Below are 144179 nucleotides of genomic sequence, written 5' to 3' on the forward strand. Positions count from 1 at the left end.
CTTTACTGTCAGATTTCTACAGAAGTGAGATTTTTGTTTTCAAATACATTCTTTAAATGGATGTCAAATTAATAGATGCCAAGAGGAATGTTCAGAGAGAAGAGTCATTTGTGATGCTCTTTTTTTGCTAAGCAAAGAGGGCTCAGAGTTTAAAAACGGCTGTCATAGGCAAGGAGTCTCTCCCTCTCCCCTGTGTCCCCTCGATGTACCCCCTGCCCCCTCCCAGTGTTCCAACTCAGCAACCTCTTTGCACTCCTACCTTGCCTACGCACACGCACACGCACACACATGCACACACATGCACATAGGGTGTGCCTGCCAGCCAGCGTGATCACGGAATCTTTATTAAAGAGGTCCAAATTACCAAGGTTTTACTACACTACTAAAAATAGTCATGCTTACTTAGCCTGCTTAATAAGCACACCATTTCTAATTTTTCTGCCTGAGTAAACTGAAACATCATTCCAGAAATACATTTTTACTGAAACAAGAGGGCTTATTTTTTCTCCTTCGTTCATACATTTTTTCCCTCCTCCCCCTTCTCCCTCCTCTCCAACACTCTCCATCCCCGGCGCCCCCCTTCAACTCCCCACCCCTACTCATTTTCAAGTTTCAAAACATAAAGGGGAAAGTAACAGTAATTTGGACTTGGCTTTCACACAAAATGGACCAATTTTTTTTAAGTGTTGGTAATTTGTCCTGAAAATGGATATAGGGAGTTGGGCTGGGGAGGCTTTGAAGAATGGGGTTTTATGAGAGGAAAATGAGGCCTGAGTGTGGGGGAATGCGTGCCGCACCTTCCCCTCCGTGCCTGGGACAGTGCAGGCACGTGTAATAACCGCAGCTAATAGCACCATTATTGCTATTATCACATTATATTATTATTATTCATCAGAATCAGACAAAGCATATTAACCCATTTAATTGAACCAAGGGCTTAACGTCCCAGTGACTTCACAGAAAGTGCTTGGCAAACCCTCCAAGACACTGCAGCCACAGAGCAGCCGGCCACTTTGCCGCTTGCCAGGCTGTGGCAGAGCCGGCAAGGGCTTCCCCAAACTGTTCCCGCCTGTGGCCTATCTGGGAACCTTCCAGGACACACTGGGATGGATGCTTATCCCCACCCTTACTCCGGCATTTCCATGCACATACCTCTCTGTCCCTGTGCATAAACCCAATCTAATAAAGGACAGATGAAACCCCCCCCCAACACACACACGGTGCGGCCGAGGACCCCTCCTCTATCCCCCAAGCTGGCACTCCTTCTGAGTCACCGAGGGCAGTACTGAGTACAGGCACACACTACTCATGGTGAACGCCTGGCTTCTCCTGAGCTTGGTGCCCACCCCTCCAAAGCTCCTTGACTCTCCCACAATCCAGAGCCCGGGGTGGGGCTGCTGAGGCCAGCCTGGCAGCCCCCAGGGTCACAGAAACTAACCCAGCCCAGCAAGGGAAGGATACCAGCAGAGGTGTGGCTGGTCAAGGTACCTGGGGGAGGCCAGGGACACCCTGGCTTCTAGCCCCTGGGCTGGGCTCCTCCCTGGGGCCTAGCCTTCCCTATATGGAGCCTGAGTGTCCCACTCCATCAAAGGGGCCCTGGGCCTGCCTGCTTGTGTCATGAGGTTCGGTGTCAGGCTTTGCAGAGACCCTGGATGTGACCAGTATGCAAAGCTTTCAGGGAAGCTGTCTCATTTCACTGACCACCTATGGCTGGAGAATCTCAGCAGGCTCAGCCTCCCTCCCCTCCAGGGAAACATCTTGCTTTATTTCATGGGGGATGGCGAACCCCCCACCCCCAGGCCTCAGCAGGGCTGCTGTGACATTCCTAGGTCCTCCACTGGGTCAGGAGTGAGTGACCTGAGTGTGGTCCTTAAAAATCACCTGAGTGACCTGGCATCACCTTTCCCCCTGAAGTCCACATCCCCTGGGCCTGGGGCAGCAAGGAGCAGGAAGGCCCCACCTCAGGCCCAGCTCAGCCGATGTCCAGGCCGTGAGGGCCCGAGACAAGCACATCCCAGAGGTTTAGAGTACGGGTTCTGGAGTGAGACAGGTTCAACTCTCAGCGCCACCACTTACTGCCACACAAGCCTCTCCGAGTCCCCTTTCCTCAGCTGCAAAACTGGAATAGTTGTGGGAAGGTAACGTACCGTGTTTGACGCTGTGCCTGTGACTGCGGCTCCAGATCACTCCTGAGTCTCTGCTGCCCACTCCGCCTCCACTCCCCAGCACTCTAAAGCTGGCATATCTCAGGCAGTTCATCAGTGGCATCCAGGTGTCAGGGCAAGACTCCCAGATCGCGGCCCTTCCCAGCTGGGGCTGGGAAAGGGGATACCTGTGGGTGGAGGAATTTAGGTCGGAGTTAAGGTTACATAGAAAAGGCCAAGGGTGAAAGTGTGAGAAAGGAGAAATCAAGGCTAACAAGAGCAATCTGGGAGGGCTTCCTGTGAGAGGGAGCCTGGCCCTGAGCCTTGAAGGGCGGACAGGACTGGAATGGGTGTGCAGGAGTGGAGATGAGACTGAGTCCTGGCAAAGGGACCCCTAGGAGGTATGGGGAGAGAAAGGAGGAGACAGAGTAGGGGAGTCTTACGTGCCAAGTGAGGGGGGTAAGGCCTCTCTCAGGTGGCAGGAATCCAATCTGGCCCGGTACCACCCTGCTTCCACGTTGCCAAGGCGAACACTCAAGGTCCTCAGGATCTGGCTGCAGTCTACTTCCCCAGTCCCCCAACACCCCACCCCACCCTGTAAGCTGTGGCCAAACCAACCTCCCAGCATTTGCTCAACCCTCTAGAGTTCTACCTTCACGCCTTTGTGCACGTGGTTCCTTCTGTTTGGCACGCCCTTCCACACGCGCACACACACCCCTCCCCCCATGCTTAACATTTCGTTCCAGGTGAACATTGTGTGATTTTCCCTGATCACAGCATACATATTCATTCTTAACATTTTTGAAGTTCAGAGAAGCGTGAGGACTAAAGTCAAGCCCACCAAACCACCACTGATGATATCCTCCCAGACACCCCTCCGCCCACATCCGTGTGCATTTACACATACGTTGTATGAGTGCACACGCTGTTACAGAAAGGATATCCTGCCGTGTGTTGCTCGAGAAGCCACTTTTTCACTCAGGATAGTATCAACAACATCTATTCTTATCCAAAAATCACTATTTTTAAGGGCCTCACATATAGATTCATAATCATTTAACCAGCACCCTCACCAGTGGGCACTGGGGTGACATGCCGTTTCCTTTTGCCATGTTTCTATTACAGCAGGCCACGGCAAACATCCCTATCCATGCATCTCTGTGCACGGTTTGGCACGTCAGGGTAACGGCAAAAGCAGCACTGCCGAGCTCCGGGAACGCGCACATGAAATCCCATCCGTGCTGCCACGGAGAAGGCCACGCCGGTGGGCACTGCCAGAAGTGGACAAGGGGGCCCCTTCTCCATACCCTGGCCAGTACTAGCTTTTGTCTATCACCTTTGCCACCTGGAAGAGAATAGATATCTCATGGCCACTTTGTATATGTGGTTTCATTTCTTTCTCTTAAAAAAAAAAAAAAAAAATATATATATATATATATGATGTCGTGTATGCACAGCTCTGCAACTGGCTTTTCCCAGCTGCCAGTTTCCACTCCTCTTCTGCACGCTTGTTCCAGGCTCAGGGGAAAAGCCGGCTACTCAAGCCAAGAGACTCACCAAATGCCCCCTTTGGGTGCCCACAGCTTCCACCCTTGCTGAAGAGTTATCTGTGGGTGCAGGGGCAGGCAGAGAGCCAGAAAGGACCGACCGCAAGGTCACTACCCAAGAGCCCAACCTTCCGGGTATGGGAACGGCTGGGGCGGCTCTACATGGCACTGACAAGCCTGGCTCGTCCTGCCTGCTGAGCTCACGCCTGCCCAGCACACCCCTTCTGCCGGCCAAGCTTCCATGTGGGCCGGCTTCACTGAAACCCACGGAAGGGTGACTTCTAAGCCAAACCCTCCACTGCCCAGCCTGTAATTTCCCGATTAGGGGCCACAGTCACAACCCATCTGCACGCACCGATCGCTTCTTGCCGTACTCTGCATCTCTGAGGCTCCCAGGGCCAAGCCAGGGGCCACTGGGCCAGCAGACTCCAGACTCAGGCCCTGCTCAGAAGGCAATCATGGCTGGAGTTTTAACATTCAAAAAAATAGCTCTGAAAAGAAAGACTAAGGTCACTGTGAGGCTGAAGTGCAGAGGGTACATGTGTAGCCCGTGTTCAAATCCTGACTCTGTCCTTTAATGACAATCCTGGCCAAGCGACGGTCCCTGTGGGTGCCTGCTTACCCACCTGTAAAATGGAGCTAAGGATTCCTTAGAGCTTTGTGGGAGAGCGATGCAAAAGCCACGCTGCATGGCTGTGAATCCTCCTTAGTTGTACAGACCCGGGGAGGGGGGGCTTCATCGCCTTTCTGAACCTCAGTTTTACCACCTGTTAAACGGGAATCACGAAAATACCTAAGTGTTGTGACATGATTCAAACCATGTATGTGAAAGTATCTCATAGGCAGAAATGCCAACCGAACAGAAGGTGGCGTTTCCATGGCCAGCAACGAGAACGGGCTGTACCTTCAGAGCCTGGGCCTGCACTCTGTTTGGACATGTCCTCCTCTGGTCCAGTGGCAAGTTGTGCAGAGGTCTTTTCATCTCAGATCACCATTCTGGGCATCAAGACACCGCCGGGGAAGGAGGGAGTCAAGGGCCATGTGTGGTGCTGAACTGTGGGGCAGTGGGGGGCCCTGCTGTGAGAATGTCATCGTCCCATCACCAGCTTACAGAGCTTGGGGTCAGCCCCCAGTGTCCCAAGAGTTCTATAACAGACTCTTCATCCTCCTTCAGCTTCTTCCGCACTTCCTTTTGAGACTTTGGTTTCATTTTGCAAAAGGCCAGCTACACGTGGTGCCACCACCCTGGGGGGGAGGGGAGTGCTTCACCTGGAGGCCTCTGAGCCCAGTTAGGGGTTCAGGTGGTGGTCTGTAAAGCCCTCTTAACATTTCCCAGTTTTAGCCTGAGAGGTCTCTATTATATAGGATGATCTTTGGGCCACATGAATATAATCCAGATTCCACGTGGTCAAATCTATTCAGGGGGTTCCATTCTTAAAAGGCACAGTCAGCAACCAAAAATCATCTTTAAATGATTCCAACCATGACTTGCCTCTCTCAGAGAGTATCAGTGAGGATCCGGTTCTCACCCCCCAAGGACACCTGTCATCCCCATTGCTCCCCTTGGCAAGCCTAATGCTCCAGCTGGGTCAGAACCTCTGTCCAAAAGTCTCTGACTCTTGTCCCTCGGCTTTTACTTCCTTCTTCCCTCCCTGTCCCAGCTCCTGATTGTGTAGACCCATCAAACCTGACTGGTCTCCTCATTTGCTCTCTGCTCTGCCCATTACCCTGATTCTCCATCATGGAGGAGACCAAGAGAGCACAAATGCTCCCCTCTCCTCCCTTTCCTGTCCCGTCCTGGTTCTGCCCCCATTCCCCCAGCACTGTGTCACCCAGGGTCTACAGTAAAATCAAAGAACTTGGGGATGGTGAGGCATGGGGCTGACCAGCACAGACAGAGGTGTGGGGAGGAGCGGGGCACTGACATGGTGATAAATCTGTCTCCGTCACGTTTAGCGCCCTTCTCGTCATTTCCCAAGCCATGGGACTGGTATTGGCAGCCATCGTCTCTCCTTCTGGGCAGCCTACTTAAGAATTCAGAGCCATCCTCTCTCTTGAGAGCCTGTGAACCAAAAGAGCAGGCCCAGGCAAGCTAGGGACAGGGACCACAACAGGGAGAGAGACCCCTGAGAGCGACGTCTGACTAGGTAAAGGGCCCTTTGAATGAGGAGGTGTCCTGTCTCACCCACATTTGATGAAAACACAAGGTGTGCCATTCCCAGCATCTCTGTGTAGGGTTTCTAGGGGCTGTTGGAATAAATAGGAGAGTTTATATTCTCACTTGCTGCCTGGATCTCCATAATACAGGGACTGGTTCCTGCTGGTGGAATCAACAAGCAGTTAAAAAAAAAAAATAAAAATCCGGCCACCTTCCAAACACCTCCAGCCTAGGATTCCAGATCCTTCCCGCAGGAGCTAGGGGAGGGCCCGAATGTGACCAAAAGACCCAAGCCCAGGTCCCCTGCATCCCAATGCAGCCACCAAACCACCAGGCTGGCAGGATGAAGATGAAAGCACCATCTGGGGACAGCCCTGCTGGATCCAAGGGCTGGGGGCTGGTGAGAAGGGTCCCGCTTTCCACAGCCAGGCCTGAGCAGGCAGAGCACTTCTGCCCCAAGCAAATCAATTGAAAGTCGTGGCCAACCCTGTTTGAGTTGGTGAGAGCCCAAGTGGGAATTCCAATCTGCCAGTGTTTGCTCTGCAGACGAATAGAGCCAAACAGAAATGCTGCTTTGGGACTTTGCGCCAAATATCCGCTGGCTTGTTCTGCCAGCCGTGCTGGGCCAACCCTCTGCACGTCACCCTCTCCCAGCTCCCTGCTCGGTGACAGCCTTCTGCTTGTGCCCTTAAAGGCAGCTCGCCCTCCCCACTGTGGCCCAGAGCCTCGGGCCCAGGGCTTCCCTGCGGGGACCCAGGCCTTCCAGGTCGTTCCATACCAGCTCCCCATGGACACCCCCCTCACCACCCACCCCTGACACTGGTTCCTAACCTCTGCTTCCTGCTCTCAGTGCCATACCGTCCTCGCTGTCACCCTGACATTGGCCCAGTCCTTCTCGGCCCCTGATCAGCACAGCCTGTGGCGGCTAGCTACCCAGCAGAGGCAGAGCTGACTGCGAGGAAGCACTGGCCACCGCTGCCTCCAGCTTTCTTCAAGCTCTCACATGTATTTCATTTGGTCCTCAAAGTGGGTCAGTTTTACCAGCCCATTTCTCAGAGGAAATACCTGCGTTTTCAGAAGATTTGGCCCCTTGCCCAAGGTCACCCAATTATGGAATCCAGACCTCCCCGCTCCAAAACTGCGGCACTTTCCAACTTACCTCCCTGAGGCTAATTTTTTTAAATCTTTTGTTCACTTCCAGGGGCCTAAGGCAATTCTCAGGATTCCTAGTGAGAGCAGGGGAATGTGTTTTCATATTCTCCCAAGCAACGTAGGCACACAGCAATGCCAACAGTGTCCACAGCAGTGCGAGCAGCGGCCGTGTTTGCTTTGCCCCAGGCTTGAACCAGAGCCCTGGCCTGAGGCCTGCATGTCCTACAGGGGGGAGGACTGCACCCCCAGAGCACCCACGGAAGCCTCCAGCCTTCATGGTCAGGCACCTCAGGCATAAAGCCCTGGGCCTCTCCCCACTCCGCGGAGGGCACACACGACTTGTGTACTTCAGCTCCCCCCTCCTCGCCGGGCACTGGCATAAAGGTTTCTGCACCTTGGGAAACAGTGAGGCTATCACCCCTGCCCTCAGAGAGCTCCCTGATAGCATGGTGACAGGTCTCACTCTCCAGAGCAAGACTTCTCCGCATTTTTACATGATGTGAGTGTGAACATTTGCAAATGGCAATGATTTGAGTCCCTTAGAAGACAAGTGCTCTCTGCATTCAAACAACTGTCACTTCCTCAGGGAAATTTCTCTCATCCAGTCTGGCTGGATTACTGGTTCCTCTATATAACCGAAGGCCCCAAGAGGACCAGGACTGGACTGTGGTTTTCTCATGACAGCACCCCCAGCACCCAGCACAGCTCGGTAAATAGTAGTCCGATGTATGAACAAAACCACAAGGAAAGCTTTCCAAATGCCCTTGTCCCGCGGCCTTGGAGGAGCTGTCACCCATGCCCAGAGAGCACGGGTCCACGCAGACGACCCTTCGCCCAGCCGCTCTCAAATTTACCCACATGTTTCCTGCTGGCCCAGCTCCCCAGTGTGGGTCTGGGGCTTTTTTTCCCTCAGCTGTAGGTGCTGGTGTCCCACCCCAGCTCCACCCAGAACTCCCTCTTCCCTCTGTCAGAGTAACGGGCCTCAAGAACAGACCCCAGCAATGGGAGCAGAGGGGCACCGCAGGGCCTCTGGCCTGGCCAGTCAGGGACAAGGGATGTCAGCCAACCCTGCCCCACCTGTGCCTTCAGAAGATTCCATCATTGCTGGATCAAAGGAGTGTCAGGACAGCGGCAACTCTGCTAGTCATGTGGCCAGGAATGACCCAGAAAATGCCATCTTGTAAGTGAAGAGTCCCAACTAACCAGAGGAGGGGCAACAGCCCAAAGCGCCCGATACTGCTGCTTCTTTGACCCCTCTCGGAGGTGCCCCAGCACTGCTGGTAAGCCACTCCCCTAGGCCAGGCCGCTGTGAGCTCCATGCCCACACAGTAGAGTCCTTCCTGCTAGTCGTTACTGCACCCACTGGGGCATCACAGCCACTGTGAGCCTAGAAAAAAGCAGAGTCAACTTCCGAAGAGGCGTCCCCCTGGGAGTAGGTGCATAGAGAGAAATGTTGCTCTTCCTGGTGTGGGGCACCCATAAAGAAGAGCCCAGCTTTAAGGGGTTCCAAGACCAGTGAGACTATACCAGCTCGAAGGAGCCATATACACTTATGGGTCGGTTGGAGGCCCTTCTTGGTCTGGGGTACTCAGGTGGCTCTCCCCAGAGCCCAGGGAGTCCTTGCTGCTAGGGTCGAGGGAGGAGACAGCCAGTGTGGCCGCTGGAAGTGGTGTCTGAACAAGAGCAAGTCTGAAGCATCCCTGTCCCTACTCCCCAGACCTGGCTGCATGGTGTTGAGGGGGGAGCGGTCCAGGCAATCGGACTTCATGGACGCCTATGCAGGCCCAACCCCCAGCGGCAAGGAAATACCACAAGCTTAAGCAACTGCAGAGAGGACAATTCAGAAAGCCTGTGTTGAACAAGGGCCTGTCACGGCCTGCGAGGCACCTCGGTGCCTGGGTGCCCAGGCCCCCCTACTTCTCATCAGCCTTTTCAGAGGACTGGGACGGTTTCTTCTGCGGCAAGTCTTCGAGCATCAGGCTCAACACGTGCGCGATCTCGTAGTACAGCTCCTGAAGCCTGGAAGAGGAGCGGGGGAGAGGGGGCCTGAGCTCGGGGCGGGCTCCGAGCACCCGAGCCCCGCCCACCGCAGGCCTGCACCGGCGGATTAGCCACGCCCTGTAGGTATGGGTTTGGGGAAGAGCAAGGACCGGATGGCAAGAGCCAGATCACGTCCACGGGGATCCGGGTCCGCTGCTCTACCCGTGGCCACCAGAGTAAGGTATTTCAACACATGTCAGGTTGGAGACACCGAATCCTGGGCTGTAAATGAGGGGACTATGCAGAGGTGACCAGACAGTGCCTGGCCCAGTCTTAGGCCAAACATGGAGGTTCCCTGACCCCTCCTTTGCGTTCCTCCAGTCCGTGAGGCCCTCCAGTGGGCTTCTGTCATGAAAGCAGCCTACTGGTGTCGTCCTTGCTCAAGAGTTCACTGTGACTCTGTAGGGCCCATGCCCCTCCCCTTCCTGCTCAGTCATGGCCAGGTATGACTCCAGCTAAAGCACACACAGCACGGCCCTGGGCTGGGCCAGCTCAAAGCCTCACACACTGCTTTTATAGCATCAGCCCTCATGTGACAGGTGGCAAAGGGGCAGAGACCTCCCCAGAGTCACAAAGGAAGGTCATGGCAGAACCAGGCCAGGAGCCTCAGCTCCAGCCTTGCCAACCGGTGCTCTTTAGTCTGACTTCTGCAAAGGGAGTTGTGAGGCGGGGCCTGGAGAGTCCAAGGGCCCAGCACTTCAGGGCCAGTCAGAGCAGGCTGGGGAGGGGCAGGGGAACAGAGGCCCCTGAGCCATAGGCTGTCCGCACAGCCGTGCAGCCCCCGTGCACACAGGGAGTCCTGCAGGCCCAGGAAGAGCCCCACTTCAGCCACCCTGCAGACAGGCCACTGTCCCCTTGCTTTCCCATGGCACTTGCCATGGCCCCACCCTGGCGGAAGCCTAGGGACCAGGAAAAGCCTGGTCTCCCAGGGCCAGAGGCAGTGGGGCGGGTACTGACTTGTAGATCGTAGTGTCCTGGTTGTCCAGAGTGGACAAGTAGACATCAATAAAGGGCAGGCTGGTGCCAAAATCATCCAGGACCATGGGGTCAGTGTGCCGCAGGGTCTTCTTGAAGTTCTCTACCAACTCACTGAAACTTCTGTAGTTAGCATTTTTCTAGAGAAGGAAGCATAAAGATAGGGCCATGAAGAGGAAGGCACAGGGAACTTCACGAGGGGCCCAGGCAAAGGCCTGACCCCAGCCCCACGTAAGTCCTGCACAGAATCACAGGTTCACCCTGACTCCCTCCAGCCTCGGCCCCCCTGACCACAGCAGCTTCTTGAGCCACCGTCACTGACATGAGGACAGGTGACCCAGAAAGGAACCAGTGAGAACCTGAGTGTGGCTCAGCGTGGTCTCACCCTGCCCTGTACAAACGTGGGCACAGTCAGGACAGGCAGATGACTCTAGCTCAGAGAAGGGGCTCGGGAGGGATGCGCTGGCTGCACAGGGGAGGAAGGGCAGGTGTTCGGGACCCAGCAGAGCCCCCAGTGCCCGGCCTGAGGAGCTCGGAAAGCTTAGGCTGAAAGAAGAAGGCTCGCCCCCAGGCTTTCACCTGCCGTCTCCACTGGCCCCGAAGCCCTCTTTGTGACCACTCCTTCAGGCCTGGCTGTCCCTGGGCCTGTTTCCCACCTGCCTGGAGACGGCCTACCTGCATCTGCATCAGCTTGCTGACCTCTTCCTGCTGCCGCTTTAGGATCACCTGCTTCTCCTCCATGAGCGTCACGTGCCTCTCCGCCATCAGCTCCCGCTCAAACTTTTTAATGGAGTCCTAGAGAGTGGGAAGATGGAGGTAAGATACAGGCTCTCACCGCACGCCCACCCACCCCCATCTTTCTTCTTCCCCAGCCTGCACTGCTCCTCAGCAGGAGGAACCCCCCCATCCAGGGCCAGCCCCCAACTCAAGCTGCCATCCGCAGCTGCAGGGACCCCCAAGCCCCTGTCCTGCTGACCGCTATCACGAGGTCGCGAAGAGCGGGGTTCGGGGAGAGTGGGGCCAGGCAAGGGAGGGCCCACGGAGCCACCTCCCCGCCTCCCTGGACACTGAGCCTATGGCTCCGCCTGCCCCGTCTTGGCCGAACCCCTGTCCTTACAAGAGCAGCCTCACCTCTGTGTGAATTATCATCACACCCACGAACATGCTGAGGAAGACAAAGGAGGCAAGCAGGATGAAGATGATGGTGAACGTCCGGCTAAGAGCCAAGTTGCGGTTGTCCAACTGCTCCTGCAGGTCTGTCCAGCCGTCGACCTGCTTGGACAAGGCCAGGTGTGCCAAATGCCAGGGCCCAGCAGAGCAGGCCTCCCCTCACCTGTGCTAGCGCAGCCCCAGCCCCATTGAGGCGGCAGCTGGCTCTGCCTTCACATCAGCCCCTCACCGCCACCCCCACCCAATGACTCCAGTCCCTGCATGGTGGCTGCGGACGCAAGGCTCCTCGGGGTACAGAGACTACTGGCTAAGGTGCCCTGGGGGCTCTTCTCCATAAAACCTCCCATCCTTCCAAAAAATACACTGCTCTCTGCAAGGCCCTCCTTTGGAAAGACCCCAGAGTCTACCCTTCTAGTCTTGGGCTTTGCAGACTGCTTCTGGGCAGAGTCGTGATAGCCTAGTCCCAGAAAGCCTATGGGACATGGGTTTCATTTCTAAAGTAAACTTGATCGCAATGAGTTATCTTTCGAGAATTCTCTGAAAGTTTTACATCCCTATGGGATGAATGAGATTGCTCTAGGGAGTCACAAGATCAGAGAGAGGAATGGACCCCTGGCCAGGGCCCTGACCTCTGCTTGAGCCAGCCTTCAGCATCCCGAGCCCAGCTGAGTACCTGAACATGAGGAGGACCCCATGTGAGGCCCAGCCTGTCCACGCACCCACACCAGGTGGCGCTCCCTTCTTAAGGTCCCAGCCCCCACCCGTGTTTCCAAACACAGTACCGTGGCCAAGCTGAAGAGGGTGAAGAAGGCCACAGCCAGGTTCCCCCAGTTATTCGTGTCACCCCTGTCTGGAACTCCAAACAGGCAGAAGCCCAAGATAGCGAAGATGAACATGAGGACGAACAGCAGGATGAGGACGGAGGCCACGATGTAGGCTGTCTGCCCCACGGCAGTGATGAGTGTCTGCAAGGCAGAGGCACTAGGGCTAGGCCAGGCTGCCAGGCTGAGTGGGGCTCAGTGGACAGGTCCAGTCTGCCTGGACCCCAGCTGGCCCCAGCATCCAGTGCCAGGCCCCGTAAAGGGATGGATGGATGGACGGATGGATGGCTGGCTGGTTGGCTGGCTGGCTGGGTGGATGGATGGATGGATGGATGGATGGATGGATGGATGGATGGATGGCTAGGTGGGTGAATGGATGGATGGCTGGGTGGGTGGGTGGGTGGATGGATGGATGGATGGGTGGCTAGGTGGGTGGATGGATGGATAGCTGGGTGGGTGGGTGGATGGATGGGTGGATGGATGGATGGGAACTGTGCCCAAACTGTGGGCTGGACCAGTCCAATAGTGGTTGAGCAGTGCCTGGCCTCCACCCTCAGTCACCCATGGGCAGATGGTTCTCAGGCCCGGATGTCTCCCCATCAGCACCACTAGCCATGCCACTTGAGCCCCAGCCTGCCTCTGTGGTCATCCCAAGGTGTCCTGTTCCTGCCTGTCAGCTGAGGGCCTGCCCTGCATGCTCTGCCAGGCCAGGAGGAGTAGGGGAGCTACCCTGGGAGTGGGAATGACAAAGGCTGAGAAGAATGTGCCTTCCCATTCTTTCTGAGTCCTGTTCCACAGGCAGGTCTCTGCCCCGTGCCCTCAGTCTTCCCCGAGGAAGTGGGCCTCTGTCTTGCCTCCCACCATGTTGACCGCTCCTGGGAAGCACAGCATATGGCCCCTCATCATTCATTCTCCATGCCCCAGAGTCTGGCACACAGTTGGTCTCAAGACACGGTCACCTACCTAGATACTGCCACAGACATCATTTCAAGGCACGTGGGCATTATAATTTTTCACATCTCAAGATGAGGAAGCAGAGGCTCAGAAAAGCAAAAGGCTTTGGCCAATACACCGGCAGAGCTAGGACCAACTCTCGAGCCCTTTGCCTTGTGCCACCAACCTCATCTACTAAGGCCCCCTTTTCCAGGTCAAGAAACCGTTTATTGGCTTCACACTAGGCAAGGAGGCACTTGAGAGAGCTGGGCCCCAGGACAGTGAAGCGCTGACAGTCTGGGATGACTTGGGAAGCAGAAAGGTGAGCAGGGAGCCTCAGTGCTGCCCTCCACATGGACTGGCTGGACAGCTGCCTGCAGAGGGGAACACGTCCCTCTCCTTGGGAAAAGAAAATCAGTGCTGGGGGATTAATTCCAGAAGAGGTGAGATGTACAAAACTCTCTCTGTGAGACAGAGAAAGAACTTCTTTCCCAAGAACTACTACGAGGGAAGAGAAATGCTGCCCTGGGACACAGTCCGTAGAAGAGGCCTGCCCAGGCGTGCAGGGAAGGGGCAGCCCTGAGCAGGAGAACCTGAAGCACCAGAGAAGGGTGGAGGACAGGCGCAAGCTGGGGGGTCCACTTCTAGGCCAGCCCGAGGCCCAGTGTGACCTGAGGCGAAAGCCAAGCAGCCTCGAGAATAGCCATGGAGAAGAGGCCATGCTCTCCAGAAGCCCTGACATGTGGGACTCCTGATGGCTGGCCTTGACAATGTCCTTCCAGCACAGTCCAGGCGGGCCCCATCAGTCAGCAGTCCAGAGGTACAGAAATCCAATCCCAGTGGATGGTTGCCCAGAACCCCACAGGCTGGTAGCTCCTTCCCAAGGAAGTCCTGGGCTTTCAAAGCTACAACCTGGCCCGCATGGGTGCCTGATTTTGAATTCCCAAACTCTTTGGGGAAGCAATTCCTCACCCCCAGTTCAGCTCTCCCAGGCTCTGGATCAAGCCACAGCTGCCCTCCTGGCCCAGGGCATTCAGGCTATGGAGAGGATCTGAAGGCAGGGCAGGTGCCCAGGCCACACCACTCTGAGAGGGCCCTTCTGTGCAGCTGGCCGGATGTGCGGAAAGTGATGAGCTCTAAGGCACAGGAGCCCAGCATCAGAAGGTCGTCCTTTGGGCTGAAATGCAGATGAACAGGGACACTGTGGCCCTTGGGTGCCCAGCCCACAGACCCTCTCTTTGTGCAAAACAACATGGAACTATTTCCTCGTCGTACAGGTTTACTGCCATTAGAGGGAGCACAGAGTGTCATTTTAATTCATCATGGGACAGGAGCCAAGAATGTGCCAGAGTGCCAGCTCTGTGGGCTCTCAGGCTGTGACTCTGTTAAAGCCTCATTTCGACTTCAATGAATGGAAATTAGCAGAGGTACAGGTCCCACCTCTGGCACCTCCAGCTCCTCCTGGCCAGCGTACAGATGTGTAATCTAGGGTCACTTCTGTGCCCCGAGGGACCTGCGGGCCTGTGATATCCCAAAGGCCGTAGGCAAGCCACAGCCAAGAGGCCTGGTAGTCCCCAGGGAACAACTTTGGGATACAAGGCTCTGCTGGATGACAGAAACCCCTGCGGTCAAACACGGGCCATGGATGTCTGTGTGAATATTCTGTCTGCGAGCCCGTGGGTCTCTGGTCAAGTCTACAAGAACCAAAGGCTGAACAAAGGCTTGCAGTCACCAAGCACAGGCTGAGCTCTGGGACAGACCTTGGCCAGCGGGGAGGGCTGTCCTCTCGTCACTAGATACCTGCCCTGGAAAGATGGGGAGTCCCTGCCAGGCCCTAAACCTCAAGCACTTTCTGACCAGGCTGCCACAACAGAGCCAAGATGATGCGCTCGGCAGACAGCTCGTGCCCTCAGCTTCACAAGGTGCCAGTCTGAGTCACTGTCCCTCCCCCAGACCCTAGTATTCTATGGCTCCCTCCTCCCCCCATGCAGCCCTGGGCTTCCTTTCCCTCAGCCCACAGCCATCACCCTCCTTCCTCACATGCCTCCCGGAGGCCTCTGCCACCTTCGTTCCATGGTGACCTCTCTCCTGGCCTCGCCTGAAACCTCGTTCCTCAGCAAGACATCACTCCTCAGCAGCCCACTCAAGGGAGGCTGCCTAGTCCCCACTGGCCTGATTCAGGAGGCCACTCCTGCTGCACCCTTGGAGACCCTACCTCCATGGGTGAAGCCCTTGCTTCTAGAAAGAGAGAGCCTTCTAGCTAGCCACTCCTCCTCGTGTCTTGGAATCTCTGCCTCCAGGCTCCATGCCATGCTGCTATCTTCCTGGGGAGCTTCAGCATCCCTATGGAATATCAACCATCCCCCAGGCCTCTTTGACCCCTGACTCCCTCATCCCCAGTGACCCTTGCACCACTTTAGGCTCCTGCTCCCTTGGTGTCCAACACCTGCAAAAAGCAGCCTACACTTCCGATTGTCTGACCGTTCCCTCAGTCTGAGGTACCCATCACCCAGCATCCACCTCCCAAGGGCCTCTTGTCTTCTTTCCCGTCCACCTGCCCTACCACCGTCCCTACCTGACGTGGACTCCAGTGCCCGGCACCTCTGACTCTCCCCTCCCCCGCTTCTAGGACACATTATAGGGTCTATCCCTGGCCTACAAACAAGGGGAGCCACTCGGGTTTGAAAGGAAGGCTGCTGTGCTTTGATGTATCCTTTAAAGATTCTCCCTAGATGCAGGGGCATTGCTGTCCCAGGACTCTCTCAGTAGTGTGGGAAGCCAGTGCAGGAACCCTGATGAGGGTGGGTGGTGATGGAGAAAAGATGATGGCTGGTGGGTGTGGGGCAGGGGGAGAAGAGGTGCACAGGTCACTACGTAGGAGGCCATGCAACAGGACTTTGAGACAGCAGCGTCAATGCTGACGCTCAAATTTATGACCTGGCTATTGAATGGAGGTGGGTTGCAGCCTTCACAGAAGGACACAGCACAGGAGGAGGGGCCAGGGTCTGGGGTATGAGGGTCAGGGAGAGTGATGACTTCCAGCTCAGGCAAGATGGGTTTGAGGAGCACGTGAGACATCCAGGAGGCCGTGCATCTGGAGGTCAGAGAGAAGCGTGGGCACGTGAAGACCCCTGACATGTGGAAAAGATCACCCAAAGAGGATATGCAGAGTGGGGGGGCAGGTGAAGAGAACTCGGGGTACAGTCTTGAGAAAACAGCACGCACCCAAGACATCGAGCTCAAGACGCTGGAGGACGGGGTGCCACGTGACGGGCTGCCACGTGACGGGCTGCCAATGGAACTGACCGGTGGACCTGGTGACAAGGAGGTTGTTGACTACCTCAGAGAGGCTCATTCCTTTGGAGGGAAGAAGCCAGGGCACAAATGACAAGGACGGAAGCGGGGAGCAGGAGTTATGGCCACCTCTTTCCAGGAGCCTCACCATGAAGGGAAGGACAGGAGGCCTGGCCTCCGCTGTCTGGGAGGGGCCCCACGGGCATGTGACTATGTGAGAGCATGCAATGAGTGAATGGGGGTCTGTGGCAGGGGGAGTTCTTCAACATTGTCCTCATCTTGTACCCCAGGCCTGGGGCTGCTTAGCGTAGGGCCCAGGTCCCAGACAACCACCCCGGCTGGGCTAGGGGCAGTCTCTCAGCAAAACAGGCCGACACACACCCGAGCTGGTCAAATGGGTCCAAAGCAGCCCCTCCCTGGAGAAGTGTGGACACGGGCACAGGGCAAACATACTGTGGCCAGGATGGATGCTTCGGGGCACGTTGGGTCAGCTAGGAGGGGGTTTCTGAAACCTTCTGGGCCAAAGAAAGACCGGTCACCCCACGACTTCTCAGCAGGAGCACCATTCCTAGAGCTGCCTGAACTAAGTAATGAGACTGTTTCCATCAAGAAAAGCAGCGGATTTTTGGCTGTGTGGGGAAAGCATACAATTGAAAGTGAGCGGCCAGCGCCACCGAAGAGCTGGAGGCCCCTGCAAGTGTAGTTCGAAGGGCCTGTACCATAAGAAAGCCAGTCCCTCTGGTAGCATGCGGGAGAGGGAAAGCTTGCGTGGCCCCTGCCATCAGCCACACCTTTCCTATCTCAGCTGCGGCATCTAACTGCCGAGTGACCGTGGGTCTCAATTTCTTTATCTGCAAAATATAGCTAATGATACTCTTCCTCAATTGTTTTAAGATGAAATGAGGTAACAGGGGTAGAGATCGACCTGCCACACAGCAGGATTCAATAACTGGATGATGGTGGTGGAATGATTATTTCATCAGGGGCTGGTGGGCAGAGGGGCCCCGCTGCCTGCGCTCCCAGCCCACGGCACCCCCAGGCCACTCACGCGGATGCCACGGCTGTAGGTGATAAGCTTGAGGATGCGCAGGGACTGCATGCCGTCCGCGATGTTGAGGTAGAGGTAGTGCTTGCCCTTGAATCTGCGGAGACCGTAGGGGATGAAGATGGTGATGATAATGATTACATCCAGCAGGTTGTAGCCATCCTTCCAATAGTTGATGGGGTCCACGTAGAGCTTCATGCAGAACTCGGAGCTGTAGATGGACACAAAGACCAGCTCGGAGACCTGCGGGGGTGCCGAGGGTCAGAGGGTCAGGCCAGGCTGCAGAGCCCCATAGTTCCGCCCTCTTCCTCCCTGCCAGTCGGCTGTGCGCAGCTCGGGGGCAGGGTACTCCCTGGTCACCCACGTGAGAGAGGAAACCCAGGCGGAGTGGCAGGCCCACAGCGGACACACCGTGTGCCTGATTCTCTTCCCCTTCTGCATCTTCCCTTGCTGCAGCCCTAAGCCTGGGGCTACGTCACACCCAGGGTGCTTGAAAATGACCATCTAGACCCCCGTCTAAGGCAACTCAACATGTCAGGTTACCTGAAATGAGCTTTCCCAAAGAGAAGATCCCAAGAGTTTTCTGGCCAACCTGAATATCCAAACTTTTAGGAACAGAGATGAGATACTCAAATATCTACTAATGTTTATCCATTCACCGCACATACTAAAAATCAGTTAACTGGGGCGCCTGGGTGGCACAGCGGTTAAGCGTCTGCCTTCGGCTCAGGGCGTGATCCCGGCGTTATGGGATCGAGCCCCACATCAGGCTCCTCTGCTATGAGCCTGCTTCTTCCTCTCCCACTCCCCCTGCTTGTGTTCCCTCTCTCGCTGGCTGTCTCTATCTCTGTCAAATAAATAAATAAAATCTTTAAAAAAAAAATCAGTTAACTGTTTCTAAAGAACATTCTGCTCTTTCTCCACTTCTATACTTTAAGAAATAATGTTATTCAAATTCTTCTCATGCATCTACAACGCCAGTGGCTTTGATTTTACCAAAAGGTACTTTCTGAGTGATCTAACTTTTTCCTTATTATCAGTACATTCATTCATGGAAGCAGCTTTGATTAAGCACCCCCAGGAGCCAAGCAAGAACTGTTTTAGCGTGGGAAAACGCAGCAATGAACATGACAGAAAATGGTCGGCCCCCAGGAAGCGTATGGTCTACAAGGGGGAGACAGAAGTGAAGGCTCAAACAAATACATAGATAATATAACACCACGTAGGAAGGAAGGGGAGTAAAGGGGAACAGCCAAAGGAGACAGGAGCACTGGTCAGGTCAGGGCAGGAGAGTCTTGGCAGCTATTTTTGAAAAGGTGGCGAGTGGAGGCCTTGGAATGGAGCCCTAATAGAAACTGGGACAAAGTGCTGCAATGGCGAGTACAAGGGCCTTCAGGTGAGAAAGGGTTTGTTCGAAGCACAGCAAAGTCCACATGGCTGGAGCAGAAAGGGGTGAGCCGAGCAGGAGATGCCGTTGGAGGGGCAGGTCACAAAAGGCAGGCCTGGTGAGAGCTTGGAGGATTCTGAACAAGGGAGTGATAGGAAGAAATTGACATTTTTAAGAGATCTCCATGGAAAAGAGACTGGTGGGGAGCTGGCAAGAAGGGCAAGTGAGGGGGTGGCTTAGGGAGGAAGAGACAGATAGCAGGAGAATGATTTCTCACAGTCACCCAGCAAGAGGGGAGGTTAGACCGGACTGGACCAGGGGCTGGTGTGGCATCGAAGGGAAGAGGGAGGAGCCTGTATTTTGTAGGCTGCCATGTCAGGACTTGCTGCTGGAGTTCAGGGTGCACAGGGAAGACAGGAGGCCAAGGAAGACTCTAGTGCTTCAGACAGAGCAAGTGGTTCCGTGGTGATGCTTTCCCTGAGGTGAGTTTGGGGTGAGCTGAAGTGGGCTGGAGAGAGTTTCTGGAGGGAAACAGGGAGGTTTTTGAGATACATCACCTTTTTAATATATGTCAGATGTTGCCACTGGAAATTGTAGCTCAAGCCACAACTATCCATTCAGAGAACATTGGGGCAGCTGGTGTTTGTATCTGCCCTGCATACTCATGTTTGTGGCCCCCCCCACTTGGCAACCATTTACATACATTTTAATTTTTTTAACTAGTATGTAATATTTAAGATACACATAAAGGCATAAAGAATAATATAATGAACAACCGCATACTAAACCCAGCTTAAGAAATAAAATACTGCCATTGCAGACAGTCTCCTGTGTAGCCCTCACAGACCAAGGCCCCTTCCCCTCCCACAAAGCTAATCCTACGGAAAATCTGTAGCAGGTCAGTCATGTATTTTATACTCTTACCACATATGTATCCCTCAAAGTACAGGGCGTTCTTTTGCATTTTTTAGACATTACACAAACAGCATCTGACTTTTGATTTCAGCTCAGGTCATGATCTCAGGGACTTGAGATCGAGCCCCAACCCCCCACATGCACTCACTCTCTCTCTCTCTCTAAAATGGATAGTTTTTTTTAACATTTTATTTATTTATTTTAAAGAGAGAGAGAGCACAAGCACGGGGAGTTGCAGAGAGAGAGGGAGAAGCAGGCTTCCTGCTGAGCAGAGAGCCCGATAGGGGCCCAATCCCAGGACCCTGGGATCATGACCTGAGCTGAAGGCAGACGCTTCACCAACTGAGGCACCCAGGCACCCCTAAAATGGATCAATCTTTCTAAAAATAAACAAAACTGTGAGATTCATCTATGTTGATATGTGTAAACCTAGTTTATAGTTTTACTACTATGTAGTAATACCACTCATGAAAATACTGTGATTTATTTATCTAGTTACCCACTGGGTGATATTTGCCTTGTGCGTAATTTTTACTATTGCAAAAAGCATACAGTACAAAAAGGGTGAGTAATTTGTGTATGTTTTATCACATCCATGTGTAAAGCTTCCCTCGGTTACAGGCCTAGGAGTGGAATTAGCGAGTTGTAAGAAATGAGCCTCTTCAGCCTCACCGGAGAGGGAGAGGTGTTTTCTGAAGCTATTGGACCAGCTCAATACCACAACATTCCTACTGCTCCACAGGCTTCCCAATGCTTTCCACTGTCGAACTTCTGCACTTCTGTCAGTCTGATGAAGATGCAATGGTATCTTATTTTTTATTTTACTTGTCATTTCTCTAATTAATGAAGCTGGATGTCTTTCTATATATTTAAATTGTAAACTGCTTGTTTCTTATTTTTTGCCAAATTCTCAGCTGGATTGTCTTGTTTTGTTTTTTTCTTATTAGCCTGCAAAACAGTCAATTTCTCAGATATTTTGAATCCTGATTCTTTACCTGTTACATGTGTTGCAAAGATCATCTCTGATGCTGACTTATGTTTTCACCTTTTCAATGATCCTTTGATGAACAGAAGTTTAAAATCTTAATGGAATCAAATGAACCAAACTGTTTTTTCATGACCTATTTATTTTGTGTTTTAAGAAACCTTCCCCTCCTGAGATCATGTAAGTATTCTGTATTTTCTTCTGAACATTTTGAAGTGCCGCTTTTCACGCTGGGTCTTTAACCCAGTTGTGTCTGCTGTGAGGCAGGCCGAGATCCATTACATGCTTTCTCCTCACGCACTACCAGCGGTCCCAGTACTGTTTCCTGCAGAAGGCGCCCTTTGGCCACTCGCCCACAGCGGCCAGCGACAGGGACCAGGTCTCTCTACCGACCAGGGTCTATTTCCCAGCACTCTGGCCTGTTGCATTGGCCTCTGTCTACTGCTTCCTCACCCTGCCTTCATTACGAAAGCGCTACACAAAGTCTTGTTATCTGGTAAGTCTAGGCTTCTCTCCCCTTTTAACTTTCAAGGTCATCTTGTTTTTTGTCCTCTGTCCTTCCCCCCTCTCGTACTCTTGCTTGCTCTCTGTCTTTCAAATAAATAAAATCTTTTTTAAAAAGTCACACATCTTTTATTAGATTTATTAAATCTTTCGTCTAAGTATTTTTCATATTTTGTTATTGGAAGTGCTGTTTTATAGCTGATATAGTAAATATAATTAATTTATTAATCATATATCCAGCAAACTTGCTGGACTTTATAAGTGTTAACTGTATTAATTAGTATTAACTTTATTAATTAACAATTTTTTTCAGATTCTTTCGGAAGTTCTATGCAGAAATGACAGTATTTTTCTAAACCTCGAAAGAGAATACTGCTTAAGTTTCACCCCTGTGTGTGAATTTTGATACAAGTTTTATATAGGTACCCTTAACTGGGTTAAAAATAAGTCCTTTCTATTCCTAGTTTGTTAAGCTTTTATCTTTCTTTAAATTATTTGTTAAAATTTATTTATTAGAGAGAGCACCAACAGGGGAAAGGGGCAGAGGGAGAGGGAGAAGCAAACTCCCCACTGAGCAGGGAGCCCGACATGGGGCTTGATCCCAGGACCCTGAGATCATGACCTACCCGAAGGCAGATCCTTAAGGAACGAGCCACCCAGGTGCCCTGCTAAGTTTGTATCTTTATAGATACTCATGATAAGCTTTTTTTCTGCATCTCTTGAAATTATCTTTCAGGGTTTTTTTCTCCTTTAATATTTTAAGCTGGTAATAAAATATGTAGATTTTTCTATTACTTGCATTCCTGAAAAAAAAAAAAACAACTTGGCAATGATATATACTCTTTTTCATCCATTTTCTAATTCGGTTTCCAGCTGTTCTGTTTGGGATTTTGGGTTAATGTTCATATAATTGGGTGTAATTTTTCTTTCTCATACCGTCCTTGTCTAGTTTTGGCATGAAGGTTATACTAGCCTCACAAGATGAATTGTCTGGGGGCAGGGCAGATATTCTCATTTATCTAATCACCGCAAGCATTTTATATGTTTGGAATTGTATCTTCCATGAATGTAAAACCATCTAGCCCAGGTTAGTTTGTAGGTTTCAGGGATAAAATTTAACTACTAATTCAATGCTTTATAGCCATTAAAAGAAATACAAGGACATATAAAGATTATTTCATGTTTTTGGCTTTTTATTGAAAGTCGTGTAGATTTTTTTCTAGAAAATTCTTATTCCAGCTAGGTTTTCAAATTCATTGGCATAAAATTATTACATTTCTTATATTTACTGTATCTGTAATTTTCCTTTGAAATCCCTAACATGAGGGGTGCCTGGGTGGCTCAGTTGATCAGGCATCATTTGCCTTAGGCTCAGGTCATGATCCCAGAGTCCTGGGATCAAGCCCCGTGCCAGGCTCCCTGCTCAGCGGGGAGTCTGCTTCTCCCTTTCCCTCTGACCCTCTCCCCTGTCATACTCTTGCTCACTCTTTCTCTCTCTCAAATGAATAAATAAAAAATCTTAAAAAAAAAAAAAAAAACCTAACATGATTCAGGGCTTCCATTTGTCTTGTCTCATGAACAAAGTTATTTTATAATTGTTTTCTAAGATCTAACTTTGGCTTTGTTGATACTTTCTATTGAACCCTTGCTTTCTAGTTCATTAATTTTTGCCCTTATCTTTATTATTTCCTTTTTTCTACTTTCCTTTTTCTCTTCTACTTTTCTTCCTTTTTTCCTTTTTTTTTTGATTTTATTCTGTTGGTCTTTTCCAAAAGGTCAGCTCATTAATTTTTTAAATTGAGGTATAATTCATGTACCATAAAATTCATCATTTTAAAGTGTAAAATTCAGTGAAGGGGATTTAGTTTTGAGTATTCATAACCTCTGTTTTTGATTATGGTAAAATATATACATGACATTAAAATTATCATATTAACCACTTTTAGGTGTACAATCAATTCAGTGCAATGAAGTGCATTCACAATCTTGTGCAACCATCACCACCATCCATTTCCAGAACTCTTTCATCCTCCCAAGCAGAAGCTCTGTATCCAATAAACAGTAACTTCAGGTTCCCCTCTCCCGCATCCCCCAGGGAACTCCATTCTACTTTCTATATGAATTTTACTATTCTAGGTACTTCATATAGATGAAACCATACAATATTCACTCTTCTGTGCCTGGTTTATGTCACTTAGCATAATGTGTTCAAGGTTTATCCACATGGTAGCATGTATTACAATTTCATTCTTTTCTAAGGCTGAATAATATTCCATTTTACGCATAGACTACATTTTCTTTCTCCATTCATAGTCAGTGGACACATGATTTGCTTCCACCTTTTGGCTACTGTGAAACAGCGATGGTGCTGTGAACACTGGTGTACAAGAATCTGTTTTAGTCCCTGCTGGATCATATGGCAATTCCACATTTAACTTTTTGAGATGTTTTCTAGAGCGACATGATTTTACATTCATACCAGAAATGCACAAGGGTTCTCATTTCTTCATGTCCGCATCACCAACACTTGCTCTTTTCCATTTCACGGTTTTTGTTTTTATAATAGCTGTAATAGTTGGGGTGTGGAGTTGTATCTTACTGTGATTTTGATTTGCATTTCCCATTCTAATGACTAGTGATTTTGAACATCTTTTAATGTGCTTATTGGTTATTTGCATATCTTCTTTGGAGCAATATCTGCTCAAGTCCTTTGGGTGTTTTTTAATTGGGTTGTTTCTTTTGTTGTTGTCATTACTGTTGAGTTGTGGGAGCTCTTTATATATATTATAACCATTTATCAGATTCACCATGTGCAAATATTTTCTCCCTTTCTGTGGCTTATCTTTTCATTCTCTTGATAGTTCCCCGAGACTCACAAATGTTTTTATTTAATGAGGTCTAATTTATCTACTTTTCCCTTTTGTTGCCTGTGCTTTCGGTGTCATACCTAAGAATCTATTGCCAAATTCAAGGTCATGAACATTTACCCCTACGTTTTCTTCTAAGAATTCTAGCTTTTATATTTAGGACGTTGATCCATTTTGAGTTAATTTTTGAATACGGTATAAGGTAGGGGACCAACTTTATTCTTTTCATGTGGATATCAAGTTGTCCTAGAACCATATGATGAAGAGACTGTTCTTGCCCCAACTAAATGGTCTTGGCATTCTTGTCGAAAATCAATTAGCCATACCTAATTTGGTTTTATCCCTAGAATTTCAATTGTATTCCACAGGTCTAGGTCTATCCTTATGCAAGTGCCACACTGTTTTGATTACAATATCTCTGTAGTAAGTTCTGAAATCAGAAAGTGCAAGTCCTCCAAGTCTGTTCTTCATATTCAATATTTTCTTGGCTACTCAAGGTGCTTTGCACATTCATATGAATTCGAGAATCTACTTTTTAGTTTCTTTTTTTAAAAAGGCTCTTGCAATTTTGATAGGGATTGCATTGAATTTGTAGATCTCTCTCGGTATTTTTTGTAACAAGTCTGGGTTTTTTTTTTTAAGATTTTATCTACCCATTTGAGAGAGAGAGAGAGAGAGTACAAGCAGGGGGAGGAGCAGAAGGACAAGCAGACTCCCCACTGAGCATGGAGCCTGATGCAGGGTCCAATCTCAGGACCCCCATATCATAACCTGAGCCGAAGTCAATCGCTTAACCAACTGAGCTAGCAAGGCACCTCTGTAACAAGTCTTAACAAGTCTTCCAATCCATGAATACAGGATGTCTTTCCATTAATGTAGGTCTTATTTCTTTCACCAATGTTCTATAGTTTTCAGGACACACATCTCTCATCTCCTTGGTGAAACCTAGTCCTAGGTATTTTATTTTGGATGCTTTTGTAAGTTGAATTTTCTTAATTTCCTTTTCAGATTGTTCATTGTTTGTATATAGAAATATGACTGATTTTTGTTGTTCATCTTGTGTCCTACAACTTTGCTCAATTTCTTTAACAGTCCTAATAGGTGTGTGTGTGTGTGTGTGTGTGTGTGTGTGTGTGTGTGTGTGTAGTCTTTGGGATTTTCTATACATAATATCAAGTCACATGCAAACGAAGATAATCTCAATTTTTCCTTTCCAATTTGAATACATTTTATTACTTTTTCCTGCTTAATTGTTTTGGCTAGGACTTCCAGCATAATTTTTAAAAATGGTGAAAGCCAGTCATCTTTGTCTTTTTCCTGATCTTGGTTAGATTAGAAAGATTTCCAGTCTTTCACCCCCAGGTATGATGTTAACTGGATTTTTTCATAAATGTCCATTATTAAGTTAAGGAATTTCCCTTCTATTTCTAGTTTGTTTGGTTTGGTTTGTTGTTTGTTTTTAAGTCACGAAAGGGTATTGGATTTTGTCAAATTCTTTTTCAGCAAGAACTGATGCAAACATGGATTTTTCTTCCCCTTCATTCTACTGGTGTATTACATTGACTGACTTTCATATGTTGAAGACATTCCAGGGATAAATCTAGTAATGAATCATGGTGTCATGATCATGGTGTATAATCCTTTAAAGTACGCTGCTGGATTCCATTTGTTAGTATCTCCATGAGGATTTTTGCATCTGTATTCATAAGGAATATCTTTAGTTTTCATTCCTTGTGACGTCTTGTCTGGCTTTGGGATCAGGGTAATGCTAGACTGATGTAATGAATTCAAAAATGTTCCTCTTCTATTTTTTGGAAGTTTGAGAAGCGCTGGTATTCATTCTTCTATAAATGCAGGGGAAAGGGTAGCCTGGGTGGTTCGGTCAGTTAAGCATCTGCCTTTGGCTCAAGTCATGATTCCATGGACGTGGGATCGAGCTCCAAGTTGGGCTCCCTGCTCAGGAGAATCCCCTCTCCCTCTGCCCTTCCCCCTGCCTATGGTCTCTCTGTCTCTCTCTTAAATAAATACATACATACATACATATATACATACATACAGGAGAAAATTAACTAGTGAAGCCATCTGGTCCTGGGCATTTCTTTGTTGGCAGGTTTTTGATTAGTGATTTTAACCTCTTTACTTATTATAGGTCTGTTCCAATGTCAGTTTTCTATTTTTTTCTTAAGTCAGTTTTGCAGTTAGTATGTTTCTAGGAATGTATCCATTTCATCTAGGTTGTCTAATATGTTGGCATCCAATTGTTTATAGTATTCTCCTATAACCCTTTGTATTTCCATGAGGTCAGTAGTAATGTCCCAACATTCATTTCTATTATTAGTAATTAGAGTCTTCTCTCATTTTCTTTAGTCAATCTAAAGTTGTCAATTTTGTTGATCTTTTCAAAAAATTAAATTTTGAATTTGTTGATTTTGTCTCTTCTCTGTTTATCTCACTCTAATCTTTTTTTATTTTCTTCTTTCTGCTAGCTTTTGGTTTGGTTTGCTCTTCTTTTTCTAGTTCCTTAAGGTCTAAAGTTAGGTTATTAATGTAAGATCTTTTCTCTTTCCTAATGCAGGCATCTACAGGTATGTATTTCCCTCTGAGCACTGCTTTTGCTGCATCCTGTTTTATTATGTTTAAGTTGAAGTATATTGACATACAAAATTATATTAGTTTCAGGTGTACAACAGTGATTTGACATTTATATACATTATGAAATGCTCACCATAGTAAGTGTAGTTACCATGTGTCACCATACAAAGTTGTTACAGTATTATTGACTATATTCTTTATGTGCTATGTTGTATGTTCATTTTCATTTACCTTAAAGTATTTTTAATCTCCCTTGTGATTTCTTCTTTGACCTATTGGTTATTTAAGAGTATTTCCATATATTTCAAAAATTTCCAGTTTTCCTGCTGTTATTGATTTCCAGTTTCATTCCATTGTTGTCAGAAAAGATACTGTGTATGATTTCAATATTTTTAAATTTATTTCATCTTGTTTTATGGCCTAACATATGGTCTATCCTGGAGAATGCTCCATATGCATTTGAGAAAAATCATTGTATTTTCTTGGTGAATTGACCTTTTTGTCAATAGGTAATGCCCCTGCCTCTTATAACAGTTTTTGCCTTAATGTCTATTTTGTCTGATACTGGTATAGCCAACCCAACTCTCTTTTCATTTCTACTTGCATGGAATATCTTTCTCCATTCTTTAACTTTTAACCTATTTCTATCTTTTGATCTCAAATAAATCTTTCGTAGACAGCATATTTTAAAAAAAAATAACCCATTCTGTCCTAATTGGAGAGCTCAATTCCTCTACATTTAAAGTAGTTACTGATAAAGAAGAAATATCTCTGCCATTTTGCGATTTGTTTTATATATGTCACATCTTTTTTGTTCCTTAATTCCTCCATTACAGCATTCTTTTGTGCCTGATTCTTTTGTAGTGTACCACTTGGGTTCCTTTCTCATTCTTCTTCTGTATATTTTTTCATTAATTTCTTGGTGGTTACTCTCATGATTACAATTAAGCTCTTATACTTGTAACAATCTATTTTTCATTAATACAACCAGAGCTTCAATAGTAGATAATTTTGTTTCCTTAGAGCTCCATCCCCACCTTACGTTTTTATTGTCACAAAATACATCTTTATATGTTGTGTACCCATTAACTATAATTATTGTTTTATGCATTTGTATTTTAAACCATATATATTTTTAAACCATATATATATATATATATATATATATGGTTTATATATATATATATGGTTTGGCTTCAAGTTACTGTCTAGTTTCATTTCCACCTAAAAGACTATCTTTAGCATTTCTTGTAGAGCCTCTAGCAGCAAACTCTCTCAGCTTTTGTGTATCTGGAAATGTCTTAATTTCTCCTTTTTTTTTTTTTTTTAAGTAGGCTCCATGCCCAGCATGGAGCCCAGTGTAGGGCTTGAACTCATGACCCTGAGACCAAGACCTGAACTGAAATCAAGAGTCAAATGCTTAACTGGCTGAGCCACCCAGGTGCCCCCGCCTTCATTTTTTGAAAGACAGTTTTGCTGGATATAGAACTGTTGATCAACAATATTTTTCTCTCAGTACTTGAAATATGTTCTGTCACTTCCTTCTGTCCTCCACAGTTTCTGAAGAGAAACCAGGTGCTAATCTTACTGAGAATTTCCTGTATGTGACAAGTTTCTTCTCTCTTGGTGCTTTCAAGATTCTCTGTCTTTGCCTTTTGACAGCTCAATTACGTGTCTCAGTGTAGATCTCTTTGTATTTGTCCTTGGAGTTTACAGAGTTTCTTGGATATGTATATCATTTATCAAATCTGGGAAATTTCTAGCTATTAGTTTTTTCAAATATTCTTTCTGCCTCTTTCCCTCTCTCCTCTCCTTCTGGAACTTCCAAGATGTATACAGTGATATGTTTGATTGTGTCCCACAGGTCTCTTAAACTCTGTTCATTTATCTTCATTCTTTATTCTTTCTGTTTCTTAAATTAAGTTCAATAGGTTTGTCTTCAAGTTCACTGACTATTTCTTCCACCTGCTCAAATCTGCTCTTGAAACCTCCAGTGAATTTGTACTTTTCAGTTATTGTACTTTTCAGCTCCAGAATTTCTACTTGGTTCTGTTTGGTTATAATTTCTATTTCTTCATTGATATTCTCTCTTTCTTGAGACGTTGTTTTCCTGGTTACCTTTAACTCTTTGTCCATGGCTTCTTTTAGCTCCCTGAGCATATTTCACACAGTGGACTTATTAAAGTCTTTGTCTAGTAATTCCAATGTCCACGCTTCCTCAGGGACAGTTTCTATTCAATTCTTCTGTACAAAAGCCATACCTACTTGTTTATTTGCATGCTTAATTTTTTTTGAAATTGGACATTTTAAATATTACAATGTAGTAACTCTTTTTTAAGATTTTATTTATTATAGAGAGAGAGAGAATGAGCAGGGGGAGGGGCAGAGGGAGAGAGAGAAGCAGACTCCCTGCTGAGGGGGGAGCCCCATGTGGGGCTCAATCCCAGAACCCTAAGATCATGACCTGAGCCAAAGGCAGACACCCAACCAAGCCACCCAGGCACTACTACAATGTTCTAACTCTAAAAAATCAGATTCTTCCCTTTCCTCAGAGTTTGTTACTTTTTGTGGGTAGTAGTTGTTTGTTTAGTGGCCTGTCTAAATAGTTTTCTTTTTTTTTTTTTTAACTATTCTTTGCAGGGTGCCTGGTGGGCTCAGTTGGTAGAGCATGTGACTCTTGATCTCATGGTTGTGAATTCAAGCCCCACATTGAGTGTAGGGATTACTTAAAAATAAAATCTTAAAATAAAATATTTCTTAAACTGTATTCTTTGTCATGTGTGGTCTTTGGAGTGTCTTCCTTTAGCTAGTGCTTAAGGAGAGATTTTCTTAAATGCCTCAAGTAAGAAGAAGAAAAAGAGGAAGGGAGGAAGGAACAAGAGAGGGAGAGAGAAAGAAAGACAGAGAGGGAAGGAAGGAAGGGGAGGGAAGAGGAGGAAGGGCAGGAGAGAGGGAGGGAAAGAAAGGAAAAAGAAACTCTCCTAGTCTTTGCAGAATGGCTCTGTGTTGGAGGACTCTTCCAATGCTTAGCCAAGTCATTTATAACTCTACCTTAGCCTTCACTCCCTCCCTGTGCTGAGCCTAAAGATCAGCCAGAGGTGAAAACTTGAAGTCTTCTCAGGTCTTTTCTAAGTATGTGTCCTGCCCTGGGCATTTATGGCTCTCTAAACTCTCCCATATACATGGGTGCTTGTTAATACCTTCATTTTCCAAAGACTCTCTCTCCTGGATTTTCTTCTTAGGCTTTCAGCATGTCCTTTGTTCATATCAACTAGCTTGTTGTTGTTTTGCCCCCAGATGGCAGTGGTTATTCATTTGTGTCTCAATGCTTTTAAGAAATGCTCTTTGCAGAGTCACTTTTCTGCACTGAGAAAGTTCCAAGTTAGGCAAAACAAAGGCAATAGCCTTGTATCAGTACTTCAGGCAGCCCTCAGACAGGTCAAAAGAAACAACACGACTCTTTAAGAACAAGGTCTGCTCTGCTGTTTCTGGACCCAAGAAGATGAGAGTCCCACAATGAGAATTTAGCCTGCCATCTTCAAGGCCATCACCATGCTGAGGAGGACACTGGGTCAGGGACAAAATAAAATGTTGCAAAGTTTTCTTATCCTTTAAAAGTTGACTCTTTTGGGGGGTGCCTGGGTGGTGCAGTTGGTTAAGCATGTGACTCTTGGTTTCAGCTCAGGTCATGATCTCAGTCATGAGATGGAGCCCTGTGAGAAGCCCTGGGTCAGGCTCCATGCTCAGCAGGGAGTCAACTTGGTATTCTCTCCTTCTCCCTCTGCCCCTCCTCCCTGCACTCACTTGCACTCTCTCTCTAAAATAAATAATCCTTGGGGTGCCTGGGTGGCTCAGTCGTTAAGCATCTGCCTTCAGCTCAGGGCATGATCCCAGGGTCCTGGGATCGAGCCCCACATCGGGCTCCCTGCTCTGCTGGGAGTGCTGGGAGCCTGCTTCTTCCTCTCCCGCTCCCCCTGCTTGTGTTCCCTCTTTCACTGGCTGTCTCTTTCTCTGTCAAATAAATAAATAAAATCTTTTTAAAAAATAAAATAAAATAAAAATCTTTGGGATGCCTGGGTGGCTCAGTCAGTTAAGTGTCTGCCTTCAGCTCAGGTCCTGATCCTAGGGTCCTGGGATCAAGTCCCTGCATCGGGCTCCTTGCTTGGTGAGGAGCCTGTTTCTCCCTCTGCCTGCTGCTTCCCCTGCTTGTGCTCTCTCTCTCTCTCTGACAAATAAATAAAATCTTTTTTTAAAAAATCTTTTTAAAAAACAAAATAAAAAATAAAAGTTGACTTTCTTGATTCACTGTTTACTCATTTACAAAAATCTTTATTTTCCAGAGTTCTGACAGTTTTTGTCCCTTTTCAGGTATTTCTGTGGACAGATGGACCTTAGAGCTACCTACTCTACCATTTTCACTGACATCACTCATCTCCTTCATTTTTGAAGGATGGGTTTTCTAGATGTAGAATTCTTGGCTGACAGTTTTTTTCTTTCAGCACTTTGAATACAGCATTCCACTGCATTCTGGCCACTGTAGTTTCCAGTGATAAATCAGCATTAATTTTATTGAGGATCCCTTGTATGTGATGAATCAGTTCTCCACTGGTACTCTCAAATTCTCTTTCAAGTTTGTTCATGATGTGTCTAGGTGAATTTCTGAGTCTATTCTTAGAGTTTGCTGATATTTTTGGATGTGCAGATTGTTTTTCATCAAATTGGGAGGATTTTTAGCCATTATTCCTTTACATTTTTTCCTTTCTCTCGTCTCCTGGGACACCTTGTTTATTTGATGTTGTTCCACATGTCTCTGCTCATTTTTATTCCTTCATTTCTCTTTCTGCTCCTCACACTGAAGAATCTCAATTGACCTGTCTTTCTGTTTTTCAATTCCTTCCTCCACTAGCTCAAATCTGCTACTGAATTCCTGCAGTGGATTTTTCATTTCAATAATTGTACTTCTCAACTAAAGAATTTCTATTTGGCTCTTTTTAGTAATTTCTCTCTTTATTCATATTCTCTATTTGGTGAAACATTCCTCTCATACTTTCCTTTAGTCCTTTAGATAGGATTTTTTTCTTTAGTCCTTTGAACATATTCACAATAGCTAATTTAAAAATCTTTGCTTAGTAAGCCTAAGAGATGGGCTTCCTCAGGAACAGTTTCTACTGACTGTACTTTTATTTGCTTGTGTAGGGCCATGCATTCTTGTTTCTTTGCACATTTCAAGATTTTTTGTTGTTGTTGGAAAGTGGACATTTTAAATTAAATGAAATTGGAACCCTGGAAATCAGCTGATCCCCTCTCCCTAGAATTGTGTTATTGTTGCCACTTTTTTTTAAAGGACTGTCCAGAAGTACTTCTATAAAATCTGTATTCTTTGTCATGTAAGGCCAAAGACCCACTCAGCTAACTTAGTGGTCTGCTAATGAATGGACGGATATTTCTATAAATGCCTGGACCCACTGAGTCTCCCAGCCTTTGCCATGAGGTTCTGAGTGTTGGGGCATACATTTAATAGTCCAGCAGTTTATATCTCTGCCTTAGCCTTCATTTCCTGCTTGCAGAGTCTCAAGATTTTCCAGAGGTGAGAGATCAGGGCCTTCTCAGGATTTTCCTGATAGCTTCATTGAGATCCTCCAAAATGAAAATAATTTCTCAGAGTTTCATAGTTAATCAAGGGTTTTCATACATGTTATCCAGTGACCTCGGCCACCCTGTGGGCATTAATACCATCACTTTATAAATGTTGAAGCTGAACAATTTTGAGATTAGGTAACTTGCCAAAAGCCCCAAATTCTCTAACTGAAATCTGCATCCCTTCCACAGCACAGAACATCCCCCAGGCTTGCAAACCAGGGTCCTAAAGGAGGTATGTGTTGTGACCCATATGGCCTCTGGAGGGCAATCGAAGATTCAGATTCCTCAACTCAGCTCTTCCCCTTACTCCTATCAAGTGCCATACCCAACATGATGTTCTATGGTCCATAACCAAACACTGTAGAATGCTGGGGTGGATGCCCGGCCATACCAACAGGTTCACGTAAGTGGTGCCAAATGGACACTGGCCCTCATTTTTCAGGCATTGATTAGGGTATTCCACCACCTCCATGACCTCTGACCCCACACTGTGTTGATGCTGACCATTTTTACCACCAAGAAAGAAATTTGTTATTTACCATAAACAAAGACAGAGTATGTTCTTAACCATTTTATTATACAACAAAACATACATATAGAATCACACAAACAAATATATAGCCTAATGGACTGTTACAAGGCCAATACCCCTGTAACCACCACCTAGGTCAAAAAATAAGGCTTTGCTCACCAGCTAGCCCAAATTCCCTCCATGCGCCCATCCCAATTATGACTTCCTCCCTTTCCCCCAAATTAACCACCATCCTGATTTTTATAGTAATCACTCTCTTGCATTTCTCTATAGATAGGAACCCATGTATACATCCCTGGAACAAATACTTTGGTCTTGCTCTTTAAAAATTTTTTAAAATTTGATGTCTTTTAACTCTTCCATTCCTTTTTTCCTCCAATTTACTTGTTGATGTACCCAGGCAGTTTGACTGGTAGAATTTCCCAGTCTGGATTTTGCTGACTACACACTCACGGTGCAGCTCAACATGCTCTCCCGTCCTCTATTTCCTGGAAACAGGTACTTGGATCCAAAGACTAGATTGGATTCAGGTTTCATCTCTTTGGCAAGATTATAGGTTCTGTTCTTTCATATCAGGCATACAATATCTGCTTGTCTCTCCTTTTATGATGGTAGCAGCCACTCATGCTCATTGCCTAGATCCATTTCTTCACTGAGGGCTGAAAACAGTGATACTCTAATTCTATCATTTCCTTTTTCATTTATTAACTGGGCTATTTCTGTAAAGAGAGTTTTCCCTTACTGACTGTATGGTTACTCAGTATTATAGTTCATGTAAGGTCAGTAATGCTTGATTCTTTCTCTTAATTTAATAGTTTTAGAGATAAAGGATTAGTTCCTTATTACCCTCCATAAGTGACCAGTGAGTTTACTGGTATCATTATAAACGTATAGATTGTTTAAGGCATTCCAATCCATTTTAATTATCATCCTTATTGAAGCTCAAAGTGTCCCATCTTTGGCAGGTAAGAGCCTCTTCAAGTTGTCTCCTGAGTCTTTTTGACATGACCCCAGTAATCTTCGACAGCTTCCTTGCTATGTGTATGACAAGATATTCCTGACTCATCTGGCATATATTTTGCCTTGACTTGCGGTCAATCATTTCTCTAAAAATCCCTGGTTTGTTTTTAGTAAGAAATGGCCTTTCAACATCACATTGTGAACACTGTGCATGCATAACTAATGAGTGGTCAATGTTCTAGGTCTTTCATGGTTAAGGATAAAATACTTTAGTAAATTATCCTGGTGCTTCCAACTTCAATGTCAAACTAGAGAGTTTTTACTTAGCTTTGTCTGTATTACCTTTGTTTCTCCTTTCTTCCATGAGTATACTGGCTCTCAAGAACAAAGAGGATAACAGAACTAAACTGTCCCATATTTGCCCATCTGCTTTATCCCATATTACACACATCAGTCTCAAAATGACACTATCAATAGTGTCTCCACTAAGTTGACTTCTAAAAATGGTTAAAAATTTTTTTGGCATTAACTCTCCCCACTCTCCTCCATTTTTGAGTTGTATTGTATCTTCACTGCCATAGGATAGATTCATTATATGGTATATTCTCTCCTTGTTGGCCCACAGTTATGAATAATTCTACCAATAATTCTATTTAATGCTCATCACCCATCCTAATGTTGATGTGTCTCCAGTCGTTTTGGTTGGCTGCAACTTATTCTTCACCAGATTCAGAAGGAAGGGCTCAAGGGAACACTATCACCCAAGTGTTTTCATGAATGATGACAGTTTCTCTCTGTGTGTTATACTTGAAAATCAATTATAATGGATCTAGAATTCTTGGTTCACATTTTCTTCCCTTAAGTATTTTAAATATATTCCTGTTTTCTTTTAGCATAAAGATTTATCATAGCAAAGTCTGCCAATACTTTCCCTTTCCTTAGCAGCCCTTTGCCCAGATGCTCACAATTTCCTCCACCCCTCTTTCCTTTAGAGTCCAATAATTTTACTAGAATGTTTCAGTGCTTGTTATTCTAAATCCATACTCTTGAGTGTGCAACGTGTGCTCTTTCAATATAGAATTTCAATTCTTTTATTTCAGGTAATATTTCTTAGATTATAGGTTTGTGTTTGTTCCATCCCTTTACTTAGTTTTTGTTTCAAATTCAGGGACTCCTATTATCCTTATGTTGGGATCTTTTCTTCCCCTATTTTCTTTTTTTTTTTTTTTAACTTTTTTCTTTTAACTTTTTTGTTTTATTTTTAAGTAATCTACACCCAACGTGGGGCTCAAACTCACAACCCCGAGATCAAGAGCCGCATGCTCCACTGACTGAGCCAGCCAGACACCCATTCCTCCATTTTCAATAGTCATCATTTTCTCTTGAATACTTTTTATTTTTTCATTTCTGGTTGATTTTTAAAAATCTCTTTCTTGGGGGCGCCTGGGTGGCTCAGTTGTTAAGCGTCTGCCTTCAGCTTGGGTCATGATCCCACTGTTCTGGGATCGAGCCCCGCGTCGGACTCCCTGCTCAGCAGGAAGCCTGCTTCTCCCTCTCCCACTCCCCCTGCTTGTGTTCCCTCTCTCAATGCCTCTCTCTCTGTCAAATAAATAAATAAAATCTTTTATAAAAATAAATAAATACACATAAATAAAAATAAAAATAAAAATCTCTTTCTTGGGTGCCCGGGTGATTCAGTCGGTTGAGCATCTGCCTTCAGGTCGGGTCATGATCCCAGGGTTCTGGGATCAAGTCCCACATCCGGTTCCCTGCTCAGCGGGGAGTCTGCTTCTCCCTCTGCCCCTCCCCCTGCTTGTGCGCACTCTCTCTCTCTCAAAAATAAATAAAATTTTTTAAAAATAGTAATCTTTTCCATTAATCCAATGTTTCTCTTAAACTATTACCTGTTGTGTTTAATTGCCCTTAGCTGCATCTTCATTTTTGAAATGACTTTTATTTCTAATTCTTTCCTGAATTTTGTCACTTTGTCTCTGTTCTTTCCTATTTCGTATCATTTTCTTAAATATTTACCTTGTTTTGAAATAAGATGCTACAGTTTTTATCTGTTTTGTGGACATGTCTTTGTGGTGGGTTTCTACTATCTACAGGGATATTTTTCTCCAATTTATTCTCTTTTCTCATTTCATAATAATTTTGTGTGGGATTTTACCTCAATCTCTTTATAGTATACTTTTTTCTATGACCTAGTTTTCCTGAACTTTTAGAAGGTGTGGTTCTAACTTCACATAGCTCCCTCTTCTGTTTTAAAGATGAGCTACCTTGATTTTTAAGGTTTCTTTGTTCCATTCCCCTCCTCCAATTTTATTTGGACCTTCTCTTCCTTCATCTCGGGGTCTCTACCCTGCTCAATTTTTATTCCACTCCCATTATTTCTTCTAAGTGGATGGGGAGTGGGGGGATGTCCCTGAAGGGAGCCCTGGCTGGCCAGTCTTTAGAGGTCACAAGGTTCAGACTGTTCTAGGCCCTTCAGAAATTACCAGGAACCTGTTGCACTAACCCAGTACTGGACTGAACACCACCCTTCCCAACATCAAATACTGTTCACTGACAGATGAATGGATAAAGAAGATGTGATACACACACACACACACACACACACACACAATGAAATATTACTCAGCCATCAAAAAGAATGAAATCTTGCCATTTGCAACAAAGGAAATGGAACTAAAGGGTATTATGCTAAGTCAAATAAGTCAGTCAGTGAAAGACAAATACCATATCATTTCACTAACATGTGGAATTTAAGAAACAAAACAGATGAACATAGGAGAAGGGAAGGAAAAATAAAATGAGACAAAAACAGGGAGGGAGAAAAACCATAAGAGACTCTTAACTATATGAAACAAACTGAGGGTTGCTGTAGGGGAGGTGGGTGGGGGATGGGGTAACTGGGGGATGGGCATTAAGGAGGGCACTAGAAGTAATGAGCACTGGGTGTTATATGCAACTGACGAATCACTAAATGCTACCTTAAATTAAGTAATTTAAGATTACTTTGGGGCGCCTGGGTGGCACAGTCATTAAGCGTCTGCCTTCGGCTCAGGGCGTGATCCCGGCGTTCTGGGATCGAGCCCCACGTCAGGCTCCTCTGCTGGGAGCCTGCTTCTTCCTCTCCCACTCCCCCTGCTTGTGTTCCCTCTCTCACTGGCTGTCTCTCTCTCTGTCAAATAAATAAATAAAATCTTAAAAAAAAATTACTTAAATTCTACCTTATATACTAACAATACAGTATATGTTACTAAAAAATGCTGTTCTCACGTCAGCTGACATTTCCAATTAATATTTATTGAACGTCCTCTGATCCCTCTCCCTCAGAGGCTAATACTGTGCAGTTGTGCCTTATAGTATGGATACCTTTTTAACTAGTTTTAATTTCGATGCTGCCCATGGGTTTTGGTTTTGCTCCCAAGTTGCTCCATTTTTGTTGTTTTTTTTTTAATTTCAAGATTTATTTATTTATTTATTTTTAGAGAGAGAAAGAGAGCATGCGCATGCAGGGGGAGGGACAGAGGGAGAGAATCCCAAGCAGACTCCCTGCTGAGTGTGAAGGCTGACACGGGGCTCAATCTCACAACCCTGAGATCGTGACCTGAGCCAAAACTGAGAGTCAGACGCTTAACTCAGTCGGTGGCTGACAGCCACCCAGGCATCCTCCAAGTTTCTTTTTAAAAAGGAAATTTAGAGAGATTAAAAAACCATGTCACCACTGCTACTCTTGCTACCATCTTTCCAGATTTTAGAGTATATTTTTTAAGTCCTTAGAGCTTTTCTATGGAAAACTTTCTTGAACAAAATGTCTTAAAAATCTTTTTCACAAATAAAAAGGATGAAACAGAAGAAACTTTACCCGTTTTGTCTGCTTACCTCAAAAAGTCTGAACAAGTTGTATTTTGTATTATAATCAGTCCACAAGACCACAAAAAAGGCATTCAGTGAGACGATGCTAATCATAATTATCTTAAAAAGACGACTCGTTATGACTCTCTTCACAAATGCCTGACACTGAGAATCTCTCCTCCTGTCAAAAAGTTGAATAAGAGGTATGATTATCTTACAACAGAACTAGATCCCAAACATTACACACTTTTTGTAGAGACTAGGTTCTGCTTTCTACCCTCTGTGAATGTAATTTAAATATACTTTTAAATTGGAACACAATACAGGGCACCTGGCTGGCTCAGTCAGTACAGCAAGCGATTCTTGATCTCAGGGTCATGAGTTTGAGCCCCACGCTGGGTGTAGAGATTACTTAAATGAATGTGTATTTTTTTTTTAACTTCAACACAATGCTAACTGAATGACCACTAAAATATGTATGATGACCCCTGAGTTGATCTGTCCTCACTCAGTTACTTAGTTCCTTCTCTTAGATCTCTGGGGGCAAAAATGATTACTAGTCCTTCTCAAGCAAAACAAAGAATCATCTTCATTTACTCCTTCAGTAAATTTTTACAGAGTGATTACTAACAGCAGGCAAGACAGCAGACATCGTGGATATAAGGAGAACAAAACTAAATATTGTCAGTCTAGTAGGAAAAACCGGTAATAATCAAATCATCACCCATACAAGTGTTCACAATCAATGATTAAAAAAAAAAACTGAATACCCTAAGAAAAAATGAGCAAACACACAATCAATGCATGAAATAAATACAAATGGTAATGAACCTCCCCCAAAATGTTCAGTAGCATTACTAATGGGGATGGAGATGCAAATTAGGTACAACCATTATTTTTGCTTATAAAATTAGCAGACTTAAATGTAATACTATGTAATGCTGGCAGTAGTGTGGTGTGATGAGGCATTCTCATAAACTGCCAGGGGGCGTGTAAATTGGCCAACTCCTCCGAAAAGCCACAGAACTATTTGTAACCTCTGATCCAAGGAACCTACCCCAAGAGCATGCAATCTGGAATAAACTGGCCTTGGCCAAATATGTTCATCCCAGCGTTACGTACAGTAGTAAGAACTTGCAAGCAGTTCAAAAGTCTAACAAGAAAGACTGGTGAAGCCCATGACGGCATATCCATCTCATGGAAGATTATATAGATACTAAAATATGCCGATGCATCTTTTTCATGGTTTAAAAAAAAGTTTATGATCCAGTGGATAGCTAAAGACAAAAACAAAACAAGGTACAAAATTCTCTACTCAGTATTATTACAGTAATTCTTTTTCTTGGTTATTATATTTATCTATGCTTTCCAATTTTTCTCAAAAAGTATGCACTATTTTCCCCATTATATGTAACGAACACACTCTAACAGGAAATAAATACAGAATGTATATACTTTTATAATCTATAAAAACAAGATGTATAATTTTCATTGTCTGTTTTGAGATCAGGTCTAATACCTCAATAAAACCTTCAAATTTTCTAACACGGTGGCTAATAAAAGCAAAGTAGAAAGGACAAAAAGATAAAAGGACTAAACAGAGTCAAATTCAGTGTATGGGTCAAGTAAGAGCATGACTGAATGCTGATTTAACTAGCCAATCATGATATTAAAGCCAAAGAAGCAAAATGTTTGGCTGAGCCTTCACCAACCTCACCAGGGAGAGAAGGCAGATGGTCAAGGACACGCACCTCGTTTTGGGCAGTGCACAAGTGCGTGCACCAAGAAGAGCACACCGGCACCCTGCCCCCAAGCTGCCATTTGCACATTTCTTAACGAGCAGTAGAAAAAAAGAATATTTACTGAAATTTCCCGAATCTCGCACAGAACGCCACTGAAGGATTATCCAACAGCGAGCTAGAAATGACTCTGGTATCATTCTGAAAATGAAACTGTTGAGACATTTTCCAAATTTTCTATTTTTATTCCTTGCTTTGATCATTCAACAGAAAATCTCTGCTTAGGGATTTCCTTGGCATCTAGATTCCAAGAGGCCACAGAGCAGGGCCCACAAAAGGAACTCATGCTTTATGACGTCATTCTTGGGCATTCTAGTACATTACTAGCCTGCAGGCCGCCAGAGTCAAATACTCCCTAGCTGATCTACGCCGAGAGCCTGTCTTCCCGGGGAGACTAAGCACCTCAGTTCAGTGAAAGGGATACAAGTACACAGGAACTGTGAAGCTCCAGGCTAATTCTGGGAGTTACCAGAGCTAGAGCAGACAAAAGCCCTTCCTCTCTCAAGAAGTATCCACATCTGAGGGTGCTTGGGCGGCTCAGTCATGGAGGGGTCTGCCTTCGGCTCAGGTCATGATCTCCAGGTCCTGGGATCGAGCCCCACATTGGGATTCCTGCCTAGTAGGAGTCTGCTTCTCTCCCTCTCCCTCTGCCCCTCCCCACTGCTCATTCCCTCTCTCACTCAAATAAATAAATAAAATCTTGAAAAAAGAGAAGCATCCACATCTGAGAGACAAAAGTCCCTTAACAATGTGTTAGACTAAGTTAAGGGCCATGTAAGGGGGAAAAGCAAACTTCTCTGGGGTTCTAAGAGCCGAGAGCATACATCCAGGGCATGTGACTGGAAACATCAGGATGGACCAGAAAAGATTTTGGTGGGTTTGGGGCCAGAACACAAGAAAAAGGAGGAACAGAGGTCAGCCATGCCCAGCACTAGCTTACGAAGAGCCTGTAATGTGCACATATGACCCTCCTAAACAGAGCGTAGGGGATGAGCCTGTGGGGCTGAGATCTTTTAAGTACTAGAGCCACAGGGTTTTTGCTCTGTTCAATTCTTGGGATTAATATATTCTCCTTGCGTTCCTTCTCCTAATCCCTTTCGCTTTCAAGGCAAATCAAGACAGAGGGATCTGGGTAGCCCTCTGTTGTACTAAACCTTTAGTGGCTAAACTGGTCACATTCCTGGAAACACAAATTTTTGAGCCATAAGAAAACCAAGTATTCACCGCAATAGCTCTGTAGTCCCAGGCATTCTAAAACAAGTGTATATGACTATTCCTGGTAGGAAAACACTCTTGTAGGCAACCAATACACTGACCTGGGAAATAACATCCTGTTTATTCCATTTCTGCATTTAAAATCATCGACAGTGAAGCTTTAAGAATCACTTCGATTAATGTCCTCAAGATTCAAACTTTAGCCTCATCTTCCCACTTGACATTCTCTCCCTCAGGGATCAGCTCCTCCTATATCTCCTACTGCCTCATTTGGTCATATGGTCCCTGATGCCTTCTGGGCTCATGCCCAACATCCCCACAACAGCCTCCTGGAGCAGCTGCTGGGAGAAAGCCTGAATTAGTTCTCCACCTGAATCTGTTTCCACCTGCCCCAATACATCAACGTGTCTACTCAAGCTGGGGGCCAGAGAAGGCCCTTGGTAGGTGTCTGCTGTAGGAATATACAAACGAAAAGCCCACGCAGCTGAGCACGGTGGGAGTCCGTCTCCAGGAACCCCAATGGTATACTTCCATGCCTTCCCTCTTGAAGCATCAAAGCACACTTTGGGGGAGAAATGGAGAGGAGATTAAGGATGTAAAGAATTCCTTCACGGTGCTTGGAGGGGTGAGGGAAGATGGCCAGCTGGAAGCAGTAGAGAGAAGTCCGGTCATTGTTAGACTACCCATCAGCACAGCTAAGCACAGCTGACCGTGGTTTCTGAAGTCACTGATGAACACAGCTAGTCTGGGAATGGGACTCCAGCTGGTGAGCACAATCAGAGGTGACAAGCTTCTCCAAAGCCTACTGAAATCATCCATATTTCCTCATGGACAGGTGGGCACGACAGGCACCCTGAGATAAGCAGCCGAAGGGCCACCTCCTCCACCCTTTCAGCAGCAACTCCCACTGTGCCCGACGTGGGTGCCGCCACCCCAGCCGCATACAGCTGGGGATGTCAGCAGTCAGCAGACATGGCAGCTTGGTGACTCAAGTCTTCTGGCCAAGAGTCATTCCTTCACTTGTCCCAAGAACTGGCACTGAAACAAAAAGCTCACGTGTCATAGCCAAATCCTATTACAGCTCTTGGTGTTTTGCAGGAAATTCCACAAAACTGCAGTTACAGAGTTCAACCAGTCTATTTTTGAGCACTGGATGAGAGAGTGTGTAGACTGCTCCGTACTTACACTAGTCCTGCAGGACATTAATGGGAGTCAGCTTTGTGTCCAAACACAGTATAGAGCTGCTGCTTTCTGTCTAGAGCAAAAACATAAAGAACCATCCTTATTCTGTGCATCCAGAGATTTCCTAACTCCTACCAACGCCAGAAAGTAACCATTATTTTCACAAGGGTAACTTCAGTTTAGGAAAGGGAACTGTCAAACATGCTGGCACCTGGTTTGTTACCTATGGAGGTCATCCAAGGGGTCAGAGTTCATGTCTACAGAACTCCTCTCTACTCCAGAGATCGTTTAGAAAGAAAATGGAGGGAAACCGAAGCTTACTACATCAGAAAAACCACTGCCATCGCACAAAGATTTGGAATAGAAAGGAACCCGGGAGCCTCCCATGTCGACAGTGTCTTTTGAGGCTGAAATGTCAGCTCCTTGAACAGCGTCCGGAGATTCATCCTGTTGGAATTTGCCCCGGTGAGTACTTCCACAGCCTTCTACTGCAGGATCTCTGATTCTCTACAGTCAACTCCGTGAGTTCCGGATGATGCAACAACCCTTAACAAGGCCCTTACGGCAAACCCTCGTGGAGCTGCTAGTTGTAGACGCATTGTCGGGTCTCCACCACTGCAACTACAAGCCCAATGCTGCTCTCTCCGCTGGGCTCATACGCGGTACGTTACCAGCCAAACAAGCTGAGCCTCTCACGCTTACATTCAAAGTAAGGGGAAAGACTTCAGGGTACAGAGAAACAAGTTCAATGACACCAAAGGGAGCAAACAAGCAAATCTGGAAGGTGGGATACTCCACAGGACACGTGATCCCGTTTTTACGGTAAGTCAATGACACGGGGAAAAGGGAGGAAGGGAGGGGAGCTTGCTCACTCTAGACTGAAAGAATAGAGAGACCAGATGTGATGGGTGGACTTCATGTGGATCCTGATTAGAACAAACTTACTGTCCAGAGGCATTCCTGACCTTCAGGGAAATTTAATTTTGCCCGGGTGTTAGGTGACACCAAGGAACCATGGTTTATTCTGTTAGGTATAATAATGGTGTTATGGTTTATAGAAGAAAATGACCATATATTCTAGAGATATTTATTGAAGGACGTGGGGTAAAAGGACATGTTGTCTGGGATTTTCAATTTTAAAGCTATTTTAAAGCTTTTAAATGCTTGAGTAAAGAAAAGAGAAATGGAGAATTACATGAAATAACCGATGTAAAATCTTGATAATTGTTAAATCTGAGTATATAAGAGGGTTTGATGTATCTAAGGCTTTTATGTACTATTCACTTTATTTTTAAATATGCTTAAATTTGTTCATGTTTAAAAATTCATGTGAAAAAACTGAAGCACTGAGCCAAAAATCTCTGGTAATAAAATGTATAAAAGTTCCCAAATCTATAATACCGGAAAGAGTTTATAAAAACACAACGCAGGGCGCCTGGGCTGGCTCAGCTGGAAGAACATGCGACTCTTGATCTCAGGGTTTTGAGTTTGAGCCCCAAGTTGGGTTAGAGATTACTTAAAAAATGAAATCTTAAAAAAAAAAAAAAAAAAAGAAAAGAAAAGAAAGTTTTGTCTTTTCCTCCAAAAAAATTTTAAGAAGCACCAATTCTGGATTTTCCAGCAGCCCCAGAATCTGAGCGGTCTTGTCTCTCCTCCCTCCCTACACCCTCCATATCCACAGGGCAAACTGACAGGACCTGTCTCTCCCAAGCCAACAGACCCAGCCAAGAACTGGCTTCAGAGAGCTCAGCCTCCTTGTCCTGTTTGCATATGGTTTCTCTGACTGAGGCCAGGGTTGGGTGGGGAGGGGAAGGTTTGCTTGTTATAACATACGGATTTTTCTGGTCTCTGAAACAAGGTGGGTTACAAAGATGATCCCTGTTAAATCCTGTTACCATAAGGCGTCAAGGGATTAACACACCTTCCTTGGACAAATATAAATATATCTGTATATATTTATCTGTATATATAAATCTACAGATATATAAATTATCTATCTATATATACAGATATATAAATTATATATCTATCTATATATATATTCTTTAAATCTATATTCTAATCTTATTAATAAGCACATTCCATGGGGTGCCTGGGTGGCTCAGTTGGCTAAGCATCTGCCTTTGGTTCGGGTCATGATCTCAGGGTCCTGGGATCCAGCCCTGCGTGGGGCTCCCTGCTGGGCAGGGAGTCTGTTTCTCCCTCTCCTTCTACCCCTCCCTCCTGCTCATGTCCTCTCCCAATCTCTCTCTCTCTCAAATAAATAAAATCTTTAAAAAATTACATTAAGTTAAAAAAAAAATACATTCCCGGGGCGCCTGGGTGACTCCGTCAGCTGAGTGTCCAACTCTTGGTTCTGGCCTAGGTCATGATCTCGTGGTCATGAGATCGAGCCCCACTTGAAGCTCTGCGCTCAGTGCAGAGTCTGCTTCAGATTCTGTCTCCCTCTCCCTCTCTCTCTCTCTCAAATAAATAAATAAAATCTTTTAAATATAATAATAAGTACACTCTTGAGTTCCTTCAAAGAACACTGGTATTGTAATTTTTAAGCAATAGATTACTTTATATTCCTTTTTACTCCTATCAGTGACACACAGAATAAATAGAGCTCATTACTGGATAAAAACTCAGTAGCTTCTAACTTAGTGACTATAGTCTTTCAGTTCAGGAGTCACAAACTACAAATGGTTTTTTAAATATCACCCTTAGTTGCTTTTTTTTTTTTTTTTAAGATTTTATTTATTTATTTGACAGAGAGAGAGACAGCCAGCTAGAGAGGGAACACAAGCAGGGGGAGTGGGAGAGGAAGAAGCAGGTTCCCAGCAGAGTGGGGAGCCCGATGTGGGGCTCGAACCCAGGACCCTGGAATCAGGCCCTGAGCCGAAGGCAGACGCTTAACGACTGAGCCATCCAGGCGCCCTACCCTTACTTCCTTCTTAATGCAGAAGGTCATATAATGATCTGGTACATTGGTCACTGTGACACTGAATCCTTATATTGCCCCAAGATAGCAGAGGCCATGGATAAGACACTTGTCCTCTCCTTCAACTCCCTCTCTGAAAAGGATAAAATAAGACAGTTTACCCATTTTCTGTGACTTTTATAATCTAACTGCTGAGCTAAACTGGCAGCTACAATCCAAATCAACGTCAGCCTTGTAAGAATTGTATAGATGGTTAAAATCCTTTACCTACAGAGTTCACCATTCTTCTTCTGCCTTCTAATTATTCTCCAACACAATGCACTGGGGTAAAGTCACCATCATCACTTGAATTTCTGGGTTATAAAATGTCTGCATACTCCCCCATCCCAATTTCTGGTCTTTAAGAACACTGTTTCTCTCTTTGAATATTATTAATATAATTCCCTGAGTTGGTTTACCTTATGTATATGATTAGAAATAACGAAAAATCCTCAGGCTCAAGTTTAAATCATTTTGTAATTGAGCCCTGATGGTACAAAAGACTGTTCAAAAGGTGAGCTTAAATTGACAACTGAATTTGTTCACGTAAACTGCCTTCCACATACATGACGGCTAAGATGTCCACTGGGTTTGACACGCATTTTGGAAGAAATCACACAGAAGCAGCTGCTTTTTCCATAAACTTGGCCAGTTTCACATCTCTCTTGGTCAGTCCACCACAGTCGTGTGACGTTAGGGTTATCTGCACCTACGAAACACAGAAGCAGTTTTTCAAACCTGGAGCTACAATTCGTGGTCCCCATCTTTGGTGGCTCGGAAATCAATCTACTATTCCACATTCACATTTGACAACTGGGGAGATTAAATGATTTACAAAATACTACATTATGAGTAAGCGCAGCATTTCCAAAACCGAATAAACTCCAGGGGCACAGTCTGCTACGGGCTGGGCCCAGCACCGCCCAGGGATGAAAAGGTCATCTCATGTGAAGGGCAATTCAGCTGCCAGAATCTAAAATCTTGTCTCAAAAAAAAAAAAAAAAAAAAGGAGGAGAGATTAAGGTTCCATTTTAACTCCCATTACTTTAATTACATGACTATTTTCAGGCCACTGAGAAAGACCAAGCTATCAAATGTAATATCTTAGTAACGACATTCAGAAAAGCCCATTTCCAAATTAGGAAGGTGGGATGGAGGTGAGGGGGAGGAACAGACTGTGGCTTCTTGAAAAAGCAATTAAAAATCACAAGCAAAATAATGGACAAAGAGAGGCAAGTAGGAAGGAAAAGTTTATCATGGTACCTGTGTGTTTTGAATTATTCCAATAAATCACAAGCGCATCAGGAAATGTTCTCTTTTCCAAAGAGAATTTTTTATAGAGAAAACAGAACCACATAGAAATCTAGGTGATAAGACATTTCAAATGGCATGACCATAAAGGCAAGGACATTTGGGGGGGAGGACCATGAATCTTCTTACTGAGCCCCCTTAAAAATGACTTAGAATCTTTTTAGCCTGCTCTTTGTCTTAAGAAGACCAGTTTCCACTTAGAATGTAGAATTTAATAAACAGTTATTTATAAAGCACAGTTCCAGAGCATATTATTTCAGTAAGGTAAATAAAGCCGTATCTCTCTTATTTGCTACCATTACTTTCAAAAATTTACTTAGGAGGGTTTAAAATTTATCTGCATTAGGGGCGCCTGGGTAGCGTAGTCGTTAAGCGTCTGCCTTCGGCTCAGGGCGTGATCCCGGCGTTCCGGGATTGAGTCCCACATCGGGCTCCTCTGCTGGGAGCCTGCTTCTTCCTCTCCCACTTCCCTGCTGTGTTCCCTCTCTCTCTGGCTGTCCCTCTGTCAAATAAATAAATAAAATCTTAAAAAAAAAATTTTATCTGCATGGCTGATTTTCAAGTTTAATTCAGGAGCCTAATTTGGCTCAACTTGCTCATATTAGTTTCAGAAGACAAGCACGAAAAGAAAGAGTTTTGACACTGCTGTCTTGAGCAGATCTGAAAATTTGTTACTAATTTGCAATAATACGCAGGGATTCTGGGGAAAGAATAAGAGAATGTTTTCCTAAGCCCAATGACACTTGACACATAGCTGCACAGGGTAACAAGGAAGAATGAAGTTTCTTAAACTCCACAGCTAAGGTGATCCCCAAATAAGGCAATTTAGTTACCTTGTTGTACACATTGAACCATTCCGGGTGATGATTCATCTTCTCTGCTTGCAGGGCGACTCGGGACATAAAGCCAAATGCCTGCACAAGATGAAGCGGAAACTGATTAGCGGCACTGCCCTTTACTCTGGGCCTGCGGGAGAGAGACCAGAGCAAGCCAGCCAGATAAAGACGAGGCTAGGATCCTTACAGAAACCCGGAGAAATCAAATATGAAAAGGACTGCTCTGCACAGAGCTGGGGTAACGGTGTAGCAGGACCGTGACCTGCTGCTCAACGGTGAAAAACAATCAGGCTCAAATAAACAAACCAGGAAATTGGTCTCACCCAGTGACCTGTCTGGACTGTTTAATTGTCCTCAGGACAAGACTCACCAAAATAGCACGGGAGTAATTTCCCTTCAACCAAGTGCCCTGGATCTCACTACCTGGCCCCAAATCTTAGGGGCTACTTTTCTTGCATCACCACTCCTTTTGTGTTCAGTTGCTGGGTTGCTAACTAAGGCCTCGATCTCAAGACTATGGGAAAAATATCTTACTGAACAACTTCTCCATCCTAGCTCCCAGACAGGAAAGGAGGGGATAAAAGACTGTTTTTTGACATCCAGACTGAAGCAGGGAAGTCTGGCTTGCCCGCTCGGGGTCTTCTTGCTATCGCCCACCAGTGCCCTGTGGAGCGGAGAGCGCTTCTTCCCAGGGCAGGGGGAGGCGGGCTCAGGCACACGCGTAAGTGCGGACCTGTAGGGCTCGGTCTTCATTCCATAGGGAAAGCGCAAACCTAATTTTGCTAACCAGAAGCAAAACTTGTCCTGTTTTTCTTTTGCTTGCTTTCCAATTTTTATGAAGGTAATTGCAAACAATAGGAGAGTCTGTCTCTAATGTGTCCAGAAGGCAGAAATACTTGGTAAGACTCTAAGGTAACGGTACGTTAACTACAAATTTACAGAGGAATTCACAGGGCAGTACCCATTGTAGCCACATAAATAAATATTGAACTTCATCACCCCTATCCAGAAAAGGCGATGTGATGGTAATTGAGCTGTGTTTTTTGGATCACCAGAATGACATTCGAGCACGTTTCCAAGTTAATAGTGAGAGGTATGGAAGATGCCATTTTAAGCCATTCTATATTATTCATAATGGCTCCTACATCAGAATGATTTCATTCAGGATAAAGACTCCCATTTTGGTCTTTAATTAAAGGCCTAAAGGTTTTTCCCTGTCAGGAAAAGGAAGAACATTCAAGCAAAATCCATTTAACCATGTATGGAATTATCAGTGGAAAACAATATTCACTCCCCTTCCTCTTCTCATCGCATAATCTGATTCTCTAGATTGTGTCAAATGTGAAAGTCTTTTAATTATTCAGAGTTAACCTGCATTAAACGATGTATAATGAGAATTTTTTAGTCCCTTTGCCTATAATGCCCTATTCTTGTTTAGCTTTAAGACTTCCAAAAAAGTTAACCACAATCCCTGAGAATAGTAATAGAGTCATTAATGGCATAGGCTCTCAAGCCAGGGAGGCCTGAATTCAAATTCCAACGCTACGACCCGTCATTTGAGCCTCTGTTCTCTGATCAGTAAACTGAGGATATTAATAAAAAGCTCATGTAGTCATCCTAATAAAAAATGAGATGGGGGATATAAAAGCACTTAGCACAGCACTTGGCACTGGGTAAGAGATCAATAATGGCAGATACTGCTACCATATACTGCTCTGGCCAGACTGCATATGATAACCCTCACAAAATGAAATGATAGGTGAAAAGCCCTCCCACAGCCTTAAGAATCTAAGATTCCAGTTGCCGTCTCCCAGAAGAATGGTGCTTTCCTATTCCACATGCCATAAATACAGACTCAAAGCCACACACCAAACAGATCACATACTATAGGGTAACACCCTGGTGCACACTGCCTGGGGAAAACAGCTTAATGACAAGATATTAGGTGGGCAAAGTCAGTCACTACCCAAGTTCTTAAGGCCTGTGGCCATAATTTCTTTGAACTATGCTATCCTAAAGGTCCAAAGTGATGCTTAGCATCCCTTACCAATTCCCAAGAATCAAGCGGATCAAGGGGATGACTGAACACAGTCAGAAGTGCTCCTCAAGGGGGCGCCTGGGTAGCGCCTGGTAGCGTTAAGCGTCTGCCTTCGGCTCAGGGCGTGATCCCGGTGTTCCGGGAGGGATCGAGTCCCACATCGGGCTCCTCCGCTGGGAGCCTGCTTCTTCCTCTCCCACTCCCCCTGCTTGTGTTCCCTCTCTCGCTGGCTGTCTCTCTGTCACATAAATAAATAAAATATTAAAAAAAAAAAAAGAAGTGCTCCTCAAATCTTTGATTTCCAACATGCCATCAGCATGGTAGCAAAATCTACTCTATCACAGATACAGCTTAAAAGAGAACACCCCTTGGGGTGCCTGGGTGGCTCAGTCAGTTAAGCATCCAACTCTTGACCTCAGCTCAGGTATCGATCTCTCAGTCCTGAGTTCGAGCCCTGCAATGGTCTCCACACTGGGCATGGAGCCTACTGAGAGAGAGAGAGAGAGAGAGAGAGAGAGAGAGAGAATACCCACATCCTAAGAGTTACAGTGATCAAAGAAAAACCTTGGGGTGCCTGGGTGGCTCAATCAGTTATGCATCTGCCTTTGGCTCAGGTCATGATCCCAGGGTCCTGGGATTGAGCCCAACATCGGGCTCTCTGCTCAGTGGGGAGCCTGCCTCTCCTCTCCCTCTGCTTCCCACTCCACCTACTTGTACACTCGCTCTCTCTCTCTCAAATAAAATCTAAAAAAAAAAAAAAAAACCTTTTACCATATCTACTTACAATGCAAAAAGAAAAAAAAAAGACACTTCCAAAGATCCGTCAAATTTATGTATTCCTCAGCTTTACATATTTCCCTTCAACTGTCACCTAATATTTGCACTTAATAAAATATCATAAGCCTGATAAACCATTTACGCAGGACCTACTCCCAATTCTTCCCGAGGGAAAGAACACTTGCTCCTGCTCTGGGAGTAGGAAGACAATTTCATAATCCTTCTTCCATATAACAGAACCAAATAATCCCCAAACTATTTATTTCTAAATCCACAAATTAAAAACATTCACAACAATACACATTCAAATTAAAGTAAAAGGATTTCTGCAAGAAGTGAAATGAGTGGATAGGAGAGGAAAAAAGCAAAACCTCAAGAGGGAATTTTGATTATCTGGCATTAATAAAGGAGTATGACTAAACAGCAAAACTGGCAGATGGTGAAAAGCATCTGTCCCTTCTTTCTAAGATTTCTTTTTTATAGCCCTAGCTACTTGTTCCCAGGATGCCAGTTGGAACCTACAGGCCCTGAGCAAGCTAAAAGTCTAGGCTTTCTTAAACCATTCCATCAATGAAAACTGCAAATACACACCACTAACACTACAGTGAGAAGCTGAGAGGACAGGACTAAGAAAATGGACAAAATGAAGTAGAAGTCAGCAAGAATTTTAAGAATCAGAAAATAAGTACAGAACACAAAGTAGATCTAACATATAAATAACTTTTCTGAATAAGAGAACAAAAAACCACAGAAAGAAATGAGAGATGTAGTTCAAAAAATTTTTCCAGAAATAAAAGATTTAAATCTATAGATTGGAAGAATTCAGCCATTTCTAGACATCCTAGTGAAGTTAGTGAATTTGAAGATTAAAAAATCCTTTTGGCGTCTAGTCAAAAAGATCAATTCACCTCTAAGGATGAAAATAATCTGGCTGACTTCAAACTTCCACATACCAGCACTGAACAAAAGAAGTCAGAGGAGCAACGCCTATAAAGACTTTAGGAAATCAAAGTGCAAAGAATTTTATACCCAGCTAAACTGTTGTTCAAAATTAATACAAGAGACCTAATTATTAAAAGACATTAACTCAGGGATAACTCCCCTTCATCCTTTCTGAGGAAACTTTAATTAAAGGATGAAATACAAGTAACTAGAGACGGATGGAGAAACAATATTAAAGTTACTGGCAGTGAGCAACTAATTCACTCAGGTCTAGCAATATATTTAAAACAATTGTGGGGACTGAAGTCACAGAATGGAATGCAAATGTTGTAACTATTAAAAGATAGGGAAGAAAAAGAGAAGAAATGGGGAAGGTAGATGAAAGTTTAAAAAGCCTGAAAGCTGAAAGATCAGAAGCATATTTCAAGGTATAAAACTAAGCACTAGAACTAAAAATAAAACGTAACAAAGTGCATGGTGTAAGGAAAGTAAGAGAAAGTAGAAGTTTAATCTTGATTTTGCTTAGTGGGGAGACCGCTATCTAAAGAAACGCTATCTACAGAAATAGACAATCAAGCTTGCTATGTAAAATTACAGGTATAACAGTATCCCCAAGAACAAAAATAATACCAGAAACATTCACGGTTAGGTCAAGGAAAGCACAATTAAAATGAAGCAAACAAAACACAATCCAGGGCACCTGGGTGGCTCAGTCAGTTAAGCATATGCCTTGAGCTCAGGTCGTGATCCCAGAGTCCTGGGATGGAGCCCTGCATCAGGCTCCCTGCTCAGCAGAGTCGGCCTCTCCCTCTGCCCCTCCCCTCCCCCTGCTCATGTTCTCTCTCTCTCACTCTAAGTGAATACTTTTTAAAGAAAGAAAGAAAGAAAGAAAGAAAGAAAGAAAGAAAGAAAGAAAGAAAGAAAGAAAGAAAGAAAGAAGACACGATCCATATCATGATTTAAATTAAGGGAGGAAAAAGGTATATTGGTTCTGTCATGTTTTACGAAACCAAACATCTTTCATTGCAATCGATAAATGTAAAGAGCCATAATCCAACCAATTAAAAGAAGAGAAAACTTGGGGTGCCTGGCTGGCTCAGTCGGTAGAGCATGCAACTCTTAATCTCAGTGCTATGAGTTTGAGCCCCACGTTGGGTGTGGAAATTATTTAAGTAAATAAAATTTTAAAGAAAAAAATAAGAGAAAGAAGAGGAAACTTTACATGGATCACAAAGCAAACTCAAATGTTGGAAATAAAAGGGCACAGGCAAATGTAAATCTTTTTAACTTAGAGAAGTATATCCACAATGAAGACTGAATAATTTTGAGTATCTATACTACAAGTAACACAGCATCAAAATCAATGAGGCAGAAATGGCAGGAAATACAAGACAAACAGAAACATCCATAATGGAAACTTCAATTTCCATTTCTTAACCCGCAGCACAGTAACCAAACAAAATCAAGGATATGTACTTAAATACATCATTGAAAAGGTAGAACCAATTAATTTACTTTCAACTCTAAACAATGAGAATATATCATTTAAAACGTCTACTCAACATTCACAGAAACTGAACACATATTGGCCCACAAAGAAAATCTCAATCAATTCCAAAAAGTAGAAATAGTGCTGACAACATTCTTGGTTAAAATTAAAAACAAAACAAGAAGGCAAGAGTAGCAAAAAAGTACTACCTGGAAATATTTTTAAATCCTTCTTTTAAAGTCTTAATTCAGAGAAGAAATCAAAACCGAAACTGAATAGAAATTAATCACGTATGCACTAGATACAGGACACACGTAAAGCAATAATCAGAATAAACACCCGTAAGTACTTAAGTTAAGAACGTGAAGGAAAATAAGTAAATAAAAATAAACTTAGGGAGGAGAACAAGAATGAATATAAATAAAGAGAACAGCAGATGTAAATGAACAGGAAAGAAAACAACGGCAGAACTGATAAATCCAAAAGTTGAAACAATTATGTAATAGAAAACTGGTTACTTCATTTAAAGACAAACAAAAGACAGGGAGAAAAAGTACAGATAAACAAAACAGGAAATGAGAATTGAGAAGTAACTACAGATATAGGAAATTTCAAAACATAAAAAACAATAAATTTTAAACACATCCAAGTATTTATACAAATAAATTTCAAAACATAGGTAAAATAGTTCTCTAATAAAAATTACCCCCAAAATTATCAAAACTGACCCCAGAAGAGTAAAACATATGAACAAAGTAACAGCTCCTAGTCATTTCACAGAGAAATTTTACAAAACCCTGAAGGCAGAGTTAACTCTAACACTAATTAAACTGTTTCAGAGCACAGAAAAAGAGGGACATTTCCAAATTATTTTTATAAAATACCATAACACTATCCCCAAATTCCCACAGAGATAGCATATAACAATGAAAGTATAGGCTGATTTCATATTAAGTAAAATCTTAATAAACAAAATCTAGCAATACACTAAAAGAGCAAAACACCATGAGCAAATGGGATTTATTCTAAGAATGGAAGGAACGTTCAATATAAGGAATATACTGATATAACTTACCATATCAATAAATCAAGAGAAAAATCATAAAATGCCTTCCATAAATTCCGAAAAGATATTTGATAAATTCAATATTTCTTATGTATTAAAACTCTTAATAAAATAAGAATACATCGGCCTCTCTTTTTTGTGGTTATCAACTGTTTTATTTATAACAAGTAATGAGTACAAAAATTGCTTTATATTTGGAGAGTAATATAGGAGCCTGTAACCACAGCATCAAAATGTACGTACCAAAACTGGCTACATGGATAATCATCACTGTTTGTTCATCAAAGCAGAAGTTAGGAAGAACCCAAGTTGGACCCTTCTTTAAATAGAATATATTCTCAGTCCAAAAGGTAATACTATTCTTAAAAGGGAAGCACTAGATGATTCCCATTAAAGTCAAGAATAAAACAAGCCAAAAAAAAAAAAAAAAGCCTTTTATACAAACAACAACTAATTAGAAAATATACTGGAAGAAAAGATGCCATCTAAGGTGCCACCAAAAATTTTCTAGGAGTAAACGTAACAGGAAATGTATGAATTCTATAGGTAGAAGACTTTAAACCACTACGAAATAATGGGTAGATCTTACTACATTAAAATTTTTCTCTGTATGGCAATAAAAACCAACAAACAAAATGAAAAGACAAACAAGCTGCATTTGCAGTATATATTTCCTTGGCATACAGAGAACTCCCACAAATTAATAAGAAAAAGATCCACCACCCAGTTTTTTTAAATGGGCAAAGGACATAACAGGTAACAAATGGAAGCAAATGGCTCTTAAACATAAAAACTGCTCAGACTCATACATGATAGGAGCAGCACAAATTAATACTACCTTTTACATCAATTATATCTCAGTAAAGCTCCGGGGAGGGGAGGGGGGAGGGACGGGACTAAGCCTGTCAGTTAAATCCATCAGTTTGGTAAAGATCAAAAAGTCTGATAATATACTGTTGATGAGGATGCAGGAGAAAAGGCACTCATACATTGCTGGTGAACATTAATTGATGCATCATCATTCTGGAAGAGAATTTGACAAAATCCACCAAAATTAAAAATGCCTGTGCCAGGGCCACCTGGGTGGCTCAGTCAGTTAAGCGTCTGCCTTCAGCTCAGGTCATGATCCTGGGGTCCTGGAATCGAGCTCCCTGCTCTCGGGGAGCCTGCTTCTCCCTCTGCCTCTCCCCTGCTTGTGCTCTCTCTCTCTCCCATTGGGGCTCCACACTCAGCACAGAGTCCACCTGGGATTCTCGGCCTTTCCCTCTCCCTCGGCCCTTCCCTCCCGCTCTCTCTCATGGTCTCTAAGATTAAAAAATCATTTAAAAAAATTGTCACTGCAGCACAGCTTGTAAGAGCCACAGATCTGAAAAAGCCAAAGGTCCATCAGTAAGGAACTGATTAAATATAGGATGGTCCATCTCCACATGTAGATGTGTAGCCATTAAGAAGAATGAAGAAACTATCTGCTGACATGGAAAAACCTCCAAGATACATTACTAAATGAAAAACAAATGCATAACAATAGTCTGTGAATTGTACAAAAGGACAGGAAACTATATGCATGAATGTCTCTGCAACCACCATAAGAGATTGGTAACTGTGAATGACGGTGGGTGGAGAGGGGAAACTGGGTGGCTGAGAATCAGGGACCACAAAGACTTATTAGTACACTCTTTGGTGCCTCTGAATTTGTGCCACATAAATACCTGTTCTACTTTTTTTAAAAATTAGTTTGGGGGGAAAAACGAAGATGCCATGCAAATGAAGATCTCACTCTAAAGGGAGCGGAGATACTGCAATGTATGTAGCCTGGTTCATATTAAAATATTTTGGCTCATGTTAACTTCCTGACATATGCCTACCTGTTTAGGTGGGTTTTTAGTGCCAATTGACAGCATAGTTTGTCCATGAGCTATGTTCTGTTGAGCCACGGCCATTTCAAACAAACATGTGGCCAACAAATAACATATAATGGCTGATAATAGTTTCAGTCTTTCCCCTATTGCAAATTACAAACATTTTATGAACAAGTCAATGAATGCATGATGAAGTATGACTTTTTAAGTCACTCTGCCATGTTAAGGAATGTAAGCATTACCATCATGGTAAATTGGGCCAATGAAGTTTGTCGTTTGGAAATCTCCAAACCATCAGCAATTAAAAGATTTTTCCATGAACCCCAAATCAAGTATTCCTAGGGAACTTTAATTTTTCTTAAAGTTCCTTTTGTTTCATTTTATTCCATGAAAATATGAAAGACTATCAGATGCACGAAACCAAAACAAAAACCCTGTATCAATCTGTGAAATGTTTAACAGCACCCTGAATTTAAAACGCAGCTTCAGTCTGAATAACATGTACGATTTATTAAAGTTCTAAGACTTAATTTCTCGCACATATTTACAATACGAATCTTTCATCACTCAGAGCAATTCTCTTTGATAGAAGTTCTTTAAATCTGCTGCCTTTTATATTTTGATTATAGACTATTTTAATTATGCACTAAAAAAGAACACATCTCCCACTAAGAAAATGAGCACCAGCGACTCCAAAGTAATTTCCCCAGTACAATCTCCATTAAGCCTCTAAATACTTCCTTTACTAATTCAATGAATTAGAACTCTATTGTTTATGAATCACCTTTATGTTTGTAGGCCTATAACTCTTCTTTTATAAAACACAATTGCTATGGAAGGAAATGATATTTACGTCTGATTAGAAATGAAAACACTATTATATAAATCAGTTTGGGCATTTCTTCACGTCTTGAAACATGATCGGCAATTTAGTCTAATTGGTGATCAAGGAAACTATCTTGTGATCAATTAAAGTAATTACCAGATTCCGGCAATACAACCTACCTTAATTTCAGCTAGAGTCTGCACTTCTTCAACTTTAATTAAAAATAATGAAAATTATTAAGCAAAATGCACAGCAAGATCATTGCCAAGCACGCACATGTCACAGGACAGGACCTTCCCGTGGCGTTGGTGGCTGATCGATCACACAAACACCGCTTGGTGCACCAAGGAAAGGCGTACTTTGCCCCAGAATATTGCGTGACTCACCATGACTTTCTCATGGAAAACACGGTTAACTGTTCTAGCCACTGCAAAGGGAACATCGGATACTAATTTGCTGGCAACAGAATACTCTCGACTAGCAACATGAGAACTGTGAGGAACAGACCCAGCTAAAGATGTATTTGATCCATGCTTTTTTCCTCCAAAGTGTGACTCGTGTTTTGAGCACACTGGTCAACTGCAGTCTAGAGACCTAGACTGAAATATCCTAGCGCTGCTATTCACTAGCTATCTGATCTCAGAGAAATCACTTAGCATTTGAAATGATCCTGAGTTTCCTATTATGTAAAAATGTAAAAATGGGGTCTGTGCCAGGCATTCCAGCAGGAGCTCAGTTAATGCTAGTGATTATTATCATCACCAACACTTTAATTCTATAGTGTCTGAGGCCTGGAGAGGAAGAATTCCTTTCCAAACCTAGCAGAAGAACCATTCAAGACCAAAGAAATTCACCCTTGCAAGGACGAGAAAATCAGAAACATACTGAAAACAGTTTCTCTAAGTGGGTATCCTCACAGAAAGACTTCCAGTGGAAATGGCACTTCGACGGTGAGCATCTAGGCCAAGCAGGTGACTCCTGTGTCCCTGAAGAGCCAGACTAAAGACCTTACCTGAGGGCCGCCCCCAGGCAGTCCAGTAAGTGTGTCTGGGGACAGACACAACCCCCACCAATCCCAGTCCACTCATCTCCCTGCCTTCTTCTTGATCCACTGCAGAGGGCAACATCTCCAACAACTCAAGCCAAGAATAGCAGGCTCCTATCTTAAGACTGGCTTCCGTGAGGCACTTGAGACAATGCCCACAAGGTACTAAACTAGCTGGTTCCACTGTGCCCTAGGCTAAAATAGCGCCCCTTCGGCTGGTAGTAGGAAGTACACTACTGTGAGGCAGCACGCTCACTTCTACACATTGCCTTCAAAAGCTATGCTCACAGGGCCGTAACATCCCAGAGCCTTACAAAAAAGTTCTCAAGTCACAACTTTTCGCAATTACCGTAATATCCCAAACAGCCATATGGAAAAATAAGATAGCTTTTGGCTAATTACGTGGTACTACCTTCAACACAGACTGTTAAATGAAGCAAGGTGCAAAACAGTTTTCTTTTGCAGAACGAGGACTTATCATCACATTAGTAGATTCCTCCTGAATTCCCAGGCGAGGAAGACTACTCTTCTCCAGGCAGCAGAATTGAACCAACACCAACACCTCGACCCACAATTTTACCTAAGAGCCAATTGTTTCTGTTCCATTGTTAGGGAAAGTTGTCTAACTAGATAGATATCACATATCTGATGTGTGCCCAAGAAGCATTATGGACAAGATGATCACAAGCTGAGAATATCTTCTCCCTGAAAAGACATGACTCATTTCCAAATTCCTCTGCACGTAAGTTTAAATTACATTTCCCCATCTCAGCAGCAGCTACTATGGGGCATACCAACAGCTCCGTCTGATGAGCTCCTTCTAAAATTTCTCACGATCCTTTAGTTTTGCTCTCTTGAATTCATCAGGTTTCACCAGTTTCCTCTCCCTCGTTTCCCTCCAAAGCTGAGTGAAACACAGGTTTCAAAATCATCCCAACAGGAATCCACCAGAGAAGCCATTTACTCGGAGTTCCCTAACGTCGAAGAGCTTCTGACGCCTCCCTGTTCCCCGCGGCTGTTCAAGACGGCCAGTCAGCTGCTTGGGACAAGTCCCGTTGGAGGCTGTCTTTCCTCATCAGCTGATAATCCCCGTTTGTTAGCTTCCAGGAGTCTCATGAGGTGAGAGGTATGGCCAAGACTCCCAAAGTTTTTTGCTTTGCTTTAGCAAATTAGAATTTATGAATTAAACTGTTAGAGAATTAGAATTTAGGCTCCTTGGCATTGTCATCATTATAAATTTTATAAAAATTCACACTTATATAGAAAAATACCCTTAGGCTTCAACTTTATGCATCCAAACCACTAAGATATATGGAATATCTGGCCAAATACATTTTTAGAAATCAAATAATAGGCAAAACGGCAGTCTAACTCCCGACCTTTTCTTCTCTATAATCAGCTGGCTCCTTTTAAGAGATGCAACTATTCCTTACATTATGTGATTCCAGTACGTATCCGACGTAAAATTGTTCTGTCCTATTATCGTACCTAAGTTTAAAAAGACAGAAGGTAAAAAAGCTCCTGCTCCAATTGGAGTATTTTAAATTAAACTGCAAGTCAAGATCCTCCAACAATAATCAAAAGGGTTGAAGGATGAGAACAAGGGCTCAGAGCAGAAAGAACACCCACTCCCCAGCGTGGGGCGGGGAGAGAGGGGACTCAAAAACATATTCTAAAGAAGCAAAGCAATACCGAATTTGGCTTAATTGGACAAAAAAATACATTTTCTACCAGCAGTACACATTGTGTAAAACAGAGTCGCATCTCACTTTGCATCACAAGATATCTGAATGGATAAAAAGGTCTGTCACAACAGCAACAAATTTATACTCAGTCTTTCCTTTGCTTACTTCTAAATGGGATCAATCCTCCTTTTAAGAGTTCTTCAGTACAGTTTTGGCAACATTTGCCAATATTTTCTGTGAGAAAAATACATGACCCGAAATTATTCAAGCCCGATCAGACGTCCTGGTAATGTAGCAGGGGACCTGCAGTGATAGATGGCTGCACTGTGTCACTGCAAGAAACAGCCTGCCAGACCCCCTGCCCAGAGAACAGTGCCAATGCAGAAGCAGCCGGTGAGGAAAGAGACCATCTCGTAAGTCGTCTGTATTTATTTGTTTCCAAGTGCACACATAGGTTGTGAACTTGGAAAGGTCCCTGAACCTGTCAGAGTCTTCAGACACTGAGCTAAAACAAACCACAAATATATTTAGAATTTATCCTCAACCTGTTATGATGAGGCTTAAGGACAGACCTTCCTACGGTTAACAGACTGAAACTAGGGACTTTTTCGTTTCTGTGTTTTAAACACTATTCCTAAAGGAAAATCTCCGGGCTGGAGACACAGAGAGAGTAAAACAGACTTGGCACTTACCCTGCTTTTGGTATCAAAAAACTCAGAAGGTCTGGTGGATGGTGTCATCTCCTCCTGAAAAGTTCTAATCCCAGCTCTGTCTCATTCTATGGCCTTGAGCGAATCCTACACCTCACTCACCTCTCCTAGTCCCTGTAAATCAGAGGCTCTACTACTTAACTTCACTGTGCGAGGAGATCTCATAAAAACACGCAGGGTGCTTTGCGCAGAAAACATGCTACTGTGCAACACTGAAAAGGTTCCAATCTGCTTGAATCCTACACCAAGTAATGTTATGCCTTTTTTTTTTTAAATCTAGGAAATTTGCTCCGTGTGGCCAAATGGACTTTGTTGCATCCTGGATACAGATGAAAAAATTGAAGTCTCTGTGATAAAAATCCACGAGTAAGGCTAATAATTCAGGAAACAGTAATGAACAGAAGAAAAACATTTAAAAGAACAAATGCTTACTTAGGTCACCTCTTTCTGCAGTACTCCTATATAAATTCCCTTAGCTTCAGCTGTTGATCAAGTTGGGTTTTTTGGGTTTGGGGTATTTTTTTTTTTAAATCATTCGTAATATCCTGAGAGAGAAAAAGGTTTGTTTCCCTGGATGCATATAAATGGGCAAGTTTTGTTTCCCCTCTTTAGAGCAGGCTCCCATTCAGTGCCAGCACAGAGCGGCTGCCTTCTGTGCGCACGTGAGGCCTGACTGGCAGGCAGCACACAGCCGGGCTCCATCTCTGCACCAAGCCCCGCACAGCTCGCTTGCAGTCGCACCAGCAGAAAAGAACGCAACTGGTTCTAAAACCCTGGGAGACAAAGAGAATAGATAGATCCTGATGGAGTGGGGGTGCTCTGCCATCTGATGCAGTTCCTAAAGAGAAATGCTTCCCTTTTATTTTTAAAAGTTTATTATTTCATACCTTATGCAAATCATACTTTATATATTAGGCAATAATATTTTAGAAATACTCAAGTCAAATTAAAGGCTTCAATAGCCTTGCCAAAAGCACTGTGATTTTCCTATAAAAAAATTATTCCAATTTGTTGATCTTACATAGGATGAAACATACTGTAACAATCTTCATAATTTATGTCCTGTTGGGACACAATGATTTAAAGTAACATAATACAGAGCCGCATCATGGCTAATCTAAACCACCTGACCAGATAAACACCAGCTTCCCTTCTCTCTTCAGCAAGGGCATTTCTGTTTATTGTCATATCATTTCCTCATTCTAGGAACACGCAGAATAAATGCAGCCAACCTGCATTTCAGTGGGAGGCTGAGCTGGCCTTTCCCATGTCGGGAGGTTTGTGTGCACACAGGTACCAGTACAATGTCAAGGGCTTACAAGACAGAAAACAACCCAGGAATTCCACCCTCAAAATCATTTACAGCGAAGCAAATATGGATTCATCCAGTACAATCTGGACCAGGTGCAGTGTTATAAACCACAATCTTTGGGTTTTGTTTTTTTTTTTTTTTTAATGTCACTGAAGAGGTAATTCTTTCAAACAAATTATGGGGCTTACTATGAGCCAAATTTTTATAAATGCTTCAATCATGCCTCTCGCTGTGTTCACAGGCACTCATGATCTGATTAACTAAACTGAAACGCCCAAATTAACCAACGTCTTTTTGGGGTGAGGAATCTGGGTGGAAGAGAAAGACAAAGAGCCCCCACGGCACTGACCACGGCCATTTCTGGTGCACAACGACCCAGGCAGATTTCAAATTGTGAGGTTTCTCCGGGGTCCAAATCCCTTCAACCCTTCTCACATATGCAAACCTTACTGGGCAGAGCGAGGTTTTCAGGGGGACTTAGGGAAGGGTTTAAAGTTTCAATCGTGGAAGAAAAAGTGCAGGAACACATGTGCATTCAGCAGATAACAATTCACTGAAAATATTTTAAAACAAAACAAAACGCCTGTCTGACCAAATTTTTATAAACTTGGTTGGGGAAGAGGAAAACAAACAATTGTTTAAGGATGGTTTCAAATACTGCTCTCTGCTATTACTGAAAATTTTCAAAGCTTTTCACGCTCCATTGGAAACAGCTCTGCTTCACAAGCTGTTCTGGTCGGTCCTGCCAAAGAAATGGTCTGATACACTTTATTGCAAGTTTATCAATTTGCTTACCCAGGCAAATATATACAATTATCTCTGCCTATCAAGACCCGTGTACAATAGGATTCCTCGACTGAAAGCAGGGAGATGATTAAAATACAACGGGATGAGACGGGTTAGCAGACCTGAGGCACGTGCATCCCCACCCCAGCTCCACTGCAGCGGACACCGCAACACCGTAGCCCGGTTCCACCAGCCCCAGAACGCGCAGAACGTGGGCCTACCTGACCGGCACCATCTTCCACGGAGATCTGTTTGGGAATGGACACAGCAAGTAGATACATTTGTGTCACAACCTGGAGCCCTCTGACTTGTGAAATTAAATGGAAAATATACTTCGCGATATCAAACAGAAAGTGTCCTTTTTCAGACAACTGACTTTCAGTAACTTGGGTTTGAATTTAACACTGTGCATATTTGTAAAAATTTAAGGTACAGATTATAAACCTGCAATGTTACTGGTGACATTATAAGCGCTATCAACAGTGAGTTCTGTAAAATGTGGGTCTTTTGCCCTAAAGCATGCATGCCGTGGACTGAGACCCACTTGCTAATTCTTGTTTTCATTCTGTTTGCACTGTATGTACATTTCCCCCACACTTCCCGAACCACTTCAAATCAGCTCACATTGCTCTGAAGTCATGAGAACTTAGGTCACTATGGGTTTCTCTAGCCTCATGCACAGATGGGGTTCTCTGATGACGAAGAGCCTTGTCGATGAGCTACAACGTGACGGTCCCCAAGCCCCGACTTCTCACAATCCTATACCTTCATTTTTTTTATTAATCTGTATACCAGGGAGTTATCCCAGCAATTACATTTTTAGGTCTCTACCCTAAGGAAATTCTCACATCTGTACACAAGGAGACACAAGGATGCTTGTTACAGAACTGACAGTAATAATGAGCAGTGCCAAGAATCTAAATGTCCATCAATAGGGGAATGGATAAACTTGGTTAATTTATTCACAATTTTATTTCATTTTCAGAGGAGTAGAAGATTTAAAAACAATCTACTAGGGACGCCTGGGTGGCTCAGTCGGTTAAGCATCTGCCCTCGGCTCAGGTTGTGATCCCTGGGTCCTGGGATCAAGTCCCCTCAGCCGGGAGCCTGCTTCTCCCTCTGCCTGCAACTCCCCCTGTTGTGGTCTCTCTCTCTCTCTGACAAATAAACAAATAAAATCTTTTTAAAAAAATAAAAATAAAGTAAAAACAATCTACTATATGAGAAGCAGTGCAATGATGGAAAGAGTATTTGTCGGAATCCAAAACCTGGGCTCTGTACCCAAACCTTGAGCAAGCTACATGACCTGGCTGGGTTAAGACTCCATTTGGACACAGGAGGTGATGTGTACCAATCACACAGCACAGGGCCTTCACACACACAGTAAGCCTGAGTTAAAAAGAATAGCAGCTAATAATTATAGCAGGTTGATCGTTCCTATTTTACAGAGGAGAGAAATGAGGCTACAAGAAGAGAAGTCACATGCCCAGAGTCACACATCTCGTAAAAGGTGAGGTTGGGATTCGAATTCAAGTATGTCCAACTCCAAAGCCTCCACGTGTATGTTTAGGACAAATCCCTGATGTCAGCTTATACTTTTTCCGTTTCTCTCCTTTACCTAAAAGCTAGTTATAGCAAAAATAAGTTTCCTGTACTTTTTATTTTCTTTCTTTTTTTTCCCCAAGATTTTATTTTATTTATGTGACAGAGACAGCCAGCGAGAGAGGGAACACAAGTAGGGGGAGTGGGAGAGGAAGAAGCAGGCTCCCAGCGGAGGAGCCTGATGTGAGGCTCGATCCCAGAACGCCAGGATCACTCCCTGAGCCGAAGGCAGACACTTAACGACTGCACCACCCAGGTGCCCCATGTACTTTTTATTTTCAAAGTTTAACTATAAGAGAAAAATTAAACATAACAAAAACTTTAGAAAAAGGAAAAACTATTTAAATTTTTTTTCCTGTGCTTTTTCCCCCTTAACTATCATGATACTGTGTACCCTGAACTTTCTTATAACATTAAAACAACCTACTCATTTTTCAGTTACCTCCATGGTCTTCTTTACTTCTTTTTAAAAGCCACACGATCTCAGAAAGAATGGGTAATCTTCTCTTTGAGAAACTATTTCAGGTACCTGGTTCAAGCATGTAGGAGAGAGACGTGGATAGCAAGTAGGTCTTTTTAAGCCAGGCCTTCTGAACATTATGACTCTCTGAATTCTCTACCAATACATGGTGGAATTTTAGGGGCAAAACTAGAAGAGCAACTGTATAATTTGGGGTCTACGGAATGAATGAGAAGTCTTTCTTTAAATCCTTTTTTTCAACACCCAGTGACAACATGATAAAGTCCTCTTTAGCTGAGCACCTATTAAAGCAACCAATTAGCTTGGGTACTGTGCCAAAACCATGACAACTGAACCTGTAAAAACAAACACTCCACCCACCAGACTTGAAACGACAGGGACGTTGTCATCAAATCCTCCACCATGCAGGGAGCGTGCACTGTGGAAAGATCCCCAGAACTTCTCTGGGACCCAAGCTCTTATCCTCAAATAACTTCTTCCAGCCACACTCGTGACTGGGGCGTGCCACCCAACCTTCATGCTCAGCTCCCCTATTTGTTCAGGAGAGGACCACTCGCTGATGGGCTGTGGAAATGCGGAGGGGTCAGGATGCGTAACTGCTGTTATGTATTTCCATCTTTAGTGCTTAGAGAAAAGAGTACAGATCTCAAATGATCTGTGTCCTCGGCTTTCAAAATTATGATACTGGGAGATTATCACACTGAGGTCAAAGTCTCCATTACCCTCTGGGTCTGCCTAACGTTCCTCAGGCACCAAGTGCAAACTTGGCGGACACGCCTGCCCTGGTGTTCTGAGATGTATTCTTCATTGAAACCTTGAGAATTATGAGCAGTTACAAATCCAAACACAAAAAAAGCAAGCTGAGCTGTGAATATGGAGAGTGGGCATGACGTCACAATAAATTCGGGGTGGTTCTGAAAGACGTGTACCATCCAGAGAGCCATGTTTCATGAGACCAGCAAGGTTGGGGCTGGCAGGGACTGCAGCCGTTACCTGGCCCAAATCCCCAAGGCTCAGAAAAGCATGCCTTGCAATCTTTGGTTTGGATTCATTTTTTTTACAAAAGAGATGTTCTGCTTTAATTTTAAATCCTTCTGAGCCCATGCAGAATGTTATGGAAAAGTGCCTGAATTGTCCCGTGAAACTGAAAGTCCAGAAACTGAGAGGGGAAACGTGTACTTGAGGTACAGGCCTAGCACTCCCACCTTGGATACTTACTCTTCCTTCCCAGTCTTGGCTTCCCCACTACGGCAGGAAGGGACCAGACCAAGGATGGCAGGGTTCCTCCCACTGGGTGATGTGATGACCAGAATACAGAGGTAAGTGCTGCGCTTTATGACGAATAAAAAAAAAAAAAAAGATTCTTCTCAGAGCACAGACTTGGGTCTCCCTAAGCCAGCAATCATACTATTTAGGAAGTGAGGGTTTGCTTTTTCATGTTACTTAGGGAAGAACCTAGAGTTCTTTGTCTGACATAAATGACCTATTTGGGAACTCAGAAGTGTTTTACAAGATCTAGTAAAACTTTAAGGTAGTTAAGTATACACTTTATCTTTCAGTTTCATATATTGGGAGAGTGGACCCCAAGTCACAATTATCGGTCCCAGCCTTTCCAGAAAGAGCACTCATGAGGCTTCTTACGTGTTTCATCTTTTGCCCTCCTCATGTGCAGTGAAGGTTCTGGGCCTGGAGATCGTGTCTACACGTGGTGGTTGCAGCACGGGAATTTAGCCGTCTCTGCTTTTGGGCACAGGTTGAGGTGAGGACTTCCGCATTACTCTTTCTCCCCACAGCCTCAGATTTCAGCTAAAACCCCCCTCAAAGATGAGGAAGTTTCCTATGACTCAGCAGATGACCCACACACATTACCTGGGCAGAGCACGTCATGGATATAAAGTTCTGAAAATTCTACAATCTCAGAAAAAAAAAATTGAAGAGAAGAAAATCAATGACTATATTGACATAAGCTTGTAATAAAATTAGAAACCCTGTCTGGCCACTGTCTCTTTGTACACCACTTTCTAAGAAGGCAGAGCAATACTGACCAATGACAGAGAAGGTTCTAGGTTGGTGTTTTCTCTTGAAACTCAGTACTAATCAGTACTTTCTTTAAATATGTATCTTTAAAGCAGTAAATACAGTCAGGTACATTTCAAATACGGTGTTTTTTTAAAGACTAAGAACACTTTAAGAATGGATTTAACTTGAGGCTCCTGGGAGGCTCAGTTGGTTGCGCGTTCGACTCTTAATTTCGGTTCAGGTCATGATCTCAGGGTGTGAGATCGAGCCCCGAGTTGGGCTCCACACTGGGCATCGAGCTTGCTTAAGAGTCTCCCTCTCTCTCCCTCTTCCCTCCCCACTCTATTAAAAAAAAAAAAAAAAAAAAAAAAAACGGATTTCACTTAAGAAAAATCTGCTCACAACTGACAAGAGAAGATAAAGGTTACATTAATATAACTAGTATTTACATTCCCTTTAAGTAAAGCCTTTGGCTTTTACAGGTACAAGTAGGCCCTACCTCATTGAAAAGCTTAAAAAATTTGAGGTAAACAAGAGATTTTTTTGATGCAGCACCTTTCTGTTGCCACTTGTAAGTTTATGAGTTAGTAATGAGTAAGTTTGTTTCCCTCAAAGCAAATGGGAAATGGTTTGGGTTTTAACGCAATAATTTAACACCTGGTAATAAATTCCTTTAATAGCATTCTAAATATACATATTAAAAGTAAGTAAACTTTCTAAACCTAATGCTTGAATTTCAGACAGCATTCAAGCACTCCTAACCTCACAACCTGCTAACTGTATCCCTTCCCCCTGCCCAGCACCACCTCAGCACCAGCCCCCAGCCTCTCCTCACACAAAATGAAGTCAGAGGTTCATTTCCATTAGCCAAACTCCAATCCAAACTCCAGCCCTGCGCTCCCCAACTGCCCCACCCAACACACAAAACCACCACGTGACCGTCTCTGCTCCAAAGGTGGGGGGGGGGTCGCACTCGACAGGGAGAATCCATGGAAAAACTCACGGTGCCACTGAGAACCACACCATATTACAGAGGCAAAGTGGTTAGTCAGTGAAAAAGCTACCTCAGAGTATCTCTGCTGCCACTTCTCAGCGAGAAAATCGCTTTTAAGAGCTAGCAAAGCTAGTCAAAGAAAAAGAGGGGAGGCCCACAGAGCCCCGGCCGGGGTTCCCGTCTGGTACCCAAGGTCAGCGGCGATAGGGCCAGAGCCTGAGATGTGCGTAACGATAAACACCGCAGGGCAGCAACATGGTAGGCACAGAACTGCAGACCAAGGAGCAAAAGCTCGAGCCCCCACTCTCACAAAGCTAAAACGTTTCCTCGTGTGAGAAACAGAACCACCACTAACAATTTTCGGAAATAATGTTTGAGTCTTGGCTCAATTGGATAATTTTGTTCTGCACCAAAGACAATTCCATTCAAATTCCCAAAGTCTACGGGTAGATCTGTACTAATTTCAAGACATAGTTTCCTTCCAAGCCCAAAGAAATGAAAGGCAGAAACCAGCAAAAGAAAAAAAAAATAATAGTAACATATATAAGATGCTTTGCCATTTTATGAAAAACAAATGAAGAATTACAGTCACATCACACTGATAAACTGAGAGGTTGCCAGTGGTTTTCAGGGCAGATGTAACATTTTAACAAATGTGATTGTTTGTGAACGAAATAATTCTGATCAAAAACTTAATTGCAGCCAAAGTGAGCCCTGGGCTGTGTCACCATAATCCATTCTGACAGGAAGCAGTGAGTGGAGATTCCTACTGTGAACGGAGCACATGTGAAAGGTCAGCTCTGGCCTGGAACTTCAAAACCGTTAACGTGTAAAACAGTGTGCATTAGAGCCCGGAACGGCTAACCACTGGATTAGCGGATGTCCGCTGTGTGGGTCTGATGTGCTTTTGGCAGGTAATGGTTAATTTGTAAATAGGCAATGTATTGTAACTTTCTTCTGTGCCTCTTCCCAACACTGATCAGCAGAGCCCATTCTTAATTACAGACCCAGGGTATCACAATGTTAGATGCATGATGTGGGCTCGTTACAACCAACGTTCATATTTTTTAAAGTTAAACTTATTTTTTAATATTTTGGTGAAGGAAAAGTTGCATGTAGCTAAAAAAATAAAGGTTTGCTGATATAATGAACGAAAAAATGTTTCATTTAAAAATCTATTTGTTCATCCAATAGCAACTGTAACAGCCAAAATTTGCCAAGTGAGCATTTCATTACTAAAAATCTAAACTTTAGTCATATACTATCATCTGAGAAAACAATTATATAATGCTGTTTTGCATGGCTTAACATAAAATTCTAAATAAAAATGCAGTCCATACCACAGTTTTCATTTCTCACCATGAGATGTTACTTATGAAAGTACCAAGCTAAATGTGCCTTATAAGCCAATGCATGCAAAAGTACTTTATACATTTTGAGCTATAAAGTTGGCCCATTTGACTTTAAATTTACCATTTCTCCCATAACCAAACCACTTACAGTAACACAGCATTAATGAGGGATAAAAGCTGGCACTGTATGCTTCCATTCAGTGATTATTTTAGGATTTAACTCATTTCTGAGTTGAGGGGAAATAATACTTATCTTTGAAAATAAGGTCTTCTAAAATAAGCTTTACTTCTGTTCAAAATCAGCCTTCTGAGGTTGTGTCTTTGGCCGCTGGACAGATGCAGCTGCTGGGCCGTCTGTAGGCTAAATTCAGGGCCTGTGGCAAGGTGGCCACATGGCCAGCACTCTCATGATTCCTATCCCCTTCAGAACATCAACTGATGTGTGTAAAAACAAAACCACACACATGCTTCTAAAGGCAATGGAAGATGGAGGAGAAAAACTAATTGTGGCCAGCAAAATTTCTCATGTTTCCACTTTCCATACAGCACCTGAAACCTTTAACATATCGGGAAGATTCGGCATCTCCTAACCAGTCTGCCCCTGAAAGTACTGGATATTCGCATATACCAATCTGCTGTCCTGTCCCCAGCACCTCCCTGGACTCAAGGCCTGTGATGCTGTCCCTGCCCCCCAGGAGCCTACAGTGTGGTGGGAGAGGCCAGAAAGGCCAACCGTGAAGACGTGGTAAGGAAAGGAGGTAGAGGAGTAAGCAACCAAGAACGGTTGTGACAGAGACTGGCTCTGCGCACACCCATCTCCCATCTTCACCCCCTTTTCCACAGACATCTGAGTAGACACTGCACTGACAATCCAGATTCACAAGGGCGGGGGCGCTTAAGTTACCCTAGGAGCTGAATTTATCATAGGTATACACATAGGAAAGAGATGTCATGATTCACCAAAAAAATATTTTACAAGGCTCCAAACTGGTCATTATGGTATTTTTTTATACTGTTAAGTGACTGACTACACCAGGTAACACACTCAATGTTTACTTTTACCCTCACTCAGGATCATTTCTTCCACTTGCCACAACAATATCAGCTCAATTATTCTTGGCTACCCTTCCTCTTCGTTGGTGAGGCTCAGGCTCAAAGAAGCTTACAAACGTCCCTCCTGAAAGATGATCAACAGAGCAGAAATGCCTCCACACTGAGTTCCAACCTAACAAGGGCAGGCCCACTCAGGGTCATGAACCCCGTGCTGAGGTGTGCATGCTGCCCTGCCCACAGGGTCAACACGTAGGACTCTCTCTCTCTCCCAGGAGCAAGATGACTGCTCAGAAATGTTGCTTATTTCTTAATTGGCTTGTATTCTGGTTTACACGTCAAAATACTAAATGACCAGAAAGCTAAACTTATACTTTAATTCAGTTCTGGAGGGACGCCCGTGTGGCTCAGTTGGTTAAGCATCTGCCTTCGGCTCAGGTCATGATGGCAGGGTCCTGGGATCGAGTCCCACTGTTGGGCTCCTTGCTCAGCGGGGAGCTTGCTTCTCCCTCTGCCTGCTGCTCCCCCTGCTTGTGTTCTCTCTCTCTGTCTCTGACAAAAACCTTAAGAAATAATAATAATAATTCAGTTCTGGACTATGAGTTAGTTTTCACAAATACAAAGAAATATGTTACCGGTTTCTTTTTAAGGACCCACATTCAAATGGGAGGATACCAAAGAAATTAATCATTCAATTCTTATTTGTAGGAACAGATTCTCTGTAACTTGTAAATTATTTTGATTTACAGCGAATCATTATTGTATCCATAAATGCTGGAAAGTTGGTGAACAACATGATATAATGACACCCCAAAATAATTGTAGAACCGCAGGTGCGCAAATCATAACATGTGGGAGATGACTCAAAGGATAATGGGGAATAAAGCAGTTTAGGAAGGGTCACATGAAGGAGGGAAAGGGGTGAGGGCACGCACCCCAATTTTCCAAGATGTCTGTAAAACCAAACTACTCCTTTACAGGCAGATGCCGTGGAGCAGTCAGGCATGGGCGGCAGAGTCAACAGCTACGTTCAAACAACGAAGGCAAAATGCTCCATAATTTACAACAACCCAATCACGTTGCTCATTCTTTTGAGGTTAAATGCTACTGACATAAGCTACACCTGAATCCAATCAATACGGAGACGTTGAGAAGATTCACACGAAAGGACTAAATTTGTCACAAATGGGTTGGTTTCCGATCTTAATGTAGCCAAGTTGCTTTACTCTGACCTCCATTGAACAAATCAACTTAATGGGCACTAGGAGTGCTATAAAACTTAACAATGGAGTGATTTTTAACTTTTAAAATATAGTTATGAAGCAAAATGTTGGAGAGCTTCTACAATACTGGAAATCAAATTAAATCTAGATGTTTTTTAACAGTCTTGACAGATATAATCCTAGTTACCATGTAAATTTATGGTAAGCTGCTGTGATATTAGCCACAGGTGCTACTTTTAATATATGAGCCGCATCTGGCTGGGAATAGAATTTCTCAGAGGACTGAAAATGACCTCACTATCAGACAATGGAAGGGAAAAAAACAAGACCACTGTGGCATATAAAAAGCTGAAGATGTGGTCCACAAGTAAATATTTCACATAAAATTCATTTTAACTCTGCAGTTATAGGTTAAAGGATATTATGCTTTCAATATTTAAGAGGCGTAGATATATTTCAGCCAAATAGCCAAAAGATTAAGAATGTAAGACAGTTATGAATGCCCTGGCTACATACAGAATACTGGTTTCCCAACCTTTGATCAGTGTCAGAAAAATGATGCACGAAGACTTGAAAAGAAAATTCTTTCATGGTTCCCAAGAACACGACATGATTAGACGCCACCAAGCACACCAAACCAAGATGTAACGATTACTGATCTCTACGCAGCAGCGACTCTCCAGCGCCTGGCCAGCCTCACTGGCTGTGTTTTTAAACTTCTTTGGAGTCATTCGTCATGCCCAAGAAAACATTCTCATCAGGTGCGATTTTTGAAAAATCACTTCAAGTAATCACCATTCTGAGTTCAAAACTTGCCAATATCACCCATGGACAAATACAGGGAGAAAACTCAACTTTCTCTTACCTATCCAGCTCCAAAATTAAAAGATGAATATGTATAAAACATGGAATTGTTTCCTTTTAAGAAACCCTCCCTGAACCATTTGAAAGCCATCATTTGCCAGAGAACTGGCAAGTGTGGAAATGTGATAGAGGATTTACAAAGATTTAATTTCCTATGAAATAACTCTTCCTGAATTAAACAAGCCTTCTTTATCTGAAAAAAAAATCTCTAAAAGAGAAACATTTCTATGAAAATATTCCCTACATCATTGCACTAAGCTGTGAGAACGGTGGCTACAAAGCCCTATAACATAACATTTTCCTTCTGACCTTCTCAAGTAACTTGAAAGGGCTTGATTTTTTAGCTTCAGGAGATCAATTCAATCTAGGTGATGATTTCTATTTTCTTTCTTTCCTTCTTTTTTTTTTTTTTTTAACAAGTAACTGGATCTAAGCCTGATCTGCAAGGGCATCGAGACCCTGAGTATCTTTAACAAGAAGAACCCGGTATGACTCCCTGTTACTTCTGTGACCGACTGGCAGCAGGAATATGGATCATTTAGAAAAGGCAGGCTCACAAAGCCTCATCTGTGAGATGGTTAGTTACAGCAGAAAGGTACTGGTTAAACTAAATATGGCCTTTCTATGCAATGGAATACTATATAAATATCCCACCGTTAAAAGTCATGAAGTAAAATATTTTACTGACAGAGAAAAATGTTCACTGCACATGAAGGGAAAAAAGCAAGCGAGCAAAATACATCTACAATATGACCCCAAATATACATGCATACATACATATGTACATACTCACAAAATACAGACTCACATACTGACTTTTAAGCAGACAGAAGGATTACAGGTACATTTTGCTTCTTTGTACTTTTTTTGCTTTCCATATTATAAAACACACTGTGCCATCAGGGAAAAAAAGAAAGTGGCATTTTATTAAGCTAAACGTACCACACAGATGTAACAGGGAGCCATCATTCCCAGAAGAGTGAGAGAGGCCTGGCTGATGTCTGCCGGGTACACAAGTCATGCGTACATGTTAAACCCTTCAAGAGAAAACTTGCAGTTTTAAATAAATAGGAAAATGGAAGAAACTTGTTCTCAAGCTTACGTAGCAGAATCCCACTTTAAGACAGTCAGAATTACAGTGGCCCTCTCTTCCACACATCTGTATCCACGGCTGTATGGTCAGTGGCTCAGAAAGCGGGCATCTCTCAGTGCAGGACAAGTTTATCCTCTCTACATAGAGTTCTAATTTGCCAAGTAAAGTTTTTAGCTGCTCTCTGCAGACCTTCTCTCTGGAAGTGACTTCCCTCTCCAGGTAGAAGTTGACTTCCTATCTGTAGTTGACTTAGGGCCAATAACTGAATGATCAAGTATTATAAATGAATGCTATCAGGGCAAGGCATGGGGAACCACAGAGCAATTTACAGGTCAAAATCCAAACCATACCTGGCTTCTCTTTTCTTCAAAATACACAAAGAACACGTAGCCTGCTTTAGGCCCTCCAAAATAGACATTTTATCCTAAACAAAGAAAGAGATTCAACTTTGAACTCAACAGCAGAGTTGGTCACAGACATTCCGAAACAGTAAGGCAATCCACATCCTGAGTTACCCCACAAGCCTTCAAAATACAGATTCGTATTGGACAAGAGCTTTGGACTTAGGGCAGGAAGACTGGCCTGGGAGGGAGACCACTGCCTCCTTCCTCTGTTAAGTGCGAGCAGGGTCTTTAACTTTCCTGTTTCCACCATGACCAAACTGGGTTACAACATCTAACCCTGTAAGAATGCTGGGAAGCTTCAATGAAACAAGCTACATTAAAAGAAAAAAAAAAAAAAGAAGAACAAGAAAAAGAAGAAGAAAGAAACAAGCTACATTATCTTCCAGGTCCCTAACAGAGAGCCACTATCACCTACTAGATGCTCAAACACTCCTTAGGTCATAAAAATTTTTGTGACTCTCCAAACTCACGAAGACAACTGATTTGGCTGCTTTCAGGTAAATAACACAACATTGAGAGTTACCTATATACAGGGTTACCTACATACAGTTAAGCATCTGACTTCCGCTCAGGTCATGATCTCAGGGTCCTCAGACTGAGCCCCACGTCAGGAGCCCCACGTCAGGAGTCTCTGGCTCCGCACTCACTGGGGAGGAGTCTGCTTCTTCCTCTCCCTCTGCCTCTCCCCCTGCTCGTGCCCCCTCTCTCTCTCCCCCTCTCTTCCAAGTAAATAACTAACATCTTTAAAAAAAGTTATCTGTATACAGAATGACCTTAAAGCAACATTTTTCATTTAATCAAAATTTGTAAAAATCGTTCCAGAAGAATGTACCCAATGAAGTTATAAACTTTTCTACCTAGAACACCAGGAAGTTATGATTTATTTTTAAAAGTCAGCCAAGAGTGCTAGACCAGTGGACACAGGAAAAAAAAAAAAAAAGGATCTGGGATTAAAAGAATTGTCTTGAAACAGAAATGAGTGTCTAATTGATATTGGCAAACAGGCCTGTGGCAGTCTGCCAGCACGACACTTCGTGGGAGCTTTGAAGAATCGGCCATGGACTCTCAGGACACCGAAATTCACCAAAGACGAAAGCTGTGGGTGGCTGAAGCGGTGAGCGAAATTCCAAGCGCTAACCTCAGGCTTTCATTATTGGAGGCAATTTGCTACAGATGCCCATTTGTGGGCATGCCCGCCTGTAAGTGGCCCATTTCCTTCTCTGATACTTGAAAACTGCAGGCCGAACAAAGACACCATCAGTGCTGTTCTTCTGGGAAGCGCACCATGGCATTACAGATCCTCCCATCGCGCACAACTACTTAGCCGCCAAAAACACCAGTCACCATTAGGAACCATCTGTGTCCAAGAGTAAGGAAACGAGGGAGGGGAAAAGTCCCTGGTGAGAAAGGATTTTAGGTAATAACCTGTAGGAGACAAAGAAATGAAAAATACAACTCCCTGGGGCTAAGGGCACTGGCTAGGATCACCTATGGCAAACCCAATCAAGGGACCTCGTGTGTTCGAAATACAAGTAGGTCTATGTAAATCAAAACACACAAATAAACAAACAAAACACCCAGCTAACCCCTGGGCTGGGTACTGGGAGAGACGTACCCATGCACAACCCGAGTCTCTGCCCTCAAGGCGCTCGTATCTTAGGTGGGGAGAGACAAAGGTGAGTAGCTACATCTCCCTGTTGCACAACCTAATCTGAACTTAGTCACATCCTAATTCTGCCATCGGTTCAGCGTTAATGTGGGCGAACCTCTTCACCCCTAGGCCTTGGTTGCCTCATCCCTTCTAGCTCCAATGTGCATCGATCCAACATCAAAACAAGGCTGAAAGAACACCACGAACAAGATAACCCAGGGGCTGGATTCAAAATGGAGGAACAAAGAAGACTAACGTCTGTGGCTACAAACGTCCCTATAGGGCACATGAGCTCCACTTCCTGTCCACGCTGGCCTGCACCACCACATCATCCAAGCCATCCTCACCATGGTCACCGATGACACTCATGGCACTTAACACAGTGCTCATCCTTTGGTATTATTTGGAGTCTCAGCAGAACTGATTCCTCTCTCCCTTTTAAAAGACCATCTTTAGGATTCTGTGATACGACACGGGCCTGACTGTCTTCCTATTTCACTAGTAAGTCTTTTTCAGTCTTCTGCCAGCTCCTCGTCTTCCTTCCAACCCCTAAATGGGACTGAATCCTGAGCGCTCTTCTCTCCTCACATTACACTTTCTGCCTGAGCGGTCTCTTCCATTACCTTGGCTTTTTTCCACACATACCTAAGACTCCCCAGTTACCCACAACCCAGACCTCTACTCTAAGTCCCTAACTCAGACATAAAACTATCTTCTTGAAGTTGACATTTGGATATCTCCCAGCAACTCACACTTAACAATGTTCAAACCAGAAATCTTAATCCCAGCACCCCCATCATGTTCCTCTCCCATACTTCCCCAGCCTAATAAATGCCACTTCTGACCACCCAGTTCCTCTGGAAGTCATTTTCAATACCCCCTGCTCTTCTTCCTCATCACACATCACCACTCCTCCCTAGTCAGAGAATCTTAGGTGTTCCCTTTATAAAAGTTATGTGTGGCACCAATGGTCCCTGCTCATATAGGCTCTGAAATACAGCTCCAACCCCTCTAGCTCTCTGCTTCCCTCTGTCACTGCCACAGTCCACAATCCACTGCTGGGTCCACCCTAACGATAGGTCTCACCTGGATGAAAGCACAAGCTCCTTACTATTCTCCCTATGTGGCCTCTGCCCTCCTCCCCCTTCCACTCCATTGTCTAAGTCCTCCAACTGGTGTTGTTAAGAAAAGGCATCAATCCTTCACCCTCCCCCACCTACTTCCACTACATAGTCCTTCCCCCTCCAACCCTTTGAAAGGCTCAGGACAGCCCTCCCCCTCCCCATAATACCTCGCACTCGCCCCTCTAATCGTCTTCCCACCATCTTTGCTTGTCCCTATCACGGTGTCTGTGCATGTCCTCATAGAGGCTTTCAAGAGTGTCAACAATGCCAAAAAGAGAGGCAAATGCCACTTTATTAAACTGTGCTCCAAAGTCATTGCCAGGTTTCTGACTGTGAAGATGAAGCAAGTTATGTTGGTGAATTTGAGGTCACGGATAACGGTGTCAATCAGAAAATTGTGAACCTTAGGAGCAGGTCAAATCGGTGAAGAGTGATCACCCCTAGATCTGAAGTGCAACTCAAAGATCAAAAATGGCTGAATAGAGGCTCCTGAGCGGCTCAGTCAATTAAGCCTCCAACTCTTGATCTCAGCTCAGGTCTGGATCTCAGGGTCCTGAGTCCAAGCCCAGTGCTAGGATCCATGCTGGGTGTGGAACCTACTGACAAGAAAAAAAGAAAAGAAAAAGAAAAAGAAAGAAAAAGGAAAAGGAAAGGAAAAGGAAAAGGAAAGAGGGAGGGGAGGGGAGGGGAGGGGAAAGAGAAAGAGAAAGAGAAAGAGAAAGAGAAAGAAAGAGAGAAGGAAAAGGCTGAATAACCTGCCTTCACCCTTTAGATTTCCTTGTACTGACAACCCAGCTGGCATCATGGGCCACTAAGAATCAAGAAGTAAAGACAAGAGAGAAAATCCCGGGACTCTTTTCCCAGGAATGTAATACATATGTGCAAATAAGATGCCTCAAGGGACAAAGGGGGGGGAGGGCGAAATGCATCACCTTCTCAGTTCCTTAGCGAGAACTTCCGTGATGTCTCTCCTCAAACTGCGTTAGGTCTTAACCGTACTTCTTCCTCTTTTTCTATTGGAGAGGGCAGCACCCGTCTGGCAAATGGTTGGGGACTGCGTGAGGTCAAATTCCAACTCCTCTGCTTACTAGCTGTGGGGCTTGGGGCAAGTCACTTAATCTAAACCTCAGTTTCCAATCTATAAAATGAGGAAAAGAGTCTCTACTTCACAGGGTTTTGTGAAGATTAAGTGAATAAATACATGTGACGTCCTTACAAAATAGTGCCTGGCCCAAGGTTCAAGTGTTCATTAAGTATTAGCTACTAGGATTTTCCTTCATGGCACTTATCATAATTTGCAATTATACAGTCATTGCTTTATTTGTTTATGCTCTCCCTCCATCCCTGTATCTAGTGAGCTCCATGAAGATGGGGCCAATATCAGCTTTGCTCATCACTGCACCCCAGGGTCTAGCATAGCCCCTAGTCTAAGTGCACAGTAATGGTTTATCACTGCTGAGTGCATAAGTGTCAGAAAAAACTTTCTGGAAGTGGGTGAGATGTGGACACACTGACACAAGATAGGTGGGATGGAACAAAGAAGGTGAAGAACAGCTTAAATAAAGGTAGAAAAGAAATGAACCAAGATCCTGGGGATCTTGGCTCCAGTTCCAGCATGGCCACTGTTTCATGCTCCCTCTATCTGAACCTCGGTTTCCCCATTTTTCAGTAAGGGGGATGACTAAGTGACCTCTTAGTTCTAATCTCTAACAGACTAAAGAGGCCTCTGGCAGAGAAATAATGAGAGGAAGCGTTAAGCACCAGCATGTGGGCAGCTCTGAAAACTTCTGAGAAGGGGTGCCTGGATGGCACAGTCAGTTAAGCATCTGACTCCTGGTTTTGGCTCAGGTCATGATATCAGGGTCGTGAGATCGAGCCCCACATTGGAAGTCGGCTTCGGATTCTCTCTCCCTCTCCCTCTGCCCATTGCCCCTCACCATGCACACCCTCACATGCTTGCTCTCTAACAAATAAATCTTTCCAAAAAAAAAGAAGAAGAAGAAAAGAAAACCTCTGAGAAGATGGTATCTTGTAAGATAAAATAGGAAGGAAATGGGGTTTTCTGAGCAGAGACCAACTTGGTCACAAAGCAAAGGGGCGCCTGGGTGGCTCAATCGTTAAGCGTCTGCCTTCAGCTCAGGGCGTGATCCTGGCGTTCTGGGATTGAGCCCCGCATCAGGCTCTTCCGCTGGGAGCCTGCTTCTTCCTTGGGGCGCCTGGGTGGCTCAGTCATTAAGCATCTGCCTTTGGCTCAGGGAGTGATCCCAGGGTCCTGGGATCAAGCCCCGCATCAGGCTCCCTGCTAGGCTGCGAGCCTGCTTCTTCCTCTCCCACTCCCCCTGCTTGTGTTCCCTTTCTCGCTGGCTGTCTCTCTCTCTGTCAAATAAATAAATAAAATCTTTAAAAAAAAACAACAACAACAAAGCAGCATGGAGACCAATGCACGCAGGGAGGTAAAAGGCTGTAAGAAAGCTTGTACAGGAACTCAAGGGGGAGACAAGGTGAATCCAGACTAGAGCACAGTCTTGGGGAAAGACTGAGTTCTTAGTAATTGATAACCAAGATTCTTCTTCAGTTTTAGATCTAGGTGCTCAAGAGAATGGTGGTACCGCTGAGAGGAACAAGCAAGTTGGAGGAAAGAAAGGTAGGTCTGTTTTCAGATACTCTAAACCTGAGATGCTAAACCCAGGAGAGCCAGCACAAGGACCCATCTTTACAATCTGTAGTCCATCTCGCTGAACCACACTTAGGGCCCTCATTTCCCCAACACATTACAAATAAACAAGATGTGCCCCCACCCCTATTCTTGACCTATGTCCTTCCTTAGCTCCTTCACTCAAAAAACCTATCAGACTTTTTTTTGGTACCTATTGACCACCTTTCTCCAATTCCCTCTTCCCCCAAACTCCATATCTGGTAACCACAAGTCTGATCTCTTTTTCTGTAAGTCCTTTCGTTTTTCAGATTCCACATATAAGTGAGATCATACAGTATTTGTCTTTCTCTGACTTATTTCACTTAGCATAATATCTTCAAGTGGTAGGATTTCCTCAATTTTTAAGACTGAATAATATTCCATTGTAATATGTACCACATCTTTTTTTAATGTTATTTTAATTCCAGTATAGTTAACATATGGTGCGATGTTAGTTTCAGATTTACAATACAGTGATTCAACAATTCCAGGGGCGCCTGGGTGGCTTAGTCGGTTAAGTGACCAACTCTTGGTTTCCCTCAGGTCATGATTTCAGGGTTGTGAGATGGAGTCCTATGTCGGGCTCCACACTTGGCAAGGAGTGTGCTTAAGAGTCTCTCCCTCTCAGAGCATCTGGGTGGATCAGATGGTTAAGCATCTGCCTTCAGCTCAGGTCATGATCAACAGGTCCTAGGATCAAGCCCCACATCGGGCTCCCAGCTCAGCGGGGAATCTGCTTCTCCCTCTCCCTCTGCCTCTCCCCCTGCTTCTGCTCTCTCTTGTCTCTCAAACGAATACATAATATCTTTTAAAAAAATAAAAAATAAGAGCTGTTTCTGTTTAAAAAATAAAAAGTCTCTCCCTCTCCCTCTGCCCCTCCCCTGCTCGCATGCACGCTCTCTCTCCCTAAAATAATCAATAAACAAAATATTTTTTAAAAATTCTATACCTCACTCAGTGCTCATCACAGTAAGTGTACTCTTAATTCCCTTCACCTATTCCACTCACTCCCCCACCCACCTCCCCTCTGGTAACCATCTGTTTTTTCTCTAGAGTTAAGAGTCTGTTTTTCGGTTTGTCTTTCTCTTTTTTTCCTTTGTTCATTTGTTTTGTTTCTTAAATTCCACACATGAGTGAAATCATATGGTATTTGTCTTTCTCCGACTGACTTACTTCACTTAGTGTTATACTCCCTAGTGCCATCCATGTTGTTGCAAATGGCAGGATTATGGGTAAATAAGATCCCAGTGTGTGTGTGTGTGTGTGTGTGTGTGTGTGTGTGTATACATATATTTTATAAGCAAATATTTTATTTATATATACACACGCACACACACACACATACGTACACACACTACATCTTCTTTATCCATTCATCTATCAATGGAACTTAGGCTGCTTCCATAACTTTGCTATTTTAAATAATACTGCAATAAACATAAGGGGGCAGATACCCTTTCAAATTAGTGTTTTGTTTTCTTTGGAGAAATACCCAGTAAGGCAATTACTGGATCATAAGGTAGTTCTATTTTTAATTTTTTGAGGAGACTCCATACTGCTTACAGAGTGGCTGCACCAGTTTGCCTTCCCACCAACAAGTATAGGAGGGTTCCCCTTTTTCTCCACATCCTCGCCAACACCTGCTGTTTCTTGCGTTGTTGATTTTAGCCATTCTGACAGGTGTGAGGTGATATCTCCTTGTAGTTTTGATTTGCATTTCCCTGCTGATGAGTGACGTTGAGCGTCTTTTCATGTGTCTGTGGGCCATCTGGATGTTTTCTTTGAAGAAATGTACGTTCATGCCTTCTGCCCATTTTTTAATGGGATTGTTTTGGGACGTTGAGTTTTATAAGGTCTTTATGTATTCTGGATATTAGTCCTTTGTAGGGCATGTCATTTGCAAGTATCTTCTCCCATTCAGTAGGCTGTCTTCCAGTTTTGTTAACTGCTTCCTTCACTCTGCAGAAGCCTTTTATTTTCACGTAGTCCCAAGAGTTTATTCTTGCTTTTATATGCCTTGCCTCAGGAGACACTTCTAGAAAAATGTTGCTTCGGCTGATGTCAGAGAAATTATTGCCGGTGCTCTCTTCTAGAATTTTAATTGTTTCAGGTCTCACACTTAAGTCTTTAATCCGTTTTGAGTAATTTTTGTATATGGTAGAAGAAAGTGGTCCAGTTTTCCCAACACCATTTATTGAAGAGACTTTCTCCCATTGCATATTCTTGCCTCTTTTGTCAAAGATTAATTGACCATATAATCATGGGTTTGTTTCTGGGCTTTCTATCCCGTTCCATTGATCTATGCGTCTATTTCTGTGCCAGTGCCATACTGTTTTGATTACTACAGTTGTGTAGTATAACTTGAAATCTAGAATTGTGAGACTTGCAGCCTTCTCTTTTTCCAGACTGTTTTGACTGTTCAGGGTCTTTTGTGGTTCCATACAAATTTTAGGAATATTTGTTCTAGTCTCTGAAAAATGCTGCTGCTGCTGTTGTTGTTTTTTAAGTAAGCTCTACCCAACGTGGGGCTTAAACTCACAACCCTGAGGTCAAGAGTCACATCTGGGGGCACCTGGGTGGCACAGCAGTTAAGTGTCTGCCTTCGGCTCAGGGCGTGATCCCGGCGTTCTGGGATCGAGCCCCACATCAGGCTCCTCCGCTGGGAGCCTGCTTCTTCCTCTCCCACTCCCCCTGCTTGTGTTCCCTCTCTCACTGGCTGTCTCTATCTCTGTCAAATAAATAAATAAAATCTTTAAAAAAAAAAAAAAGAGTCACATCTGAGCCAGCCAGGTGCCCCTAATACTGCTGGTCTTTTGACAGGGATTGCATTAAATCTATAGATTGCTTTGGGTAGTATGGACATTTTAACAATACTTGTCCTCCCAACCTATGAGCATGGAATATCTTTCCATTTGTGGGTGTCATGTTCAATTTCTTTCATCAGTGTTTTATAGTTTAGAGACTACAGGTCTTTCACCTCTTTGGCTAAGTTTATTCCTGGATACTTTATTATTTTTAGTGGAAATGCACATGGGATTGCTTTCTTAATCTGTCTGTTGCTTCATTATAGTGTACAGAAATGGAACAGATTTCTGTATGTACACTGATTTTGTATCCTGTGACATTACTAAATGCATTTATCAGTTTTAGTAGTTTTTTGGTGGAATTTTTAGGGTTTCCTATATATAATATAGGCCACAACTTCTGTACCCATTCCCTCAATGGACACTTAGGTTGCTTCCATGTCTTAGTTATTGTAAATAATGGTGCTTGAACATACAAGTGCAGATACCTTTTTGAGTTACTGTTTTCATTTCCTTTGGATATATTCCCACAATATACATGTTATTAGAACATATGGTAGTTTTATTTTTAATTTTTTGAGGATCCTCCATACTGTTTTCTAAAGTGGCTACACCAACCTGTCAGACCTTTAAGGACCAACTCGAAATTCCCCTTCTCCAGGCGGCCATGCTAGAGTACGCCTTCTTCAGTTTATTAGTACTTCTCATTTTAGTGCCTCATCAGCATGACAATTTTAAAAATCAACTATCTTGCACAATTCAGATGTGCCACCTCCCCAACAAAACTGGAAGGTCCCAGGGCGCCTGGCTGGCTCAGCCAGTAGAGCATGTGACTCGTGATCTCAGGGTTGTGAGTTCGAGCCCCACGTTGAGTGTACAGAGTACTTAAAAATAAAATCTGGGGAACCTGGGTGGTGGGTGGCAGAGTCAGTTCAGCATCTGACTCTTGGTTTCACCTCAGGTTGTGATCTCAGGGTCACGAGACTGAGCCCCGCATGGGGCTCTGCGCTGAGTGCAGAGTCTGCTTAAGACTCTCCCTCCCTTTCCTTCTGCCCCTCCCCTCTGCACTCTCTAAAATAAGTAAGTAATCTTTCAAAAATTAGTGAAACTGGTCTAGTCTTCTGAACAGAAATGGGATCACGTACTTTACATTGTCCTCCTTCCATGCTCAGAGTGGAGCTAGTCCCTCCGTGCTGGCCAGCTCAAAGACCTCGCTACGTTCCCTGAACCCACCAGAGGTAGGCTCTGTGGCTCTCAGAGGGAAGACCGTGCAGCTCCCTGCCCAGCCCTCACTGGATCTGCTCCAGGCACCTGGTACGTGTCCACAGTCAGGCTTGCAATGGTGAGGACGGGGCATTTGAAATCAGTTTAGTGAATGATATGGTAGATGGCCACAGTCCTGCCTTGCTGGTTGAGAGCACAGGAGCAAACAGATTCATTAATGGTGCTGGCTGTTTTGATAGGATTGATTTTAACGATACAATTAAATGACCTCTGACTGCTCAACAGTGATACCTGGGTTACTCTTGAACAAGTACAGCTTTGTTTGTTTTAGCTGGTGAATAGTGCCTTTCTCAGGGAAGTGTTGTCAAACCCATTTAAGGTGGAAAGTAATACAACAGGTAGTCCTTGGAAAAAAGATATCTCCTAGAAAAAAACACATGTAAAAACAAAAACAACTTTCTGTGTCACAGTAGTACCTAAACATGTTGCTGCAGGAATCAGAGCTGTGAGTGTGACACCCACTGTGACATGACCCAGTGTGACCACAAACAATCCCACGGTCTCGGTCTGATTCGGGGTCCTTCTGTGAAATTTACTGAATTGGTTAAAATGGCCCATTCCAGGCCGATCAGAAAGGCAATACGATGGTAAATTATCTGCAAAATGGGGGAGACAATGTACTGTTCTGTTTTGTTTACGAATATGTAGGGCAAAGAGCAGAACACAAAGAGATCCAAGCCACGGAGGAAGCCCCTCCCTCACCTGTCCACACGGGTGGGCTGAATCCCTCCGGGACACAGAGGGCACCTGGTCACTGCGCCCCCACCCCCGGTCACAGTAACAGCAGTGCACCACTCTATTTGCTGCTAAGGAGAGACGAGCAGCTGTTGAGGCCACACCTTTGTACCCAAGAGCCGTATTTTGAAAGAGCTGAATATAAGTTTCTATGTCACAGCCCAAATGCACCAAAACTCTACTGACCAAACTCTTGCTTTGCAAACCTGAACGTTGTTTTCAAAGGCTATATTGAAGCAAGGGGCTGGTACGCTCAAGAAAAGCAGAACAGAAAAGAGCAAGACCAAAATACATCAAAGTTATTATTTGAGGTCTCCTTTAAATTATTTTCTGTAATTACTGAGCCAGCAGTCCATTGTTATTAATTCATATTCAACCTATTTAAGCGGTCCCAGCAATGCAGGCAGAAAACAAATGCCTCGGTAATTTCCTAACTTTTGAGTGTTATTTTCTTGTCAGTTAAATTTAAAGCAACCCATTTCTGACCACATTATACCAAGTTAATCTCATCTAAAGTGCTTCACAAACCCTAATGGCTACGCTAAGGTTTTGTACTAATGAAAGCAATTTACATAAATGAAATTTATGTCAATGCATTTCATGAAAAATTTTTTATTTTATAATAACTATAGTACTTATATGATAACATCTGTTGATATTCACAGTCTAAAGCTGGCAAAGATTTAAACCCACAACATTTTCCATGCATCATGTACATTATCTGTGAAAAGCAATAAAAAAAAGCAATGAATGCATTAATCATACCAATATCATCTGCAAAGCATAAATCTGAAATACCTTTCACGTCAGCTCAAACTGCTTTTTATTTTTTACACACCTGATTTTACGCCATCTGTAAAAGGGCAAGACAAAGACTGCTGAGGAAATTATATTTCTTGGCTGTTTGACTTTCACAAAATACTCAGGCTAAGTTCTGTAAACAGAAGATTTACTGTACGACTAAGAAAAAGCGATGCAGTTAAAAGTCCGTTTTTATGAAAGGCCGGGGCAACGGCCACAACATTTTCACACCGCGCCGTGGCGTCATATTTGCATTTTCGACACCTGTTTTACATTTCCCCTTGTCTGTCCATTACATGTGTTTTCACAAATACACATCAGTTCTAAACCCATTTTATGAGATAAACGGCAGAAGCAAGACGCCGAACGGTACCATTCTGGTCTCTAGTTTCCCTGGCCCGCAGGACACCACCCCTGCTGTGCCGGCCACGGCCTGACCACACCAGCACCATCTGCCCACGACTCCCTGGAGCCCCAGGAAAACCTCCAAAGCGAGCACCGTTATGAATACACCACACAGATACTTTTTTAAAGATTTTATTTATTTGAGAGAGAGAGAAAGAGAACTAGAGAGCACCAGCCAGGGGAGTGGGATGGGGCAGAGGGAGAGGGAGAAGCAGCCCCCCCCACCCCCCGCTGAGCAGGGAGCCCGATGACGTGGGACCCGATCCCAGGACCCTGGGATCACTACCTGGGCTGAAGGCAGATGCTTCACCGACGGAGCCACCCAGGCACCCCACCGCACGCATATTTGAATTAGCTCCTCAAATGTGAGGTCAAGTTTGCTCAGATGCGTTGCTGTCCATCCCAGTGACAGTGAAGGACGCGTTCTCAGGTTTGGAGTCAGCGGTGGCTACAGAGCCCAACCGCAGGCACAGGTGAAGCTGAAGCCTCGTATGAGATAAGCAGACAGGTTTCCACTTGACCTGCTTCCCAGACACACAGACAGGAGCCTATACGGTAACAGCAAAGGGCACTCTCTAAGCCAGGTGATGAATCAGCCTTGGGAACATCCTCCTGGGAGTGTCCCCCTACCTTCCACAAGCAGAGTCCGCTTCCACTCTCAAGAGCGCTCAGATGGGACATTTCTATTACTGCATTACTGACTCATAACTCTGACGTGCACCGAGCTTTGGCTTACAACGATGAGACCCGAATTAATTCTTTCACAACGAGAACTGCTGAGAGCCGTGTCCCACTGAGGACTGTTAAGATTTGCATTAACAGTTGTCTTTCTTCTGGTATCATCAAGCTTTTGACTTCACTAAGTGTTTCAAAATGTGAACCGGGAGCTTATTACCAAATTCCTCAATAAAACATTTTTATAAAGTAAGTCAGCAACAGTAACTTTCAACGGCTCTACAGCAGGAGCTCTGGGGCAGAGGAAGGGAAATATTTTACAAACCCCAAACTCACATATGGTGCTACTGCTGCTGGATGCACGAAATGGGTTCCTCGGCACCCCCCACGGCCCCAGTCACTCAGAAGGCCCCTCCCCACTCCCCAGCAACCACAACGCGATGAACAAGATGCCGAACAGAGGAAGCTTGGACCTCGCCTGCAAGCTCTACCCGTGACTCGCTGTTCAGCTGAGAAGGGCCATTTTGTAGGTCAAAACGGGCTGAGTGTCAGCCAGGTCATATGATTCACTCTAACGACATCGAATGCCTTGCGGGCGGGTCCACTGGAGGCAGCACAGACAGGGTACAGGAGCTCCTCCGGGAAAGCAGGGAATCCCAGGTCCTTCTCACAAAGCTGCGTCCTTTCTCCTGAGTCAAAAGTGTTCTCCATTACCAACTGGAAACTCCTGGAACCCTCCTCCTGGAATTCTTCATTCACCCAAAAGATACCAAACAAACCCAGGTGCGGCGTCTGGGTGCCGCTGCTGACCTATTCCTGATACTAACTTCTCTCCATGCTGAACAAGGGAGGTGCCAGCATGCCCGAGGGAGAGGATGGGGGAGCCCTCCCGGGGGGCTGTGCCGCTGCCTGGCCAGTCGGGGCTCCTGCCCTGCAGGGCTCCACCTGCTGGCATCCGGAATAGCTCTTTCCTGGGTTCCAAAGCCTCACCTTCCGCACCTACTTCCAAAGCTTCAAACCACACCTGATTTTGTAAGCTTCCCACTCGTCCCCAGCCGCGACAATACCTAACAAAATTTACCTTTATGGGACACTCACAACCACGTTTCACACCAACATCTTGTTCTTTCAATGCAGGTGCCCTGCAGTTGCCAAACACCTAAGCATCAGTTTGTCACTGAGAGACCTCTCCCTCCTTAAGTCTCCAGGAACAGAAGAAAAGCAAAACTCTTACAAACGCCAAGCCCACCCCGTGTGAGTCCAAGCGCTGCGAGCACGGATCTTTGCAGCTTCAAGTCCTGGCAGCGTTATGCTCTGCCGGCTCAAGGAGGCTCGCCATGCCTGTCACACAGCCCCACAACCCTCAACACACTGCGGCTCAGAGCAGCCCTCCCCCAGGGAGACTCAGTGGCTCCCGGCCACAGAAACCTCTGGCCCCGGAGGCACCAACACCATTAGAACTTGGGAACTCTGCTCTTATAGTCTCTAAATATTTGCACCCATCTGAGCTATCAAATGAATGTGGACTATCTGGAACTAACCATATCCTGGAATAAAACCACTAAGAAAGAAAAAGTTCCAATGTATTTTGCTGGCTTCTTATTATAGTAAAATCTAGAATAACCCAAAGCTTTGAGAAATAGGCTTTTCACCCAGGGTCACTAAAAATGTTTCTTTTTTTTTTTTTTTTTTTAAGGTTTTATTTGGGGGGGGGGAGAGACAGAGAGCATGAGCAGGGGGAGGGGAGGGGGAGAAGGAGAGGAAGAAGCAGGCTGCCCACTGAGCAAGGAGCCTAATGCGGAACTTGATCCCAGAACCCTGGGATCATGACCTGAGCGGAAGGCAGACGTTTAACCAACTGAGCCATCCACACACCCACTAAAAATGTTTCTAAAAGGTATGGTTCATTTTCTATAGTAATAAGAGAAATGAATTCTAAAGCAAACTTGTGACTCACACACTCTACATTAGGAAACCACTTAAAACCTGTAACACCCAAAAAGTGTAACCTTCCTCCTGAAGATTTATTATAAATAAAAAGACTATGTAGAGAACTGAAAAATGTTCACAACCTATTAAGAAGCTAAAAAAAGAATATAATTTTTACCTGTATGTTCAGCTGAGACTTTTTAAAACATATGCTAACATCCAGTGTGGGTTGAACTCTGCTAAGGGAGAGAGGGGACCAGTTCGCGGACAGTGGCTCCCACCAGCTTCCAGAGCTGAGGCCAGGAGAGGTGCTGCCACTGCCAGGAGAACGTGGGGCACAGCGGGCCTCCCAAACTCTTTCTAAGGGCAGGGCTACAGCAAGGGAGACCTCACGTCATGGAGCTGTGCCTAGGCACATGGAAATGCCTCCTCACGACAGAAAAATCTAGGCCAACGTCCTCACATATCCATTTTGTGCACACGCAGGATAGTATCTAGAAGATAAATTTCTAGATTAGAACAATGGGTATGTCCATTTTAGAAGCTAATACACACTCCCCAACTGCTCTCTAAGAAGGTTATACCAATGGACACCCCCACCTCTTCCCTCAGTCTCCAAAATCACAGCCGCACCTCCCTCCTTACCAGCTAGATTCCAAGCTCCGATGTTTTAATTCCTGCCTTGCACACGCCCTTACTTCCCTTGCCCCTCAGTTCCTCCACTGGACTCATTTAGCAAGAGTACAGCCTTTATTAAGCCAACTCCGCACCTACTGTGCCCAAACAGCTGAACGTGGCTAGACAAAACACACAAAACCTTCACTTCCCACGTATGACCAGAAATCTCCAGTGACATTGAAAACTGCCCAGAAACTGACCACAATCCCCTAATCAGTGGACTGTCTTAGCCTCCGAGAGGGCTATTCCACTCTTTCTGATCTTCCTAGATCTCCAACATTCCTCCCTCCCACTTCTGCTCGTTCTCAACTGATAACCTCACTAAAACAATAGAAGCCATCGAAGAGAATTGCCTCTACTTCTCAGGAGCAAGGTAACAACTGACCTTCACCTACCATTATACATCCCGTCTTCAGTCCTCGGACAGCGGACACACCAGGTGCCCAGTGCCTCGACCTGCCCATTCCACCCTGTGCTCTCTTGCCAACCAGGCCTGTGCTCTCACAATTAACCTCTGACAATCCTCAAACCAGTATTTCCATCCTGAGCTCCGACCTCACGTAGCCAAGTGCTGATCTGATAACAGCACCTGGGTGACTAATAAGTATCTCATACCTGCCACATCCAAAACAGGGTTCTCAACTTCCTATCCCACCCCATCTTCCTCAACTCAGGAAGTGACACCAACAGTCCCGCCCTTTACCCTACAGCTTGAACCAAAACCTTGGGATCATCCTTGACCCTCCCCTTCCCCCATATCCAATCTAAGAGCAAGTCTTGTTTGTTTTCTTTTCTAAATACATGAGGAATCCTACATTTCCCTCCACTCCACTGCCAGCTCCATAATCCCCCATCATCTCTTACCTAGCCTGCCACAAAGGCATCCTAGCTAGTATGCCTGGTTCCAGTGGCCCTCCTGCTGTCTATTCACAGCACATCAGCCAGGGCAGTCTTTCTAGAACATAGCCAAATCATGGCACTTCTGTGCTTGAAATCCCCATAGCTTTCCTACCCAGAATAAAATCTAAACTCTTCACTGGACAGACAAGGCTCTAGGGCCCTGGGCTCTCCCTTTCCTCAGCCCCATCGCCAACCAGTCTCTCCTGTCTGCTCACTCCAGAACACTGGCCTTTTGGCTCTTGCTCAGTCAGGCCAAGATCATTCCTGCTTCAGGAATTCCGTACCTGCTTTTCTCTCCTTTGGGAATGTTCTTCCTTTGGGTCTTCACATGCTGAGCTCCTTTCCATGATTCAGGCCTCGGATGTCCCTCCCTAAAGAGGGCCTGTGAGACCACCCCACCTTAAACAGTCTCCATTCCAATATCCTACTTTTCTCTGTGGCACTTATCTCTACCTGAAATTACATTATCTACTCATTCACTTCTTGTCTATCTTCTCCACTAGAACGGGCCTACCTGAGCTTAGAATTGTGCCTAGAACAGTGAAGATCCTTAAAAAATATTTGGTGAGTTAATAAATACTACTTTTACAATAAAACTCAAGCTGATTTTTAAAACCAACTGCATGAATAATTGCTACACTGTGAATAAACTCTATCAGAGGAGAAAGACCAGAAAAGAATAAACACTAGATGAAAGAAGTTGCAATGGGAATTTTTCTTAATTTACAACATCCTATTTTAGCATTTCCTCTTATTGTTCTATAATAAAAACCAGGATCTTTTCTGTCCTAAATTAAAGGTTAGTGAGGATCTATCACTGAGAGAGGGTCACGACTCTAAACATTGGTTGTGAAAAAGAAACTCTGACAGCCGGCAGCTGGCCTGGCACGCACACCGAGGCCCTGGGGTTACACGCGAACACCAACAGCAGACAAGGCCTCTTCGCGAGCAGGATGGATTCAAACAAAAACAAGACCAAGCTGCAAGGTTATGTGAACACAGACAAAACACGAACACTGTCCACACCACAAAGTACCGAACGCCACCCCCGCACCCCCCTCTCCCCCCCAGCTAATGAGTGTTGCTTCTTTGCTAATTTCAGCTTTGGCCCCACTTCAGTCTGCTCGCCCTACTGGTAAGAATGATTAAAATACTGAATCATAGAACTGCCCACTTTCTGACAGCATCCAGTCTAGACCAAACCATCTTTCCAGCACCATCTTCCTGAGATGGCCCACAGCTCCCTGCCACGTGTAGTCTCCTGCCCTGCCACAAGCAATGCAGCCCAACACGCCCCACGAAGGCCACGTGTGCTCCTGGTGATGCTGGGCGGGTGAGCACTGACAGGTGTCACAACACCAGATGCAGTTACAGGCCACTGGACATGCAGAAGTCCTAAGAGACGCGGCTGGAAAACTGACCCCGAGATATAATCTCAGGGCTGGTTCTCTGAATGCATTCCCTGACATTGGCTGATGTTCGTGTCATCTGCCTCTTTCTCCTAAAAACTGAGTGAAGGAAATTTAAAAAAAAAAAAAAAAAGTCAAATTAATAAAATAATCTTATAATTAATCAAGGATGCCTCACACAGTTTCCCTTCCCTCCCTATTTCTGGAAGTCACACCAAGCACAGGGTTAGCGTGGGCTGGATGACGGACTCTTGGGCAGAGCCTGAGGCAACACTACTCAAGTACTTTAAGCCACATGTTCAAGCCCAATAAATTAGCCCAGGCTTAAAGAAGTCAGGCTGTACACATGTAAGAATTTTAATAAGCCTGGAAAATGCTACCTAGAGCTTATGCACGAGCTTACTGTACCAATGGGATTCCCTGCCACCAGCCACGGAGTGCTAAGCCCCTGACAAGAGCTGTCGGGCACATGGGGCAGCAGGGACAGGGAGTCGGCTTGGTCTAGGTCTCCTCAGGAGCTGGAGACTCAAAGCAGAAAGGCTGGCAGCCAGATGGATGGAGAGCAGAATAGGGCATGCAGCTCAGTGGAGCCAACGGCATTTACTAGGAAAACATGTCGAAGGTTTGTTTGGTGGAAATCTGGTCTTCCCACACCCTTCCAGAAACTGGCAAACACTGTAATCAATGTCTGCATTTATCAAATGCCTGCTTGTACCCAGAACCGTGTTAGGTACAATAGAGAGTTATTGAAGCAAACATGGTCTCTGCCTTCTAGATGCTGACACCTAATATAAATAAAAACAATAAATCTGTCCAGAGGATTACCAAACTCACTGAACAAACATGAAATAGTCAAAAGCACCGACCTCATATAAATGCAGCGGGGTAAGAGCTGAAGGCTAAGTCATGGGAGATGACTCTCTAAACAGGGCGGGGCCCTAATGCAACAGTTACCTTGTTAAGGCTGAGTCTCCAAGGGGGGAGGTCGGCTTTTAAGAAAAGCTACAAGGGCTGGCTCTTGGGCTGGGGGAAAACGAGCCAATCAGAGAAGACAGTGAAGCTTGGGGCTTGATTTAGAGACTGAAATACATGTACAGGGAGAAAGAAAACTTGACAAGCATCCAAGAAAAGTAGGGGAAATCAGTCAAGCAGGTGTATGTTTCTCAACCGCTTTTACTCGAGCCCTCTTCTGATACACACAAAAAACTCACACTCCCTTTTAATGTTATTTAAAATTTGAAAGGAAACTAAATATCCTTTTTTTTTTAAAGAATTTTCTTTCGGGTTTTTTTTTTTTTTTTAAAGATTTTATTTATTTATTTGACAGAGAGACAGCCAGCGACAGAGGGAACACCAGCAGGGGGAGTGGGAGAGCAAGAAGCAGGCTCCCAGCAGAGGAGCCTGATGTGGGGCTCGATCCCAGGACTCTGGGATCACACCCTGAGCTGGAGGCAGACACTTAACGACTACGCCACCCAGGCGCCCCAGGAAACTAAATATCCTAACCCACACCAAACCAGAAGGTTCGGAATCCGATTTTCCAAATGACAAAAACCACTCCCTTCCCCTACAGCTAAGAATCACCCGGGTGAATGGGAGCACCTGTCAACAAGGACGGAGGAGCTGTCACTGACTTCTTAGGATCCACATGGGACCAGACAACCAGTAGTAGTAAAGAGCTACAGCCTAAGGCAACACAGACCACGGCACTAGCAAGAATATGTCATAATTACCTGATTAAAATTTTTGAAGGAAAACTCTTTGTAGATGGCATCTCTCTCCTGTAATTCCGACCATCCTGCTGCTTTCAGGTCAAGGATAACTTGGTTCCTCTCCTCTGCTGTCAAACGGTGAGCATCTGCCACCTATGAAAGGAACACATGTAGTATCTGAAATGTAGAGGTTCAGTTAAACTCAAACGCATAGCCCTTTACCTTATGGAGAGACGTAGAAAAATACCTTAAGGACAACGATTTGTGACCATTTGGGGCTCCTCTGTTATCAAAAAAACAGACAAAAATAAGGCTAGCTCCATACAAAAGAGGCTGTCTCCATGCTAATGATATCTCACACACCTTACTGTTGCCTCACGCTTCACCATTCTGCGTCTCTGGTTTAGTACAGACACAACCACTAGCCATTACCGCTGGTCGTCTTACCAGTGACCATTACCCAGGGCCAGCATTCCCGCATGTGGGAAACTTGGTCAGCACACCCATGCAAGGAGACCCTGCAAGTCTGCTGTCAGGTCCCGAATTAGAACTCAAGGCTCTGTACTCCTGGTCCACTGCTCTCTGGAGGGCCCCACACACGTTAGTAGCCTTCACTGCCCACTCACATGGCTCTTAACTCTCTGGGTGCACTATCCCCTTTCAGATCTGATGCAAACTAACCTCCAGAGGGGAAAAACACAAATGCACACTTAACACAGGATTTCGGATAATAACTTCTGGGGGTCCACAGATCCTCTGGACTACAGGCAAAAAAGCCCTTGCCTTAGTAAAGTGAGTTTTTCCAGGACACCAGTAAGACAAATCTCCCCAGCACTGCCCACATTTTTCCCACACTCACGCTGGTGATGAAACCCTCAAAACCGGAGCTCTGTTGGCTAACACATGCCACACTTCCCATGCTATTTGTTTTTTAATTGAAAGAACTCTAGGGATACCTGGGTGGCTCAGTCGGTTGAGTGTCTGCCTTTGACTCAGGGTCATGATCTCAGCGTCCTGGGATTGAGCCCTGCATAGGGCTCCCTGCTCAGCGGGGAGCCTGTTCTCCCTCTCCCTCTGCCTGCCTCTCCCCCTGCTTGTGCACACGCTCCCTCTTTCTGTCAAGTAAATAAATAAAATCTTTAAAAAAGAAAGGAAAGAAAGAAAGAAAGAAAGAAAGAAAGAAAGAAAGAAAGAAAGAAAGAAAGAAAGAACTCTAAACATCATAGCCAGAGAAAGGAGAGAAGGACACTCTAGCAGCAGTCAGAAGAGCTTAGCTCTCATACCAGCATAAATGCCAACCAATACCTCCGACCCTACCTAGCTGCAGGGCTACTGAAGGCTCAGGTGAGAGAGGGACTGTCACCCAGAAGGACAAAACACACTCTAGGGGCTCCTCATCAAACAGCAACTGGGGGCTGAGCTGGATCTTCCACCACGAAACTACAACTCATTCCCGCTTCAGAAATCACGAAACGGTTTATCACTGACGTTAATGTAATTAAGAGGGCACAGTAAGTAAAATTACTTTAAGACAATTTACTCTGGGGCGCCTGGCTGGCTCCGTGGGTTAAGCAGGGAGTCTTCTTCTCCCTCTCCATTTACCGCTCCCCCACAACCGCCCTCATGCGTGCACACTCCCTAATAAAGAAATAAAATCTTAAAAAAAAAAAAAAAAAGACAACTTATTCTAAGAAGAGGAAAAAAGGTTGCTTATGCACCAATTTTCTTGTTTCTCTTCCTTGCTAGGTCAGCCACCCTTCCCCACAACTAACACAAGAAAAAAAATGAAAAAAAGAAAACTCTAAACAAAAACATTTGAAGACCTGTTACCAAAACCACTTAAACTATTAAGATTCAAAACATCTAGTCATTACTTTTACAGTGACCCACTATAGGAAATAATCTAAAATGCTTATTAGTCACTTAAATATGGTAAGTCAACTCAGAAAAGTACGGAAAAGAAATTAAATGACCTGTGTCCACTCTGAGTAGCTGCCAAGAAAACTGTGAACCATGCTGTGGGCAATGCAGCAGTCACCCGGAGTGAGTGGAACACGCCTGCTGAGCTGTTTCCCTCCACACTCTGCCACGTGCATCCCCAATGAGGACGATGGTGTGCGCTCTGCGCTCACCACAGGAGTCTGCCCAAGAACAGGGACCACGTCCAGGACTGTGAAATGCAGCCACTTCATCTACGTAACACAAATGGTCCCCATGGAGACACACCTACTGCAGAACCCTTTATGATGGGCTTAATTATTTTTCTGCGGGAGATGGGGACAGGGATAGGGAAGAGCATAGGATCTGGAGAGAACAAACTTGATCCAAGGCCTCGCTTGATTATTTTCAGCTGTGGAGATGCTGAACCAATCACTTGGCTTCTCTCAATACCAGTATCCTCATGTCTTCGGTGGGGGTATCACAACATCTACCCGTTGAGACTTTTTTTTTTTTAAGATTTTATATATTTATTTGAGAGAGAAAGAGAGAGCAGAGGCAGGGGGAGTGGCAGAGGGTGAGGGAGAAGCAGACTCCCCGATGAGCTGGCATGGGGCTGGATCCCAGGACCCTGAGATCATGACCTGAGCTGAAGGCAGATGCTTAAACGACTGAGCCACCCAGGAGCCCCGAGATTTTTTTTGAAAGAGTTCAGTTAAAGAGATCTTGAATGTGAAGGCACCCAGCATAGAGCCTGGCACGTGGCAGCCACTCAAATCATGTCTGTTTATTCGTTCCTCTGAACCCCGTAATTTCACTTAATCATCAGCTCCTTGGGTACAGACATGCCTTGGGACACGCTTAGGTGACAGTAACCACTCAACCCGTGTTCTCACCTTAGAGGCCACGAAACAGTGCTCACCTTCCTCTATCATCGAGCTATTTTAAATGTATCCTATTCAAGACTTCAAACTGCCAAGGGGCTCTAGCAAGCAACTTAAAACGAAATGGGAAGTTTAATGCAACATTTCCCCACTAGGTGGTGCTGCGTGTTAAAACTTTCCCTCAAGTTAATTTATCTCAATATATTAATTTCTAATGCCAGAACACGGACGGAACGCCCCGCGGAAGAGGAAAGAGGTATAAATTTGTCACCCCCCAAATGATTAATAATTCCTCCAAAAACATCGCACCAAAACAAGTGAGTTAACTCAGCGCTGAGGCAGCGGGTTTCGGGCGGGGGCGCGCTGTGCGGGAGCCGCTCCCTGCTCTGGGCGAGCGCACCACCGAGCGACACAGCGCCTTTAATCACGTCAAGTGACCCTAAGTATCAGATACCTTCCCAGCTACTTTTCGTGCTTTCTCTAAACAAAACTCGTCCTCGGTGTTTTTGTCCCCCCGACGGGCAGTTTCGTAGACAACGACGGGATGTGTATGCCAGGAAGAAACGATGGTGCTGCGGGCCCCTTGTCTCAGGCCAGGCGTCGGGCAGGTGCCCGGCGCCGGCATGCGGCTCTCCGAGGTCCGAGGTCCCAGGCCGGCCCGAGCCCTTCCCTCCGCCCCCCAGCCGGCGCCGCGAGGCCTCGCCCTCCTCCCGCACCGCGGGCCCCGGCACTCACCGTGACTGAGAAGCTCCGGCCCCGGCCCCGCAGCGTCGCCAACAGCAGCCGCGGCGCCCCCCGCGCCCCCAGCGCCGCCGCCATGGCCGCCGGCTGAGGGCTGCCCGGCGCACTGCCTGCCCGCAGCCCGCAGGCGTCCACCGGGCCGGCCGGGAGCAGGGAGCGGTGCGGGCAGCCCCCAGCCGCGGGCCTAGCAGTCCTGCAGGCGCCCGCGCGGCCTGTCCCGGAAGGTCCCGGGAGCTTCAGGGCCGCCGACAGTGCTGGCTGCGGGCGGACGGCCGCCGCAGGCCTCCGCAGGCCCCCGCGCTCTCGGGTCCCGCCCGCGCCCGCCGCGGCTTGCCGGCACCGACCCGCTTTCCCGCCCGTGCCGGGAGATGGGTGAGCAGGCCGGCCAGAGCACTCAGGCGTGACCCCCCGTTTGGATTTTCGGTGTCCCGGCCCCGGCTCGCCGCACACTCGCGGACTGTCCGTGCCGGGCTCCCTCCTAGGCGGTGGGGCTAAGAGCCCGCGCCGGCGGCAGGACTTCGCGGGCGGGGACGGGAGGAGATGGGCTTCGGGTGGGTGCTTGGGGACCACCCCCCTCCCTGCTCGCGGAGGGCAGAGAACCACAGTGGTTCCGATCCGGGCTTGTAAGGCATAGGGCCTTGGGTGCGGATGGAAGCTCTGCTGGGCCTGCCTGGCTGCTGAGACCCTGGGCACGCTGGTTCATCTGTGCTGACCCAGACAGGACAGTCTGGATACCCGGCTCTTCATGCTTTAAGGAGCGGTGCACGGTGCGCACTCCGGAGATGAACGTAGACAGAGTCACAGGATTTTTGTTTTTTTGTTTTCTGGGGAAGACGTGGATTCTTTTATGCATGTATTTACTAGTATTTTTTTTTCCTTGCCTTTTTTTCAAATGTAATGTCACATACTATGAAGTTCACCCTTTAAAGTACACAGTTTACTGGTTTTTAGTATATTCACTTGTATCTCTTTTTGCTAGTTTAAGCAAATTAATATAACCAATTTTGCATAGGATTTAGCCACATGCTCGAGAATTTTTTTTTTTTTAATGAGAGTCCATTTAAATTTAACTTAGTTGCTAGCAGTTAATTTTATTTCCCGTATGGAGTTGGGGGGGGGGTTGCGTTAAAACATCCTAAAATTCAGACATGGCTCAATATGCTTTCTTAAGTTTTTGCCCACTTGACAAAAACTCTGGGGAGGAATCTCACTCCAGACCCTGATCAAATGTCACCAATCTTCACGCATCCATCCAAGACACTCTAGTTTCCTTTGCCTGATGACTCGAGTGGGCAGAGACTGGAGATGGAATTAAGAATTTCATTTCCAGTACTTAATCAAGTGTATACAACCATGAATACTCTGCAAACTTGCTTACTAAAGTGAGAACTGCAAAATGAACTGGTAGGTGTGAGGTAATAAGAGACTATTTTCTTTCCTGAAATGCACTGTAGGAAACTGGCATGTCAGTTGTAGTTAAGAAAAGCAGCAGCAGTAGCACGCCAGTAGGGCCCAGGGGAAGTGATGTTCACCAGGAGGGGCTTTGGATACTCTGCCTTCACATGTAGGTCTCCAGTTAGTCGGATTTAAGTTCCTTAGCAGAGATTTACTGAGCAAGTCTCTATAGTGGACACGCTTGGGAAAGGCAGTCTCCCGCTCAGTGTAAGAATGGGCCTTAGACCCATTTAAGTCCTGCTCACCCATGTCAGAATGGCCCTTAGGCCTAGAACACCTCTTAGTTAAAAAGAGCCCATACGGCCTGTTCCAGGCTTATCACCTTATATGGGACTATCCTTCCCTGATCCAGGCTCAATATGTACTCCTGTATTCTGCTTAAGCACGGTAAGTCAAATAGCCCTGGGGGATGCTTCCCCCACTCCCCTTTCCATAGTACAGACTCCAGTGGGTCAGGAGACTCCAGTGGGTCAGGAGGAGCTTTGCTGAGACACCAGTGGGGCACTCGGGCCTTTGGCTGTTGGGGAGGATCCACTAGCCATGAGGGCCCAGTGCACATTCCTGGAGCTGATATTGCTGTGTCTCTTCTGTGAGTACAAATGCTGTTCCATCCACTGCGTGACTGTATTACGTGTTGTGTTTTCCTTGGCAACTGATACTAAGCAGGAGCGAGCAGAAGTGTTTGGACTTCTGTCCCTGATGACTGGCATTCTGATGATCTTTGCTGTCTTCCATGCAGCTGAATCCCCGCCCGCCCCATCCCTGGCGTTGGTGCCAGTGCACAGACGGTTCTGCGGCACAGACGCCTTGCTTGGCTTGGGGTGGTTTAGCTGCCCTTGGACCTTCCTTCCTGCCTCCTTCTATTTCCCATTCCCTCAGCACCAGTGCTTTCCAACTGATCCTCTCTACACTTGAACCTCCCCTCTAGGGAACACCAGGTAGCTTGTCTCAGCTAAGTAAGTATTAGAAGCAAACCCATGATCTGTTGGCCGTCCTAGGAGCCTTTCCTCGTCCTCCACACCCATTACATATCAAAGGCATGAATATGCCTGTATCTTTGATAAGATAACTTCTCATCTGGGAGTGTGCCCCCAGGAAATGAGACTATATACAACCATAAATTTAAAAAAAAAAAGGTTAAGTAAGTAATGCGGAACCTACTCAAAGACCTATTATGTAGTTACAGTTAGGAAATCTATTGGCAACAGTGAAATATTTATCATTTGTTAAGCAAAACAAAACAACAATAAAACCAAGGTGCTAAATGATAGCTATGTTACGTAGGAGTCTATGGGAAACAAAGGGGGAAGACGAGGGAAATTCTCTCCATACCTCAGTTTGCTCATTTGTAAGTGAAAATAATAATAGTACCATTCTGAACCACCGTCCCTTCCTGCCAGTGACCACCCCGGCCATAGCTGTCCACAACATGACGTTGTAAAGTCCTGCCCAACATAACATTCTGAGAAGGTGACTCAACTAATGTTCTATTTCCATAGAATTTAGGGTGCGTTATGAAATGAACTACTCTATCGGAAACACTGGACACCATCACTAAAGGTTATTTCTCATTAGGTGGTCAGATGTCTTATATCTGCGTTTAAGGGATCTTTTAGAAACAGCTTTTCAAAAAGTTGATATAAATTACATGTTGTCTCTTTTCTACCTGTGTCCTAAACTAGACTAGAATCAACTTGTGGGCAAGAACGGTGTTACGTATTTCTTTCGGCTCTCACTGAAGCTGGCACAGTGCTAAGAACATGTTAAGGCTGAATCAGTGCATGTTGGTTAGGTAACTGACTAAAACTCGAGTTATGCTTTGGCCTAGAACTGATCATAAATAAGCTTTAGTTTGATGATAATATTTACTTTCTCCTAACATCTGTCCTATCCAGAAACGACTTAAAGCACTTCAAATCCTTCCGGTGAAATTCGAGATCACAACCACCAAAGTACTTGACTCTTTTATTTTCCCATCAGTTACTCAGAAGGTCACACTTATGAATTTTAGTACTTCTTCCACAACAGAACACTTTCCTGCTTACAGACTCTGAGAGAAAAATGGCAAATGAACAGAAACCAACCTTCTTAGACATACACGGAATCAAGACTCTTCTAAAACTAAAACGTGAAAAGTCCTATTTCTTCCTTCTATGAAGCCAACTGTCACTCTACCCACTATTCCACCTGAACACAGCTCCCATTTGAAACTGGATTACTCCCTTAAATACTGGATTAGTAAAAACAAGAATGGTGAGTTCTATTGAATATGTTCATTTGCTTTTTGCGGTACTAATTAAAACACCAATTTATAATTTTTTAACACATTCAGCAGTTCAACAAATGCATGATTCTTTTAATCTAACTAAAGGTGTAAGTCTACACTTTACTGGAGAAAATGTAAGAAAGTGCAGCATTAATTTCTGAAATTCCTCGTTCCGACTTCTCCTTGCAGTCCATCACTATTCCGCGTGTTCCTGCTCTTGTCCTGGAATGAGCCACCGAATGCTCTCAGTTCGAATGGTAGCATACATAATAAAACTAATCAGAAAGAATAAGGAAAATACAAGCAGCCAGTCCACACTTTTTATCAAAGTGCTGGGAAGAGGGCCTATTTGGTCAGCTTGAGTTACCACCACATTTTTCTTGGCTTCTATACCTGAAAGAGAAATCAACTGTTTCAAATCAGATGGAAAACACACCCGCTAAAGATCTTTCTGAAGAGTTCTGCATGGTATGCAAAAAGATATGCAGTCTTAAAATAAACACCACACTAGTATATCTGGGATGGGTTTCACTTGCCTGTTAGTGTAATTTGTAACTTGCCTTTCTCCCACCACATCAAAGGAACAGGAACCCATTCAGCTGTTCAAAGCCTAAACATTAGAATTTCTGTGAACTCAGAAGGGTCTTCGGGCATGATAAGAGTTGTCTTTTGTTCTCTTTGAGACTGGTAAAGCTACTCTCAGGAGTCTACAGAATGTTTTCACAGGTGAAGGAACACTAAATTCAAAATGCTTTTAAATAATTTACTGAAAAAATTGTTAGAACTAACCACCACTGAGATCAGAGATTACCAAAGATGCTGTGACTTCTTGATTTCTTTTAGGTTCTAGGTTTTCTTAGAGTATTGAGCAAATTGGCTCCCTCTCTCCATATCCTGATTGGCAATTGGGAGTCTGGTACTGTGAGACTTGAATAGCTAACTATCTGGGAACAACCCTTCCACTCCTATGAGGTAACTCAGCTCTTTGTTCTTTACTGTGAGAGATAAGTAATTAGATGCAACTTAATATATATGGAAGGTATGTTATAACTCATTTTTATTTCCAGTGAATATACTTCAGAAAGAAGTGGGGTGCTCATAATTAAGGCATTAAAGCTTTTGTGGAGCAAACTTTATCAAAGAAGAGAATTTCTTCAATATTCAGTGTTCAAACTTTTACAGAATAAAAAGTAAGGCCACTTGTTTTGGCAAATATTAAGGAATTAAAATAGCATCTGCATATGGATGAATAAATGGAATACCACACAGCAACAAAAAGGAAGAAAATAAAAGCAACCATATGCACCAACGCAGGTGAATCCCACAAACATAACGGTGACTGAAATAAGCCAGATACAAGGGAATCCATTATGTATGTCTCCATTAATATAAAGTTCAAAAACAGGTCACACTAGTCCATGGTGTTAGGAGTCAAGGTGGTAGTTACCCTTATAGGCAGCAGTAACAGTGCTGAGGGGATGGGCTGGTAACATTGTCTCTGGGTCGGAGTCCTGATGACCCAAGGCGCTCATTTTGTGAAAATTCATCACGCAGCACACCATTATAATGCACACATTTGTGTAACTACCACACTTTAGTGAAAAATGGATGTAAAAAGTTATCTACAGGTGTATGGTATGTGAATTCTAGAATAATAAAGCTGGTTTTTTAAAGGTATCGATAATCCTTATTTGTGTCAAGCTTGCCACTGACTGAGAGACTTTTAACAGAACCACAAGTAGTTCACTAGAAAAGAAGGTTTACATCTGAACGCCAGTCTTGACCCCTTCACTTAAGGAGAGCAGACAGGAACCCACAGAAGGCATATACTTCCAGCAATAAAACCCCTTCTTAGAGCATATGATTTCTACATACCTGTCTGGTTAAAAATGAAGACTTTCAGTGTTTCCAGTGTTCGGTCTGTATGATTAAATCTAGCCATTGGTTTAGCTCCTTGAAATAATAAGATGTTAGGAACAGCTACAGTGCCAAACCTGGTAGAAAGGCTGTGACAGAAAGCAGTCAGTCAGACAACCTGAAGTAACAGCGGGTTTCCTCACACAGTTGCCATATCAGAATGGATGGCAATAAATGAGAAAGCATCATTTTCCTGTGACCTACAGAGGTTTCTGATATGCAAATTCTATGCTTATAGCAATTTCTGACTTTTTTCCTTATGGGTTGAGGTTGGGGGCATTCCTGTTCTGCTCAGTTGCTTTCTATTACAACAAGGAACTACCCTGGACACAGCTATTCCTCCTTTCTTTTTTTTTTTTTTTTAAGTAAACTCTACCCCCAACGTGGGGCCAGAACTCACAACTACAAGATCAAGGGTCACGTGCTCTACCGACTGAGCCAGCCAGGCGTCCCCTAGTTATTCCGCCATTTAAGTTGTGAACTGCCAAAAGAGATCAGACCAGAAAATTCTAATTCATGGACAAAGCACACTGTGTCAATTTACTTGACAGAAGAAATTTCAAACTCTCCAGAATGCCCATCTCCGTCCCTCACACTAAGATTCAACTTAGGGCAAGCAATTAGTTGGTAAGTCAGCATGTGGGCATCTACGGTCTAGCAGACACACCAGGAAGTTCACAACCGGGGCAGGATGTAACATGATCTGAGTGGGACTGGCTCACCTTTACATAATACAGAGTCATGGTATAAGCTCTGCAGTCAAAACACGCGCGGTTCAAGCCTCAGGTCTGTCACTGAACCAGCTGTGTGAGCTTCGGGCAGACTATCTAACATCTTTAAGCCCCAGTTTCCCCTGTTAGTAAGATGATAGTATTGGATAATCAGGATTTTTTTCTTTTGTAAACATGTTGTCACTTACATGTAAACAGATGAGGCAAACACATGTTGCAGGCCATATAACAAGAATAAGTATCTTCTACTCTCCATGATTAAGGCACCAGAGCAGGCACTGAGAAGGATGCATGGAGATGACTGAACAAAGCAGATGATTAAAGCCACCAGGGAACAGAAGCCCAAACCCAGAGTACTAAGCTGGTGCTGGGAGCCAGCCCTGCTGGCTTGGGGGCAGGGGAAGGCCCAGTCGAAGTCTGACACTAACCTAGACTAGACTTCCCATCAGCCTGCTCCCTTGGACCAGGCCACGCAGATATTTCCCTGAAGCCCTTGTGAGAATTACTAATTTGCTGCGATTTCTTTCTCCCTAAACAAATTTACGTAAATATTGGCAGTTACATTACACACACTGAATATCAGTGGAGTGCAATGTTTTACTCAAAATTTTAACTCGAGGGGCACCTGGGTGGCTCAGTGGGTTAAGCATTCAACTCTTGGTTTCAGCTCAGGTTGTGATCTCAGGCTCATGGGATCAAGCCCCGCGTCAGGCTCCATGCTCTCTCCCCCTCTCCCCGCTCACTCGGTTCCCCCCACCTCTCTCTCAAATAAATATATAAATCTTTAAAAAAAATTTTTTTTACTCGAAAAAGCTTTACTCAACTCCATTTTTACCAACTTGACCATCTTCAAGACTTTCCAAACTGATTCACATACAGCCTCCCATGCCCTGCTACGGGGCATGTGATGTGGAGGAGAGGGACATGCTTTATAACCCAGACGCAGTCACAGCACCGGGGGAAATACAGAACATGTGAACAAAGCTCTTTGTAACTCAGCTCACTCAACATCTAAAAAAGACAAGAGCCCACTGAATAATATAAAACAAAAGTAAATGTCATTTTAAGGGCCTAAATTAATTCATTAAATTAATTTACTGTCTGTCCACTAAGGAACACGCATGCAAGAATAAATGTGAACAAGAAAGAAGAAAGAGGGGAGGGAAAGGAGGAAAAGAAAGAAATCCTGAGCAGACACACAACAGGGTGCTGCGTTGGGCTGCCAGGGGTGGAAACCTAAACTGTGGGTGAGTCTCAGGAGGGTCCCACTTGTGACACTAATTTTGCTAATTCAGGCTGGCCGAGACTCTGAAGAGTCCTCTGGCCCCTCCACTGCCATCAGGTGGAGCCAGCTTCAAATTCCACCCTGAATGCAAACTGGTGCAGCCCCTCTGGAAAACAGTGTGGAGGTTCCTCAGAAAGTTAAAAACAGAGCTACCCTATGACCCAGCATTTGCACTACTAGGTATTTATCCAAAGGATACAAACACAGTGATTGGAAGGGGCACCTGTACCCCAGGGTTTAGAGCAGCAATGTCCACAATAGCCAAACTATGGAAAGAGCCCAGATGTGCCATCAACAGATGAATGGATTGGGGCGCCTGGGTGGCGCAGTCGTTAAGCGTCTGCCTTCGGCTCAGGGCGTGATCCCAGCGTTATGGGATCGAGCCCCACATCAGGCTCCTCCGCTATGAGCCTGCTTCTTCCTCTCCCACTCCCCCTGCTTGTGTTCCCTCTCTCGCTGGCTGTCTCTATCTCTGTCGAATAAATAAATAAAATCTTAAAAAAAAAAAAAAAAAACAGATGAATGGATAAAGATGTGGTACAGATATATATACAATGGAATATTACCCAGCAATCAATAAGAATGAAATCTTACCATGTGCAACGACATGGATGGAACTAGAGGGTGTTAGGCGAAGTCGGCCAGAGAAAGACAGATACCACATGATTTCACTCACATGTGGAATTTAAGAAACAAAACAGATGAACACAGGGGAAGGGAAGGAAAAACAAAATAAGATAAAAACAGAGAGGGAGGCAAACCATAAGAGACTCTTAACTCTAGGGAACAAACTGAGGGTTGCTGGAGGGGCAGGGGGTGGAGGGATGGGGTAACTGGGTGAGCGCACATGACTGAGCACTGGGTGCTATGTGCAACTGATGAATCACTAAATTCTACCCCTGAAACTAATAATACACTATATGTTAACTAAATTGAATTTAAATTTTAAAAAAATTATTAACTCAGTCATAGCAACTCATTCGTTTATATAATGCAACCTAGGGCTAGTTACTTACTTCTGTGCAGAATGGGGGAAAACTTACAGTACATACCCACTACACCTGTTTTGAGGACAAAATGACATGCAAAATAAAAAGTGCTTTCCCCAGTATCTAGCACATGCTAAGCCTTCAATAAACAATAGATGCAATTAACATCAAAATAGAGAGAGAGAAATTCTACCCTTCAGAGAACAGTCCCCTCTTCAGGGGCCTCCAGAAAGAGAGGCCTCAGCTCCCTGAGGAGTGTGACCACCCTCACCACTCACCCTTGCCTACCCCTCCCACTAGTCCAGCTTTCAGGCTCACACCGACCTCCTTGGCTTCGAACTTAACTGATGGCAACCTCCAAAGAACTGCAAGCATCATCCAGAAGGATGACCCGTAAGCTCCACTCAGGGAACATACCTGCTGTGCTGAGATGCATCCAGTGCCAAAAAATGAAGAGCTGGAAATGCCCGGGGCAGAGAATTAAAATGAGGGGCCAAACTGGCAGAAAATCGGCACCATGGGGTGTAAAACAGGACGAGCGTGCAGTCACTACCGTTTGGGTTTAGAAAATCCATAAGGTCCTGTGGTAAAAGAAACAAGTGTTAAAGTCAGCAGTAAATGTTCGTATAAATTTTTCTGGAAGGATGCCCAAGAAATTGGAAACACTGCTGCCTCCACGGAGAGGAGGCAGGGACACAGACAGAAGGGAGACTGTAGGGTAGCTCCTTAAGAACCTTTTGGGTTTTGAACCATAGGAATGCATGAATCAGCAGAAAAGTATTATCAAATAACAAATCGTAAACTTTCCTGTAAATTTTCTTGATAGTACTATAAAGCATTTTAGTATTTTTCATAATGCATCAATTCAAATACTAAGTACACACAAGGCACAGGCCATTGTCCCAACCTCTCACCTGTGCCTCTCACACACTCTAATGGCATTATTAAAGCACTGAGATCTCAGGCCCCAACCATCAACTCAGCAGACCCAAATCTATAAGCAGTCCAATCAGTGCATTTGGCCAAAGGCTAGTTCAATTCAAGGGCGCACCATCCCTGCCACCACCCTAACTCAGGCTGCTGAAACTGCTCTCTCCTGGTCAAGTGTGTGACAGCCTAGAAACAGTGCTGTAGAGCTGAGGCAGTGTTCACCGGGCACTGAGGGGAGGATGTGAGGCCAGCACTGACCAGCACTGACCCCTGCACGTGGAGGGGCTACGGACACTCAACGTACCACAGACCCTCATTTAAAATAAGCAGTCACGGTGTGCCGAGCTAGGATTTCTTCTCGTATTACATAAGCAGCCTGAACTCATCCTGCTACCTAGCTTAACAATTCCACAGAAACAGTCAGTCATTATCCCAGTGTTCTCTTCGGAATTATCATTTATCCAATGGGCTGGAAAAGCATGCGCTGGAAAAGCATGGCTAGGTTGGGGACAACTGTCTCAGCTATCACTCCGGAGAAAACACTGGAGTCAAACTCTTTGAAGGAAAGAAATTTTTCATTAATATAACATGCTTCCCAGGGGTACCACCAGTCTAAACAATGCTAGATCACAATCTTAGTAATTCAGATATTTTTAACTTGCCTCTGTAGTAAATACCTCATTTGGAAGAAGAAAAATGTTAGGATTCTGATGGCAAGTGCCTATCTTCCACCAGGATATTTTTTTTTTTAAAGATTTATTTATTTATTTGCGAGAGCGAGAGAGCATGAGAGCGGGGGGAGGGGCAGAGGGAGAGGAAGAATGTCAAACAGACTCCGTGCTGAGTGCAGAGCCTGATGGAGAGCTCCATCTCACGACCTTGAGGTCACAACCTCAGTGGAAACCAAGAGTCACGCTTAACCGACTGAGGCGGCGCTGTCCCCTGGGATTTTCATCGTGAGGCTTGGTGGAGGGAGGACCCAGAGGGTCACCAGGCTCAAGCCGCCTAAAAAGCATAATTGACACTAGGTCTAGCGCCTCCTCTCCCTACGAACATCACGGAGAGCCAAGTCAGTTTTCAGTGATGCAGCCATTAAGTGCTGTCCCACTTACAAAATGATAAAGACTCTGACCTTCCATCTGAAAGTTGATAAAAGGATTAAATCGTAAAATCAATATGCAGAAAAGGAGAAAAGTACTAAACCATTCTTTCTTACCTGTGACATATTTAAAATTTTCAGAGTGAAGTTTTCTAAGCCCGTCACATTTCTCTCCTCGCAGTTCACCTTGGGGGATTTCAGACTTTCCGTGTTATTGGAGTCCTCGGGTGGGACCGGGTCGGACTCGGCCACTTCTGGCTCTGAGTAATACTCCTCCTCCCTGTCCTGGAAGCTGGCCCCAGAGCCGTCCAGAGAGAAGAGGTGCTCTCGGAGGCTGCACCGCGAGTCCTCCTCCCCTCGGGCCCCACAGGTGCCGCCGCTGGGCTCGGGACTCAGCTTGTCCTCGGTCTCCCCGGGGATCACGGACAGCATCACCACGTGGTCGCCATCAGCGTCCAGCCCCAGCACCGTGCCGGCCTCTCCTGCTGACTTGTCCTGGCCCCCAGGGCCACGCAACGGCTCCTCTTCACTCGCAGACACGGCTCCCGCCTGCAGAGCGCGAGCAGGCCGCTCCTCCGACGGCAAGTGACCACTTTCCTCTGCAACTACAACACACCAGCATGTTCGCAGTCCTAAGTCACTTCCAAGTACATGAAAAGCCCAAAGAATTACAGTTCCCCTCAAATTAGACATTTTCCCCTAAGGGGAAAAAAGGTAACCTTCCCAAGAAGCTATCGGAGGGCCACCCGCCATTCTCCAGATCATGAAGAAGGTCACCAGGAAGTACCAGATGATGACTGTCAAATACAAAGTGGACAAATACATACCTTCATGGGATACCTGCTGCGTGCCGTGTGGATTATAAGCAAAAACATTCCCGTGCAGACATCCAATTAAGAAAATACAACACAAACACTTTCATTTGTTTGATGAGAATATCCAAAAATAATGATGCCTTTATAGAGGATTCTACTATGGCAAAGCATCCTTGCACACATAAGAGCCCTGTGAGCCGGGCAGGACAAGGGCTACCATCCCCGCGTAACGGAGGACCAAGCTGAGGCCCAGAGAGGCAGTGTAATGCCCAACAGCACACAAGCTAGGACGCAGCAGAGCCAGGTCTCTGAGCGAAGTCTTCTGGCTGCTACTCCAGATCGGGCCTTCCCCTCCCTGTGACCTCGGGGACTGCTGTGCCTCACAGTCCGAGAACACTCCATACAGCCGCTCCTGCATGAGGTGGCCTCTCCAGCCAGCGCCTGCTCTCCTGCCTGCTGCCTGTGGGAGTGCCGGGAGGCGCACCCCCCAGGGCCTGGGCAGCAGCAGGGCGAAGGAGGACCTTCCTCACGCTTTTGGAGCCACTAGATGGGGCTTGGGTAAAAAGCTCAGGTAAGGGAAGAGTCTGGGGAAGCGTCATATATTCACTGAGCAATCTCCATTCATCTCTGTAACAGTGACTCCTGCCCTCCAACTCCCATCAACTCAACAAGAGCTGCCAGCCTCAGTGCCAGGCACTGACTGGGGGAAACCAATGAGCCCGATGCACTCAGACAAGCTTGCCATGTGGCTGGGAAACCACCAGCCACGTAATGGCCTCTGCCATGCCAACGGCATGTCACCGAAGTGTGAAAACCCAACTGGCTTTAAAGTTGGGGGGGGGGGTCTGGGAGCTCCCTAAGGTATGCACATTTGTATAAGGTCTCAAAGAATATCCCCACAGAGCTGTGCAGATTCATTCAGCAATTCAAAAACATTCTCTGAGAATTCTGCTTCTGGCTAAGTTGGAGTAAGAGGGACCAGATTTACCCTCCCTAGTGAAACAACCCAAAAAAGGCCAAAAATATGAACCAGTTTCAGGAGACTAGTTAGCAGGCAAGGAAGGACAGGGATCCCTGAAAACAGGAAGAACACAGGAGAGCCCTAGAAGTGTTCCAGCTTACCACCTGAGGGAGTGCATGCCATAGATCAGGAAAAGGGAAGGAAGCAGGCAGAGCCCAGCGCTCTCCAAGTTGAGGAGATGGTACTCAGGGTTTAGAGAGACCAAGAAAGCTAGAGTTTGTGGGACAGAATAGTAGAGATGGGCAAGCTGCAGAGAGAGGACTCCAGAGACCTGCAGAGAGACCCCGTCGAGTACACTGGTCAGCATTTACACGTGAGTTCCTTCCCAAAGCTAGGCAAAGAGCTGCCCAAAAGGATCAGAGGCAACAGAACCCAACACTCACAGAGAGCTGGGAAGAGTACCTGTTTCCACCAGCTAGACTGGAAAACCTCATGACTCACGGAGCACTGGGGAGACTACACAAAAGCAGTGGAGCAAACTCAATCCTACAGTAAATATAGCTCTGCTCCCGTCCAGCAAACCTTAAAGGCAAAGATCAAACCATGCTCAGCTAACTTAACTGTAACCTAGAACAAAACTCATGAATATTTAGAGAAATACTAAAATATCCAGCACTCAACAAGGTCAAATTTATGTCTGGCATCAAATCCAAAGTTACCAGGCATGCAAAAAAGCAGGAAAATATGATCAATCATGAGAACAGTAGTTAACCAATTAAAACTGACCCACAGCTTGCAGATGTCAGAATTAGGAGATGAGGCTATTAAAACAGTGATTATAACTCTATTGCACATGTTCGGAAAGTTAAGCAGATATAGAGACATAAGATATAAAAGACCCACATCAAAATGCAAATCAAAACCACGGAGACCTCACCTCACACCTGTCAGATTAGCTATTATCAAAAAGACAAGAAATAACAAGTGCTGGTGAGGATGTGGAGAGAAAAGGAAACGCTTGGACACTCTTGGAAGGAACGTAAATTGGTGTAGCTATTGTGGAAAACAGTATGGGGGGTCCTCAAAAAATTAAAACTATAATTACCATATGATCCAGCAATTCCACTTCTGGGTGGAACAAAAACACTAATTTGAAAAAATATATGCACCCCATGTTCACTGCAGCCTTATTTACAAAAGCCACGGAAGCAACCTAAGTGTCTACCAGAGGCTCAATGGGTAAAGAACATAGAATCTATACACACGATATAATTAGTCACAAAAAGAGGAAACCTTGCCATTTGCAACAACATGGAGGGACCATTATGCTAAGCGAGATAAATCTCAGAAAGACAAATACCATATACTTTCACATGTGGAATCTTTAAAAGTAAATTAATTAATTAATTAATAGCTCATAGATACAGAGAACAGACTGGTGGTTGCCAAAGGTATTGGTGGGGGGAAGGGTGAAATAAATGGGTGAAGATGGTCAGAAAGCACAAACTTCCAGTTACAAAGTAAGTCATGGGAACGTAAGGTACAGCATGATGACTCTAGTTAATAAGACTGCCTCGCATATTTTAAAGTTGCTGAGAGTAAACCTTAAAAGTTCTCCTGACAAGAAAAAAAAAATCTTTTAACTATGCATGGTGTCAGATGCTAACTGATCATTTTGCAATTATACACAAACATTAATCATTACGTTGTACACCAGAAACTAATATAATGTTACATGTCAATCATAATTCTATTTTTTTAAAAGACCCAAATTGTACTCTGGCAACGAAAACTACAACGTTTAAAATGAAAACTGCACTGGGTGGGATTAATGGCAGATGAGGCATTGCAGAAGAAAAGACTAGTGAATTTGAAAGCATAGCAATAGAACCTATCCAAAATCACACACACAATGAAAACAAGAATCCAGAGAAATTAAGAGAATCAGTGAGCTGTGGGACAGTTTCAAGTGGCCTAACATACAGATCATGAGAATACCCAGAAAGGAGGGGGGAGAAGAGGGGTGTGGGCAGAAAAAGTATTTGAATTAATAATAACCAAAAACTGCACAAACTTGATGAAAACCATAAATTCATAGATCCAAGCAGTTCAGCAAACCCCAATTTCAATGAACTACACCAAGATATTATCATAATCAAATTGCTCAAAACCAATGACGAAGACAAAAATGTTAAAAGCAGCCAGAGAAAAAAGACATGCTAGGTACGGGGGAAGAAAGGTAAAGATGACAGCAGATTCCCTATTGTAAACGATGCAAGCAAGAAGAGTAGCATCCTTAAAGTACTGAAAGGAAAAAACTCTAAACCTAAAATTCTATACCAAAGAAAAAAATCTTTCAAAAATGAAGGGAAAATAAATAATTTTTCAGAAATATTAAAAGCTGAAGGAATTCATCACGAACAAACACCCAGAACGAGAATCTTAAAGGAACTCCTCCAGCCCAAAGAAAAATGATACCAGATGGAAGAAATATGGATCCACACAGAAGAATGGAGAGCCCAAGACACAGTAAGTACATTGATAATTAGACACAATCTTTCTGAAAGTGTAGCTATGAAGGGGACAAGAAAGCCAGGGTAGGTGATAATGGGCCAAGGAGGTTTCTGTTTCGGCTTTTAGGACAGAGGAGAAGTTTAAGGCTATATCAAGTTGATGGGAAAGTGGGCGAGGAGGGCGAGGGAACAAGAGAGGTTAGACAGGGCAGAGTACAGGGCTTGAGCGGCAAAGTGTGTCCTTGACTGGAGAAAGTCGCACTTCTATGTGACTGTGACTCAGAGAAGGCTCTGGGTGTCTGCACAGGGAGCTCTGCGAATTTGGTGGCAGTGGGATCACAATGACAGTCTTTCTGTAGCCTCTGGGTGATGAGCATGTACCGCTTATATAATCAGAAGAAAAACACGTTTGCTGGGGCGGCCACGAAACGGAGCAGGAAATGAAGCCAAAGGGGCGAAACGTCTGGAGAACAAAGGGTGTCATGTAGGGGGGCCAACCCTCCTCCCAAACGCCCCAGCTCCACAGACATCTGCTCTCTCTGAACCTAACCAACATCTCAGGTCTCATAAGTACACAGAGAATGCCAAGATCCTGAAAGAACCTCAGGAGAAAAAAAATCAGGTCAGAAATTACAACCTGGCTCTCTGATCACCCTCATAAAAATGCATAGATGTCCCTTGCAAAAAATCTAAAGGGAGTCTGAGTGATGCACAGAGCTGGTATTTTCAGTTCAGGAGGGTTATTTTTTCCCTCCTGTGAAAGAGTTAAGTAGACAGTACATATTACGAACCAAAAAATTTTTATGCCCTCAGATACCAGTGTTCTCGCTTAAGTATTGGGAAGAGAGGAAACTGTGAATTATTCCATACCAAGACGGAAATGACGTACCGTGCGAGAGTCGCTGAACCCTTGCAGCGTCACGTGCTTTTTAAAAGAGACTGCTTCTTAACCTCAAAACAGGGACTACAGTGTGAGCCACACAAAAATGACAATCACTGCATCACTGACAGCAAGGAAGATATCTGGAGAACAAGGGTGGGGGCACCGTGCCAACGCTGCCAGGGAGCCCCAGCCTACATCAGATCCTTCACACCCTCCCAGTTTTGCTCAGAAGGCTCTCTACCGGCCGCAGGTTTTTCACAATGGCTTCTGTGGCAGCGATACCAGCCTCTGTCCACACAAAGAGTTCCACCAGACATTTCGGTCCCTGAACACTCCAGATCTCTTCCACCTACCTCAGTGCTGTCCCGAGGGCTGTTTCTCTGCCAGGAAAGCCCTCCACTGGCTCTCTTGCTAGCTAATCTGACTCATCGTTCAGATCTTACCCTAAACTTCACCTCTGTAAGGTGAACTTCACCCCCCCTGACCCTCAGACCCGAGGGGTCTCCCATAACAGCATCCAATAATACCCTGGGACTCTCCCTGAAGCATTTCCCACTGCTGGAAAATTATTAATTATTTGTAGTCATTTAATGCCTGTCCTCCAACAGATAGGAGGGCGGACCTGTTTCTCTACCTGGCTCACCACTGTACTTCAAGTGTCCAGCAGAGCATATGACATGTGATTGGTGCTCAGTAAAATCTGCTAGTTGACTGCCTAGTGAAGACAGGCATGGGGGTGTTGAAGCCAGGACACCTGGACAACACAGCTACCTCCAGGTGCTCATCTGCCAGGGGCGCCCACTACAGACCAAAAAGCCTCGGATTTTCAGCCACCCTAAAAAGGACCCAGGTGGTGAAAGTCCCTCTGCTGTCACCCCATTCGCGGCCTCGCCATGACCACCAACGGCCCACCCTATGTCTGGTGTTATCTTCAGGTCTGCGTGCTCATGGCCCAGACTGCTAGGGGGGCTCACATCACCCTGACTACAACAATAAGTCAGTCCCCTGAATCACCAAGATTCTGCCTGGAAGCAGCACACTCAACGTGGGCAATGTGAGGAGAGATTAGTACAGGGGCCACCAACACATGGGCTGGATGTCAGAGAAACCAAAAGCAATGATAAGAAGCTTCAGGGCCAGTAACAGCAGCGAGGGAGCCAGTTACCACTCATAGACCTTGAAAGCTCAGAAGCAGCAAGTCACAGAACCTTGGAACAGTGTGCTCACCCTTCTAGAAGCTGTGACTTTCCATGGAAGGACAAAGCCAACCCATGATAATCCCTAAGGGAGGAAGCTGAGAGAATCAATATCCTCACCTCAGGCTCCCTTATTCCAACCCACACAAAGCCAGAAGGCAAGACAGCCAGTTGTTAGGCCATACAGGACAGCCACTGGGGGCACAGCGCAGGGTGGACGAGGCTAGAGAACGATCTGGGGAACAAACAAAAGCTATCCAGCACATGCTGTCCCCTCTCTGAAGCTGGTGGTTAAAACGCAGTGACAGAGAAATGAAGTCCACAGGTTTGACTGTGAAGCAGGCAGGCATGGGCCTGAATCTGGGCTCCTCAACTTCTGGCTGTTGGAGACCCTGGCAGAACACTTACTGACACTGAGTCTCGGTTTACCCATCTGTAAACCGGGAACCAGAGCAACATCTACTTCATAAGCACGTGGAGCTTAAATAAGATGATGCTCATAAAGCATCAGCACCGGGCACAGAACCAGCGCTCTCACCAAGGTAACTGTGCTCCTCTTCCTCCCCTTCCTCCCGCTCAGCGGCCCTGCCTCCTTCCAGGCCACCTCACGGAAAGCAAAAACCTGCCTATCCCGGTAGTGAATGACAAGCAAGGCCGAAAGGTCTAGACTTCGACAAACTGTGAGGAGTGGGGTGACGCAGCCCTGAGGATAAGGCCCCACCCCCGGCCCCAGCCGAGCGGCCAAGGGTAGTTGCCCCCCACCACACACACACACACACACACACACACACACCCACACACACCCCACCACACCCCACCCCCGGCCCGAGGACGCCCCGGAGAGCGTGCGGGTTACCCGGGGAGTCTCTTCTGTTTTTCTCATCTGCCCTTCCTAAAGGCAACCTGAGCAAGAGCGGCCTTCTTTAAAAAGTGAGCCATCAAGGTGCCAAATGAAACGTGGGCTCTGCAGGCAGAAAGACGGGCTCTGCCACGACCCGAAGGGCAGACTCGACTCTCCGAACTCCGCGCCTCCTCCTGGTACGTGGAGATACTCGTGCAGCCACTCTCCTACGGTGGGTGCGAGGGCTAACTGCGATAAGGCACGGTTCCTACCTCCGCGTAAGGGCACCGTAAATGTCGGCTGTTCGTTACGATTTTTATCATTCGTAATAAAGGCTACGCCTCAGTAGGCACTAATGCACTGTCACTCCCGACCCACTGACGCCTGCTGCGGGGGCCTGGACGGGCTCTCCGCCAGCGCCGACCGCCACTCGGGGCCACACAGGCAGAAAGAGGTCGGGACGACGCGGGGCTGGACTCGCCGGCCAGCGCCAGGAAGAGCGGAGGGCCCCTGCGCTGGTGAAAGAGCGTCGTCCGAGTAGACCCCCACCGCGCGCTATCATTTCACTCGCCGCCGCTAGACCCCCACCGCGCACTATCATTTCACTCGCCGCCGCCTGCCGCCCCTGGCCACGGCCCCAGCCCGCACTCACCCTCTAGGCCGCGGGCTGGAGGCCCCAGCACCCACAGCAGGACCTGCCACCAGCCGAGGAGCCGCATGGCGCGGGGCTGGAAGCGGCCGGGACCACCACCCGGGCCGCACGGCAACCGGCGCACGGCTACGCGCGTCGCGCTCCCGGCCTCCCGGAGGCCTGGGGGGAGGGGAGCCGCGATCGCGATCGCGATCCCGTGCCGCCATCTTGGAAGCTGGCAGCGGCCGCTGGCGCCATCTGGGAGTCGGGCGGCCTGCCTCTGGCCTCTGGTCTTTGGGATTCGCTGCTGTTCAGGTACCGCGAGCCAGGTACCTCGGGTCGCCTCGAACTTTCCTGACCCCCAGGCCCTGGACGGGGTTCCAACAGAGGCCAGCGGCCCTCTTTCTTCGCGTGCTGGCTGGGGCGCTTCATTCCGAGGCCCAAAAGGCCCGGAAGCCTCCTCCTCCGAGCGCCCCGAATTTCCTGCCTTACCCCTGTTCCCCTACCTACGGTAGCCAGGTGAAATACAGGGTGCTCAGTTAAATTTGAATTTCACAGAAGCCACGAATAGTTGTTTTGTTTTAACTCCAATAAACATACGGATTTTCAAATGTAACTTGGTCCTGTAATTGTATTTGCTGTGTCTGCTCACCCTAACCGTACCTCTTGCAAACTCAGGGCGGGCAGTTTTTGTTTGGTGGTTGGTTTTAACTAACCCACCTGCAGGGCAATCTCCCGCTCCCTGATCCACCGCCCCCACCCGCCAAGACCCGGTCCAGGAGGAGGCTGGGCCACCTCTAGCAAACAGCCGGGAAACTGCGTAGAAGGAGGAAGGCCTGGATGTGGAGGGGAGGGGAGGTGTGCGGCAGAGCGACAGGGCTCAGCATTCCAGAGCTGGGCGGGGGCGGGGGAGGAGCGACCTCAGAGACAATGCTCCGAGATGAAAAGAAGGAGCTTCCCGGTCGCAGTTAAGGGAAAGGGCTCCGAAAATCGATACAGCAAGTTGCCAGCAGCCAGCAGGCTACATCAGTAGAGAGTGATGCTTTCAAACTTAAAGAGGTTGAAAACAGACATAGATTACAGAGATCTTTACATCAACCCATTGGTGGTTACAGCAACGTGAAGAGGAACCTAGGCTTTTTTTGGCCCTATGGTGAATCCCAACTCCAATATTTATAGGAGTATATGGTCGGTCAGCAAATTGTGTGACTTTTCTTAAGTTCAGTTTCTTCCTCTGTAAAACGGGATGAATTTATACGGTGCTGTGGCTGAAATGAGATGTAAAGTGACGAGCACAGTGCAGGGTGCACAGTAAGAGGGTTAGCCATTATTATTTGGATCATGCAATTCTAGCGGAGTAATCATAGTCCCCTGGTGCCCATCAAAGACTGTTAAGCCAGAAAGATGTATCATCAGTCTGACCTCACTGATAATTCTTCTAAATAAGCCGCAGCGTTTTGCTATATTAAGTTCTCAAGTGCCTATAGGTCCAGGAGACAATGAACAACGTGAAGGAAACAGCCCACATTTCTAGAGTGGATCACTACAGTCATCATTTGGCTGAACTACCTCCTTTGCCCTTACCCAGTAATAGCAAACTTTCCTTTTTTTTTTTTTTTTAAGTAAGCTCTACTCCCAATGTCGGACTTGAACTCACCACCTCGAAATTAAGCTGCATGCTCTACAGACTGAGCCAGCCAGGGGCCCCCAAACCTTATCTTCTTTAACTTACTTTAACTTACCCTTCATACTTAATTTGAAGGTGCATAAAAGCCAATAGTACAAAGGATTAAGGGGGGTTAGGATTTACAAAAATGAGAGTGATTTGATTCGTCTGGAACTCCAAAGTGAATGCCCTGTTACTGCTTCCTTTGTATTATGTCCTTTCCCTCCCTGTGTTTGTGCTTTGGCTGTTTGTTTGGACAAATCCTCTTGCAGATGGTAGAATTGTTGTCTTTCCTTAAATACTGTGTATACACTCTCTAACGACTACTCAGGAAATGCTGTCAACAGGACAGAATGCACATGTGACGGTCTGACCACCAGGTGGCACCTGCACTTACTTTCAGCAAGAAAATTGCCTTCAGGTTTGTCTTGAAACTTCTATTTTATTTTAGTTTCTGAGGGGAAAAAAGCTGATATCATCTTCTTCCTTTGGCTGAAATGAACTCTGTGTACCAACTCCATTTGTCCTGGGATTATTCATTCATATGAATGGATGATAATTTGATAATAATGGGAATTTTTATGCATAATTACACACCCACGTGCCTGATGTTTAGTTTGTCCCTCTTGATAGGTTTGCCTAATTTGTTTTTAATCTGATGAATCATGAGAGCTTCTCTTTCATGGTGTTTCTCTCTCTCTCTCTCTCTCATGAAAAAATGAGTATTTACTTTCCTTTAGATCACTGTAGCAAAGTATATTTTCCAATAACTGCCACAAGAATAGCCCTCCTCCCACATGTTGTTCTACAAAGTAATTTCGCCCCTGCCCCATCAATAGGTAGAATCAAATTCCCTTTCCCTTGAACCTGGGTGGGCCTGTGATTCACAAGCAACCAACATAATAGTGCATGAAGCCAGCCTGTATAACTTCGGAGGCTATACAGCTTTACGCTTCTTCACTGGAAGATTTGCCCTGGAGCTCTGAGCCACAGAGGAAGTAGTTGGGCTGTCTAAAGCTGCCATGTTCTGAGGAAGCTCAAACCAGCTTGCTGAGAGAAGCCCAGACACTTGAAGAGAAATGCCCACCATCACTCACTGATCCCAGTCCCACTCTGTTCCGCCTTCGGCCATCACTGGACTAGTCCTGCCGGAGAGACCACAACCAGAAATGCCTTGACCCACAGATACAGAGATTAAAAAATTATTGTTATTATAAGTCATTAAGTAATTTTTTTAGATGATTGGATCATTTTATTTTGTAATTTAATAACTTTTAATCTGAAGAGACTGTGAATTAATTTAACAAATCATTACTTTGGGTATATATTCACATGCTTATTCTGCCAAGTTTTTCTCATCTTTATTATCTTAATGTTGTATTTTGATGGACTTAAGTTGATCCTCTGCACTCATTTAATCAATACTGAATATTCTGTGCAGTTATAACAAACTGATTAAACTGAGCTCCTTCAATAATTCAGTATTCTCCTGAGAGAGAGTTCTGTCCTTACAGGGCAGATCAGAGTAATGTATAATAGTTAAGAAAACCGTAACAAAAACCCACAGGCTCTCTTTCCCAACTTTATCTATTCAGGGCGTATATCCTAAATTTCATTCCTAATCGAAACCATGCTTTAGTTTGATATACATGAGGTGCTCTGCATTTCTAATCTGAGTACTAAGCCCTTGGCATTTATGTTTTCACTCTGATGGTGTTCTCCCAAAGATATTCTGATTTGACTTACGAGGAAACTAAAGCACAGGAAAAAAATGGTTTGGTGTCATAGCGGGAGTTTCTGACAGAGCTAAGGCTAGAATCCAATCTAAATTCAGGACATTTTATACTCTGGTATACAATCAGCAACTCATTTCAAATGCTAGCACACTGGTCATCAATACTTCCGTAATGGTTCATGTAAATAAATATGAGATTTAAATAAATTGATTATACTCAACTAATGAGAAGGATCCTGTTGGGAGAGGCTGAAGATCTAGGAGAGAGGAAAAATTCTGAGAAGAAAGTAGAGAAGGGGATCTGGCGAGGGATGAACCTGAAACAGTAAGAGGAATACCGCCTCCATTGTAATAGGAGGAAAGGGTGAAGGCAGATAAGCTATTTTCTCTGTCAGGAAGGTGGAAGGCTGAGAGAGCCCGTGGTGGTATCCAAGTATCTTAAAGATACTTAAAGGAGAATGGAAATCTGAAATAAGCTAAATGAAGAATGCCATGAGAGCTAAGGATACAAAAGAACTTCCTGGTAGCATTGGGGGGATCAAGCTGTGGTTGGAAAGCAAGATTTATAGTGGCAAATGGCACAGGTGTTTTTCTCCGTTTAGCATTTAGCAGCCCAGGAGTAAAAGCCAGCCAAAATTAGCCAGAGTTAGTGTTTTGCCAAGCCTGAGTGGTGTACAGACCAGGGGCAAGTGAACTGAAGATAATGATAGTTGCTAATATCTTTATGAGCCTCGTTGAGTCTTGTTTTTACTGTGTTTTTTTTTTTTTAATTTCATTGTTTTAATTCTAGTGTAGTTAACATACAGTGTTGTATTAGTTTCAGGTCTACAATACAGTGATTCATGAGCATAGTTGAATCTTAACATTATCTTGAAAGGGAAATTTCACGAGTTGGCCCTTCCTTAGGTAGAAGAGTACTTCATATAACCTAATAATTATTTATAATCAGTGTATTAGTTATCTATTGCTACATAACAAACTACATAAAACTGGGTTCTTAAAACAGTAATAATCATTTATTATCTCACACAATTTATATGGGTTATCTATCGATTCAGGTGTTGCAATATCCCTGGCTTAGTTGGGTAGTTCTGGCTGGGAATCTCTCATGAGGTTACGTTCAATAGGGTGGCTAATGCTACAGTCATTTGAATATTTAATTGGGAATGGAAGATAAGCTTCCCAGATGGCAAGTTGATGGTGATTGATGGCAGGAGGGCTCAGTTCTTAACCACGTGGGTCTCTCTATAGGACTGTTTGTATGTTCTCGTGACATGACAGATGGCTTTCCTCAGACCAAGTGACATAAGAGAGCAGCACTAAAGTTGCAATATCTTTTATGTCCTCACCTCAGAAATCATACACCATCGTTTCTGCACTATCCCATTAGTTACACATGTCATCACATATAATGTAGGAGTAGACTATACAGGGACATAAATACTAGGAGGTGAGGATCATTAGGAGCCATATTGGAGGCTGGCTTACCCCAAGTGAGTAATAGTACTTGGATTCCTATAGTATTAACACTCGAAGATGTTAAAAATAGTACTGAGTTAATAAAAACTTTTTAAAAAATAACTGAAAAAAATACTGTGTTATAAGTAATATGAAAATAACATAAAAAATACCTATCCGAGGGGCGCCTGGGTGGCACAGCGGTTAAGAGTCTGCCTTCGGCTCAGGGCGTGATCCTGGCGTTATGGGATCGAGCCCCACATCGGGCTCCTCTGCTGGGAGCCTGCTTCTTCCTCTCCCACTCCCCCTGCTTGTGTTCCCTCTCTCGCTGGCTGTCTCTATCTCTGTCAAATAAATAAATAAAATCTTTAAAAAAAAAAAATACCTATCCGAGCCATTACCTAATGGTCAATTACCTACTTAATATGTTCTTCCTTCTCTTTTCAACTCATTGAATCAGATTTTGAGAAGTACTTGAGCTTACAATAGATTTGTGAAGTTCTATTTAGGAAACACCAAATCCTCAAGCAATAAAGAAATCCTTAAATTGTGATTCACCTTACTGTGTTTGATAGTGTATCCAGTGTAGTATCTGGAGAAACTGATTGACAAATCCTGTCTTCATAATATTAAAACTGACATCAAAATGATGACTATAAAAAGAAAGGCCAATGGGCCATATATCTTTTGTTTTAAAGACAGCCCATGCAAGGGCACCGGGGTGACTCAGTCAGTTGAGCAACCAATTCGTGGTTTTCGTTCAGGTCACGATCTCAGAGTCCTGGGATCAAGCTCTACGTCGGGCTCTGTGCTCAGTGTGGAGTCTGCTGGAGATTATCTCCCTCTGCTCTTCCCCTGCTCATGCTCTCTCTCTCTCTCTAAAATAAAAATAAATAGGGGAGCCTGGGTGGCTCAGTCGGTTGCTCAGTAGGTTAAGTGTCTGCCTTTCGCTCAGGTCATGATCTCAGGGTCCTGGGATCAAGCTATGTGCCTTTCCCCACCCCCTGCTCAGCTGGGAGTCTGCTTCTCCCTCTCCCTCTGACCCTACCCCCATGCTCTCTCTCAAATTAATAAAATCTTTTTTAAAAATTCAGCATCATTTTATTAAGACACTTGCATGTTAAAAGATGTTTTGGGATATATAAGAACAAAAATTAAAATAATTATACTAAGGTATGCCAAGTGCTGGGGTGCCTGGCTGGCTCAGTCAGAGGAGCACGAGACTCTTGATCTCAGGGTTGTGACTTTGAGCCCATATTGGGCATAGAGTTTAATTAAAAAATAATAAAATAAAAAGATTAAATAAACAGATAAATAATAAAATATGCCAAACTCTGGATTAAGTATTTTAGTTTAGTTAGATATCCCATCTAATTCATATAATGTTCCTGACGTAGATATTATACACATTTTTTGAATGAAGAAAATAAGAATAAATAATTTGCCGAAGGTCCCACATTAAATGGCAGAGCTTGAATGTGAACCCAAAGCCAGACTCTGTCAGTCTGCCAAATTGCCCAGATGCGTTATCCTCATTCACTTCTCACAACAGCCCCATTTCTGAGGATTGGAAAGATGAAGCAACAACTTGACAGAGGTCAGAGAGCAGTGAGGGATTGTGCGGGTCCGTCTCTAAATCCCATGTGTCTTGCTACAAACATAGAAAAGTAGCATGTATTATAAATATCAAATTAAGAAGAGGAACCAAACAGACAACTGAAATAGGCAGCGAGTGCCCTGGTCACTTGACCAGGACCCAAGAGAACTATAGGAAATCAGGGTTCAAACATGTCACAAAGGCTGAATCAACATCAACTTCATGCAAACACAACATAACAAAAATGCTACTATGTCAAATGCCAAGAAAAGACCCAATCTCAATCCAAATGCTTCTGCTCTCATCGGAAAGCTGCAAAGCTGCTGTGGGGTGCCGTGGCAAGGGCAAGGAGGAGAGAGAAAAAAGGGTAGAGGATGCTTTACCAGGCAGGAAAGTGGCCACACGTAAGACGGCCATGTGCAAAAGGGCTGTAAATTGAAAAGGAATACGTTTAGCAATATCTCACACTTGTGGGCTCACAGGGATACCCTAGAATTAGAAGTTTACTAGGGACAAATCTCAGGCTGGCTGTAGCATTTCAAACTAGGGCTTTTTTGAGTCCTTTGCTTTCTTTCCTTATCTCATCTTTCTTTAAATATTGTTTCAAAAAAAATAACATAATACAGTCATTGTAAGGATTCTTTCAAGCAGTTAAATATTTTGTAAAATTGTAATTCCAGAAAAATAAGGAAATTCTCCTAAAACCCATACACCCTAAAATTCAAGGCAGAGCCCAGAGCTTCCCCAAAGTGCTTTGCTAAGTCAAAAGTGCTTTTGGTGAGTCTGGGACATCCTGTCATTCCAAAACACAAGGGAGTTGACAAAGAATACTAGGGTTATGTAAAAATGAATGAGATAACTTGTTAATTTTAGCCATTCTTATTGGTGTGAGGTGGTATCCCATTGTGGTTTTGATTTGAATTTCCCTGATGGCTAGTGATGTTGAACACTTTTTCATGTGTCTGTTGGCCATTTGTATGTCTTCTTTGGAGAAGTGTCTGTTCATGTCTTCTGCCCACATCTTTACTGGATTATTTGTTTTTTGGGTACGACTTTTTTTTTTTTTTTTTTTTACAGATAATATGATCTCATATGGAGAAAATCCTATGGAAGCTACCCAAAAAACTACGAGAACTAATAAGTGAGGTTAGCAAGGTTGCAAGATACTAGATCAATATATAAAAGTGGACTGTATTTCTATATACTAGCAACAAACAATACTAAAGTGAAATAAGGAAAGCAATACCATCTACAATATCACCAAAACAGTAACATAGGGGTGCCTGGGTTGAGTGTCTGCCTTCAGCTCAGGTCATGATCTCTGAGTTCTGGGATCAAGCCCCACATCAGGCTCCCTGCTCAGAGGGGAGTCTGCTTCTTCCTCTCCCTCTGCCCCTTCCCCCTGCTTGTGCTTGCTCTTTCTCTCACTCTCAAATAAATACAATCTTTTTAAAAAAACAAGAAAAACAGTAACATAGCGAGGAATAAATTCAACAAAAGTAATTTAAGTTCTGTACACTGAAAACTATAAAACAATGCTGAGAGAAATCAAGGAAAACCTAAATCGTATAGACAAATATACCATGTTCTTGGATTAAAATATTGTTATGGCACATCTCTCCAAATTGATTTATAGATACAGGGGTTCCTGGGTGGCTCAGTTGGTTAAGCAGAGAGAGACAGAATCTGAAGCAGAATCCAGCTGAGCACGGGGTTCAACGTGGGGCTCAATCCCACTACCTCAAGATCACGACATGAGCTGAAACAGAGTCAGATGCTCAATGGGCTGTGCCATCCAGGAGCCGCTTGGTTTGGATTTCTTTAGTTTTATAATAAGTTTTGAAATCAAGTAGTATAAGTCTTCTTACTTTTTCTTTTCTTTTCTTTCCGTTTCTTTTTTTTTTTAAATAAGCTCTACACTGGACATAGCGCTTGAACTCAGGACCCTGAGATCAAAAATCACATGTTCTACCAACTGAGCCATCCAAGTTGTTTTTCTTACTTTGTTTTTCTTCCTCAAAATTGTTTTGGATATTTTGGCTTTCATGTTTCCATATAGACTTTAGGATAAGTTTGTCAATTTCTACAAATACCTATGATTTTGTTAGGGATTGCATTGTACCTCTAGATCAATTTTTTAAAAGATTATTTATTTATTTATTTATGAGAGAGAGAGAGAGAGAAGGCAAGTAGCAGGGAGGGGCAGAGGGAGAGGGTGAAGCAGAATATTTCAACCAGACTCCCCTGCCAAGTGTGGAGCACAACGTGGGGCTCAATGTCACAACTCTGAGATCGTGACCTGAGCGGAAACCAAGTCATACACTGAATCAACTGAGCCACTCAGGTGCCCCAGGACCTTTAATTTTTAATTACTAAAACTTGATGGTGGTAACATTGAGGGTCTATACACTCCCTTTTTACTAAATTTTGTATATGTTTGAAATTTCCAAAATAACAATTTTTACACAAAATCTTTACAATGACTTTTTTTTTTTTTTGGTGTTTTTGTGATGGTCCTACAGTTGGTTCTCCCTAAACACCATAATCAGTTTCAGTCATCAGCCACTCTGTACCTGGCTTGTTTATGTGACAAAGGGAGCACAACAGCCATATAAGTAGCTCCCAACATTATATAAAAGCCAACATCATCTGGAGTTTATAAGCAGCTTTCTTTTTTTTTAAAGATATATTTATTTATTCATTATTTTGAGAGATAGAGCATGAGCAGGGCCGGGGGCAGATGAAGAGGGAGAGAGAGAATCTTTTAAGATGTTATTTATTTATTTGACAAACAGAGAGAGCTCAAGAAGGGCAAAGGGCGGGCAGAGTGAGAGGGAGAGGCAGGCTCCCCGATGAGCAGGGAGCCTGACGTGAGTCTTGATCCCAGGACCCCGGGATGATAACCTGAGCTGAAGGCAGACACTTAACCAACTGAATCACCCAGGTGCCCTGGAGAGAGAGAATCTTAGGCGGGTTCCATGCCCAGCACAGAGCCCAGTGTGGGACTCAATCTCACAACCCATGATCATGACCTGAGCCAAAAATCAAGAGTCCATCGCTTCGATGACTGAGCCACCCAGGTGCCCCTAAGATTTTATTTTTTAAAGTAATCTCTACTCCCAATATGGGGCTCGAATGCACGACCCCAAGATCAACAGTCACATGCTCTATAGACTGAGTCAGCCAGGCACCCCCTCAGTTTTCTTTTGGTGAAATTCCTCTAGAAAATAGCCTAAGCTTAGGACCAGGCAAATGAGCTGTAGTTTCACTGGCTCTGTACTAAAATCAATTAGCTAGTGTGAGAGATAAAGCATGTTAAAATACCAGTTTGGAACGAATAAAAATTGGCATCACATGGTTTAATTAAATTCTACAAATGAAGGCATATGTTTTCTACTATGAGTTCCTTGAGGGTAGAGACTCGTGTCTTGTTCAGTGTGTGAGCTGCCATACTGTAGAGTAGATGCTCAATAGTTACTGAGATTTATTGAATTTATTACACCAGCTGAAAGCCTGAGAAAATTACTAATAAAAAATTTGTTTTACTTAAAATATTAACAAATTCTCCATGTTCTAGCTCCCACAACTGTTAGAAGGCTATTATCAAAAAAAAAAAAAAAAAAAAAGGCAAAGAAAGAAATAACAAGTGTTGTTGAAGATGTGGAGAAAAGGGAACCCTTGTGCACGGTTGGTGAGTACATAAATTGATGCAAACACTATGGAAAACCATACAGGGGTTCCTAAAAACATTAAAATTAGAACCACTATATGATCCAATAATTCTACTTCTGAGTAATTATCAAAAGAAAATGATAACGCTAATACAGAAAGATACATGCACCCCCCATGTTCACTGCAGCATTACTTACAAAAGTAGAAATATGGAAGCAACCCAAGTGTCCATCAGTGGAGGAACAGATGAAGAAAACGCGGTGCATGCATGTACACACACACACACACACGCACGCACGCACACAGACACAGAGGAAGATTATTCAGTCACAAAAAAGGAAATCTTGCCATTTGTGACAAGATGGTTGGACCTTGAGGGCATTATGCTACGTGAAACAAGTCAGACAGGGGAATACAAATACCATATGATTTCACATATATATGGAATCTAAAGCAAAAAACAAAAACAAACTCACAGATACAGAGACTAGATTGTTGGTTGCCAGAGGCAGGCAGGAGGTGGGCAAAATGGGTGAAAAGGACCAGCTACAAAATAAATCAATCATAGGCATGTGAAGCACAACATGACCGCTATAGTTAAGACTATATTATATATTTGAAACTTGCTAAGAGGGATCTTAAAAGTTCTCACCACAAGGTGCACCTTGGGAGGCTCAGTGAGTTAAGCATCCGCCTTCTGCTCAGGTCATGGTCCCAGGGTCCTGGGCTTAAGTCCTGTGTTGGGCTCCCCACTCAGTGGGAGTCTGCTTCGCCCTCTGCTGCTCCCCCTGCTTGTGCTCTGTCAGATAAATAAAAGCTTAAAAAAAAAAAAAAAGTTTTCACCACAAGAAAAATCGTGCAACTATGTATGGTGATGGATGTTAACTAGACTTAGTGTAAAGATCATTTTGCAATATACACGAATACTGATTCATGTTTACACCTGAAACTAATATAATGTATGTCAATTATACCTCAATTTAAAAGAAAAAAAAAGTAGTTCCTTTTTGCCTTGCACCCTCCATCAGCTATAAAACCAGTATTTACTTTCACCCACAGAGGGGGAGATCTTGGGATATTCTAGAAAAAACAACCCTTTGATGTAGACACTGGCTATCTTAATCGTCCTACTTGGCTTGGATATGCTCCATCGAACCACCTCCCCTCACCATACACACATTCACACATTCTTTAGTCTATTCAATACTATGTCACCACTCATTATCTTTTTTATTTTTTTAAGATTTCAGTTTTAAATCATCTCTACACCCAGCATGAGGTTTGAACTTGCAAGCCCAAGATCAAGAGTCACATGATCCACTGACTGTGACAACCAGGTGCCCCCCACCAATCATTATCTTTGATTCCTCTTTTCCCCTCAATACTGACACCAGGTTTTATCAACTACATGTCTCAGATCACAATCTCTCCCCTTTCTCTTCCCCACTGCCCAATCCTAATCTTAGTATCTCACCCAAATGAGACTCTACCACTGTGCCTGTCTCTAATCTCTCTTCTCCAAGCCAACCTAAACTACGAATGTAGGTCGTTCCCTTACTTAAAACCTTCCAATGGCTCACAATTGTACTCAAAATAGAAACTCTTTAAATTGATTTTCTGGGCCCTTCTATAATCAGGTCCATTTCATCTCCTCTTCTCAACCCTTGTTCACCCGCACCACTCACCATACAATTATTTGTTGTTGAGGAATATCACGCTCTTCAGGCTTTTGTGTGTTTTCTTACTTCTGTCTCCAATACCCACCCCTCTTCCACACATCAATCCATCTTCATCTTTCAGTGCTTAGCTTAAATGTCATCTCATTTTGAGTATTCTTATAGCCTCCTCCCCCATTTACTCTGGAAATAGCATTAATTATATTGTATAATTGTCTGTTTACTTGGCTGAGTCTTTCTTTAGACTACAAACCAGTCATCTAGTGCACTCATAATACAGTTTGGCCCAAAGACGGCACTCAAATCTTTAACGAGTAACCGTTGTTCAAAAAAAATGACACCTAGTAATGATTTAAATTAGCTTCAAAAACATCAGTTTGGTTTCATGTAATGTATAGGATTTTGCTTCTTCATTCTACTCCAATTTTAGCCCACAACCCTTACTTATAGGGATATGGTAAAGATTGCCACTAAAATCCATTCTCTCCTTCCATAACTGATCGTGGCTGCCCAACAATGAACTAGACTTCCCAGTGCCTCTTGCAGCATAGGCAGTCATGTGACCAACCTTTAGTCAAAGAACTGTGAGAAGTGACACAACTTACTTAAAGGGCTTGGACTTCCAAAGCCCCTTCCTTTAGGCCAACTAAAATAAAAACAGGGTAGGGGTGCCTGGGTGGCTCAGTTGTTAAGCATCTGCCTTTGGCTCAGGTTGTGATCCCAGGGTCCTGGGATTGAGCCCCGCATCGGGATCCCTGCTCAGTGGGAAGCCTGCTTCTCCATTTCCCACTCCCCCTGCTTGTGTTCTCTCTCCCGCTGTCTCTCTGTATCCAATAAATAAATAAAATCTTTAAAAATAAAAAAATTAAAAAATAAAAACAGGGTAATCTTGGAAACCATGTTTTGAAAATGGCAAAAGTCACTTGGAAACCAGGTCTTTGAAAGACTGCACAAGACATTTATGTGGTGAGAAATAGGCTACCTTTATCACAGCCATTGCCATTTTGGGGTCTCTGTTACAACTATCATTGCTGTATGGGCACCTGGCTGGCTCGGTAGGAAGAACATGCAACTCCTGATCTCGGGGTTGTGAGTTCAAGCCCCATTACGGGTATAGAGATTGCTTAAAAAAAAAAAATTGTAAGTAAATAAAATCTTAAAAAAAACTCTATCATTACTATAAACCCTGATAGACAGGATACAGATAGGCAGATGAAATGGGAAACTTCAGATATTCAGAAATACATTAGCCTAATAAAGATAAATGTAAATATAGAAACTAGGATTTTTCAAAACTAATTAAAAATATTTTCCTTGATGAGACTGATAGGTTATTTAAGGCAAATGAACAAAATTAGCAAGTTAAACCAATCCAAAAATGACAAGGGGAAAGAACTCGTGACAGATCACACAGGGCTGTAAGGCAGTAACTGGGATGACTGTTACTCTACATACAACTTTTTTTTTTTTTAATGTAGGTTCCACACCCAACATGGGGCTTGAACTCACGACTCTGAGATTAAGAGTCGCATGCTCTACCCCGACTTAGCCAGCCAGGCACCTCTACATGCAACTTCTTACCCCAAGAAAAGCTAGCCTGAGGATAAAGGGATAGATGATAGACAATATATCACACACCAACTTCTTAGCGGTCGCTAACCTGTACCAGGCAGCTCAAAGACAAAAATGGGCAGATTTACACATAAACACGCCTAGCTCACATGGCAATAAACACCTAACAGAAAGGATTACAGATTTTAAGAGTAATGAAAAAGATAAATTTAGTGGGGCACCTGGGTGGCTCAGTTGGTTAAGCGACTGCCTTTGGCTCAGGTCATGATCCCAGGGTCCTAGGATTGAGTCCCGCATTGGGCTCCCTGCTTCTCCCTCACCTTCTGCCTGCTGCTCCCCCTGCTCATGCTCTGTCAAATAAATAAAATCTTAAAAAACAAAGAGAGAGAGAAAGAAAGAGAAAAAGAAAAAGAAAAGGAAAAAGACAAAATAGAGAATAAGAAAAGTCTAATTTTTTCTGTCACTCTCCTTGCTAAGAAGCTATTTAGGAGCCCCTAGGTTCTCAGAAGAGAAGAGCCACTGGCATGAAGACAAAATGAATATATTAGTTTTCCAAAGTAACATTTATCTATCTCAGGGCCAGTATAAAAATACCTACTACTAAAAGCACAACCCCATTTAAAAATTTTTCCAATGGTGAGTAGAAGATCGTGGTTAAGAGCCCCAGCTGACTACTACTTACTGGTTGTATAATTCTGGGTAAATTACTTAACTTCCATGGGATTCAAGTCTTCTTACCAGTAAAAGGGGTGTTCCAATTCCTTTGACACCATTCAATAAAACTGCAGTGATTTAATGAAAACATGTAAAGTGTTTATTATTTATGCCAAGTACTACACTAAAGCCATTATCACTGTACCCTATTATACTTTCACTCCAATGGGGGTTTTGTGCTTTGATTTTTAGAAAGGATTTAAGTTTGGCATTAATTTTGAAGCAGCTAGAAGTTCCTTTAAGGTTGACTTTTTACAATGCTATCACCAGAAAGGCCACATTGTAGTGTATTGTTTGCGAACAGCTTACCCCACTTCACCTCTGTCTCTTCACCTCTACTACTCTAATGCTCTTACAGAAATCAGGCATCAAAATTCCCATGTACTTCACGAAATACTTGTGACGCACATCTTGAAACAGGACTGACTGATATTAATGATGAAATCCTCATAAACTCAGAACAAAGAAATTTGGGTGCTAAGAAAGGAAAAGGTATGGTGGCAGCAGACCTACTTTCATTCTAGAAGGACATTCTTAGCAAAAGTGTAACATTCTATGTATTTGTTCCAAAATTCATCTTCTATGTTGTTATAAAACCATCAAATACCAATTGATTTATATTTTCCCAAAGGTTGTTCGTGATTCTCACACCATTGGTGACTAATGGGCTCAAAACCACAAGTGTTTAAAATAATATTCAAGGCATGAATTCTAGGTGGTAAATGGAGACTGCCTTCAATTGGCTGGCTTTTCAACCAAACAGGACACTGACTTGCTCTCTGACAACTGCCAGAGAATGAGAATTTTGGCGAGTGTAATTACAATGAACAAATACATTTTTCCTGTAAAACTCTATATAGAGACCTACAGAAAATGTGGTAAAGACATTGTGAATACCTAATAATCCTTCGAGCCACAGCGAATGATCCAATACTATGATGGTGTAGATCTCTTCCCAGATGAGGAACGGTACACCTAATCAACAGCACATTCTCATGTAGATATCCAAGTACTTCAACAGTTTGAGGAAAAACACACATAAAAACGTTTTTAAGTATAATCTGAAGAATATTTAAAACAATTCAAAAGCAAAAAAAAAAAACATCATCTGTTCAAGTTTTGAAATTCAACTTCAAATTTCATATCCTACTTCCAATTTATCCTTCTAAATGAGGGGTCAGCAAACTTTCCCATAAAGGAATAATTAGTAAATATTTTATGCCTTGCTGGTCTTATGTCAAAACTTCTCAACTCTGCTATTGTATTACAAAAGCATCCATAGATGATCTTTAACAAATGAGAATGGCTATTCCCGTAAAACCTTATTTACAAGAACAGGCAATGGGCCTTAGTTGGCAAACCTCCGATCTAGGTGATCTGCAGGCTTTGGAGAAAAAAAATGTTAATTATATGTTCAAAAAATTAGGGGAAAGTGTTTTCCTTTTATAGCTCCAATATTTAACAACTACAAAGTATGCACATGCTGTTCTCCCTAAGGTTAACATCAAAACGGGTGCGTGGAGGGTGGCTCAGTCAGTTAAGCACCCAACTTTTGATTATGGCTTAGGTCATGATCTCAGGGTCATGAGACAAACCCCACGCTGGGCATGAAGGCTGCTTGAGATTCTTTCTCCCTCTTCCCCTACCCTTCTCCACTGCACCCCTCCCCTCCGGTACAAGCTCTCTCTGTACCAAAAACCAAAAACATATCCACATTAAAACAACAAATTAGCCATGTTTAATACCTGAAATTTTTTGGAAATATTTTATTTATTTGAAAGACAGAGCACAAGCAAGTGGGGGGGCGAGGAGCAGAGGGAGAGGGACAAGCAGACTCCAGGCCAAGCGCAGAGCCCAAGAGGGGGTTTGATCCCATCACCCTGAGATCATGACTTGAACCAAAATCAGGAGTCTGACGCTTAACTGACTAAGCCACCCAGGCTCCCCCACCTGAATTTTTTTAAAGATTTATTTATTTGAGAAAGAGAGAGAGAGCACACAGGCAGGGGGAGGGACAACGGGAGAGGGGAGAAAGAAAATCTTGACCAGACTCCACACTGAGAGTAGAGCTGGATGCAGGGCTCGATCCCAGGACCCTGAGATCACGACCTGAGCCAAAACCAAGAGTTGGACGCTTGACCAAGTGAGCTGCCCAGGAGCCCCAATACCTGAATATTCTAAACTAAAAAGATCAACCACACTTAAATTTAAATATAAGCCTTTGGCAGAACTAGCAGCCTGCTGCATCTTAATAATGGGAAGAAAAAGGAAACAACATGAGATCTGTTTATAAGTTAGGATTTTAAATTCCAGATATATAAATATTACTATTTTGAGAAAAACAAAAGTACAGAGGGGCAGATTTCAGAAAGCACAGCCAAGCACAGCTAGTCATGATAAAGGTTTACTACTTACCATTCCTCTACTTCACAAATACTGTGCTAAGAAAATAAAGCAGTAAACATAGTTGGTTTTAAAGTAATGACTTTATTAATAAATATACATCCATATGATGATGTAGATACAAATCATGAACACTACTCCATTCCCATACACATAATTGCACACGAGTAGCTCAAGTTCATGGACATAAAAACATACACAGTATCTATTCGGACTTTTTACAGCAGAGGACAGCGTGCTTATATCAATTAATTGGTAATTATTTTCTCTGTAATTATCTGTGGAAAAAGGAAACTGTGAAACTTAAAACATCAAAGTGGTCTGATTATTACAAATCACACACTTGAATTACTATAGCATTAAATTCTCCAAAAATTAAATACATCGTATGTGAGAGTACAGATTTACCTACTTTGGAGGAGGGAGAGAAGAGCAAAGGAAAGATTTAGATACATCCTAGAGTTTAATAGCATATAGTTAAGCCATAATAAAAACAAAAATATAATAGCATCTAAATATTTTATGTCCAAGGAAAAAAACGTTTTGAACTGTTGTGAATTTTTATATTATAAAGGGATCATAAAATTTTACTGCATATAGAGACAATGACCGACAGAGCAGCAGGTATTGCCAACATCCCCTGAATTATTTTTTAAAGCTTCTTAGAATATAAAGGAGAAGGTTCTTTTTTTCCTTTAGCTCATACACTGGGTTTTTCTTACACTGGCTGGATCACCTTTAACTTAATAAATGGATCCAGATAATTGTTTTTTCCTCCTTAACTCAAAGAAACTCTATTACATCATGAAAATATACATGTAAATTCACACAAACATCAGTTTGGAATGAAGATTACTTTTATTACTTTAACAGATGTTTTCTTTAAAAAGTAAATAAAAAATATAAAGAATATTTTAGTCTAATTGAACACTGATTTTAAAAATGTCCCCAAATATTAAAAATTAATCAGATGCTTATTTTCTTCCAATACATCGTGCCAGTATTTTTTTTAATATCCAGTGCAAAACTCCAAAGATAGTATCAAAATCATCCCATACTAAAGATTAGTTATGCAAGGTTATAGCTGTCAAAAAATGAAAATTTCATCTGTATTAGCTGCTTATTTGTTAATATGATAATAAATAAGGCAAGTTAAAATAGTTTTCAAAGAAAAAAAGTAAATCAAACTTACTTGAATAGCAGATCATTTTCTGACCAACAATTTTAATATAGAATAGTGAAACCTATTTTGTGAAGAACAGAATTATACAATATAAAATTAGCAATTTACCTTTCAAGGAACAATCACACAGTTGGAGGAAAAGGCCAGTTTTCCCCAACTGATTATATTAAAGTATAGGCAATTGTTCAACATGCTATTTCAGTGTTTATCATGACAAGAGACAGTGTTACAAAAGATGCACAATGTAGTCTTTATAGAGAAGTAAAAATATTTTATATTTTAAGACTTCATTCATGTTATCACTTAGATGTCTTTCTCTTCAGCATGGCACCAATAAACTGTTCACAAGGAGAAAAGGAAGTGGAATCAGGAGATGCTCACCACCAAACAGATCTAATACGCCAGCTAAATGCTTACATGAACAGAAAATTCAGCTCTAAACAATGTTAACCATTCACAACTGTAGCCATTTGCCCCCTTTATTTCCTGGGACATAGCTCCTGATATTAATAAACACTGTTATGAACAGAATTCCTTTAGCTGATTTCACCATTTCATTAACATGTATACAAAATTCATTATACAATAATACACCTGCTTTATTTTCTGACACACAGCACAGCACCACTGAGTAGATGTACTGGAGGATGGGGAAAGAGGCAGGGCAATGAATGAATGAAGCAAAGGCAAGACAGAAAGGGAAGGGTATGTACAACAAAATGAGGAATGAAAATAAACTGAAAGGGAATTGTCAAATGGACATAGTATAAAAGAACAGGCAACCAAATCCTTGACAGTGATATATATTATCCTACGGTAAGAACATTTAATTAGACAACTATTTTCGGGAACTCAAAAGAGGATTTCTAAGTTGCCAACTGCTGAACATGACCTTAAGAAACAGCTAAATGACAGACAACATATCAAAAGACAGATAAAACATATGAGTTAAGATGTAAGCATTTGTGTGTGTCAGAAGTTATACTGTTCTGAGTAAATTATTCAAAGTTTTATATTTTAAGCTTCTGTAAGGAGAAACTCTTATAGCAATTTAGCTGCCAGAATGTTACAATTGATTATATAATCATCCAATATTGTTCTCTATGGTTTGTGCAAAGCTAAAATTTTTGAGGTCACTGTCTTAGATGCCAGTGCACACACAGTCCCCACATACAATGCAACACCTCTTACTGTAAAGAGCAGCATAAGTCCAGCTCATTGCGTCAGGCATCACTGGAACACCTGAAGGCTTGCTGCTTTTTTCCCGATGAAAAGGTATGAAACATGACATCCATTTGCAATGAGAGTTTGCATTAACTGAGAGCAAGCCCAATTAACACAAAGTGCGCCCTTTTAAAATTTTAATTATTTAAAAGTTTTTGGGCCCCGCAAATCTACACTATAATCTCAAAGGCATTTAAAATTCCTCAATTTGAGTGGAATTTTTTTTCAAATCCGAAGTTTGTAATAGTTTATTTAGAACAAACTCAGAATAAATAAAATGTATTTAACAAAGACTATTACTTTCAGAAATGGGAGAAGAGTGATTTCTCTCTGTCCCTACCATACACATCTACCCAGTACTTTTTCTTTTCTATCTTGCTTCTAAAGCAAACATTGTTGGAAAAAATTTTCTTTTGGATGAGGTGGTCTCACTGGAGCCACAGTTACATTTTTAATTAAACTAATCAACATATTTTTACATGATTCATGCATAGATGGATTCCTACATATTTCTTAATATTTGGGTTCTGACAATCGCATTTTATTTATACCAGTTTTAGATTCTACCATTCAATTTGTGTCCTTTGGTAGATATAAAACCTGAAACCACAGTAAGTGCTAATGCAATGGGACAATTTCTTAGGAAAAAAACTAATAAAATTTTGAATAAATGAACAACATTAATAAATGTTTTAAGTATAATGCTTTAAAACTAAATATATGAAAGGCAAAATGTAGTGACTACAGCTACATGCAGACCCTAAGAATGTTTCTTTTTCTATTATATTAAGTATGCTATTCTCAGAATGCATATTTCACCAGAAATGTAATGTGTAGTTTTTAGTAAAAAGTTTAATTTTTCTGTAAATATGAATTGTTTGTAGTGTTTGGTATATATGCTCTTAGGCAATTAAAAAATACACAACGTATCATTGTTGAAAGGCAAACACTAAAGAATTCTTTCAGGAATAATGGTTAAATCAATTAATACCATGTAAATCAATAAAATAAAATAAATAAGCTTCTGCTGCTTAAACCTAGAACATTAAAAGATTTTTAACATCTGAAGTCTATGTAAATGCCAAAGCATACAAATATGTGTCTTGTCTCATGACAATTAATGTTACAAAAACTCACAGCCATTACCTCAAGTAATCCTGAATCATTAGTTTGCTTTATTCCATCAGCTAAAAATACCTTGGATATTATTATCTTTACTATATTGTAGGCTTACTTCACAAACTAATAGGTATAATGGTTTCAGTTGTTTAGCACATAAAGCATCTATTAAGAATGGCCCAAAAGGAGTAATGAAATATGAGACACAACCAGAACTCTAAAGGAAAAACAAAAATGACTTAGTTAGGTATTACACTTGAACCTATATACAAATACAATGCCACTGCTCATGCCCTGAGTGCATCTGTCAGCATATGGCAGTTTCTGAGCAAAAGCAGGAAAACAAATCAAACAGGAAAACAAATTTGGAAAGCCCAGGCCATAAAATCGTGTATGTCAAAATAAAACCAAGAAGCTTTGGGATTATTCACAATATACCTTCTAAACCTGGCCCTCCCTTCCTGCCTCATTCACTCATTGGGTGGCTTGACTTCGCTGCTGGTTTCCTCTACCCCATGAACTGCTCTGCCATGCATCATAGGGTAAGGAAAAGCAGCGGTGCCACAGCCATAACCAAGATCGGCGAGACGGGATAGAGCTTTAATGCTACCTGGAGGTCTCCCTGGACTGACTTTGTATCCCGCAGCTTTAGTTGTACCCAAAGGTCTGCCTGGACTTGTCTTAAATCCAGCTGCTTTGGTGGTTCCCAGGGGTCGGCCCGTGCTGGTACGGTATCCTGCGGATTTGGTGGTTCCTGAAGGTCGGCCACGTTTACCGGATCGATTGAGATTTTTCTTTTTCTTTAGTTCATCTTTTATCTCTAGACTTCTGCTACTTGTAGTCTGCAAGTGTGTTTCATTTAATGGGTCTTGCCTCTGACAAGCCATTGGTTTGTGGCTGACTGTGTGGCTATATTTGCTCTGCTGGGAGGAATATATGTCAAACTGATCAGCAGCTCTCATGGCATCTTCATTGAGGCAGGAAGGCTTGCCAGGCCCACAGAAAGCCGGATTACTGCTGGCAACAGGATGCATCATTTTCTACCAAAAATAAAAGACAAATATGCATAAATACACATATACAAATATATACCTGTATGACAGTATTCAGTGGGAAAATAGCCTGTCTTCTGAAAACTATGCAGGCTACCTAAAATTAGGCTGACAGGCAGGACTCCAGACCACTTATAAACAAACAGACATCAGCAGATTCAAAGATACTTGTTTTTCCTCAACTTAATCAAGGGTATGGACATCAGTCATGCAAGATAACTATAATACTGCATTAGTAGCCATAATGTTCTCTGCTTAGGAACAGGAAAAGTGGATAAGTAGAGAATAAATCTGTTACATTTTATAGGTTCTTTTCTTCTAGATTATGAAACCCTAAAAGGATAACAACAAACACAAGGACTCTTACTAATATTATTCTTTTTTTTTTTCCATTTGCTTATTAAACATTCTTAGAATGTCTTCTTTTGGCCTTTTATTTCTCACATATACACTTCTGATCTGGCCACAGTTGCCACAAGGTGGACACTTCCTCCTTACTATAATTTATTATTGATATAGAATCCTCAGTGTAGGGGTGCCTGGGTGGCTCTGTCAGTTAAGCATCGGACTCTTAGTTTCAGCTCAGGTCATGATCTCATAGGTCGTGAGATAGAGCCCTGCTTCAGGAATTGTGCTCAGCAGGGAGTCTGGTTGAAGATTCTTTCCCTCTGCTCCTTCCCCCACTCGCGCATGCGCTCTCGCTCTCTCGCCTGTTAAAATAAACAGATCTTAAAAAAAAGGGGGGGGGGATCCTCAGTGTATGCTACACTTTACAAAACATGGAATGTGCCAAGCAAGGAACACAATTTCTCAAGGTACTGACTCCCTTTAAATTAACTAATCTATAAAAAACAACCAACCTCAAAAAACAAGGAACAAAAACTTTTAACCCAAATTATCCACACAGGAGGAAGTACTAATATAAAGGGTGAAAAAAGGTTTCCATTAGCTAAAATGAACCAACATTTACACAACTGAGAATTACACTACAAAAATATGGGTAACAATCATAATAAAATACTTCCTATTTTGAAGGTGTGATTATCAAGACAAAAAGGTGAATGCATAATTTCTTCCTGATTATAAATATATGTGGATCGTCTTCCCTTAAAAGACTCCTGTGACAATTAACAAAGTCCAGTCTCTGTTTTGTCTGTGAAGACATCCCATGATTTTTTCTTTAAAAAGTATGTATTACAACCTCTACCATAACAGGCCAGCCCTAAAAAGCTATATCATTTAGACACACAGAAAATGAGTTTATTTTTTTTAAAGATTTTATTTATTTGAGACAGAGAGCATGAGCTGGGGGAGAGGCAGAAGGAGAGGGAGAGGTAGACTCCCCACTGAGCAGGGAGCCCAATGAGGGGCTGATCCCAGGACCCCGGGATCATGACCCAAGCCAAAGGCAGACATTTAACTGACTGAGCCACCCAGGCGCCCCAGAAAATGAATGTAGTGAAACTAAAGCATTATATTCCAATAAGGTAAGAAAAATAAAGATATGGGTTCCAATTCAGATTTAGAAAAACAGGTACAGGTATAAAATCCAGCCCCTAAGCTGTTAATGTTTGCCTACATCATACATGTAAAATTGCACCAAAACCTCAGTTATAAAGGCAAAAGGAAATGGGAAACAAGTCACAGACTTGATTTCTGTTAAATTACTAAACATTTCCTAAAAATCAACAGATACAGAGCTATTTGCCAGCTGGCTTAAAGTCTTAACTATTAAGGAAGAATATCTACAATGACAAGCTACTTGTTTATGGCAGAAGCCTTACAGACTTGAGAACATAAAACAAGTTAAATGAGTTAACACAAATATTAAAAGGAGTAATTCTTTGCTCAATCCTCAAGGATATAATAAAAAAATAGGTTATGATTATCACTTCACCAGCTCAAATTCTAATTTCAGCTCAGAAATAAAGACAGATCAAGATGTGTTCCAAATGTAGTAATATTAGCTGAAAGTTAACAGTTTTTGAACATTTTCTATGTGCCAGGTAATAAGCTTGGCACTTTGCACACTATCTGATTTAATCCACAGGACGCTATGATGAACATACTACTATTGGCCCTATTTTACAGAAACAGAGGGATTTTTAGCAATTTGCCAAGGTCACACATTAGGAAATGGTAAAGCCAAATAGGAATTCAGGTCATCTGACATCAGAACCAACAATTTCAGCATAGTATACAACTACATCAGGGTTTCTCAATAATAGCACTGTCATTTCAATCAGATAGTTCTTGGGGAGGGGGGTCCTGTGTATTTTAAGATGCCTTAGGAGCATCCCTAGCCTCTACCCATTGGATGTCAGTAGCTACACTCTCTTCTTCTCCCTCCCAATTTGACAACCTAAAGTTTCTCCATACATCGCCAAATATTCCGGAGGGGGGGGAGCAAAACTCACCCCTCTACCACGAGAATGACTCAGCTATACCAAAATGAAAACATAAGACCCACTTTAAAATATTCCTGGTTTTTAGTCACCTCTTTCGCTCCTACCTCTCCAAATATTCACAAAATCTTCCTGTTGATAACATCTACAAAGTCAAACAGATTTGTTTTCCAAACTGAAGAAAAGCTAATGTTGGAATTTGTGAAGGGACTAACCACATTCCTTTCCCCTTCAAGTTATAAACTAATTGAGACATATAAACAGGAATTAAACAGGAATCAAAATACTAGTCTATTGCCAATAAAGCTGGACTAGAGACCACATGCAAAAACAGAGAAACACAGACCTCTGAGAAGATTTTAAGAGAAAAAGTGACTCTCTTTTCAATTTTATCATTCAGAAATCACCCTGCTGCAAGGAAAGCTCTAGTAAAAAGAGAAAGGTACAAGTTCCGTTCCACAACCAGCAATGACCATAAAGGAAGAAAATGTTTCTTCCTACTGTCTATTTCAATGCTTTACATTTCATGCCTTTTAAGTTCCTATCATTAATTTACCAAAAGCTTTCCTCTGGACCTTCCCTTAACTTTACTTCCCCTTAATTTATCAGAACATTCACCGTATATTGGCACTCAGGAAACAGAGGCAGCTTACATTCGTTATATTAGGCTTTTAAAGGCAAGATGCTGCCATGTATCTTCTACTCAGATACCAACAAACACTGAAAAAAAAAAAATACACTATTTAAAAAGTAGACCTGTAATTAAAAAAAAAAAAAAAAAGCACCCCTCACCAATTCCTTTAATCTTCTCCAGGAATTTAGGTATTTGGTTTGTATTATGTTAATTTACTTCTGATACGGCTCACATTTATTGAGAGCCAAGTCCATGCAAAACAGTATTCTAAGCACTAGGACACATAACAGGAGTAAACTTGTTTATTCCAATGGAAAAACAATGAGACAATGACCTAAAGAACACTTCTAAGAGCAAGTCTTCTATATGTTCTATGTTTTCCTTCCCTGCTACCATAAAAAAAAATCAGTATTCTGCTTACTCAATAACTGATTAAGAAACTGGAAAAGAGGGGCGCCTGGGTGGCTCTGTTGGTTAAGTGTCCCACTCTTGATTTTGCTAGGGTCATTATCTCAGGGTCGTGAGATAGAGCCCCCCGTGGGGCTTCAAGTTGGGTGTGGAGGCTGCTCAAGATTCTCTCTCCCTTTGCCCCTCCCCACTCTGCTCACACACAGCCTGAACTCTCTCTTAAAAAAAAAAAAAAAAAAAGTTGGAAAAGGAATTAATTTACTAGGATAGTTACTGATATAGTTAACTAAAAAGAAAACAGAGCTAAAACCCATCCTTTCTACTTCGGGATTTTAAGATGGGAATCAACAGCATTAGATCCTTTTGTGCATCATCATCGACACACACACACACAGAGGATATATATGTTTGTAAGCAGTATTTATATATACAAGCATTAATTAATCCTATACTTAATAATGTCTCCTACTTCAGGAGTATGCTTGGCGGCATACTGCTCTTTCTTCTAAGACTCTTCCCATAATATACTACAGAGTTCAATGAAAGTACGCAGGCCACATTTCTTAAGAGTCAGAATGAATACATTTCTATAAAGTTTGGACTGAAAGAAAGCCAAGAGTTACAGAACAGAATGTGTAGCCTACCAAAGGTTAATTACCTTTAAAAATGGTTCACTGAGTATAAGGGAGTCAACTAAGAGCTTCTATGCATTTTAACTATGACTAAATTAGAATTTTTTAAAGCACACACTGGGGCGCCTGAGAAGCTCAGTAGGTTGAGAAACTGGCTTTTGATTTCCGCTTGGGTCGTGGGATTGAGCCCCCGCATCCGGCTCCAAACTCAGCGGGTAGTCCGCTTGGGAGTCTCTCCCCCTCTGCCCCTCCCCCCTAAAACAAATAATTAAATTTTTAAGGAAAAAAAAAAAGCACACACTAAAACTTCTATCCTTGAAGCTGTTTTACTCTATTTAAACCCGAAAGTCCCTGGGTGAGCCGTTCTTCATGAAATATTTTTTTTTCCTTTTCTTGAATGTGGTACTCATTTTGCCAACATAAAGAACTGTAACTATTTTCAGTAACTTCACAAAGCATTCCTGAAGCTTTCTAAACATGGAGAAAATCTTCCTTTCAAGAAATCCAAGTTCTGCTCTCTTCCAAAGATCAAACACATAATTCTCAGAGATCCAGTTCGGGTCATTTGGGTTGTAACGATTATATAGAATCATATATGTTTTTATAATTCTAAATGAAAATCCATTTGTGACCCACATCACTCAGTCTATTCAGCAAAAGCCAAAACAAATGCCAAAAGCCATGCATCCTGTCCCACCACGGAAAGTTTTGATACCAGGACAGATCATAAATAACGGCCTTCTTTGTCTTCTTTCTACCCCTTAATTGTGCCCCACGGCGCAGTTTCCCCCGTCCCAGAATCCTTATTTGACTAGAGGCGTTTAGAAATGTAATACCTGTTGTAACCCAAAGCGATTATTAATGCATTAACAATAACAACTTTGTAGAAGATACACGCCCACACCGAAGAAAGAGTCGTGTACCCTGCAACAACCAAAATTCATAGCCCGCTATTCGTGCACTTGGGAGTTCTGCAAGCTGCAGAAGTCCACAGGCCACTCTATCTAGACGTCCATCTCCAAGTCGGCAGACTTTAATTTAACGGCGGACAGGGAGCACTGCTAATTTTGACCTCTCAAAGGAAAGAAAGGGTGACCCCTCTCCTCCCCCCCCGCCGCAGCAGGCATTTCCCCCCAATAATGGCTCCACGCCGAGGGACGAGCAGGCTACGTCCGGGGCCCCTCCTCTCGCTCGGGCTGGGCCAGAGCCCCTCCTCAGGCATGGGTCCGAGACCTCTTCGCACCGGCAAGGTGGGCCCCCGTTCTCGCCGCCTCCTCGCCTTCTCCACGAGCTCCCGCCGCCCCGACTCTGCTGGGAGCCAGACTGACAAACCCCCGCGCGCCCACCTACCTCAGCCGCTGGTAGCCCGGCCCCTCAGCGCGCCCAGGGGTTGCCCATCAGCTGGGAACCTCACGCCGGCGCCGCTCCCCTCCCAGCTCGTCCCCTCGGCACCGCGCGAAGAGCCCAAGTCAGAGGGGCAGGCAGCGAGGGCGGTGGCGGCGAAGTGGACGTTGACTCTTAGCTCTCGCCGCTGGAACCGCTCAGGGTCCTGCCCCAAACGCAAGAGGAAGAGGCCGCCACAGCCCAGTACTGCGAGGGGAGGCGTGCGCGAGCTCGCAAGGACCGCGCACGCACACGCACACGCACACGCACATCGCGAGACCCAATCTCCCGCCGACAACCAGCACGCAAGCCTGGGGAGGGTAGTCGCCGGAACCAGGCTGCGCTTGCGCTTCGTGGGGACGGGCAGGGGGCGGGGCTTAGGCCCGTGCCACTCAGGCTGTGGTGCAGACCGTAAACTGCAGATGGGCCGGAGACCCACCGGAAGGGGCGTGGCTTCTCCGCAGGAATGATTTTCACCCTGATTTTGTGATGTTGGAACTCTTACTTGACCCCATTTCTCAGACTACAGAACTAATGTGATGGGAGTCATGATCTGAATCCAGCTGTCTGGTTCCAGAAAGTGTGCCTTTAATCGCTGTTGGTAAAGATTAATGCCTAATTGTGTCAGATGTTTTCCAAAGCATGTTTAAAGGACTCAGCCTCTGCCCTTTACTGGTTATGAACAGGTAGATGAGACCTCCACCTGCGAACAAAATGGGGATTATTCTAATAATTTAAGGCGTTTGGACCGTCAAGCCTAGGATCATGTGATAATGAAAAGCCGCATTTTGTGGGACATGCTATAATTTTTAAAGTTTTTATACTCATGACCTCAGAATTGCCATATTCATTACACCGCCAGAAGAAAGGATGGGACTATAAGTAGTTTGCTTACAAAATCCCCCCCTCCCCTTTATGTAGTTATTGTGAAATTTCTAGCCTGTCAGTCACCCCATACAAGCCACTCACCAGAAGGGACTAGTTTCCCCAGTTCTTCCCGCTGTGAATTCGAATATGGCAGAAAGGATAGGATCCAGAATTAGGAAAGCTGCCAAGAAGACAATTTATTAGGTAGTGCTAAGAGGCTAGGGGCGGTGTTTCTCCTTGTTGCCTACGCAGTGAAGACTGCCTGAAGAGGTAATTCTTAGCACTGAGCTCTGCCTTGAGCACAGCACTTGTCCAGGCACTGCTGCCAGTAGGAAGACAGGAGCAACCGGAAAACCAAATACAGTACATAAAAGAAGCTAGCCCACTCATTTTCTGGCAGGCATAGTTCCCTAACAAGATTCTAAATATTCTGACTCATTATTTCTATAACATACTACAAAGCAGAACTGATTATAACAGTATTGTTCATAGATAAAGGGAAAATACCAATGTAGAAGACAGCTAAAATAGGTACACAGATTTAAGGATATATTAAGTACCCTTCCAAAAAATGTTAAAACAGGTTTTCTCTACTCAAGTCCTCTTTTATATTCTTGAAGTGGAATTCAAAAATACACTGTAGCACTCCCATACCACTATTCCAGATCCGTAACTCTCTATTTTTGTCTGAAATGGTATTTGTACATAAAACCACTTAAGAAACAAACTTTTGCCCTAATAGAGTCCCATGATTTGCAGGCCCAATGGAGAGGTGGCCAGAATAACAGATGAAGTCACACTTGCCTGGGTTTGAACGCCTCTCTGCCATTTGTCTCCTATTGTACCTTGGGCAAGTCACTGTTCTTTCCGAAGCTTCCATATGTGTGAAATGAAGACAATGTCCTCCTTGCAGGGATAAGAAATTAAATGAGCTAATGGGTAAAGATAGAGGTGGATTTAAATCTAAGTCTATCACTTATTAGCTATATGACTATGGACAAGCAACTAGTCAATTCAACATATTTTAGTGAATGCAAAGTCCTGGGGATACAGCACTGACTTTAACATTGACCTCAGGGACTTTACATCCTGGTGAGGTAGACGAAAACTCAAGTCGATAATCAGAATACAGTGTTAATGCAGTAATCTGTTGTGTCCTGAGATCATCTCAGGTTGGCCTTAATGAGGTGCTATAGTACACACAGATAAAACGTACAACTAGTCCTGAACGTAGAGGCTTTTTCAAGAGCAGAGCCATTTATCATCACTTCATGTGCAACAAGAGCACACTTTTAAATGTCACACTCTGACTTACAACCACTTCTTCTTCAAAAGTGTATACCCTTGAAATACAATTTGGACTCAATCCAACATTCTTCATTCCTTCGCCAACAGCTTCAGCCTGGCTCCAGACCGGCCAGATCAGATAGAAAGACGATGAGCTAGTAAGATTTTTGAATGATAAATGGTGATTGTACACATGCAAAAGGAAGGCCATAAAAGGAGTATTTGTCTAGAGCCAGGAGCTGGCTGCCTCTAGAGACCTTTGAACTGTGGCAACAAGTGTTCCTAAATACTTTCACTTGAACTGAAAGATACACAGAAAAAATGAATCTCACTTTCTAGATTTTAGTTTATCAGTAGCCATGGACTGTCCTCACTAGATATACAGCTTATAGCAATATTGAAAATAACAGCAATATGGAAAGAGAGCATGAGAAAACCCACACCCATTGTAATGATAACAGTACTGATACTTATTGGATGGTTACCTTATGCCAGGCACTATCTTTACATGCTTTAAATGTTCTATATCACCTCATCCTCACAACAACCCAAAGATAGGTATTAATACATCCATTTACATATAAAAAAGCAAACATTTTAAAGCATTTAAACAACCTAAGGTTGTTCCATTACCCCCCAATATAGTAAGTTTATTTATAATTATGTGCATGAACTGTTTTACCAATATTGCAACCACTATATTTAAATACAACATATCATGAAACAACGTATTATAAAAGCTACTAAAAAAAAAAAATTTAAAGGATGGGGGCGCCTGGGTGGCTCAGTCGGATGGGCATCTGGCTCTTGATCTCAGGGTCCTGGGATTGGCTCTGTGCTCAGCAGGGAGTCTGCTTGAGGATTCTCCCCTCTCTTGGCCCCTCCCCCAGCTCACACATACATGCACTCTCTCTCTAAAATAATTAAAAAAAAAAAAAAGGATGAGATTGAAAAAGTAACAGAAACAGCTCTAGTATTTTCTTCCTGCTTTCCATATGGCTTACTATACATGTGCCCCACTCTGGAGAACACTAACGTTAGATCACAGGCAGTCAAAATCCAAGAACAAAAGAAAGTGAACATTATCGATAGTTTTTGAATGTGTATCACAGAATCATTACCACCTGATACTTAAATAGTACCACTAGACCCCTAAAAATTTAGACGAACTTGCGTTCTCTTTGGAATTCCCAGGCATTCACTTCCCTGCTCTCCATCAAGCTTTCCAAATCCGTAATTTGGGCCCTGGGCTGCCTTGGGAGATAAAAAGGACTCTTTTTGCGAAAGTCAACAATACAGTTCTGGGGGTTTAAGCTTTCAGAAGACTTCCATAGGCAAAAGTAGAGAGAGAAAATAATGCCTTCAAGGATCCCTGAACTGCAGGACCAGGCACCTGAGAGCCTACTAGGAATTCAGAAATAAAGGCTACAGACACGTTAAATCCAAGGCTGCTAAGAAGTGCCTGGAGTTGGTAAGCTGCTAGAAATCCATCTACTACCAAGTGCCAAGTTTAAATGATATGCTTCTTCTGTGGCCCATTTTTCACACTGAATCCTCACATATTCTTTATTCCATAATAGGTAAAACTGTGAAAAGGGTCTAATATTCAAAACATGAACTATCATGTATTTCCATATATTAAAAATGGTTAGGAATTTTTTCATTCTGAAACTTTAGCTTTTACAGTAATCCTAATAATATCTGAAAGGGTAACTCTGAGCTCCAGATTTCCAAAGGGTCGTTAAAACTTTATTTTTTTATTTCACACTTTTTTTTCCTCCCCAAGATTAATGCAAAGTTAGAATTTCTTTTGAAAGGGTAGAGCTCCAAAATCATGAACTTCTATAAGCTGAAGCCATATTTGGAAGAGAATAAGGTCAAGAAAAATAATCAAAAGTAAATTCCTCAGGGCGCCTGGCTGGCTCAGTCAGTGGAGCATACAACTCTTGATCTCAGGGTTGTGAATTTGAGCCCCACACTGGGTGGAGAGATTATTTAAAAATAAAATCTTAAAAAACAAAAAAAAAGTAAATTCCTTCCCAGTCATGTGATTTGATAGTATGCACTTACAAATACACAAATACCAGCTAAGCCAGAAGGCATTAGGAAGGTGAGATCACTGATATTGTGGGGGATTTTACAAAGAAAATGTTTACAATTTTTCTTCACAT

The 144179-nt window shown here is 43.8% G+C and overlaps 4 protein-coding genes across 6 annotated transcripts; all 4 read right to left on the bottom strand.

Annotated features, from left to right (window-relative positions):
• Positions 1-8843: 8843 nt before the first annotated feature.
• Positions 8844-39911, bottom strand: CATSPER3 (cation channel sperm associated 3). The gene is made up of 8 exons (XM_008691592.2): positions 39386-39911; positions 37550-37703; positions 17283-17522; positions 11969-12151; positions 11148-11288; positions 10692-10811; positions 9999-10156; positions 8844-9020 (listed from the first exon to the last, which is right to left on the bottom strand). The coding sequence occupies exons 1-8, from the start codon at positions 39484-39486 to the stop codon at positions 8915-8917; spliced, it is 1203 nt and encodes a 400-aa protein (XP_008689814.1). The 5' UTR covers positions 39487-39911; the 3' UTR covers positions 8844-8914.
• A 5227-nt stretch (positions 39912-45138) lies between these two features.
• On the bottom strand, positions 45139-94944 carry PCBD2 (pterin-4 alpha-carbinolamine dehydratase 2). 3 transcript variants are annotated; one of them, XM_040622427.1, is made up of 4 exons: positions 94804-94942; positions 91268-91399; positions 46825-46905; positions 45139-45389 (listed from the first exon to the last, which is right to left on the bottom strand). In XM_040622427.1, exons 1-4 carry the CDS (start codon positions 94885-94887, stop codon positions 45294-45296), a joined length of 393 nt encoding a protein of 130 aa, XP_040478361.1. In that variant the 5' UTR covers positions 94888-94942; the 3' UTR covers positions 45139-45293. The 3 variants fall into 3 exon arrangements, with proteins under 3 accessions (XP_040478361.1, XP_040478363.1, XP_040478362.1); XM_040622429.1 differs by lacking the exons at positions 91268-91399; positions 94804-94942 and adding an exon at positions 64664-64776; XM_040622428.1 differs by lacking the exons at positions 45139-45389; positions 46825-46905 and adding an exon at positions 84186-84491 and having other exon boundaries at positions 94804-94944.
• A 3272-nt stretch (positions 94945-98216) lies between these two features.
• TXNDC15 (thioredoxin domain containing 15) lies at positions 98217-113787 on the bottom strand. Its single transcript, XM_040622426.1, has 5 exons — positions 113343-113787; positions 105599-106086; positions 103870-104033; positions 100406-100536; positions 98217-98923 (listed from the first exon to the last, which is right to left on the bottom strand). Exons 1-5 carry the CDS (start codon positions 113407-113409, stop codon positions 98727-98729), a joined length of 1047 nt encoding a protein of 348 aa, XP_040478360.1. The 5' UTR covers positions 113410-113787; the 3' UTR covers positions 98217-98726.
• A 16091-nt stretch (positions 113788-129878) lies between these two features.
• On the bottom strand, positions 129879-140152 carry CUNH5orf24 (chromosome unknown C5orf24 homolog). Its single transcript, XM_008691595.2, has 2 exons — positions 139822-140152; positions 129879-134380 (listed from the first exon to the last, which is right to left on the bottom strand). The coding sequence occupies exon 2, from the start codon at positions 134375-134377 to the stop codon at positions 133811-133813; it is 567 nt and encodes a 188-aa protein (XP_008689817.1). The 5' UTR covers positions 134378-134380; positions 139822-140152; the 3' UTR covers positions 129879-133810.
• Positions 140153-144179: the final 4027 nt, after the last annotated feature.

This window comes from Ursus maritimus, unplaced genomic scaffold (assembly GCF_017311325.1).
Source record: "Ursus maritimus isolate PB19 unplaced genomic scaffold, ASM1731132v1 scaffold_5, whole genome shotgun sequence".
Taxonomy (NCBI): Eukaryota; Metazoa; Chordata; class Mammalia; order Carnivora; family Ursidae; genus Ursus; species Ursus maritimus.

Coding starts and splice junctions, on each gene's coding strand:
- CUNH5orf24 (XM_008691595.2), bottom strand. CDS start 134,377: ATGATGCATCCTGTTGCCAGCAGTAATCCGGCTTTCTGTGGGCCTGGC.
- TXNDC15 (XM_040622426.1), bottom strand. CDS start 113,409: ATGCGGCTCCTCGGCTGGTGGCAGGTCCTGCTGTGGGTGCTGGGGCCT. Junction 104,034..105,598: donor AAATTTTAAATATGTCACAG/GTAAGAAAGAAT, acceptor CTTTTACCACAG/GACCTTATGGATTTTCTAAA. Junction 100,537..103,869: donor GATGCATCTCAGCACAGCAG/GTATGTTCCCTG, acceptor TTTCTGTCACAG/CCTTTCTACCAGGTTTGGCA.
- PCBD2 (XM_040622427.1), bottom strand. CDS start 94,887: ATGGCGGCGGCGCTGGGGGCGCGGGGGGCGCCGCGGCTGCTGTTGGCG. Junction 91,400..94,803: donor GCCGGAGCTTCTCAGTCACG/GTGAGTGCCGGG, acceptor TTCCTTTCATAG/GTGGCAGATGCTCACCGTTT. Junction 45,390..46,824: donor GGTTCAATGTGTACAACAAG/GTAACTAAATTG, acceptor TGTGTTTCGTAG/GTGCAGATAACCCTAACGTC.
- CATSPER3 (XM_008691592.2), bottom strand. CDS start 39,486: ATGTCTCAACAGTTTCATTTTCAGAATGATACCAGAGTCATTTCTAGC. Junction 10,157..10,691: donor GCAAGCTGATGCAGATGCAG/GTAGGCCGTCTC, acceptor TTCCTTCTCTAG/AAAAATGCTAACTACAGAAG. Junction 9,021..9,998: donor CAGGACACTACGATCTACAA/GTCAGTACCCGC, acceptor CTCCTCTTCCAG/GCTTCAGGAGCTGTACTACG.